At 37.1% G+C, this 144179-nt stretch overlaps 2 long non-coding RNA genes and 1 pseudogene across 3 annotated transcripts; 2 read left to right on the top strand and 1 right to left on the bottom strand.

The window, feature by feature from the left end:
• The first annotated feature begins 10005 nt into the window (after positions 1 to 10005).
• LOC131920157 (meiotic nuclear division protein 1 homolog) lies at positions 10006 to 10683 on the top strand (annotated as a pseudogene).
• Positions 10684 to 30920: 20237 nt separating this feature from the next.
• On the bottom strand, positions 30921 to 64116 carry LOC131920156 (uncharacterized). Its single transcript, XR_009381522.1, has 4 exons — positions 63943 to 64116; positions 57943 to 58080; positions 32150 to 32214; positions 30921 to 31300 (listed from the first exon to the last, which is right to left on the bottom strand). It is a non-coding gene; the product is annotated as an uncharacterized LOC131920156 (long non-coding RNA).
• On the top strand, positions 64065 to 125821 carry LOC131920155 (uncharacterized). 2 transcript variants are annotated; one of them, XR_009381520.1, is made up of 3 exons: positions 64065 to 64138; positions 65657 to 65829; positions 125553 to 125821. It is a non-coding gene; the product is annotated as an uncharacterized LOC131920155 (long non-coding RNA). The 2 variants fall into 2 exon arrangements; XR_009381521.1 differs by lacking the exon at positions 64065 to 64138 and adding an exon at positions 64170 to 64227.
• The last annotated feature ends 18358 nt before the right edge of the window (positions 125822 to 144179 follow it).

Genomic DNA, 144179 nt, shown 5'->3' with positions numbered 1-144179 from the left:
TTTATTGAGACATTTGAGTCACGTAATTCTCTTTGTCAGTAGTTCTATTTTATATTATTTTATTTTTATAAACATGATCATTATTTTTTTTAACTTAATATGGAGACAGCTAAGGGAATTCTATTCTGTTCATCTGCAACTATGTTTCTGTCAACTTGTTTCTCATTTTTATAGATTTTAAAATCTATTTATATATGATAGTACCCAGTGAATAAGGTTTCATGACAGTTACAACTTCATTGTGTAGTTTCACTGTGTCTTGTATACTGTTTCTTCTTATCAAAACTGAAATGTTATAAAGCCATTAAAATTTTTCCCTCACAGAATGCATCATAAGCATGCCATTTTTAATTTATTCTGGCATATTTTGTGACAACAGATATAAGATACCACATGCTTTCTGTGTCATTCCTCTCATACTTTACCCCTCAGGGAAAGCAGAGTGTATTCCTAGTGGCTAACTCTGTCATCTTCCATCTTTGCATACAAGAAAGAAGGAAAAGCTTGCTATTATGCAGCATGAAAAGGTAAAGTGATTTGAAAATAAAAATAACTATGAACATTCAAAATGGGTATGACACAACTGAACTTCCTTATATTTTAGAAACAAAACACAAGTAAGCTCATGCAACTTCAATTCCTGTTAGAAAGTTTTGCCTTGGGATGTTTCTGCAAGGTCCATTTGTGAACTGAAGTTGAGAACATTTCAGTTAAACTCTAAATAATATTATCTTTTTGACATACAGATGCATTTCTTAGCTGGTTCAGGAGAGCTTAGACTATCATTTACTAGTATTTGAAAACATTTTTTAACCCAACAAAGCAAGGCAACATGCCAGTGTTGTTGGTGGGAATCTGTTGCCCTATTATCCAGGGATCGATCTCTGTTAATGCATTTGAAGTTTTTGATTTTGACGTATGAATGATTCTCCTGAGAAAGGAGTCTCCATTAAGACAGCAGTGAGAATGTGGATTTGCCTACATACCACCTTTCCATAATTTATGGCAAATTTTTTTCTCTAAAAAGACATCTACATTAATCTCCTGAGGTCCAGAGAATACCATAGAAAAGGGAGTAGAAAGACTATGAGAGTTGTTGCGTGTGGAGAAGTGTTGTGATGTGCTGTCTTCTGGGTATGACATGGCCATTGCAAACATAATCACATAGCTGCTGTGACTCCTACACACAAAAAAGAAAGAAAAAGAAAAGGAGACAGATATTTGTAATTGGACTTTTCTTTCCCACCCACCTATTCCCAAATACCTGGCAGCCGCTTCCCAAATAATTGACTCGGAGGCTTAATATTGCTTATAAATCCTCAGCCGATAGCTCAGACTTGTTACTAGCTAATTCTTACACTTAAATTAACTCATAATTCTTATATATATTTAGCCACATGGCTTGGTACCTTTTGTCAGTACGACATCCTCATCTTGCTTTCTGCGTTTGCTGGCAGACTCCACCCTTCTCTTTTCCATTGTCCTTCATTTGGTCACCCCACCTATATTTCCTGTCTGGCTACTGGCCAATCAGCATTTGGTTAAACCAATTCAAGTGATGAATCTTTACAGTGTTCAAGAGGGTTATTCCACAACAGATATTAGCATAGGAGAGAGGCATCAGTTAGCAGGAATAAGAGACCAGCAAGAGAGGGAGAATAAGAAAGGGTAATAGGGATGAGTATGACTACAATACAAATATTAAATTATCATAAATTAAAAATATAATATTAGAAAATTAAAAAATGAGGTAAGTTTAGAGACGACTTTTGTAATAGGATAAAAAGGTCAGATCTTGAGAGTTGTCTAGATCCATATTTAGGCAAAATTCCTGAATTCATTTAGTTTCTAGGTCTGTGCCTAGTTATAATGGAAATTGTTTGAGAATTGTAAAAATCAGCTTTTAAAATTTAGTAACATGCTATAGTATTGACCAAAGCTTTCCTGGCCTAGAGGTACCCTGAGACTCTACTGATATCAGAGCAGAGTGTACATCCCTGTGTGTCATTCACAGAAGCCCTCAGCATGTGCTTGTCACCTTTTCACAGGTGTTATCTCTTATTGTTGTCTTTCAGTGTGTAGAGCATGCCTGCTCAGGACACTAAACATATTCTGTGAAATATTAAACAAGGACGTGCTGATCCTCACCACTAAGGATTTTCTACAGTTCAAAAAAAAAAAAAAACCAAGAAATCATACCATAATATATTATACGAATTTACCTTTTTTGTCCAATAATTTACTATGAATATTTTCAAGTAGAAAAATTGGGTAGTTTTACAGCAGCAGTCACCCATTCACTTTCAGGGCTCTAAAATCAATATCTTGCTGTATCATCTAATCATCCATCATACCACTTTATTTTAAAAATGAAATTCAAAGAAAGTTTTAGCTATCATCATGCATCAGTCCTAAAAAATCAACATAATTATATAATTAACCAAATGTTGATATTTGTATATAGCATTTTTGAGAAATAAACTTTATATGTGAAGAACTGGAAGTATCTCCAGTGTACATTTGCTGAGCTTTGACAAATATATAGCCATAAAGTTTCACTAAGGTAGAGAACATTACTACTGTATTAGAGCCTGGGTCTGTGTTTTTATTTTAGTCTGTATTGACTAAAATCATAGAAATGTCCCTGTCACAGTTCTGAGAATAGGTAGATTAAAACACACAAAACTATGCTAAATTAGTAAGAAATGGAATGTGTTTTTTATTTCCTTTTTGACAGTTTTTTGTACATATGGATAGCATACTGTGATTATGTTTATCCCCACTATCCTCTATATGTTTCTCTTCCTTTTCCTCTGAATCCCTTCTTTGTACCTAGCACCCCAGTGGCTACCCCATTAGAGATAATGACACCCTCTCCTCCAGAAAATATTGTTACCAGCTCCTTGGGAAGGGCTGAGGTTTTATGGCCACCTTCTCTATCCAGGATGGAAAGCTGGAGGTTCTAATCTTGTGTGGCTATCCATAGCTGCTGTGTGTTCACACACATGCAGTATCTGGATGACAGTGTTTCATGACATTTTTCCTCATCCTCCTGCCTCCAAATTCTTTCTGTCCTCTACAGAAATGGAATTTATTAAAAGATAAAAAAATCAGATATTTCACAGTATAAATAGCAATACCCATATACTTACTTTCTCAGTTCTAAAAATTAGTTTTGTTCTATATCAGCTAAATTACAGATAATCAAACCATTAATCATCATATCTTATTCTAAAAATGCAATTCAAAAAATCTTTTAAATTTCACTATTCTTTAGTCCTAAAATTCATATGTATACATGGCAATTTTTGACATTTATTTATAGTATTCAGAAAATATGTCATGGAAATGACAGTTTACAGTTTAGACAGCAGGAGATATTCAAACATATAATTATGACAAGTCCATGAGAATAAAAAAGCCTAAATTTTTGTCTTTTTTACCCTTGATTCAACAGTAAGCTTAATCTTTAAATCCCAGGAACAAGAGTGTTTGATTGATAGTGTGGGTTAAGAATGTGGCTTAAGTAGTAGGGGATGTTGATCAGTGTCCTTGGCTACAAGATAACATCACAGTTAGCTGAAGCAGAAAAGGAATTTCATTCCAGACATGGTTGTCCAATCCTATAATCTCAGATCTGAGGAGGCTAAGGCCAGAGGCTCTTTACAAGTTCAAGGCAAGTTTGGGCTACAGAGTGAATTCTAGGCCAAGCTGGGTAATACAAGGAGATGTTCTTTTAAGTACCCCCAACAATAGTAAAGAAATAAAACAAGGGATTTTCAAATACCTTATCAGAGAGGCTCTAGGATGTCCAGAGGTTTAGGTTTGGAAGCCCAAAGGACAAGGACTTATGTTTGAGCTATATCAATGCTTCTCCAGGCCAGCTATCAATGCTGGTAGGAGTTGTGGCAAATCACGGTGCCATTTAACCACGGACTCCAGATACCAGACAGCTGGCATTTAATGTTAGACTTGGACCTTACATACCAATTCCCTACCATACTTTCTCATCTAATTTGAATTTTCTGTAAGGTGAATCATGTGATGTTTAAATGGCATGCTGATGTGAGAGCAGAAAGGAGGCACAGGAGCAGAGCAATAGCATCTCTTCTAAGGAGGCAGGATTCCATTCAAGAACACTCTTACCCTAAGTTAAGGCACTCAAAAGATCATAGGTGCACAGGTCATGTGACATGCTCTCTGCACCAAGAAAAGCAGGCACTGCATCAAATAATACCAGGCAAAATGGCAAGGAGCTGCTAACATCAAATAGACACCGGAGCTGAAAAGCAGTGTTTCGTCTACTGGATGACACTGGGAGTTTATCTCACCTAACTTGCTTGCATGATTTGATGAGCATTAATCTGAGGTCAGGGACCCTTGAGGAGAGATGCAGTTAAGAGATCCTCTCCCCAGTAAAACACACAGCTTACAGGGAGCCTTATTGTTCTTTGGAAAAAGTAAAAGTGGTTAGTGGAACAGTAGCAAACACAGTTCTGTATATACTCTAAGCTAAAATAGCAGTAATCTAAATAGCTATCCCTGAGCACTGGGGATATCTAATTTTCTTAAACTTCATTGGAAATAATGGAATCACCAACAATAATAATTTAGTAATCATTATCATAATAAAATTTTGGCTCAATTTACCTCATTTTACTAGGTAAAATGACCAGTTACTTTTGTTTTGCATGTGTGTGTGTGTGTGTGTGTGTGTGTGTGTGTGTGTGTGTGTGTGTGTGAGAGAGAGAGAGAGAGAGAGACTGTGTGTGTGTGTGTGTGTGTATGTGTGTGTGTGTGTGTGTACATGCTGAGATCAGAACCTGATGTCCATGTCTCCCTCCATCACTCTCCATTTTCTTTGTTAGGGTTTCCTGCTGAGCATAGAGTTCTTGACTTAAAATGTCCAGTTAGAGTCCCTGGGAACCCCCACCCATCTCTGCCCCAGTTGCTGGCCAGCAGGGAAGACTTCTGCAGGCAGGCTCCCCCACCAAAACCCCCCCATTGGACCCTGCAATCTACAAGACCCATGCCCTACCCCAAATCTACCCATCCCCCTGCTACCCCAGTGGCTTCCTGAGACACAGAATCCACCAGCTCTAACTGGACCAAGAGCCATAATAGAAACAAGAGCAGCTTCCTGAGACAGAATCTGCCAGCTCCAACTAGACAAAAAGCTAAGATTGGACCCAGAGGGGCTCCCTGAGACACAGACACAGTCAGAACAGATTGGACCAAGAGCAGCTTGCTCAGACACAGGTACCTCTTGCACCTATTGGAGGAAGAGATAGGTAGATGCCAGTGCAAAAATACATACAACATAAAGAGCAATATGGCATCATCGGACCCTAGCAGTTCTACAATAGCAAGACTTGAACATCACAATGTAGAAGAAGCAGAAGAAAGTGACCTTAAAATATGATGATAATTTTATTTTCTTAAAAATGAAGATGATAGAGGCCTTTAAGGAGGAAATTGAAAATTCCCTTAAAGAAATTGAGGAAAAGAAAAAATTGGAAGAAATGAATAAGTCCTTTAAAGGAACTTTCTATAAATGAAACTAACTTTGAACTCTTGTTTCTTCAACCTCTGCCTCCATGGTATGAGAATCACAGGCCTGAGCCAGCTGATTTTTAAATTTTTTTTTTTCATGTGTAAAAGCTTTAACTTTTTTATGCACTTGAATTATTCTTCCATTTATTTTCTTTTTTGCTTCTGGACTTTGAGCTATTACCTTTTTGTTGTTTGTGTGGCAGTTTGAGTGAGAAATGTTGCCCATAGGCTCAGATATTTGAAGACTTGGTCCCAAGTTGGTGATGCTGTTTGGGGAGGTTTAGGCAGTGCAGCCTTGCTGGAGGGGAAACATCATCACTATGGGACGTCATCGCTATGGGACATCATCACTAGGGGATATCATCACTAGGGGACATCACTAGGTGACATTATCACCAGGGGACATCATCACTAAGGTACATCATCACTAGGGGACATTCCTAGGGGACATCCCTAGGGGACAGGCTTTGAGAATTAAATCTCATATCACTTCCAGTTCACTTTCTCTGGTTCGTGTTTGTGATTGAAGACATGATCTCTCAGCTTCCTTTTCCTGGTGCTATGCCCAATGCTTGCTGCCACCCCTCCTCACCATGGTACACTCTTATCCCTCTGGAACTAGAAACCAAAATAAACTCTTTCTTCAAAAAGAAAAAAAAAAAAGATGTCCAGTTAGCCACCTTGCCCTGGGAATCTCATCCCTTCATTCAAAGCACTTAGATTCACAGGTGGGCTGCCAGGCCGGTCCATCTTTCCTATGAGTGCTCAAGATCTGAACTCCAGTCCTCATGCTTATATGGCAAGGGCTTTATCTGCTTAACTATCTCCTCAGCCCCTGATCCTTTCACTTGACCCACATTTTCTGTTCATTTTGACATAACAATCTCTGCAATGCTTATGTAAGTAGTGTTCTCTATTTGTTAACATGGGAGATTTCATTTATTGAGTGTAGTTCAAAACCCAAGCAGACCTTTAAGCAAGATAGGCATGTATGAAGACCATCTGTTAAGTGAGTAAATCCCCTTTTTATTTCACTGCAGAGTGATGAGGGTGATTATTTTTCCTTTAATGTTTCTGCTCTTTCTGGGTGTGGGGCAAGGCATGGGTATCTGGGTAGAGATTTTGAATGGAAGTGGGCAAGTCACCTGGACTTCGTGATTGTATATATGTATGTTGCATAGTCTCTTTGTCCGGTTATTTTTACGTGTGTTCATATAAATATATACATTTTAAAATATGTAAATATATCTGCTCAGTCTGAATAACATTAGCTGTATGAATATGATCACAGTCTGACCACTTGGTATTGGCTAACTAATGGTGTTCTAAAACATAAGACTTTTTCAGGTGATGTTGCTGGAGGCAGATTTGGCTCCCCAAAGAGGTGAGAGGGACTCTCCAGATGGTCTGACAAGCGAGGTTTGTTCACAAAATTCTGCTGAAGCAGATAAGTCTGACTAGACATTGAGAATGGAGGGGCAGGGAAGGCAGGGTAAGATCTGCCCCTCTCCTTTTTCCAGACAGAGATCAGTACCTCCAACTTGGGGTCACTCCCCGGGCACCATTGGGTGGAAGTCCCTGCTCTCATTGTCTCAATGCTTAAAAGTCTGGATGTTTTACAGAATACTATAGAGATTGAAGTGGCATCTAGTTCTATGCTGGAATTAGCTTTACTGGTAGGGAGAGCTGATAACTTTTTAGGAGTTTTGTTGGTTGGTTGTTAAGTTGAGTTATTATTAAAACTGAACCATATTAACTTATGAAAAAGTAAGTCAGCAACAAAAGCAAAAAATATTAAACTCATCACTGCTTAAGTATTTATTATTATTTGTATTCTTATGTTATTTACTTTATTAGAATGATGTAAATACAATAATGGTGTGACCCTGCATATTTCTTATGAATTCCAAGTACGGTGACCTCACACAGGTAGGTTCATAGCAACTGTGTTAGGAGTATTTATAGTCAATAAACTAGCAAGTCTAGGCATCAAGGCTAGTATCATAATTATAGGCTCAGAGTTAGCAAACTGTGGCTAACAATGGCAAATTTAGTCTAACCCCTGAATCCTTGGTGAAAATTGTGGAAAAAAATTACAAAACATAGAATTTATTATCAATCATTTTAAGTGTGTAGTTTAGCAGTCTTACATCGTTTTACCATTATATGCCAACTCTACATCCTTCAGAACTATTTTCTACTTGCAAATTGCGTAATTTATATTGATTGATCAATAATTTACAGTCTTTCAACTCTATCCCTTCCCTTAAAATCATATTTATGTTTGCTGTCTATGTGATTTTTCCATATGTAAGTAAACCACACACATTATTCATATGGTGATTATAGTTCACTTAACATAGTATCTTCAAAATTCACCTTTGAAACTTTGATCAGAATTTCTGTTCTCTTTAAATATGAATAATATTCCATTGTGTGCATGCAAATGTGCCTGCATGTGTGGGTACACACACACACACACATACACACAACACACACACACACATACACACACACACACACAAAAGTGCAGGCATATACACAGTCAGGCATAGGGACATATACACTGGCACATACTTCAACATGCACATACACAAACACACACACACACACACATACACACTACCACCAGCATTATCACTTTTAGATTAATCTGTTTATCTGATGATAGACACAAATGAGTGCTTCCATGTTCCATGCTACTACTATGAATTTCCTTATGCACATCATTTTTCAATTTTAAAACTTTGCTTTGAAAATTTTTGGTTATATAGTCAAAATAAAATTGGATATCAGTATTGTAATGCTACACTCAATATTTTGAGAAAATGTCATATTATTTTACACAATGGACACACTATTTTACACTTCTGCCAACAGTGAGCAAAGGTTCCAGTCTCTACATGTCCTTATCCACTCTTGCTATTTCCTGTTTGTTTGGCAATAGCCATCTTGATGGGTGTGATGTCATTAGCTACAGCTTGAGTTGCATTTGCCTAGTGATTAGTGATGTTGAATCTCTTTACCTGCTTGCTGACTACCTTTTTTTTAAAAAAATTGATTACTATTTCTTCTTTGGGGAAATCTCTATTCTTTAGTTATTGAACTCTTTGTTGAGTTTTAGGAATTTTCTCTATGGTCAAGATATAATCTCTTACCAAGTATATAACATGAAAATAGCCTTTTTTTTTGCTTGAGAATCTTTTGATATATGAAAATAATAAATTTTAATGAGGTCTAATTTGTCCATTTTTTTCTGTTGCCTTTTGATACAATTTTCAAGAACTTATTGACAAATAATTGTCAATAATAGGCCAAAGTAATGGTCTTATTAATAGTTTTCTTTGAAGAAAATTGTTGTTGTTGTTGTTTTGAGACAGGGTTTCTCTGTGTAGTTTTGCACCTTTCCTGGAACTCGCTTTGTAGACCAGGCTGGCCTCAAACTCACAGAGATCCTCCTGCCTCTACCTCCCCCTACCCCCGAGTGCTGAGGTTAAAGGCGTGCGCCGCCGCCGCCACCACCACCCAGCAAGAAAATAGTTTTGAGACTACTATGTGCTGACTAGTTTTATATCAATTCGATACAAGCTAGAGTCATTAGGGAAGAGGGATTTCTCATTTGAGAAAATGCCCTCACTAGACTGACCTGTTAGCAAGACTTTGGTGCATTTTCTTGACTTGTGATTGATGTGGGAGGCCCCAGCTCACTGTAGGTGATGCTGTCCAGGGGTAAGTACATCTGGGTGCTCTAAGAAATCAGGCCTAACAAGCCATGGGGAAGCAAGCCATTTAACAGTATTCCTTCATGACCTCTGCTTTAATTCCTGACTCTAGGTTCCTGCCCTGACTTCCTTCAGTAACAGAACATGGTCTGAGAGTTTCAAGTCCAAATAAACTCTTTGTTCCCCAAGTTGTTTTTTGTCATGGTGTTTTATCATAGTGATGGGAACCCTAAGACACACTACAAAGGGAAGGAGATTGGGTAGTAAGTATATTACTTGTAACATTGTCTTTTTGATAAGTTATAGATCAAAACAAAGAAGTCAATTTTGTATGTTTGAGGTAGGGATAGTAGAAGAAACTCAAAGTAGAAGGAAGAAAATCTAAATAGTAAGAGTTGTGTATTCCAGCAACACAAAGTTCTACTGAGGTCATCTGATCACAGAAGTGCACTGGGAGCTTTTGAAAATTTGCACACATGGAGAGTTCTAGTGGGCTGAAGAGTGTCCTCCTGTGGCATCAAGCCCAGATATCTGGAGCCTGAGGATATAATGTGATGTGGCAAAACGTTTTTCTTTACATTATTGAATTATGGCTCGTGTTGTCAAGATGATGCTGCATAATTTTATTCATTCTTAAATGTAACCACAGGCATCCCTTAGATAAAAGCAGGCAGCCCACCCGACGCGGCTGTTGGAGCCAGAGTCAAACCAGGAGGCCGCTGCACGCACCATGTCAAAGAAAAAAGGACTGAGTGCAGAAGAGAAGGGAACCCGTATGATGGAACTGTTTTTTTTTTTGAGACAAAAGATGTATTCCAACTAAAAGACCTTGGAGAAGCTTGCTCCCAAAGAGAAAGGCATCACTGCCATGTCAGTGAAAGAAGTCCTGCATAGCCTGGTAGATGATGGCATGATTGACTGCAAGAGGATTGGAACTTCCAATTACTATTGGGCATTTTCCATGCAAAGCTCTCCATGCCGGGAAATGCAAGCTAGAGGCCCTCAACTCCCAGCTGTCTGAGGGAAGCCAGAAGCACGCAAACCTACAGAAGAGCATTGAGAGAGCTAGAATTGGCCGGCAAGAGACAGAAGAACGAGCCATGCTTATAAAAGAACTTTCTTCATTTCGGAACCAAAGGGATCAACTTAAGGCAGAAGTCGAAAAATGCAGAGAATGTGACCCACAAGTTGTGGAAGAGATACGTCAAGCAAATAAAGTAGCCAAAGAAGCCGCCAACCGATGGACTGATAACATATTTGCAATAAAATCCTGGGCCGAAAGAAAATTTGGGTTTGAAGAAAATAAAATTGATAAGAACTTTGGAATTCCAGAAGACTTTGACTACATAGACTAAAATGTTTGGGAGAAAGGATTTGTGAGCTTATGAATCGTCAAATTTTAAACATTCTTTAATGGTACCGAATTTTCATCTATCTGTTAACTGTTTATCGTTTTACAATTTTAAATAAAGTATAAAATAAGAAAAAAAAAAGCAGGCAGCAGGGAGAGATTCAACATGGACTGAAGAAAAACAATGGAGGTAGAGAACAAGCGAGGCAGTTAAGTGAAGCCCCTGGAGCCTGAAGATGGAAGTCAAAGGGAACAACATTTCTCTCTTAAGATCCTGGAATGAAGAGCTGATTTCAGCCAGATGAAACTTACTGTGGACTTTGTGTCTCCAGAGCTTGGAAAAAATTATTTAGTTTTTTTTTTTTTTTTTATTTCAGATACCATGGTTTGAGTAAGTTGTTATAGCAGCCTAGGGAATCTGATATAGAGCTCAGTATTTGCTGATATCTGAGGGGCACTTGGTAAGCAGTGTGGGATAAGCAGGGAAACCAATGAGAGAAATAGACAATCATCCTGTCTCCAGGCACTGATGGTCATTTGTGTGAACTTGAGAGACCTCTGAAATGATAGGGAAGAATGCTGACTGGCATTGATGGAACAGCGCATCATGTGAGGACTGCCATAAGAAGTGCGGGTATTCTGTAGCTGGAGTTATCTCCAGTCCCGCCCTGGCAGTAGCCACTCAGACCCAAATAAACACACAACCACTTACATTATTTAAACTGTTTGGCCTAATAGCTCAGGCTTTTTGCTATCTAGTTCTTATATCTTAAATTAACCCATTTCTATTAATGTATAAGTTGCCACATGGCTTGTGGCTTACAGGTACTTTACATCTTACTTCTTATGGTGGCAGTGGCTGGCAGCATCTCCTGACTCAGCCTTTCTGTTCCCAGAATTCTCCTCTCTCTTTGTCCCACCTATACTTCCTGCCTGGCTACTGGCCGATCAGCACTTTATTTATTAGCCAATCAGAGCAACACATTCACAGCATACAGATATCCACAGCACTTCCCCTTTCTTTTTTTTCAAAAAGGAAGGTTTTAACTTTAACATAGTAAAATTACATACAACAAAACAATTATCAAGCAAGAATTATAGTTATAATATCTAGTCTATTCGTATTTGGCAAAATTAAAGAAGATATCCTATTTATCCTATATTTGTGAGTCTAAGTTTTTATATCTAACTTATCTTTTATCATAACTAAGGAAATTATAACTATCTAGTCTTCAGCTACATCAAAGACCTCAGAAGGATATAATATTACCTAAGTAAACAGGAAATGCATTGTAAGCAACTTTCAAAAATCTAGAATGACAGAGACAGCTACCTGCCTGGACAGTCACCCAATATTCTTCTGGAATGTTGGGGCATTCATCTTCAGCCCATAGGTCTAGAGTATCTCAGTCACTTCTCTCTGTGTCCTGTAGAATGTCTGACTGTTTCTTTTGTGAAGTAGAAACTTGAAGGACCATCTCACCTTTCTATGTGTCCTGCACATCCAGTTGATCAAGCAGTCCAGGCAAGAACAGTTTCTTGCCCAAATGGCTATTTTTGCCAAGAAGAAGATAAACTCCATATAGAGTGTCTTCAATGCCCATTCTCCTCTCTGAAGTAAATCAGTGCTGCCAGTAGCACATGTCTCACTGTCTAGAAAGTCTAAATTTTTTAAAACATTTTAAATGGTATATTCTGTAGGCCTTTGAAATGTTTGAAGATTACCTACCTAATTGAATTATATCTATGTATAACTAGAAAACTTAACATGACGATAAGTTTGACTATTATAGAAGACTATTTATTAATCTGTATTTTTAATTATTCATTACAATCTAAATGAGTTACATAAACATAATACTTCAAACGAGAGTAGAAATATATATAGTATAACAAAATTAAGTTTAAACTTGTACCAATAAACTAAAATCCATAGCAATGTAAAACATTTTTAAACAAGTTATTGCTCTTTAAAAGTAGATTAAATAATCTACACTTTTATCCTATCATATCTATATCCTATATTTCTTTATCATATCCCCCTTTCTTCTTTTAGAAAGAGATTGACTATGACCAATAACAGTTTGTAACCAACAACCTAAACAAAGACAAACATCCATAATCCATTTTTGGGGAATGTGGAGAAACCTCAGGTGACTGTCCAGGCAGCTGGCTGTTTCTGTCAACTCACATTGTTTTGGAAGTCACTTGTTTGCCCTTCCTGTTTTATTAGGTAATATTATTTCCTTCTTGAGTCTCTGAGGGAGTTGAAGTTTAGATAGTTATGTTTATAGTTATAATTAGTTGAAAATTAGTAGTTATAGTTATAGTTTTCCTTGTTAAAAATTTCAGAAAAGAAACTCACTAAAGAGGTGAAAGTGTATAAATTTGAAAGACATTATAAGATAGTTCTGTTAGTAATATAAGTTAGGATAAAAAGTGAATCAGGTACATTTTGGACTTACCAAAATAGGATAGATAATGGAATATTTTCTCTGAGTTTTTCAAATAGACTAGACATTGTTTAGGTATTTATTGCTTGTATATATTGTACTTATTATATTATACTTATTGTATATAGTTTTTCTTATATTAGTTATAGCTTTTTTTCTTTTTATTAGAGTAAAAGGGGGAAATGTGGTGATATTTTATTTGTGATGAAATGGTATATTTTATTTGTATGTTAATAAATAAAGGTGCCTGGAATTCAGAGGTCAAATAGCCATTAAGCAGAAGTCTGGCAGTGGTAGCACACGCCCTTAATCTGATCACATGGCAGGCAGAGTCTCTGTGTGGTCAAGAACATAGTCAAGCATGGTTACACAAGCTTTTAATCCCAGTACCAACTATAGAAACCTGGAGGTCTGTATAGACAGGCAGTGACAAGGAAGTCATGTGGCTGGGCTTGGATCCAATGAGAAGGCAAAACAGAAAGGCAATAAAAACACAAGTCAGGCAGGAAAAAACTCTCTCTGGGGAAGTGACAGTGGAGAGGTGGTAAAATAAGGTAGTTGTGGCTCTCTGATCTCTTTGGCTATTACCTCTGTATTTGGCTCTGTGTTTCTTATTTACTAAGATTGTTTAGAATTTTGTCTACAATGCTCACATTCTACAACTCTTCAGTCATCTCTCAGTCTCTCCAGTGGGTTCTTCCACCTCTATCACAGTCTGGAAAAGTGAGTAACCACTTAACTCAAGTTACATCCCGTCCATGGGAAAGCACAAGGCACCATGGAATTTACCACTTAGTCATTCATAACATTCACTATTCTGAAGAGCTAAGCTGAAGTGAAGCACCAGTGAAGTCAGGTGCTCACAGTGCGCCCAGCCTGTTCTTTTAGCATGAATTAGAAAACGACAATAACAGCCCCAAACTGGCCCATGGCCCAGTTTCCTATGGCCTGTGGGTTTAGGAATGGTTTTTCTAGTTAAAGGATTATAAATAAAACAAAACACAACTAAGGATATGTGACAGATTGCATGTGGTCCCCACAGCTCAAAATATTTACTCTAGTCCTTTGTAGAAAATGTTTGCTGACTCCTGGTGTTAAGCCATCTGCAAGGAAAGCTCAGTTACTTATTTATTTTTTATTCTGAGAAAAATAACCAGAGGACTATTTTCTTGAGACTGTCATCATAGCTGGAGAGAGGAGAGACAGCGTGTCAGATGATACATTAATGTAAATGATCACATCAGTCTCACTATGCCTTCTCATGCCATCGGCTCAGAGTTGCCAATGTATTCTTTATCAAAGGAGGGCTACTTGCCTCTCTTAATACTTGGTGTGTGTACTTGTATGTGCTTATAGTGCACATTTGTCTACGTATGTTCACATGTGTGTGAGTGCATGCACATGTATTGTGTCCTTGTGGAGGCCCATATCAACATCAGTTGTGTTAGATTTTTGAGGCAGCTTTAGGAGACAAGAGGCATAAAGAGACCAGTCTGGTGTCAGCAGAAGGGACTGTTTATCTTAAACAGAGATGAGCAGACATTGCAGGAAAGGTGTGTCTTCCAAAATGGAAAGGGTACTTGGGGTTTATATCGAGAGTTTGGAGAATGTGCAGTTAACACAGCTTCAGAGAGCTATGTGGCAGTCCAGTGTTTGGAGATGCTTGCCCAGACAAGACCGTTTTATCTTTAGAAACTGCCTTGCCCCTGCTATCAGGTTGGGCAACTGAGTTTGGCAATAGCAGTGAGGGAGAAGGGGTTAGAGTCTGAAAGAATTTGTTTTAGGTTTGTTAAAACAAGGTGGCCACTCTGATGATGTCCATTTTATTGACTGAGGTAGGATCTCTAGCTGAACCTGGATCTCTCTCATTCTTGCTAGTCTATCTAGCCAGCTTGCTTCAGGGACACCCCCTGTTTGGGTGCTGGGATTTATAGGTGGTTACCATGTCTACCCGGCTTTTACGACAATGGTGGGATATGAACTCGGGTCTTCACTTGTGAGCAGCAAGCACTTTACCCACTGAGCCATTTCCCCAGCCCTGTTTCTCTTAATCTTATTTTTGCTTATATCACTTCAAATCCACGATGCTGAATTTATGTGGTATTTACACTATTTCTGTCAAAAATCTTGTGTTGATTCTCTCCAAAAGACAAATACAGTGGGAACTCAATCCACACTGAGGGGCATGCAAACAAAGGAGAATTGTTAATGTGAAAGCTGGTATAACTGTTCTAATATCTCAGTTGAGCAGTAGGACTCTTGTGGTTGTGGAGGTTTATACAAGTGCCACTGAGTACCTTGGTATAACTCTGGCATTCTTAAATATCATTAGATTGACTGGGTTCTATGTAGTCAGAGACAACATGTGTCGTTCTGTAGACTGGACTAAACAGAAAACCTTTGTTCTGAGCCTCAAGCTGAAAGAAGTTTCTGAAGAGGCTTCGAGTAATCTCTGAATACTAACTATAACCCACTTCCTTATAAATTCCTTCCCTTTTGTTCTTTGTTACATGTTAAGTACACAATTATATACGAAACAAACAAGATTGGCTATAAAAGAATCTCCCTTTTTCTCTCTCTCTCTCCCTCCCTCCTTCATTTCCCTCCCTTGTCCCCTGCTACTTCCTTTCTTCTCCCTTCTTTCATTCTTATGGAAGCAAGCGAGTTTCTTTATTTTGAATATCTCTATAGAAAACCACACATAGTCAGTGAACTTGCAAGACAATATTCTGAGACTTATAAACAGCCTCATTAGTGAAGTCTTGAATAATTCCTGCCAACCTCACCGTCCCAGCAAATGCTTATCACATTGTAAGAAACCCTGATCCAAAGATAGGGAATTGTTTCCAGGTCCCTGACTCACACAAGCAAATTTTTATTGTTTTAAGCCCTTAACTATGTGACGTGGTAACTAATATACAGAATCAAAACTGGAAGTCTTTGAGGTATTTCACCTACTCTATTATAAAAAGAATTCATATTTGTATACATTACCTCTAAAATTCAAAAATACCCTGAACATTTGTTGTTTTCTTTTTTATCAAAGGAGTAAATTTTCCCTTCATTCCGTAGAGTTATCTCAAGATATTCGAGTTTCATTTTTCCTTCATTCCATAGGGTTATTTCAAGATACTCAACTATAGTTTCAATGGGATGAGAAGTCCTTTTTACTTTTACAAAAATGATTTTTTTTTTCTGCTGAGCAATGTGCATTTTATCAAAACATCTACGAAACTATAACTTCCTATTCTTCAGGCTGTGGCTTTATGTTGTCATTAATGTTGAGAAATACAGAATTATGCACAATTGAGACATGGTTGAACTATGAATTGCTTGCAACCTAAACAATGGCATCTGGACAAAGAACTGATATAGTCATGTGGCAAGTTGATGGAACCCTGCTGCTTATACCAGGTGAATGCAAATGACTTCCATGTTTTTCATGTTTATTAAGACAGAAGAAAGAAATCTGTCAAGTAGACCAGTGTGTTGACTTCTTTGCTGTGGTAAAATGTCCTAACAAAGTAACAGAAATCCTAACAAAAGGGCTATTTTTTAATGTTTTGGTCCTCTCCCCCTTTTATTAAAAATACATTTTTTCCTTCTCACATAATATATTCTGATATCCTGACTACAGATTCTTTTCTCTACTTCTGCCAGTTCCTCCCCGCCTCCCTACCCACCTGGATTCACCCCCTTTCTCTATGTCATTAGAAAACAAACAGGCTCCTAAGCAATAGTAATAAAATAAAATACAGCATGATAAGACAAAAACTAACACATTGGTTCAGGACAAAGCAAACCAACAGAAGGAAAAGAGCGCAAGAAAAGGGACAAGTGACAGATGTTGATGCAGAGACCCACTCATTTGCACACTCAGGAATCACATAAAAACACTAAACTGGAAGCCATAGTATATACTCAGAGGACTTGGAGGGTAAAAAGAAAAAAATATAAATAAAATAAAAAAGATAAAATTTTATTAAAAAAAAAGCCATGACCTATTGTTAGGAGACAGTGAACCTCCAAAGATGTCACTGCGTTCATTTCTGTTGGCCACCTACTGCTGCTCACCTAGATTGTTTGCTCAGAGAGAATCCCTTGAAGAAAACTAAATTTTTCATTTTCAAGTTGATATCAATTGAAGATGGCTTCTGGGTGAAGAATGGGGCATGTGTCCACTTCTTTCAGCTCTATGATCCCATCTGGATCTGTGCATGCTGTGCATGCTGCCTCAGTCTCAGAGAGTTCACGTGTGTGTTGATCCTATTTATTTAGAGGCCTTGTTTTCTTGGTGTCCTCCATCTTCTCCGGCTCTTACACTCTTTCTGCTTCCTTTTCTGCAGGGTTCTCTCAGCCCTGAGGGGAGGGATTTGATTGAGACATCCTGTTTAGGGCTGAGTGTTCCAAGGTCACTTTACTCTTCATAATGTGTGGCTATTGGTCTCTGTATTTGTTCCCATCTGCAGCAGAAGAAAGCTTCTCTGATGATGGTTGAGCAGACATTGACTTATGAGTATAGGAGAAAGTTATTAAGATTCATTTTATTGGTATTTTTTTTAGTAGAACTTTAGTATTTGGTTTTACCCTAGATTATCCAGTTATCTTGGGTTATCTAGTCTCAGGTTCTTGGTTACCTATGCAGCTTCAGATATGGGTGACATATTGTGGAATGGACCTTCAGTCAAATATGGGTTGCATTTTGTGGAGTGGGCCTTGAGGTATGGCTTGGTTACTTCCACAAACTTTGTGCCACAATTGCCCTAGCATATCTTGCACACAGGAGATCATGGCAGATCTAAGTGTTTGTGGCTGGATTGGTGTTTAGTTTTCACTTTTGACAGCATGCAGAGTACTTTCTGTACCAAAGATGCTAGAACAGGGAGGTGAAGGCTTTATGTAGGAACCAGCTCAACTTCTCCATGTTCAATGAGTTGTGTAGGCATTGTCTTCAGCAATGGGGTCTTGCTGTCTGTTTATGAAGAGCATTTTATATGTTCGGCAACAGTCTGGATTGTTTGAGGGTTCCCATGTGACGGCTTTGTCCAACAACTTAATTAGCTGTAATCTGTTTCTAGTACTGGAAGCTTCATTTGGTTCAAGAGATGTCCAGTTGGGTCTTTGTCTCCTATGTTGTTTTGGTGGTTTCATGCTTTTATGTGTTTATTTAGGAAGTATCTACAGTGTAGTAGTCAAATGTTTTTTAATGACTTGCCCTGGCTTTAATTGGTATATGATACTAATTAACACCGAGATTGTGTTTCTGGCTTTCTCTACTGTACCTCATGCACAGTGGAAGGTGCCATGTGTCCCTCCTGAAGTTGTGTGCTTGGTGAAGAGGATGACTGTCCCTAAATAAAGGACTGGTCTTTAGCCAATGGTATACAAGCAGCTGCACTCCCCTCCTAGAACCTTCAAACAAACTCTCATGGTTTTGTTTCTCTGTGCTCACAGTTCAAGGTGTAGTTAAACATGGGAAGAGAAGGTATTGGGGGCTTGAAGCAGCTCTTCAAATCACATCCATAATCTGGAAACAGAGAGACATGAATGGATGTGCTCAGATCCCTTTCTCCTTTTTATTCAGTTCTGGACACAGCAGCCCATGGAATGGTGCCACTCTCAGTGGGTGAGTCTTTCCATCTCAAATTAACATAGTCAAGATAATCCTCACTAGTATGCCCTGGAGGTCCACCTCTCAGGGGGTTCTAGGCTCTCTCAAGTTGAAAACTCTAACCATCACAACCAAAGTGCTGTGTGGTTTATTCCATTATGTATGTATAAGCAGAAGAGTGGCTGCAATTGTGCTCTTCAGTGATTAAGATTCAGATAAACTATTTTCTATTTCCAAGACCCACGCTTCTTTTTGTTTTAAAATATAGATTTAGACAACTATTACTAATTGCCTCAATTGTTGTCAAAATACTTGACACAGGTGTCTAAAGGCCAGAGGAGTTTAATCTAGACTCCCAGTTCTAGAAGATCCAATCATCTTGGCAGAGAATGACAGCATAAGAAAAAGTGACTGGGGTGGTCATACTGTATCCGTAACCAAGAACCCTAGCTAGCTTTCTCCTTCTTATTCAGTCTAAGAAGCCATCCCTAGAGTGATACCACCCACATTTAGGTTGACACTTCCTATAAAAATTAACCTAACCTAGATAATCTCTCAAAGGCGTGTCCAAAGATTTGTTGCTATGGTCACTTGATCAAGCTGATTCCATCAGGTTGACAATCAAGATTAAGTAATAAGTTATTTATCTAGACATATATGTGCTATCACAAGCAGAATGTTTCAGCTAGCCGGTTGAATGAATGTATAGGTTTATCCAGAGAGGAAGATATGGAGAATTACAATATTCAGTATTTCCAGTTTTACAAATATTTCTTATGAGAAAAAATAGCTACAAATTCAGGTGTGTTATTGATTTATAAAGATCCTTAATCATAAAAGTGATACCCAAGAAACAACCTATAATTCAAGCATTGAGAATAAATTAACACAATTATGGGATACCCATGTGGTGGAAGACTATACCACCACTGAAATATCTTTTTCAGATAATACAATTTTTAAACCCAAACTGACATAGTATTTCAGTGAACAATTATCACATATAATTTTGTATTATCATTTGCAGATACATGAAATCCTTTGTATATATTTGATATGAAATACATTATTTTTGTTAAAATAACACTAAATTTAATATTAAATTAAAATTTGACTAAGTATATAAAACCAGCATCCACTATAATTTCTTGAGAGATGTTCTGTATCCCAGGATGTGCAGAACTGGTGATGTATTTGAAATAGTGAAAGAGACATATAAACTGGCTAGGAAGCCAGATGGCTGATAAAGGAAAAGAAAATACTGTGCATTCTCTTCAACAGCAATGTTCCTTTCCATCATTGTCTTTGGACATTTCTTGTTTTATTTTAGATCCTGCCACTTCAATACTTAAATAATCTTAATTTATTTGCATATAAAATTGGAAGCTTTTCTACACTGTTGGCTTAGATAATATCCAAAGATTCAGGCCTGCCGTGCTTCCTAGGAAATTCCCTGAGAAATATTGCCATATGCAAAATCTCCTTCTTTGTTCATAAACTAAAGGATTACATGTTTCTGGAATTTTCTAGTTCTGTTCATAGTAAGTTATAAAATACCAAGTGTCTTATTATCTAACAATATTGGTTTTAAAGCATCTGGACAGATTTACTAGTATCTATTAACACTTCAGAAAGGTCAGATAGGATCTTATATGAGAAGAAATTCATGAACTTGTATGTCATATATGTCCTGCTTTATGTTAGGAAATTAAAAATAACAGTGAAGTTGCAGGCAACAAATTTTTTTACACAATGCAGCTTAATGATTATGCTGGGTTTCTAGAAACCATAAGATGTCTAGTCGACAATGAAAACATTTTTAGTTCTCATCAGTATACTTATTTATCATTCATTAATTAATCATTTGATATTTATTTATTCAGAAGATTACTTGCATGCACTTACAGAGATTTATAGAAAACATCTTTAAAGAAGTGGGAGAGTGGATTTCTGGAAGATCAAGTGGAGACTCTTGGGTACCAGATTGTGTCAACTTCTGAGTTACTTTGTGATTTTATAACTTTTTAACTGTTTCTGGAGGCTGTTTTCTCACCCTCAAACCAGGGACACTAGTCTAAGTGATCTCTAGAATATATATATTTATGATATATAGAGAGCTTGCAAACCAGCTCAGAATCATCTTTTGTTTAGAGGCTAGGTGGTGGCTGCCACTCCATGTGCTTGCCGAAAACTTAAGTCTGGATCTGCCATAGCTACTGAGAAGAGAAAAGAGAGGCAGACAGTGCTGAGCACTGCTGTGATTTAGAACATATTTCTGAAGCAAAATGTGTTGGTAGGAAGGTCAAAGAACAGGAGGAGACTGAGAGGGAAGTGAGAAACCCAGACGCACATAGCTGAAAGTCTTGCTTCCTTCACCTAGAAAGGGAGCATAAGGTCTTCTTTGAAACAGTATTTCTCCAATCATCCACACCTTGTTGAATCCAGGACTCCATGCAACCCAGCACCCACCAGTCTGCAGCCTTCTGTGCTGCCCCACGCAGAGTCGCAACTTCCCACTCACAGCTGTTCTTCCATCGTGCCTCTCAGTCTTCAGCAACAGCCTATGTACCCATGGTATGGCCTCAGATCAAAGATTTTTGAATTATAGCCTTTCACACAATCATCTGTCAAGCTTGTTATGCATCCTGAGGTGTGGACCCGATCTCTCAGTCTCCAAAAATTCTGCTTTGGTGGTTCTGAAGCAGTGTCCTAAAGAATAAATATTTGACACACGGAGGGATACTGAGATAGCCAGCCCCTGGACTGTGCATTAAAAAAAATGCAACTTCTAATGAACTTCCGGCTCAGAGCTTGTCACAGTATCTGTGACGTCACCACTTTGGGTTCTTTCCTTCAGCAAAAGATGATCCTGTTATTTTTAAACTATTCCATTTTTATGGTGCAACACGCATCTCACAGCTTTCAAAAATCTGATGCATTATATGTGTGTCTATATATATTTGTACATATGTTTAAATAATGAACAACCCCCCTTGAACACTATATTAATAGGTTAGGTACATAGCATGTATCTATTTATATGAAAGTATCTGTCTGTGTTCACATATGCTATGCATGAGAAATTTAAGCAATGATATGCTTTTATTGAAATGTATTATGCAGATACATAGAGCCCTTTATCTATTTAGAGTATACATATACATATATATTTAATAGTTATTTACTTGATATGCATTATTTATCACTTTCAGATTGGTAGATTTATTATAAATGCAAGAAAGAAAAAAAAGAATTATGGAAAGAAAAATGAAGCAAATATGTGACAATAATCTGCCAGCGTCTTTAAAGATTTGTCTCATTGATCAAGTCTATCATTGTACTAAACTCAAACAAAGCCCCTCTGTCAGCAGTAGAAAATAGGTATAATAGCACAACATTGTTTTCACAGAGGATGACCATATTACTCTCAGAGGAGAGATAAACATGAAATTAATTTTGTTGAGGAGCTGATATATGGCTTTGCTTAAAGTGGTCTCTTTTGTCTGATTTTTAAAGATAAGCATGCCTATGTGTGAGATGGTGTTCCAGGTGTTAGGAGCCTAGTGATAAACAGGACAAAAAATTTTTTGCTTATATGGAAATCACAATATAGTCATGAAAATAAGATATAAAAGAGAGAGTAAATAAAAAAAAGTAATGCTGCCCTTTGTTGAAGATAGAATGGAGATCATGGACAATGTACTGAGGGAGAAGAGAAGGAAAATACTTCTAGGGTCTAGGAATTGTTGAGTTTGCCAAAGAATAAAGTGGTCAGAAGACAGATGATGGGGAATCTCACAGGTCAATGAAAACATTTTGTTGTTTATAATTTATACCTCAATTAGCAATAAGTTCTTTGAAAGGGCAAGTGGTCATAACAGTGACCCACATGCAAGGCTGCTGACTGCTGTGGTGGACTGAAGCACATCAACAGGTGAACAGATAAACACAATGGGTCGCATAGCTATCCAAAGGGATACCATTCAACAACAACGTGGACAAAGATGCATGAGTATTAAAGTAATTATATTGAATGGAAGAAGCTGTACATGGAAGTATGTAGATTGTGATTCCATTCATATAAATCCAAAAGAAAAAAAAATGTAATGCCTTTCATTCAAATATTTAGAGTTAGTGTAGTATACAGAATAGGACATTTGGTTTATTCATTCATTTCCTCACTCATTTGCATAGTCAATGTTGATAAACACTGGTAATCTTCCAGGTATTCTACTAGGCTCAGCCAAGTGAAAAAAATCAATGGAATTACACTAAGGCTGGTTTAAAAATGATAGGAACTGAAGGAAATTGTAATCTGTGGCCGAAGAGTTGAGAAAGAACAAGACAAATAAAATTAATGGAAAGATCACTTCAGAACAGAGACCACAAGCTCAGTAGCTGTGGGAGTGTACCCAACTTGTCCAAGGAATGAAGAAATGCCCCAAGAAGCTCTGTGAGACAAGGCTGGGCCAAGATCATAGTTGGGGAGGATTAAGTTTTTTTTTTTTAATTTTATTCATTTTATTTTGGTATTTAGGATTAACTAGCAAGGGACATGTTTTTTTTTTAATGATTTGTTTATTTTTATTTTATGTGCATTGGTGTTTTGTGTTCATGTATGTCAGTGTGAGGGTGTCGAATCCCCTGGAGGTAGAGTTACTGGCAGTTTGCAGGCTTCCATGTGAGTACTGGGACTTGAACCTGGGTCCTCTGGAAGAACAGTGCTCTTAACTGCTGAGCCATCTCTCCAGCACTGGGAGGGTTAAGTCTTACATTCACTCTAATCATAAGTCAGTTCTAAGAGGAAGAAGTTTCCTCATATGATCTATATTTTGATAAATCTCTGAATTCTTTGTAACACTTATGAGCAGAATCTGGGCATAAAAAGGATATAATTTCTGTTATCTACACATGAGATGATGGTAATGGCAAAAGTAATACTGCTAGAAATGGAAAGGTGCATATAATTATAACATATTAAAACCTATTATAAAGGACTAGTGGTTGTACTGAGATAGGGAAGAAAAGATGTTCAGTGAGAAAATTCAGGATGATGCAATTTAACATTTGTGGAAGTGAAGATAACTTTGTAATCAAATGCATTTAGAATCCCCTAAGAGACATATCTCTGCAGAAGGTAAGTTCCTATTGTTGAAGACCCCATACATTTCAGAAACAGGGCTCAGAGCCCCTGAACTGCAAAGCTTTTTTTTCTTTTCTCTTTTTCTTTTTTGTTTGTTTTTGTGTTTTTTGTTTGTTTGTTTTTTGAGATAGGGTTTCTCTGTGCAGTTTTAGTGTCTGTTCTGGATCTTGCTCTGTAGACCAGACTGGCCTCAAACTCACAGAGATCCACCTGGCTCTGCCTCCTGAGTGCTGGGATTAAAGGCCTGTGCCCCCGCCCAGCCGAACCTGAAAGCTTCCTTACTGATGACTAGCTTTCATTGTACCATAAAAATGCCCTGCAAGTTTCCAAAGGAGAGAAACAACCAACAGTATTGCCTACCTATGACCCTAATGAGCCACAACACATACCAGCATGGCACAATAATCCAAGGGTACAGTAGTAACACTCACAACTTGGTGACAACCAACAGCTCTCTAATTGGACTTAAGACCTGCTCAACAAAAGAGAAATCATGCCTGGTACTGGAAACCTAGCCAACTCCCCAGGGCTAGCGAAGTCATGGATCTTGGAGGAAAACCTACAACTGATAATTTATTAAAGCAACATAACCCATAACTGCATTCTAAATATGTGTCCTTATACCAACAGATGAGAGTACTCCTCATTCCTCATCAAGGAAACTTCTCTGTACAACAGATGAGACCATTACAGAAAATCACAACTAACCGAAATGCAGAATACCAAGCCTAATCTCAATGGATACATCTATAAAACATCTACACCTGAGGCTAAGGGACCAATGTATACACAGGGGCATAAAGACCGTAAGAATCAGAGGATCCGGGAGTTTGCTGTGAGACTGTCTTTTAGTAGTGTCAGAAGCTACACCCAGAGAGTCTCACCAATAATGTGACTGTCTAAATATGAGCTGAACAAGGACAGCAACAATAGACATATTAAAGTGGACGTGAAAAAGCACACAAAGCCTCAACTCTACACAAAGAACCATGAAAAAGTAAGAAATGCTGAGCGTAAGAGAAAGTCTTTACCAAGGAATTTGTAGGTTATTAAGTTAAAATCTCCAGTACCTGATGTGAGATAATTACTTAAGACTTGTTGGTCAGGGAAAACTGAGAAGGCCCCCAAATAACACATACTCTCACCATTCTTCTTGGTTGACCACCAGAATTAGATAAGACTATTGTTGAAGACAACACACAATTTGGTTACATTATGTAAAGCAAGAAGGAACTGAGCTGGAAGCTCCCCCACTGCTGGCTCACATTTGTAGAACTCAAAGTTCCTGGGCATGGCAAAAGAGGAGAAAAGGAATCGCTGTAAACCTTATGAACTGCAATACCACCTTCCAGGCAAATGCCCCCACTTGTGCAATAGTGGCACTGCATTTGTAGCGGCAACCAACCAATTGTCCACTCGGTAATAGAATTGGAGGTCTGATCTCCACACACACACAAATCTCTCCTTAGTGCAGTAAAACCACTCAAAAAGCCCATGGGTGGCTTAATTTTGTGTTGTTCTTTTTGTTGTTGTTGCTTTTTCTTCTTTTTAGCTAAATTGAAATAATGTCAAACCACCTTCTAAAATTATTTTTATACCAATAGACAATTAACACTCTCAGCCTTAATCAGAGAAATGTTTCTTTTCAATGAGTTAAAATGAATACAGAGACTTATGGCTGAACAAGGTGCTGAGAATAAAACAATACTGTGCTTATACCTAAATAAAACATTTATAATATCTACTCTGAGGCTCCTGAAACATTGTAGCAGAGGTGTGAAAAGAGTGGAAGACACAGAAGATAGAGAAAACGAATGGGAAATACCATCTTCTGAGCAATCCATAGGCTTTCAATCATGAACTTGTAACAACTACAGATGAACTGCGTGTATCAGCACAAGAAGGGACCCTTGAACAGCTAAGCAACAATGGAAGATGACAAGATGATGGACTGAGGTGATCCTAACCCTCACAGTGGAAATATTTCCTATGGATAGATTCAGAGAAAGAGGGAGTTATTGCCGTTAGTTGTGTGCCCACCGGTGACTCCACCAAGCTACATTGGACAGTCTCAATCCAGTATCCACATAGCCCTGGTTGAGCCTCATGGGTCACACAACAAAACAAAAAATCATGAATCTGAGAAGGGAATGAAGGAGTGTGGGAGTTGGTATGGGTGGAGAGAAGATTAGAGTGTGGGGAGAGAATAGCTAGAAAGCATTATATACATGTATGAAATGTCAAAGAACGAATAATAAAAAATAAGACAAACATGAGTTAGGGAGGGCATTGGGAGGCTCCACTCCTTGCTCTGGAGCTATTGGCATTTAACTGTTGGCGAAGGAATGGGGATCATTTTCTTCTGTTGTGCAGCCGCTGGTTAGTTGTCTATGCTCCCAGGAAATACCCCCCAACTCATGCTCATGTGGTTGACTGTAAGTAACTTCAGTGGAAGGAGACATGAATGAAGAAGGGAGCTCTCTGTGAAGAAGGAATTCAGTGGGACTGTGTGTGTGAGGGTAAGGCGGGGGGAGCACGGGGTTAACACAATCAAAGTATGTTACACAAGTGTGAAATTGTCAACAAATTTTAAAAGTACTAATGGAAATACCAAGAAAGAAATTAAATATGCAGATTTAGAGTTTGCTTCCCAGGATATAAATTTAGAATTGCAACCACAACACAATGATAAAGAGGATGCGGAAAGGGATAAAAATGAGGATTCAATCTCAAAGTTTGAAAATCCTAGTAGATCAACCACAACAGTGAACCAAACAAGTAGTGTAAGATGCTTTGTTCTGTAAATGGGGAGACAAACAACAAAGAAATAAACTGCCATCAGGACAAGGGATGATGAGAAAACCAATCTAGAGCAGCAGTAAGAGGTAAAGTGTGTTTAATGTGGAATAAGAGGAGAAATTTTCTTTGTATTTGGCAGAGTAAAGATGCTATTGATGTGTTTCTTTTTTCCTTTTAAACATAATTTTTAAAAAAGATTCTTTGGGAATTTCACATCATGCACCCCAATCTCAATCATTTCCCAGTTCTTCCATATCTGCCTTCCACCTTTGTAACTTCCTCCCCAAAATAAAATTTAAAAAAAGTGCCAGATTTGTACCACTCTGCTCCTCTGACTTTCCCAACTCTCTATTACATATTCATTTGTCCCTGTGGCATTTGAAGCTGTAGTGTGTCGTGCAGTATACTTTTTTGCCCAAACAGTTGTAAATGTTCATTGCAATGAATCCTTGGTCTAGTTCAAAGCCTCTGGCTTCTGCTACACCATCAATCCTAGACTCTCACCAACCCTCTTTTTGGATATCCTGCTGGTACCCTGTGTCATGGAGATCTTACTGCTTTGGTTCCACAGGACCTGCCCCTTCACGTGCTCCAGGAACTCATAGATGGGGTAGATGTTGGGGTGGGCCAACACAAGGCCCTGGATCTGGGCCTGGGTGTTAGCTAAGTTGGTCAGCTCTGGTCACTGCAGGGCCTCTTCTCCCCTCCCCAGTGAGGGGTGGGTCCAGATTCCCTGTGCCCACACCCCACACTGTTGCCTATGCTGTTGCATGATGGAGGGTGAGGGCCTGGGCCAACTCAGCAAGGAGCTATGACATCAACATGGCTTCTTCTGGTGGCAACCCATACCATTGACATCTGCATGGCCTTTGATGGTAACATGGGCCATGGACATCAACATAGACCCTGGGTACAGTAGGACCACAGACCCAGACATGACCCATGGCCCTTGGGGGTAGCCCAGGCTTGGACATCACCATGGCCTCAGGTGCCAGTGCCGGCCACTCAGCTTAATTAGCCCTCCCCTCACCCCCAAGCAGCATGCTCTCAGACATCAACATGGGCTCAGGTGGCAGCCCAGACACAGAAATGCAAATGGACCTTGGTGGCAACATGGGTCATGGAGGAAATCAACACAGACCCTGGCTGTGGTAGGGCCTCAGACCCAGACATAGCCCTCGGCGCAGCCCCAGCCTGGAAATCACCATGGCCTCAGGTGACAGTGCAAGCTCCTCATGTCCGCAGCCTGTTGCTCACCAAAGTCACTTTTCCAGTTCGACGTCTCAATGGTTATAAACCACTGATCATCCAGAGGGCCTGAAGTTGGTTCGTAGCACTGAAAGGGGCAGGGTGAGAGATGTGGGTGGCACACAACTGCTTTGACTTCAGCTTCTGGTGATTTGACACCCTCTTCAGGCCGCTTTGGGCACACACACACACACACACACACACACACACACACACACACACACACAGAATATACTCTCTCACACACATTAATAAAAATAAACCTTCAAAATAGCTTTGTTTCTAAAATTCCTTTGTACCTAAGTGTGTGCTGTGATTCCGTTGAACATTTGGGCATTATAATTCTTTGGAACAGAGTCTGGGGAAATTAAGATATGAATCACGTTTTCTTAGCACTTCATGTTTTAAATTGGTAGATTCTGAGAAATAAAAACCTTTAGTAGTAAATGATTTGCTGACTGGTCAATTTTACCTCAAACTTTTCTTGATGTATAGTTACAGGGTAGAGAACAATCACTTTGAAACTGAGTATGCTCTTTTAAAGATAAGGTCCTTGAGTACCATCGAACAGAGTCTATGCCATCTGTTTTTGTATCTGGAACAGAAACAGTGCTGTATGATAAATTCTTTTAAGAAGGAAAAGACAGAAATAAATAGGATATCAATAATTATGACATCTTATAAAGAATGTGGAAAACCCACTGGGGACTTTAAGTGAGCAGAAGTTTGCCCCAGAAGTTTGTAAGATTGTAGCCTGACTTGAAAAGCCTTGGCTGTCTGCCCCAGGTGGAAATTCTCATTTCTCCATCAACCTATTCGATAAACAAATATGCTTTATGTGCTGTTTTAGTTCATATAGTATCTGTACAGAACATGGCCTTGGGCCACTTGAAAATGCAACTCTAAAATTTTATAGTAGATAAATGTTCCCAGGACATTGTGCTCTCTCTTCTTCATCCACACAATGTTTGCAGTCAATGCAGCATCAGCAATATTTGATATCTCTTTGGAGAAATTGATTTAACATATTTTTAAATACTGGAATGAGCTATCTACAAAAATATATTCATGCTCCTGAAAGCTTCATGAATAGAGCCACGAGGAAGTTAAGGTAGGATTGCTGCTCTGGGAAGGGTGGTCACCTATCCAGCAAGTTTCCACCCAGACCTTTGCTTATAAATAGCATCATGGCTTCCATCTAAACATATGGATTTAATAAACTGTTAGTTTCTGTCTTCCAACAGAGTTTAAAACTTTTCTTCAGAGAAGTCTGTAAAATTCTTTACAAAATGCTTTTAGACATTTTTTATTTCTAGTACTATTGAAAATTGTATTTCATTTTAATATTCAGGTGCTTATTGCTACATAACGAATGATTCTATTACTATGATCGTTACTATGATTTTTTTTTTTAGAAACTGTAGCAAGATGTAACTAACGTGAATTGCATCCCTTTGTCACCTTTTGCTTGTTCCCATTCAGTGGCATTCAGGACTTGAATATTGTTGTGTGACCGCCACCACCATCTGTCTTTAGAACGCCTCCCATCTTGGAAACTTGGAATTATATGCCCAATAAGTAGTTTCTTTTCACTCGCTCTGGCCTGCCTCTGACAACCACCACCCTGTTTTTTTGTCTCCAACAGTCTGATTTCTCTGTGTGCCTCCTAGGAATGGGATCATTCATGTATTTTTTTATGACAGGTGGCTTATTTCACTTAGCATAATGTTTTCATGTTTCATAATATCAAAACTTTCCAGAATTCCCACTGTTCTGAAGGCTGGTTAATAAGCCACAGTGCATACACCGCATTTATATGCTCATCATCCAAAGACATTTGGCTGTTCCCACCATGTGGTTATTAAAACTAGTGCTGCTCCCCTTGATTGTCAACCTCTTTTCCTAATTACTACTAAAATGCTTCCCCCTTATTTATTCTCTTTTAGATGTATGAACATTGGTAGGTTGCCAAACCTGGTGGATAGCCCCATGCAGGTATGGGTGGCACTAAGTAGACTTAGTGGGTTAATAAAGTAAAAGAAAGAGGTCATGATATAAGCAGGTTGATGTGTAGAGGGAGATTAAGGGTAGTTTTGAATTGGGAAATGTAGAGTCAATGGGATCACATTCCATTGTATACAAGTATGATATTCTCAAATAATTTAAAAAAACACAGTAAAAATGGATTTCTTAGGACCTATGTGTGTTTCACTCTATGATTTTCACATTCAATGTTAATATTATCAATGTTAAAAACAAAAAGAAAATGTTTGATCACAAAAATGTTTTTGTTTCTTTAATTTTGAAATGCTTCTATTTTTACACATTGAATTTTTCTTAATTGCTTAAAGGACAAAATATAATCTTACATCTTGTGAAATTGAGAGTTGACCAGTGGCAGAAATAATTTTCAAGTGGAGAGAAATGTAATGGTCATAAAAAGACAGACATTAGTCCCACCCAGTGGTGATGTATTTGATGTTCAAATTCATATGCCACTGTATAAACAATCAAATGAAAACAATGAACAAAATAAAAAAAATAGAGTTCAAGGCTTCAAGAGGCTGCAGAGTTCTGTGGACAGAGAATCTGCCTGCACAGTTGTCATGTAAAGTGCAGAGACAAGTTCCCAGCATTTCACATTCCTCTATCTTCCTGGGGTTAAGGCCATAGCCTATAACCTTGCTGCTCTCAGTTACTCACTGAAAAATTTTTGCTTTGATTAGGTTGACTGATCAATGTTCAAGTCTCATTCTGCCTGCAAGAATGGGATTTTATAGCTTTTCATCCAATCGTTCTTGCCTTTATTTACAGCCTCCTCATTATTATGTTGGCTCTGACTTCTAGTTTTATGACCCACATTTGTTGTGTTCTTGTCATGTTCCTAGACTCTAAGAAATTTGATCAAATTTTCTCTAATGGGTATATTTTTATTTACAGATAATTTTGGACCATGTTAATTTTAATCTTCTACTTTCTCGTTTTAACTAATTCTATTGGGTCAGTTTAATGAACAGTAAAAGTAAAAATTAAATCATGAGGTGATTTAAACAGCTATTTTTAATTGAGATTCAGTAGAGACAGCTGTAGAAGCGGAGTGGCTTACAGGGCTATGCTAGCCTTCTCGATATTGCTGTAGAGTGATGAGATACCCATACTTGATGCTCACCTTTTGTGATCCTCTGTCATGGCCAATGTGTCCTGATGTATCTGAGAGAGGGGAGGGACTGAGGGAAAGAGAGAGGGAGAAAGGGAGAGAAAGTTTTGAGCTACCCTGTGAAATCTGCATCTACATTAGCTTTGGATGAACCATCTGAGAAGAGAGATGTGATTGCTGATTTGCTTTCTGTGGATGAGTATTTATTTCTTTGTAGAAGTCATAATTTAGTAAGCTGAAACTGTAGTGGTACATGGCAGGACCTGGGAAGACAAAAAATACACATTTAGTACCAAGTACTGAGTGTTTATATATTACAGTGATGGTGTTTTCACACATGGATGCTGATGATTGAGCTACCACATCTTGAGGATATTTTTTACTGAGAAGAGAAGAGGCAAATAAGTCGACAAGGGTATAAGGCTAAGCAATGAATGCTCCAGGTGCCCTGATATCTGACCACAACCTAGAGCACAGTCTTACATTGTTCAATACTACAGTGCTTCAGCATTGTATAGTATTAGTGAAGGTTCTTAGGAACTAGTGAATTCTGCCTGATTTTGAAAAGAGTGGCTTCAATCACAAAGCTCTGGAACCCACAGTCTATAAAGTGGATGATTAATGTAGCTAGGCATGGGTCAGCTACAGATTGTAACAAGAGGGAGATCAGCTTGGTCCTGACATTTTTAGAGAGTTCACAGACACAAACAATGAAAAAGACTGCTGTCTTAATTACCAGATCCTGCTTCCAAAGGCTCAAAACCACCAAGATAGGTGAAAAAACACCGCATCTCTGCCAGGGTGGGTAGTGGTGAATAATCACATGTCTCAATTACATATGTAAGATCTTGTGTTTGCTCATTTTCCCACCTCCAACTTTCTGACAAAAATTATTCTTGTTCTTGTACTCATTTTAGCTAAATTCTTTTTGTGAATTTTTTATAATGTTTTCTGTAGTGTAAGCATGAATCCAATGACTGGTAAGGAAGGAACTACAGATGTTATATAAAGTCCTGGTACCTATTAAAACTCATCTACTACTAGAAACTGAGGTATCAGAATGACTGTGTGTCCTCACAGCATTGCATGTTGTATTTCTGGGGCTTACTTACTCTTTGAGGGGGAGACATGTATTCTTGGCTGACTTATTTGAATCCAGAAAATTCTGCATATACATCTATAGAGAAAGAGAAACTGCAAATTATTTTTCCCTGTTAATTCCACAGAAATGAGAATGATCTCTTTCATAGTAAAAGGCAATCCAATAATCTATAGACCATCAAGCTATAGCATATTATTCAATCAAGTATCTTAACTTAGAAAGAAAGAAAATGCCACTGTCTTAATTTTTCTTAATTATATCAATATCAGTTCCTTAAATGACTTACAAAAGCTTTACAAGCTCAGCAGTTACTGCACTGAGTTAATCTTTGACAAGTTTATAGGTGAGAAAGACTTAGAAATGTACACTTGAGAGGCCAGCATTGAGTGGATGGGGCTGCCGTCTGGTTGTTTTTACTCACTCTTCATTCAACAAGAGAGCTTCCGCTGAATTTCACAGCTGACTCATTATCTCCATCTCACCAAGTGAGGATGAAAGCACTCATTTTATTACTTACAACCAGATAATTTATCAAACAAAATAAGTATCATTCTCAGCACAGGGTAAACATTGTAATTTTCCGCCACCTGCCTCATCACCTTGTGCTTTTGTATTTAATAGAATCATCTGTTTCATTATGTCACCTGCCCCCTCAGTATATGTATTTTAAAGCTGCTTATGTCATCGCTGCTTAAATATGATGCAATCGTGTTTGCATATCTTCTCATTTGAAGGTAAAAAGCAATATACACACACCTCAATGCTTCTGCTTGCATAGGAATTGTAGTTTGCCCACTCCTTTAGTTTTATGATTCTTTCAGATTTTTTTAAAGGCAAATCAAAATATTCTGAGGGGAATATTGAGATGTTAATTGTGTAAAAGATGAACCTGTGCATAAAGTTTTGCAAATAATTTCAGGATGTGGTGGTTCCTCTGAAGCTTGCCAATGAGCTAATTAGAGGTGTAGGAACCACAAGCTAAGAAATTCTCCACCGTGAAGAAGTACCCTCTCACTATCTTGCTCTTCCTAACCCCAGATCCATACTACCCTGCTTTGATATTGAGGTCATGCTCCATCTTCTTACAACTGAACTATTTCAGCATTTGACTTCGTGCTGGTTTTGTGACTCAGTTTCTCTTCACTTAACTTCACATCTGGTTTCCACAACTATCATGGGTGTCTATTCTGTTGTTGTTCATAAACTACACATTTTATAGGCAGGTTGTCTCATCTTAACTACCTTTTCATATAATTTTCTTGGTGAAATTTGCCCCTCCTAAATTGTTTATCTTTTCTCCAGTATGATTTCCATTTACTACTCAAATTTAACTATGTGAGATGAAACTGGGTGGAAAAAAAATTCACCCAGAAAATTCTAGTTAAATCTCTAAGAACTGTCTGTTCTATACAGCAACGCTGTAACCCTTTAATACACTTCTTCATGTTATGGTGACCTCCAACCATAAAACTATTTCATTGCTACTTCATAACTCTGATTTTGTTACTGTTATGAATTGTAATGAAAATATCTGATATGCAACCTCTCTGGAAGAGTCACTTGATTCCAAATGAGTAGCAACCCACAGGATGAGGATCCCTGCTTTGGAGCCAGGTGAACATACCTACAATAAAAATTACTGTAACCCTCAACATTGTTTTTAGAGGAATTTATGTTTCCCCTTGTACTTTTACTCCTTAAAAGCACACTAATCATATCCAGCTTGAATCTTGCAAGCAAGACAGGTCATTTGCCATTCAGCAGCCACTGATGGAATATTTGAATGGATAATGTGAGCTAGGAGAATTTCTAACCCTCCTTTTCCTCCAGAAGAGATTGTGCTTTTCAATATCGTGGTTCAATTACTGTTGGATTAGTCAGCCACACTTTCCTTCCCCTTCATCAATTCCTTTTGCCATTGTGATTTATGATTCTAATGTACAAACCTGAAAGCAAGCACAACTGGAACTTTTTATTTGAAATGTATTCTAAATATAATATGAAAAAGAAACCCATGTTTCACTAAAAGGAAGAAGAGCTCAAATAACTAAGACTAGCAATTTAAGCTTAGAAACTGATGTGTTTCTTTAATTCTCCCTATTACCAGAGTTTTGGAAGTAAAAAAAACAAAGTGGCTGGGTAGTAAGCTTTGAAAAAGACACAAAAGTCTGTATTTATTTGCTCTGACTTGAAGTGGTTATTTCTAAAATTTTGGAGTAAAGGGAAGAACACAGGTCTTTAAAATCCAAAGAACTATCTTGGAATCGGATTCACTCTGTTAAGCTATGGATTGATGTAAGCTATTTAACTTTTGTGTATCATTTAACTTTAGTGTGCCATGGTGAATGCACAGGTGGTTTGAAAGTCTTAAGTGAAAAATGTCAATTCCTTAGTACCGTGCTTGAGATCTCGAATGTATTGTTTCCAGTGTGTATGTGTGTTTTTGAACCTGCAGGCATATACGTGTATGTATATGTGCTTGTGTGTGTGTATGGTGTATGTGAATGTGTGTGTGTGTGTGTGTGTGTGTTGTGCATTTGTGTGTGTGTGCATGTGTGTGTGTGTATGTGTGTGTGGTGTGAGACAGAGAGAACGAGAGAGAGAGTGTGTGTGTGTTCATAGTTATAGTAATTTTTAGAGATGAGTATCAGAGCTCTTTTAAAAGATTTTAAAATGTTATGGTTCAAGGAGCTAGAAAGAAGGTTCAGTGATTAGGAGCACTTGCTGCTCTTGCAGGTTTCTCCCAATCATCTTTCACTCCAGTTCCATGCAATACAACACCCTCTTTAGGCTTCAGAGGGCACTAGGCATGCATGTGGTACACTTACATACATGCAGGCAAAACACTCATGCACATAAAAATAATAATCATCTAATAAAAAAGATGTGATGATTTGGATACTAAATGTGTCCCACAACCTCATATAGTGAGCATTATTGGGTTCTCAGTTGATGTTAGTATTTGGGGGAGGATCTGGGAAACTTTCTAAGAGGTAGTTGCAGGAAATAAGTCACTGGATACATATCTACAAAGGCTACAATTTGTCCCCAGTATCCTCTTTGCTCTCCGTTTTTTTTTTTTTTTTTTTTTTTTGTTGTTGTTGTTCTTCATGAAATGAATTTTCTCCTCCACATCTATGAAGTCCAATAATTTTGACCCAGATATATTTATTCAAAGATCTGTGGTGCCGGGCAGTGGTGGCACACGCCTTTAATCCCAGCACTCGGGAGGCAGAGCCAGGCGGATCTCTGTGAGTTCGAGGCCAGCCTGGGCTACCAAGTGAGTTCCAGGAGAGGCACAAAGCTACACAGAGAAACCCTGTCTCGAAAAAAAAAATCTGTGGCATTGTTTGAAACTAATATACCCAAATGTCCCATGGTACATGGGCATTGACATTAAGACTTCAACATCTGAAGACACCATGAGTATCACCACAGAAACCCTAATTTTACTATTGGTACTGATTCAGGATAACTTCCTTATTTACAGTGATATCAACATTTTCAGGTTTCTGCTCAGGCTGTAGTGGGCTTGGACGCAGATATAAGATCCAGATTTTTTTGTTGCACCCCAACATCTCATTATGTGTTCAGTTTGCTTTCCTGTTTTCACACTCTCAATCACCATGGGATGTGAATTCAGCTTCAGAGAAAGAAGAGATGAAGAAATCACCATGGCTTATTAGACTAATGCTTAGCAATCAGGAGACTGCCTTCTTCTCTTCATCCTCCCTGCAGGGTGTTATTTCCATTTCACCCAAGTCTGGCTGGGCAACTCCCTAGTTAAATAGTTTCATTAGTGCAGGATTTCAGACACAGAGTAATAAACAACTAGACATGACTTAAGAATGGTAGCTTCCTCTAAAGAGTCATGATTGTGCGTTGTTTCAAGGGCAGCTCAAAGTGAATACTGTATGCTGGAGATTTATTATTAGAGTTACTAACTGTACTAACTGGGCGCAAGACTATCTTTTCCATAACCCTGTCCTTGAAACAGGGTTTCTGCTTTAATTTGGAGATTTGTCTAAATTATTCAAAACTCTTTCTCTTCTTTTGTATGAAATGGCAAGCCAGGAACATAACTGTGACACCCTACAACTGTTTGCAGCTTCTGATGTAATTTACATATGTAAGACATGGTAAGTCTTACATATGTAAATTAAATTACTAGTACCTGCACCTTTCAGAGAAAAGACAATGTTTGTGTGTTCCTCTTCTTTTCAGTGCATCTTATTTCATTGCATTTAAAGTACTTAAAAAAGGGCTTTCCAATTAATTCAGAGATACAATGATCTAGTTTAGAGGAAAGACTATTGCAGTGTGGATCCAACTGAAGATTTGGATTTCTGTTTCAATCCTGCCTGAAAGAAGGCATGATGATTATCTGTTTCAAGAATGCAATAATAAAGTGACCACAAGGTTTGATTGATGGTCCGTTACAAGATAAAATAATACATATAAAATTGCTTTGTAGATTTTACAGTGTTGTGGAAATATAATGTCTTTTGGTTCATTCCTAGGGACTTCTTGATATGGTCACTAAAATCAGAGAACTGGTTTCAAAGGCATTTTTTAAAATTTTATTTGTCTTCCTAAAATACAATATATGTTAAGGTGCTTGCTAGGTTTGAAATGGCTCTTCCCTCTACAGAAAATGATGGAAATTATAAAATTGGAAATTTCATGTAAATGTGAGTTGATTTGTGCTTTGCTCACATCCCTGGTTCTGTACCTTTGGGGTAAGGGGCTATGAACTCACTGTGCAATGTTTTGGAGTCACGAAGTAACTAATCTCTTTCTTGGAATGTTCAGAAAATGTGGTAACTTCACTTTGTTTAGAATAAAGAGGAGGCAGAGAAATCTTCAACAACATAGAAACTTAAGTGTTGGTGGTCAAAGGAACAATGTCTATCCTTACTTTCCTACAACACTCCCATTTGATTAGATCTCAGCACTGGGAGAGACAATTCTTTCACAAGTGTTCCAAACTTTGGTATTTGGAGCAATTAATTCCAAAAAGAATGTTGTCAACAAACATTCCCCTTTCCATAGCTTCTTTCTTTCTTTCTCTTTCTTTCTTTCTTTCTTTCTTTCTTTCTTTCTTTCTTTCTTTCTTTCTTTCTTTCTTTTTTCTTTTTGACTGGATTATGAGAGGCAAAGTTTTAGAGGTATAGAGAAAACATTATTTGTGCATTGATTTTCAAATAAATTTAGTTTGAGCAAAAAGTGCAAAAATATTAGACAGTAAAAAGATTTGTAAATGAATAAGTGAAAATCATTCATAATTTTGCTCTTTAAAATTAATATAACTTGATATCTGCTTTATTTTTTTTTCATTTAGTTGTAACAATGTTCATGGCTTAAAAAGAGTAGGATAGTATTTTACATGCCATTTGGCAAGCTATTATCTTTCCATAGAAGACATTTGACATGTCTCCAGCAAACGCTGCTGTACACCATGGTTTTTCATGGTTTTGGTTTATTTTCTTTTATGGGCAGGCCATCATTTAATTTCCTGAACACTTTTATTGGGCATTTAAGTTGTTGCCAGTATTTCATTGTGATAACAACGCTGGGCTTTGAGCAATGCTATTTAATCTATAAAACACGGGCAGGAGAGCTTCCTGCATGTACTTTATTTGAGAAATTCACAAAAATAAAGTTTTAGGAAATCTCAATAACATATATTGGTACAAATTTTATATGTCATTTAGGTTTTCAAATGTTTGATCACATGGCCTGGACTTTCATGGTTTATAATTTGTGTCTCTGCATCTACTCACATGGCGATCTTCTCATAGTACTTCAGTCTTTTTTATTATATTTGTCTGAGATTACTGGGTTGTGTTTTCAACAAACATGCCAGACGATTTTCTTCTTTTAGGCCCAGTGCTCAATGCTAGACATAGTCTGTGCCACACTAGAGCTGGCATTCTTGCATGAGACATGTGTGGGTGTTTAGCAATGCATGAAAGCAAGGAAAATGCTTAGAGTATGAATTTAATGAGCGGCCTATTTTCTAATAAATAGTCCAAGGAAGGGCTTTCAAGAGAGATGACTTCAAATTTGGATGTATGCAAGAGGAATGCAAAAACATAAGAAACACATGGGCAGGGAAAGAAAATGAGCTGTAGTAATAATATTGGTGTGACAGGTAGCTAGACAGTAGTGGAATTAGGAGTTTGTATACAACGAGAGGGTCCATGATGACAACAAAGAGCTTAGGTTGGAGTCACGGGTGTCATTGAAATCCCTTTCAGTCTAGTGTAAGCTAGAACTTCTATGAGTTCATGGTGTGATAAGACAAAGCTATCTTTAAAATATCTTCTTTCTTGCTATGCCTCTTACAAACGTCATTTTTACCCAGTGTGATACCTAATTTTTAATTTTAACGTAAAAGAATAGTAATAAGTTCAGATGACTATCATACATATTTTCTAACAAAGAAACACATGGAAAATCAGCCTTTGACTTTTGAAAGGGAAATCCCACCAGTGTTCATCTAAAAATGGGGATTGCTTTCATTTCCCTTTTTGGTCTGTGAAGTTTTGCTTTACATACTTTGATCGTCTGCTATAAATCTCTCTCTCTCTCTCTTTTTTTTTTTTTTTACAACTATTGCTATTTCACTTAATTTTACTCTGCCTGACTTAGAAATTTTACTATATTGGATCTGGGGAATTGAATCAGCCAGTAAAATGCTTGTGGTCAGGTATGGAGACCTATATTCAGATTCCCAGGAACCCATGGAAAAGCCAGGCACCAAAGTCAGTTTGAAGCCCAGAAGAAAATAATATTAAATCCTGAAATTCCACATCTTTCATCTGGGGCTCATGATGGAATCATCTGAGCTCTAATGGTTTTGATTTGTCTCACTTCTCCAGCTCAATCACTTACAGCACCTTTATCTTGGGCTGGCTCCTCTCTATGCCTATAGCTTTCTTCAGAAAATGCTCCATGCTCCTGACATCTCCTATATCCTAGAACATCTATTGCCAGTTGAGTTTCACCTTCGCAACTTCATTCAATGGCCCTTTATGGTTTCTTGGAAAGAAAACCCTGCCTGGCATTAGGAGATTTCTGCAATCTTGGTGCAGGCCTCCATGACACCATAACTTGCATTTATTCATGCCTGGAAAGCCACATGAATGATACTCCCAGAAACTTCTGTCAGCTAGAGATGTAGTCTCACCTCACTGTTTGACAGCTGTATTTACCTCTCTTTGACAGGTGAGCTCAATTAAGCATTCCTTGAGGTGGTGGTTTGCAAGCATAGAACCCCTCCGCAATGTGCTTGGTTCAAGCTCTCTCCTTTCAAATGGATTTGCAGTTTCATAAGTTGGACTCACAATGGGTAGAATCTTAAACTGAGGGCACATTGTTTATTGGCTTAGGTCATAGTGGTGACTTTTTTCTTTAATGGGGTGAATCTCTTTAATAACTATAGCACCCTCCTCTGAATCGGTTAACTTTTTCATGTTCATTTCCTCCCCAAACTGTGCTATGTTTCATGCATTTCTGTTAGTCCTCACTCTAAGTACTGAATAAATACACAGGAGTCTGGATGTTAGGCTATCTTGAATTTTCTCTGACACTTTCTTTGAATTGAGTCTGATTTAAACATTCAAAAATTGGGTAAAACAACCAGATTTTTGCCAAAATATGAATTGCCTTTATCCCAGTTCCTAATAGCATTGTTGTTCCCCTCTGAAAACAATTTTACTGTTACAATTTTACTGTCCACATTCCTGTTTCCATTCCGGTTTTCTGAACTCCCAGCAGAATGGACCACTTTGACTTGCTTATATAGCCCAGGCCTCTTTCAGTTGACACCTTCAGATTCCTTTGCATTCCTTGTACAAATCCTGGTTCCAAAGGCCCATGGACACATTGTCAGAGCCGCAGCAGTGCTTCCCTACTCAGAATACATTTGCTGTGTTTGCTATTTTTTCACACCATTAGGCTAAAATTCCTGACAGAGGGAACATAAGAAAAGAAGTATTTACTGTAGTTCATTACCAAGAAGGTCCATGGGGTACTAGAGAGATGACTAAGTAATTAAGAGCATTGGTTGCTCTTTCAAAGGACCTGACTTTGATTCCCAGGACCCAAGTTGCAGCTCACAGGCATCTATATTCCAGTTCCAGAGGATCTGATACTCTCTTTTGGCATCTGTGGACACCAGACATGCATGGGGTGCACAGAGATACATGCAAGCAAAACACTCATACCTGCAAAACAAACAACAAATAAACAAAAACCAAATGCATGCTACTACTACTAATAATAATAAGAAGAAGACTAATAAAATAGTACAGGAATTGAAGCGTTCATGGTAGCATACCATCTGTGTCCAGGACTCCTCACAATTTGATGGATCTGGAAGCAGATGGCAGTTAATGCTGAGACTTAGCTGGCTTCCTTTTTCCTTTCTCATTCATCTGGCATCTCAGCCCATCGGATGACTCTGCACTCATCCGAAGTTAATTTCCTGATATCAATCAAATCTCTCTGGAGACATTCTCAAAGTCACACTCAGGGGGTGTATTTCTTAGATGATACTAAATCCAGTCAAGTTGACAATCACACCACATACAGCTGTTTCTAGTTATACTGTCGATGTATCTTGAAAGAATTAATAGTTAGACCATTTTCAAGTTTTATAAGCATATTCATTTTTGAATTATCCTTATATTAAAGTGGGTTTAGTTCATTTCAAAATCATGTCTATATTTTTTTAATTCTGTGATTTAATCATTTAAATTTTTCATTGTTGATTAAAATATATATTCAAGAATACCTTTCTTTTAGGCTATTGGGAAACCAGTTGTGGTTTATTTTGAGTCTTTGAATATGTATGACTATTTTTATCCCTTTGATTCCTAATACTATATCACCAAGCTGTATTTTGAAGCACATTAAGAATTTGAAAGAATTCTTAACTATTAATTTGTCATTTCAAGATAACATATTTTTGGAATATGTATAAATCTTTAAAATTTTCTCCAATGTAGCATTAAATATTTAATCTAAAATTTAAGTCTCCCTGTCTCTATCATCATACATAAATATGAAATATACTCATCAGGCGTGAATTTGTAATTGTAATTGCAGCTTTCAATTATTTCCTTTCTAGTTATCACTTGGTATAGTTATATAACTGTCTATTGTTTCATATGGTTTGAGTATTGCTTGGCATAGGTATATAATTGTGTATTGTTTCATATGGTTTGAGTATTGCTTGGTAAAGCTGTATAATTGTCTATTGTTTCATATGGTTTAAATATTGCAGGCCAACAGACTCTGAACATTTTGATAGGTGCATATTTATTAATGAAACTGAGAAAAGTACTTTGAAAATTACACATTTGTTTTAGAGTTATGAACACAGTACTAATTATTAGTTCACATGGTAAATAGCAAAAGCCTCAAATTGTTTCCAAACACTTTAGAGAAATAATTAAAATCAATGTGCTCTGATATCTTTTCTGACCTATAGTCTGCCTGTCCTTTCCCTTTTTGACAGTGTCCTCCCGAGCCTGTAAAAAACAACTGCATCTGACTTGTTTTACCACTGTACCTTTGTCATCAGTCATGGTGCCTGACATGGTGTAGATGTTGAGTGCATGTGTATGGAATGACTAAGTGGAATAAGAGTGACTCACGAGTAGGCTGAGTTTTTATTATATAAACATATGTCTACAGGAAATAGCTCCTTAGCTAGTCTTTCTACTTTTGTTGTAGATCAGTGAATGTGGAAAGCTCTTTCTTTCTTACTCTCAATGATTCTTCAGAACGTTACTACACAGAGTCCAGAGTTTCATGTCTTCTTAGTGTAGGCTGTCACAGGAACAGCCTGGGTGACAGGAAGGACAGGGGAACATGCTTCAATCCAACATTTCCAAACAAATTGACCCTACTGATATTTTTATTTGTTTACATGTACACACACACACACACACACACACACACACACACACGCACACGCACACGCACGCACGTGCGCACACGCACACACACACACACACACAAACACACGATAGACATGATTGAGGAAAATTCAACTAATGCTTAGAAGTCATATTTATGGTAAATCTGTTATTTAATTTACACACACACACACACACACACACACACACACACACACTGGTTATCATTGGTGTTCTTGTAGCAAGTAGGCTTCCAATTATGAATAAAATTAGTTTATATACTCATGACTTAGAAGGACATTTTAGTGAATGGAAATCTAAATTAACACATGTATCACACAGAACATCTTAGTAGGTGATTAATGATTATGTTTAGCTATCATAGTATTAATATTTGATAATTTGGCTGTTATCTCAAAATATTCTAAAGATTATAAGATCTAAGATGCCACATTCTAGAATGGAAAGTATAGATAGCAGTATGATTTTCTGGTAAAACAGCTGCTTTCTTTCTCTATCTCTAGCACAGCACAGCTGACAGACATTGTCATCGTGACATTAACATGTTTGCAGTGTCCACCAGATGGCAGATCCAGAGTCTGGGAGAACTTATTCCCTAGAATCTTGCAGATGTGTCCAATAGGCCTTATTTTACACAAGTGACAAACCAAGTATGCAGCAATGAAAAATTAACTTTATTATAAAAAACTTGCAAATACAAAGCATCACACATGGAAATTAACTGACTGTACGCCCATATATCTCAGTGAAATTTTATACATTTACAACAGCCATCATGAAGCTTGTGGTGCTTAACATTGGATTTTACACTTTCACTGTCAAATACATTTTTATGCATTTATCTACCACTCAAAATTAGCATGTTTTAAAAGCTGATTTATTACGTTCTGTCTTTATTAGAATTCATGTCACAGTGAGTTTTTTAGGGCTACAGTTAGACTCATGCCACACTCTATTGGTTGTTAAATCTACAACAATCAAAACCTGGCTAATCGTGCTCGATTTCTCTCAGTTGTCTCTAAATGGATGTCCCTACAGTTGTGCATGTCATAAACAGAGTTAGGATGTGTGGTGCACTTCTACAGAATACCGAGGCCAGCCCCTCTTTTTTGTCCTATTGTCACACCTAGAAATCAGTTGTTTCATGTGAAGTTAGGGGCGAAGAGAAGGGAATGTTGCAAATGGCAGAGGCATGGCAACCAGAAAGTTTCTCCCTAAAACTGAACCTAAGTGACTCGTGGGTGTGAGGACGGGCTTGTGGTAAGAGCCTTGGAGGAATCAGGGAAACTCCAGAAATATTTGACATTAGAACAGGGGGAGAAGTAATACCTTAGCACTGAGTACTCAGCAGTTTATCAGGAAAAAGGAAGCTCCTGGTTATTGAGGGAAGAGTGTGGTTCACCTCTCCATGAACACAGTTGACCGACCACCTTACAAACATCCGATCTAAACTAATAAGACACCTTGGTTCTGTACAGTGAGGAGACATTGCAGAAATTCTGTGTGTGATCAGATATTCAAAAGAGGAGCCATCTCAGGAGGTAATGGTGTCTGAGCATAATGCTGGGGGAGTTGACCCCTGTCTTTCTCTGTCTCTAAGACCTAGACCTTTGCTCTGTACTGGCTCACTTGTCATCTCAGAGACTGAGACCAAGGTAGTGACTGATGCAAAGCTGCAGAGAGTTTTATGTGGTAGGACAATGAAGAAGGCAGAAGGCTCTGCCATTTAAAGTCAACAGGTTGCAGGTTTTGCTACTAGGTCTTGTGAAAGGGAACAGACATAATTTCATGCAGGATCAAATTACAGGGACTCCACAATCACAAGTGGATAGGAATTGCTACCCCTTCTCCCAGCACAGATCTATGTGGCCTTATGTTTTGTTTTTCTCAGCAGGTACTGGTGAGAGCAAGTCCCAGCATTGTCCATCTCTTCCTGCTTGTTTCCAGCAAGATCACTATCTTTGTTTAGTGAGTGATGCTTTCCACAGGCATACGGCCAGTATTTTCCTGTCCTTTCAGTGTGCCTGTGTCACAATGCTGTAGGAAGAACCTTCTCAGTGAGTTCTACACTGTGCAATAGCCCAGTCCAATAAACAAGCTAGACACACAGGACTCCACAAAGCTTCACCTGCCAATCACTCCTGCAAAGGTTCCCTGGTAAACCTGTGGTGCAGAGAACCAGGGTGAAGGATGTCAGCTCCATTCCATTGCTCCAGTTTTCCCTATTGTTATTTTCCTTTTTCACCTCTCCTCTTTTTGTTATTTAATTTTTTTCTCACTTTTTAAATTAACTCCCACTTTCCTTTATCATTTAAAAATATTTTCTTATTTTTTGTGTTGTTATTACTATCATGGGGCTTATGTCATTTTATTGATTTTTAAGTTAAAATACCTATTTATTAATTTGTTTTATTGTAAACAGCACTGGGTTTGGTAAGATCATTTTCATATAAGACATACTGTGCTTTGAGCACAGTCCATGCCATATTCTCCAATCTTCTCATTATTATCCCCATACTCTTTCAGTTCCTTTCCTTCCCCTAGAAAGTTTTGCTTCTACTTATATACCATATAAACATTTATGATTTTAAAAAAGAGACTGGTTCATTTTTAGTTCATGTGCATGAGTGTTTTCCTGCATCCACATATGTGCACCAAATACTAGAAGAGAACACCAGATCCTCTGGAACTGGAGTTACAGGCAATTGTGAGTAGCCATGTGGGTGCTGGGAAGGAGCCCAGGTTCCCTCTAAGAGCAGCATGGACTTTAAACAGCTTTCCATCCCTGACATGCATTATTCTATGTATCTATATAAAACCTTTGATCCAGAAGTGTAAGAAAACATGATATTTATCTTTCTGGGGATACTTAATCACATAATCTTATAATATCCATCCGTGTCCACTTTATTACAAATAATAAAATGTTAATCTTTTTTGGCTGAATATAATTCCACTCTGTATATACATCTGTGTATCTATGCCACAGGTTTTTTTTTGTTGTTGTTGTTTTGTCCTTTGTCTGTTGATGAATACCTAGGATGGCTCAACAACTTCACCATTGGAAATAGAACTGCAGAAAGACTAAAAAGTGCACGCACCCTTGTGATGTATTCACTTAGGCTTCTTTTATTCAGGTATATCAGAACATAGAAATAGGTTTTATGGTAGATCTGTTTTAAGGTTTTTGTCTTTTCTTTTTTAAAAATAATCTTGGCACTAGTTCTTTGAGAATTTTGTACAATGTATTTTGATCATATGAATTCTCTTCCAATTTCTCCCATACTCACCCTTACATTTTTATCCACTCAACTTCTAGTTTTCTTATTCTTTTATTTATTTTGTAATGCATTGACTCCAATTTGTGCTTCTCAGCTACTTTTGGGAATGGGATTTGTCCTGGAGTGTGGTAGACTTACAGAGCCACATCCTTAAAAAAAACCCATCTTTTCATTTTCCCAGTAGCTATCAAGTGCCAATATCCAAGTGGTGGGTATTCATGCTCACTTCTGTTCTCTACGATGGGATTTTGTCTGACTTCAGCTCATGTAGGTCTTGTGTGTGCTGCCACAATCAAGTGAGTTCATATGTGCAAGTATCCTGTTATGTCAGAAAAACACTATTTCCTTGAAAGTATTCACCACCTCTAAATCTTACAGTCTTTCTTTCCCCTCTTCCATGAATTGAGATTGAGGGGAGGGATGGGGTGATATGTACATTGCACTTAGGTTTGAGTGTTGAGTACTCCATAGTTGTTTTTTTCTGCATGTTGACCAGTTGAGGTTCCTTGCAACAAGAAGCTTCTTTGAAAATGGTTGAGAGATGCACTGATCTATGGGTATAGGATTATATGCAATATATCTATGGGTATAGTCATTAGAAGTTGGTTTAATACCATGTCTATTTAGCAGAACAGTAGTATTTGCTTTTTCTCTCAGGATTATGACTTGTCTAACCACAGGTTCTTGATCCCATTAACAGTACCAGGTATGGGTTCTATCTAATGGAGTAGGCCCCAAGTCCAATTAGAAAAAATGAATGGTTATTGCTATTACATTCATGCCATTGTTGCATCTATAGGCATATCTTGTTCAGCCACACACTACTGTAGTGTACACAGTTCACAGCTATGTATGAGTGATAATTACTTTTCTACTCAAGTAGCATGCAGAGCATCTTCCAGGATTATGAAGGCTAGCTAGTGGGGATGAAGTTCTAGGTCAGCACCAGGTTGACACCTGTCTTAATTAGGGTTAGTATTGCTGTGAAGAGATACCATGACCACGGCAACTTTTATAAAGATTTAATTGTGGTAGCTCACTTACAGTTCAGAGGTTCAGTCCATCATAGAGGGGAGCCTGATGGCATGCAGGCAGGCATGGTGCTGAAGAAATAGTTGAGTGTCCTACATTTTTCAGGCAAGCCAACTGAGATTCACACTGTGTGGTATCCTAAGTATAGGAAGCTTCAAAACCCACCCACACAGTGACATACTTCCTCCAACGAGGCCACACTTGCAAATAGTGTCACTCAATTTGGGGGTCATTTTCTTTCAAACCACCAAAACATCTCAATCTTCTATGACTGACATATGTGATGTCTTCAGTAAGGGAGTCTTACCATCAAGTTCTGGAGGATAACTAAGAGCATTGCAAATATAGTGTAATGTTTAGGGTTCTATGGTCCCCCACTGGCTAATAATTCAAAACAGAGGTAACTGATTTCTAGTACTTGGGTTTTCAGTGCTAGCATTAGATTTTTCTGGAGGATAATTTAAGGTTTCTAAGCACAGACTCAATAGAGATATTATTAGCTACTTTTGTATTGCTGTGACAAAACACATGACAGAAACAACTTACAGAAGGAAGGCTTACTTAGACTCATAATTTCCAAGGGTTATAGCCCATTATACCAGAAACATACAGAGAACTAGCTCAGTCCATAGAGTAGTAGTATAGTGATGGCTGTTTAATGTCATTGCATACCAGAGAACAGAGAGAGTAGAGCTGAAATGAGAGCTAGGCAAAACCAGTACCAACCCACCTCTAATGACCCCTTCCACTAGCTGTCCACCCTATGCATAAATGTTATACAGTCAACCAAAATATAGCTACTGTGGTGGTTTGAATGAAAATGGCTCTCATCAGCTTTTAGGGAGTGGCACTATTAGGAGGTACGGCATTGTTGGAGTCAGTGTGGTCGTGTTGGAAGAAATGTGCTACTGGGGATGAATGTTGAGATTCCAAATGCTTAAATCAGGCCCAATGTCACTCTCTATTCCTGATGGCTGCTAATTCAAATGAAGAAATTCTGGCTCCTTCTTCAGCACCATATCTGTCTATGCAGTACCACGCTTCCTGACATGATGTTAATGGACTAAACCTCTGAACCTGTAAACCAGCCCCATTTAAATGTTTTCCTTTATAAGAGTTGCTGTGGTCATGGTGTCTTTTCACAGCAAATAGAATTCCTAACTGAGACATAAGTTAGTACCAGAAGAGGAGTATTGCTGTAATAGGCCTGACCATGTGGCTTCCTCTTGGCAGAATGTAGACTTTGGGACTTTGGATTAGGAAAGCACTTGAATCCTTTAATTGCAACTTGATAGGCCCTACTTTCAGCAGAGTGACTGGATACACATTAACTCAAAAACATCAGTAGCCCTCCTATATACAAATGACAAAGGGACTAAGAAAGAAATATAGGAAACAGCACCTTTCACAATAGCCTCAAATAATGTAAAGTATCTTGGGTAATTCTAACCATGCAAATGAAAGACTTGTATGACAAAAACTTCAAGCTTTTCAAGAGAGAAATTGAAGAATATGTCAGAATATAGAAAGATCTCCCATGCTTATGGACTGGTAGGATTAACTCAGTAAAAATGGCCATCCTACAAAAAAAGCAATCTATAGATTCAATGCAATCCCCAACAAAATTCCAACACAATTCTTTACAAACTTTGAAAGGACAATTCTCAACTCTACTTGGAAAAACAAACAACCCAGAATAACTAAAACAATTCTGAACAATAAAATAACTGTTGGAGTTATCACCATCCCTGATTTCAAGTTTTACTAAAGAGCTATAGTGAAACAAAACAAACCAGAATTGTGTGGTATTGGTAAAAAACAGACATATCAATCAATGAAATTGAACTGAAGACCCAGACATAAATCCAAACATCTATGGACCTGGGTTTTTGATAAAGAAGTCGTAAATACACACCAGAAAAAACACCATTTTCAAAAAGTGGTGCTGGTCAAACTGTGTATCTGCCTTTTGAAGAATTATATAAATTCATATTTATCACTCTGCACAAAACTCAAATCAAAGTGGATCAAAGACCTCAACATAAACCAGATACACTGAACCTGATAGAAGAGAAATTGAGGGAATAGCCTTGAACTCATTGATTGGCACAGGAGACTTTATGAACTGAACACTGGTAACACAGGCCCTAGGCTCAACAATTAATAAATGGAACCTCATGAAAACTTCTGTAAGGCAAAGGCACCATCATTCAAAGTAGCAGCCTACAGAATGGGAAAAGATTTTTACAAACTCCATATACAATAAAGGACTAGTATCCAAAATATACAAACAACTCATGAAACTAGATATACAAAAACCAAATAATCCAATTAAAAATGAGGTAGAGATCTAAATAGAAATTTCTCAATAGAGGGAACTCAAATGGCTGAGAAACACTTAAATAAATGTTCAACACTCTTAACCATGAGGGAAATGCAAATCAAAATGACTTTGAGGTTCCATCTTACAACTGTCAGCATGGCTAAGATCAATAATACAAGTGACAGCTCCTGCTGTCAATGAGGATGTGGAGTAAGGGGAACACTCCTCCATTGCTTTTGGGAGTGCAAACTTGTATAGCCACTGAGAAATCAATATAGCATTTTCTCATATATTTGAGGAATTGTTCTACTTCAAGATCCAGCTATACCACTCTTAGGCATATACTCAAAAGATGCTTCATTCTACCATAAGGACACTTGCTGAACTATGTTCATCACTGCTCTAGTCATAATCACCAGAAACTGGGAAAAAGCTAGAGTCCCCTAATAGAAGAATGAATAAAGAAAATGTGGTATATTTACAAAATGGAGTATTACTTGGATGTTAAAAAAGTAGCATCATGAAATTTTAGGCAAATGGGTAGAACTAGAGAAAAATCATCATGAGTAAGGTAACCCAGACCCAGAAAGATAAATATGGCATATTTTCACTTCTATGTGGATATTAGCCACTAAATAAATGATAAATTATAATCTGTAGACCCAGGAAGGTTGCAGATAGAGGAAGGAACTAGGGGGGATACATGGATCTCCTAGGATGGGGGAAATAGATTTTATTGATCTACTGAGGGTGGATCAGCATGTGAATCAGAGGATCAGGTGGGTAGGGGAGGGGAGATAGAGATGAAGGAGGGGAAAGACTGCTAAAATTGAGGAGCAAATGAGGGATAGTATGGAATCCTAGTAAAGTGGAAACTCCCTAAAATATATTAAGGAGGTCTCCAAAGAATGGGGGATGAAAAAGTACCAGTGGGCCATCTCTTGTCACCAAATGAGTCTTTCTGTACCAGGACAGGGTTGAATTTAATTGAGTTGTTGACTAAGTGGATCCCATATGAATCCCTAAACAATTCAGACTGTTGCTAAGGCAGCAAGTTACTCTCTGCAATGCCTCTGACTCCAGAGCCCCATTGCTATGGATAACACCCATACACCTTATTGAACATGGGAAAGTCAAGTTGGAACCTCCATGGAGCCTTCACCCTTGTGTTCTAGTATCTTTGGTGTAGAATGTACCTTTCAGAAAACCAAAGAGAAACACCAAACCAGGCACATAATCTTTGACCTACAATATGTTGCTTGCAAGATATTCTAGGGTAATGGTGGCACAGAGCTTATAGGAGTAGCCAACTAATATGTGATTTGACTTAAGGCCCACTCCACTAGAAGGAACCACACCCAAAAAACACTGTTTGTTGTGAGCCATAACCAGCAACCCGATAGCCCAGAGACCTAGAGTAAAACAAAATACTACTGGTGTAAAAAGAAAATTAGTGATAAAATGAATCCTAATGATATTCTGCCATAGTCAGAGATTGGTGCCTTATTCAGTCATCATCAGAAAGGATTCATCCTGCATGAGATTGGAACAAATACAGATACCCACAGCCAGACATTACTCAGAGAGAGTCTTTGGAAGACACAACTCTAAATTAGATGTCTCCATCAAATCCCTTTTCTCAGAACTCAGGGTACCCTGTGGAAGAGGAGGCTGAAAGAATGTAAGAGCCAGAGGGCATGGAGGACACCAAGAGAACAAGACTCTTTAAATCAACTGAGAAATGCTCATATGAACCCGCAGATGCCGAAGCAGAAAGTATAGCACTGACATGGATCATCACCAGGTCCTCTGCATATATATTATAGCCTTCAATTTAGTATTTTTATGGGACTTCTGAGTGTATGAGAAAGTGGCTCTGTGATTCTTGTGCCTGCTCTTTGTGTTCTTTCCCTTTTGTTGGTTTTCCTTGTCCAGCCTGGATGTGATGGTTTTCATTTTACCTTATTACGTTTTATTTTGTCATGTTCCGGTTGTCAATGAGAGATAGAAGGGGAATGGATCTAGAAAAAAAGAGAGGTGGGAAGGGAATTGGGGGAGTAGAGGGAGGGGAAACTGTCATCTAGATATATTGTATGAGAAAATAATCTATTTGTAATAAATGAAAAAAACTCAAAATAATATTTCATTTTTTTTACACTGAGAAACAAAGACTAGTGAGAATGTTTGAACATATGTGCACACGTGCACTGGAACACACATACAGAGGCACATGCACAGGCATATGCACATATGTTGAATTAATAAAAGGAAATGCTAGGGAATGGCTGTGGATTTTATTGGATCCACAAGTTCTAAAGAAAAGGTTGATATACTCTTATATGCAATTTTATCTTCACAAACCTCTGAAAATGCATACCTTATATGAGTATTACTTGCTTTTACTCCACTTTTCATAGTAGACTCGTGAAAGAAGAACTTATTCACAACCTTACATCCTCTACTACCACTCTGAAGCATAAAAGGAAAAAATCCAGCTATGAATATTTTGACAACCAGCAACAACTGTACATGACATTCACTTCATTCCTTATTTAGCATCTCTTTGCACAAAATTTGGTTCTTTGGAACTGTTTTCTGAATTTACTGCTGTTTATGACCTCTGAGTGTCTCAGCTGACTTGTTCGGGGCAAGTCTTCTAGATCTCCCTGCTTTCAGCCTCCCTGGGTAGGAAATCTTCCTTTCATGGAGATTTGATCTCTGACCTCTGGGTCTGAGTCATTTCATTCTGTCCTCCTTATAGTGGAAACCAGACATATGCAGATATATTTCCTGGATAAAGACTCCAAAGTACAAGCTTAACATCTGTAGGCTCTTCACAATAAATGGAAGAAGAACTGAATAAGTGATCATTGTACTTTAAAAAAAAAATAGCCATTTTCGCTGGATGGTGGTGGCACACACCTTTAACCCCAGCACTCTGGAGGCAGAGCCAGGCAAATCTCTGTGAATTCAAGGCCAGCCTGGTCTATAGATTGAGATCCAGGACAGGCACCAAAACTACATAGAGAAATCTTGTCTCAAAAAATCAAAAACAGGCTGGGCGGTGGTGGCGCACGCCTTTAATCCCAGCACTCGGGAGGCAGAGGCAGGTGGATCTCTGTGAGTTTGAGGCCAGCCTGGGCTACCAAGTGAGTTCCAGGAAAAGGCACAAAGCTACACAGAGAAACCCTGTCTCAAAAAACCAAAAAAAAAAAAAAAAAAAAATCAAAAACAAACAAACAAAAAACAGCCAATTTCAAATTATATTGGACTCTGTTGGATGTTGACTTCAAAGTCCCAATCTGACATCTTTGAAAATATTCTTCCTTGGTAGCACATTTCCATATTTGTATCAAAAATTTGATATTTAGCCTCAATGACAAATTATTCAGTATCAACTTTGGGGAAATCATGGGTGATCAAGATGGAAAGTGTTGTGTAGTATTTTTTTAAATACCAATAGCTATGTGGTAGAAATGCATTGATCTATTTCTTCTCCTAGTGCTAAAGTCTTTACTCTGAGGACCATTTCAAAAAAAGATCTAGAAACCCATTTTCTTTAGACTCCTTCCTGGAGCAGTCACATTCTTCCCAGGCTGCCTTGCTGCTCTGTAGGAGGATCTCTAGACATTCAACAGGGCTGTCCCTGCCTGAGTTCTCCTTGCTGATACTGAAATGTGCAAAGTTCATAGTTTGATACACTTTCAGGGAAAAAATTAAAATAGAGTAATAAGAACATTTTGTGGCTATTAGACAAAATGTATGACAGTATAGCTGCTTTTTCTATAACCTTGCTGTGGTTAACAAGGAAGACACAGAAGTAGATGTCAAAATGGAGAAATGAGACTCAACATGTGAGAAGGATGTGCACACAGGAGATGGGATTCAAATTCATTATGTTCTAGATTGGAAAACATTAATCATTCATCTTTAGAACCTTTGGATTTTCATTTTTCAGTTTTTTTTCTCTCTCAATAAACTCTTGTCACAAAAGCCAGTCCCAGACCGAAACATGCAGGAGACTCAGAGGGAGATTTGGTTCTTGGAAACAGTAGCATTATACGTGTGTGCTTTGTGTCTGTGTTCATCCTATTTGTGGTTCAGAATAAGAACAGGATGACTTTGTTCTTGATATTCAAGCCACTTAGGCCCTGGGAGCTCTGAAGATAAGACTTTGTATGACATTGGAAACATTTTTTGGCTTTATTATTTTTTGCTTCTATCCATAGGGGAAAAATTATTTTTCCTGACATATATTGCAAATTTAGTTGATAACAGCCTATTGGGGAAAAAAACACAACCAACCAACCAAACAAGCAAAAAAACAAACAAAACTGTAAAAACAAAAATGAGCCACATAGGGCTGGATCATTAAAACAAACAAACAAACAAGCAAGCAAACAAACAAACAAACTAATAAGTCAGCAGGAAGATCAACTCTTGAAGGTCCTCAATGTGGCTTTCTGAATTTAATGATGGTGCTTTTCTCTAGGCAGTTAGTTTTCGGGACATTCATTGTTTTTCTTTCTCTTGCATCAGGTTGGTAAATCAGCCTCCTCTGACTTTGATTAATAATCCTTCAAGAGATTATGTAAGGCTCAACCTTCCTAATTCTGCAACCCTTTAATACAGTTCCTCATGTTTTGGTGACCCATAATCATAAAATTATTTCATTGTAGCTGAAGTTTTCTCCAGTCCTGCCTGGCCCATGGTCAGGACAAATCTCTCTCACCCACCAGTCCCACAGCCACTCAGACATAGCCGAGTAAACACACAGAGGCGTATATTGCTTACAAACTGTATGGTCGTGGCAGGCTTCTTGTTATCTAGTTCTTCTATCTTAAATTAACCCATTTCTATAAATCTATACCTTGCCACATGGCTGGTGGCTTACTAGTATCTTACATGTTGGTACTCATGGCGACAGCTGGCAGCGTCTCTTTTATTTAGACTTCCTGTTCCCGGAATTCTCTTCTCTGTCCCGCCTATACTTACTACCTGGCTAATGGCCAATCAGCATTTTATTTATACAGTGCGATATCCACAGCATTTCATTGCTACTTCAAAGCTCTAATTTTGTTACTCTTATGAATCATAATGTAAATATCTGTGTTTTCCAATGGTCTTAGGTAACCACTGTAAAAGGGTCAATCGACTCCTAAAGAAGTTTTGATGCACAAGTGGAGAGTCACTGAACTAGTGGAAGTGGACAATGTAAAGAAAATCCTCATGCACATTGAGAAATCAAACTCTTGTCCAAGTCCCAGAGTTGCACAAGAGTGGCACTCTGGATGACTGGTGGTGAGGAGTACAACTCAGGGTTCAGGGACACTATTTTTTTTGTTGTTGTTTTTTTTTGTTTTTCGAGACAGGGTTTCTCTGTGTAGCTTTGCGCCTTTCCTGGAACTCACTTGGTAGCCCAGGCTGGCCTCGAACTCACAGAGATCCGCCTGGCTCTGCCTCCCGAGTGCTGGGATTAAAGGCGTGCGCCACCACCACCTGGCTCAGGGACACTATTTTGGATAGAACTTCTGGTATAAAGAATGTATAAGGTACCACAGATACCAGCTTCTTATTTATCACATGTTAGGGTGGGTCAAGTTCAAATGTAAATAACATTTTTTAAATAAAAACATTAGCCAGCCGGGCGGTGGTGGCGCACGCCTTTAATCCCAGCACTAGGGAGGCAAAGCCAGGTGGATCTTTGTGAGTTCAGGGCCAGCCTGGTCTACAGACTGAGATCCAGGAAAGGCACAAAGCTACACAGAGAAACCTTGTCTCGAAAAACCAAAAAAAAAAAAAAAAAAAAAAAAATTAGCCAGTTAAACTTTAGCTTGTGCCAATTACTAAACTCCTGTAATTCTGTATTTAACAACTATTTCTGAAGGGGGTCACATAATTGAATGCAGAACCCAAGGATAAATTAGAAATTTTAAAGTGAGAAAGGGCAATGAAATCTTTATTTCCAGGGCCTCTCTCACATGTCATGGCATGTTCTTGGACATTTATGTAAATGATCAAAGTAATCCTGCATAGATCCATCAAAGTCATGTGATTTGGTATAGTTAATATTTCATAAATATAGGAACCACAGAAGAATGTCATTCTAGAGCCAGATCATCACTTCTAAATCTAAGAAAAATCCAGGTTTTACTTCTTTTTGACTCCAAATTGCATTTTGCCCCTCTCTAAGCTGCAACTGATAAACTTTCCATCACATGAAAATCAATAGACTGTATTGCTGTCTAGAGACAAGTGATTAGTCTTAGGATCATCATCCTGTGTGCTTTAGAACAAGCCATGATAATGGCAATCAAACATACACCGGGGGATGAACTTGAGTCAATGGGGATTATTGAGAATGTATTACCTTCTGGATGGATGCAAGAGTCCATCACTTTTTAATGTCTGATAGACCCGAATGAAACGGCTTTTATCCCCTGAGACCTACTGTTAACTCTCCAGCTCCACCTCTAACTTTCAGTCTTGATTAGTAGAGCATGACTGCAAGACCTATCCCATTGGCCTTCTTTCTCACTCCCTGTGTACTACCTTGCTCTTCTCTGTTAAAGTATTTAATACTGGGCTAGATTAAATGGTTCAGTCCACATAGCACTTGCTATGGAAGCATGAGGGCCAGGATTTGGATGCCCAGTATTCAAATAAAAAGTCCAGGCTGCCCACCTCTAATCCCAAGGCTGCAGAGACAGAGACAGGATCCTTGAAGCAAGCTGGCTGGCTAGACTAGCTAAATCTGTGAGCTGTGGCTTCAGTGAATGACCCTGCCACAGTAAATGATGATGAGCATGATTGAGGAAGACACCCAAGGTCAACCTCTGCACACAGATGCATCCTCATATGTGTGTGCTCACGCATATGCCAAGATGCAACAAGCATGCATAATATAATACAGACACACACAAAAGAGAAATTCTTTATGCCTTTGTCCTTATTAGCTTCCTCCTACAATACAATTTCTAAATGTGTGTGCCAAGTAGTTATTCAAATACTCCTTTGTAGCTATAGCTTTAATATGCAGGCCTTCATCAACCTTTGGGGGTAAATTAGAGACTAATACTCACTGACATTGTCTTTCGAGTCATACATGTCCCCAAGAAATATTTCATATGGAAAAGTCCACTTTTCTGTTACTTGCTCACTGAAATATTTGTAGGAATCTCTCCTCTCTGTATTAGAAAGTCCTTGTCTCTGTAGTGCATAGTTCAAATGACCCAACCAGATGACTCTGATAGATAGTAATTAGCTAATGAACATTGATGTAGTGTGAAATTTCTAATAAATAACAGTACTCAAAGAATTTTTGCATTACATTTTGTGAAAGACATTAGTTAAAAGGAAAGTAAAAAAGAAAAATCATTATTCTATTGTGCTAAGTACTAAATATACAACAGCATATGAATTTGTTATCCAATACCAAATGATCAGTTCTGAAAACATACGTAAGAATATACACTGACCAGACTGTATTTAGCAATATATACATATGTACAAATACATACATGCATGTCACAAAAATTAATTAAAAAAGAGGCCAAGAATTTTAAATGAGCAAGGGGTATATGAGAAGATTTGGAGGGGGGAAATGGAAGAAAGAATTTGTATTCTAATCTCAAAAATAAAAGTTTAATATAAACCATCTGCCTTTCACAATCTACAGGTATTATCATGTACATTATGAACTACATACAAAAGTTTAGACAAAAAAAAATACGTATTTGAAAACAAATATGAGTAGAGTCCCAAAGCAAACCCTCCCCTTATGGGAGGTCTTACACATCTGAGTTGTGGCTGCACTGTATAGTAGAAATTTGTCTGTTGTTGGGCATCTTCATTATGTGGTTTTCAGAGAATGGCCACGATTAGCTACATGTGGCTAGGGAATCCTTAAACTGTAGCTAGTGAGAGTGGGACAGTAAATTTTAAACTTACTTTAACTTTAATTGATTTCAACTTAAATAGTCAAGGAGGCTGTAATGTAGCTCAGGGGCAAAGCACTTGTCTAGCCTATGCAGCACTCTGAGTTCAACTCCTAACATTGAAAATAATTAAATCAAATAAAAGGAGGTTGTGAAATAAACTTCTTCAAACTTAATCAAAAGTGATTTTAAACAACACATCTCTAGACAAAGTAAAGTTCCACTAAGGATATATAGCCTGCAGAAGCACATTGCCTTTGACCTTGACCTACAGCACTCATTTTACCTGGAAGCACTCTCCTAACTTAACTCACTGTAGCTAGAGTTTTCCTTCCTGGCCCACGGTCAGGGCAAATCTCTCTCACCTGCCAGTCCCACAGCCGCTCAGACCCGACCAAACAGAGACTTATATTGGTTACAAACTGTATGGCCGTGGCAGGATTCTTGCTAACTGTTCTTACTTCTTAAATTAATCCATTTCTATAAATCTATACTTTGCCACATGGCACGTGGCTTACCGGCATCTTCACATGCTGTTTGTCATCTTGGCGGCTGGCAGTGTCTCTCTGACTCAACCTTTCATTTCCCAACTTTATTCTCCTCCTTGTCCCGCCTATACTTCCTGCCTGGCCACTGGCCAATCCGTGATTTATTTATTGACCAATCAGCAACACACTTGACATACAGACCATCCCACAGCAACCCACTTATAAAGAGATTAATGATACACTTTCTCTATGTGAACTCTAGTAAGATTCGTCTTCTTAGTTAACCCTGTCTATCCCAGTTCATTGTACTTTTGCTAGTCTACTCTATCTATGTTGGTGCTTATTTGTACTGGCTCTACTGGTGTGGTCTCAGACGTTGATTCATTGGATCCAGGTGTTGGCTCTCTGATTGCCTCTCTCCAGACTCCCTGAGGATGTCCTCAGTCCAGCCCACCTCACTCCACACTGTTATTAGCATACTATCCTCAGATCCTCTCAATCTTCAGAAATTCATCCTGCAACAATTAAAGTTTTGTCATGAGATGTGAATTGCATTTTGAGCTTGTTACACTTTTTCCAAGCACTCTCTAGATAGTAATTTAAAAGGCAGCCTCATCTCCTAGTCTCATCATAGCTATTGTTTAAGACCAATGTGTTCTTTTAATCAGCAGGGTAAACCCTCTCCTGAAAGATGCTTCTCTGTCTAATATTAGATTAAAAAATCCTACTGGATTGTTCCTCACATCTCTGGAGTATAATGGTGCTTAATATGCAAAGATTATTTGAGAATACCTTGAAAAAAGTTGTAGTGCTGCTCTCAAGTTTCAGCAGGGCAGCTGCTTAGGCTATGTGGGAAGTTCTTTCAGTTTGCCACTGCTTCAAAGAAGGCCTTAGAGTGCACGTCACTTGCACTGGAGATCTGGGACCTTTCTGTAAGAGATGAATTACAGAAGCATTTAATAAGCTGTGTTTTGTTTTCTAAAGTCACATGACCACTGTACAAATAACTTGTTTTATTGCTGTTGCACATGAATCATACACATGCATACCCCCAGAAAGTCATCCAGAAACTGCAAACACAGCCAACTAGATCATGACCACTATATTCAGCTTTGGGCCTTGTATTGCTTTCTTTTTCATTACTGTGACCAAATATATAACAAAAAGCAACAAAAGGAAGGGAGAGTTTATTTGGCTGTCACTTCACCTGATACAGCCCACCTTGGCAGGGAAGCCATAGCAGCAAGAGGTTGAGTCATCTGTTCACGTCATTCTTAGGAAGTGAAAGAGATGAATGCTGAAGAATGAACCTAATCAGTCTTATCAATAAAAACCAGGATTCAGTATTGGGGTAATAACTGAAAGATCAGAGAAGCAAAGGAGCAGCCACCAGTGACTTTTTACCTCTCTGGGTCCTCTGACCGAATGGGTCAAGATTCTGTTCCCACTTACCTTATGTTACTGTCTCCATCTCCCGATTGTGCTGTGATTAAAGGTGTAAGCCCCTCAAGTGCTAGAATTAAAGATGTGAGCCTCGCAAGCACTGAGATCAAAGATATGAGCCTCCCAAGTGCTGGGATCAAAGGTGTGAGCTTCCCAAGTGGTAGGATTAAAGGTGTGATGCCATCACTGCCTGGCCTTTATGGCTACTAGCTCTGCCCTCTGATCTCCAGGCAAGCTTTATTTGTTAGAGGACAAACAAAATATCACACAACAGAATGCTGGTATTCACCTCACTTTTTTTCCTTCTTTTCAGTCTAGGATAGCAACTTAGGGAATGGTGCAGCCCACATTTAGAATGGCTCTTCCCACCTCAATTAACCTAATCTAGAAAGTTTGTTTCCATGGTGATTCTACATCCCATTAGTTGACAATCAAGATAACGATCACAGAACTCTATCTGAAAAGCGGTTGGAGACATCAATGCTGAAGTTCACAAATTATATTTCTCCAATAACATAAATTAGGTCATTTATAGGAAATAAAACCCCAGCAAAAATATTTAAAAATTAATATTCAACAATAAAGGGTTTACTGGGCAGAGTCATGTCCCCAGTTTTATCTTTGGATAGAACAATAAAAATACCATCATATTATAAAGTAGAATAAAATAATCATAGTTTAATGAGTAAGATGAATTAAACATAAATGGAAAAAATTTATTAGAAAGTAACACTAAGAATAGAATTGAAACTATTGATCCATTAAATTCTCTGGTGTGGTTCTGCATTCAGTCTGTTGTGGTGTTATCTTGATTGAAATATATGGAGCACCCAGTATATGTATTTACAAAATGAAATACTTAGCACATTTTCCAGCTGACTGTCACTGTTATTTTACTACACAAAATTTACAAGAAGTTTCAAAGTTAATTTCAACATAGAATCTGATATATAAGGTATTTAAATTTTATAGCATTACATTAAAATCTATTGGTCTAAAATGTAAAAAATAATTGATTCTTTAAATAAACAAATAACATAAGGACATGCTTAATTTAAATAATATTGAGAACAAGAAGCATTTGCAATTTATAAGAAGATGGCATGTAATGTCTGAAATTTTATTTTTATGATGAAATGAATAGCAATTCTAGAATATATAAATTGCTATTGTTGATTAAAATCTCAAACATAATGCAAGGAATCATGAAGTCGGCCTGGCCTAGCTGCCTTGAGAGCCATGTGTCAGAGGTTTTTCAGGTTACAGTCCATGGCTCCTGGGGCACAATGTGCCTTTCAGTTCCTGAGAGACCAAGGCACTCCCTTGGTCAGTGAAGTGCTGAGGCCGCTTTCTGTTTCTCTGTATTTTCCCTTAAGTCAAGGAAATATGAAAGCTTTACAGGACATTTGGTCTTAGACATTACTCTGTTTACCCTGCAAACATCTTTGTATCCTGGCAATAGTTACTATATACTGTTTCTGATAAGGGTATAAAAAAATCTGATTTCTCTCAATAAAATTGTCACAGTCTCAGTCTTGTTGTGGCCCCTTCAACCAGCCTGGTTTAATTCCTCGCTGCCGTAGCAGGTGATCTGGCCCAGTAAGAAAGTACAGGTGCTTGCAACATAAGCCTAACAGCCTATAAACTAAAGGAATTTGAAAAAAAAATTCTAATCAATGGTAATTTTGCCCAAGGTGTTTTAAGAGAGTTTCTATAAAATTGCTGTAGCAAATAATTGTCATGGTATTTAACAATTTCCAGATTTCACCAAGTTTTTATTTTTATTTATTTATTTATTTGTTTGTTTGTTTGTTTTGTCATGCCTATTATTAGCCTCTCACAGATTGCCTGTGTCTGAGAGCACCTACCCCACTCAGGCCCATTGGTATGGCAGGACTATCTTTTTGTTTTTGTTTTTTTTTTGTTTTTGTTTTTGTTTTGTTTTTTTTGTTTTTTCGAGACAGGGTTTCTCTGTGTAGCTTTGCGCCTTTCCTGGATCTCGCTCTGTAGACCAGGCTGGCCTCGAACTCACAAAGATCCGCCTGCCTCTGCCTCCCGAGTGCTGGGACTAAAGGTGTGCGCCACCACTGCCCGGCTAGCAGGACTATCTTTATCTGATAACACCTACTTCACCCAGGACTATCTGTAGGGCAGGACTGCATGTGTCTGAGGGCACCTGCTCTACTGAGGACCACCTGCATGGCATAATTGCATGTGCCCAAGATCATTTGCTGCACTCAGGAGCATCTGTAGGGCAGGACTCCCTGTTTGAAAGCACCTTGTCTACCCAGGACCATTCATAGGAAAGGACTGCCTGAGGCTGACAGCACTTGCTCCACCCAACCAGTACATAGTCCCAGAAAGAAGTTCCTTCCTGTTTGGGTCCAGCACAGATCATGTTTTCCAGGCAAGAAGAGAATAGAAATATTCCAGAAATGTTGTAGATATAAATTATTATTATAGTGTTGTCCAAATTCTGACTAAAATACATGTGAACAGAACACATTTTAAATGATGTTTGACAAAGGCATATTAAATGAACATGAGTCAATCTTCAAAATAATGTATATCAGATACAAATAATTTAGCTACATTAGAATCTGACAGGAATTGCAAAAACTTTTCAACAATTTTTAGTAGACATAATACGTGTCTAAAATGATAAATACTCATCAAACAAGAGTCAATGCATTTTCTAGAGCACATGGATGTGGCAGTGAGGCAGGGTTTCCAGGATCAGTGTCTGTCCTGTTACTACTGATGCATAACACCATCAAAGATTGCCCATGTGAGACCCAAACATTTTGCAGTTTCTGTGCACAAGGGACAGCAAATTTTTCTTATCCACATTCCATGATATCTCAGAATCCTGGGAAAATCTGAGTTTTAGTCTGTCCAGGCAGCAAAAAAGGAAAATGCTGTAAGTTGCTGGTTTATCAACAAGTGACTGTAATATTTTGTATAGAAGTCTAAGATCAGGCTATCAGCATAGTTGCATCTTAAGGAGTATCTTCTAACAGATTAGAAACTGTTGAATGCTCTTCACATTCTCACCTGGCAGGAGAGAGCTACCAGTGGCCTCTTTTTATTTTTATAAGGACACTAATTCTGACAGTGACAGCTCTACCCTTCTCATCTACTTGATTCTCCAAAGAGCCACCACATCCAAATGTTATCACCTTGGAAGTTAGGATTTCAGTGTATAAATTTGGGGAAGCTGTGTGCATATAGTTCATAATACATTAAATGCCTCAGAATCATCCATATGCTTGGGGAGCCTAAGATGGGAAGGCTGAAAGGCTGGCTTTGCTTCAGATTGTATACAACTATAGCAAGCATTCTGATAGTCCTGTGTTTCTGCAGTATGATGCTTGGATATAAGAATGGCAATTCTAAGAGAAAACCTTTCAAGACAGAAATTTCAGATGATGATGATGTGCCTCAGAACATAGAATACCAGCAAATCTATCAAATTCTACTGGCTATATGTCTATTATTGAGATTTTGACTAACTGTCCATAATAACAACTGATGTGAAATCTAAGACTAGACTCATTAAATAGGACAAAGTGGATGACTATATTTACTATAGTGTAACATTGACAATGGAGGTAAAATGTCATACCATTATGTATTAAAATATTTATTGAAATATGTAATGTAAAATTTTTTCTCTAATTTTTCAAGTCAAGAGTTCAAAAATGAGATTTATAGTTCTTTATGCTTTATTTTGATTTTGAATAACATTTACAATTTAGACATGTTGGGTTTGCTGTGATGTTTTGACACTTCATATAATACTGACAAAGTCAGTATAATTAGTATTCATTTCTAAATTTTTTATGTTTGGGTACCTCATGCTTCTCTTTACAAAATCTTCATAAAATGTATAATGATCATGTTAACTACAGTCATCTAATCACCCGTATGAGCTGAGAGACACCATAAATTATTCCTTCTGACAAACTGCCTCATTTACCTATTTTTCAGCTGTCATTTCCCATACCCTTCCTCTCTTCCTTTCTGAACCTCTGAAACTCACCATGTCACACTCAGGTCTGTGTTTCTTAGCTCCCATCTGTGAAGCAGAACACTTACTATCTCTGTCCACATTAGCTTCCTTCCTTTATAACAAGCTCCTCCTGTGAGTCTTACATTTTTTTGTGTAGATTCATGGTGGCAATTGTCTTTTTTTTTCTGTTGGTGGTGGGGCTCTTTGGGAGGTTATGGAACCTGTAGGAGGTTCAGTCTTGCTGGAGGAGAGACGTCAGTTAGAGTCGGCATTGAGGTGCTATAGCCTCTCTCCGTGTCCCGTTCTCTGTCTCTGATCCTATGAAGATGAAGGTGTGCTCAATTTAGCTTTTTCTGCTCCTGTCACCATGCATGACCTGCCCACCGTGATAGACCCCCTGGAACTGTAAGCTAAAATAAACCCTTTCTTCTTGATGTTGCTTTTGGTTGGGTATTTTATCATATCAACAGAAAAGTAACTAATACAATCTATACCTAATCCACCAACTTCATAGCAAATTTCTCAAGTTACTGATAAAAAAAATAATATCAACTTTGGTTTTCTTTACACTAGGTGGTTTTATATTGTTGCTCCAACAGAACTTTCGTGGGTGTTTTTCTTTTTTTCTTCCAAAGAAAGAATCACCACTGCTTAAGGCATCCATGCCTTATAGTTCTAGTTTATTATGGAGCACAAATGGGAAAGTGCTCACTATGACTTTAACAGAAAATTAGTAAATGTTTTGATTTCCTCATTATGTCTGTTAATCAGCTCATTAAGCTACAAAGTCATTGGATTAGCAAATATAACATCACTTACTCTAATCTATAGATTCATTTTATTTCAGTTTTTGCAATGCTGGAGATTGAACATTGGGCTTTGTACATGCTAGACAAATGTTCATGCTCTATCATTGAGCTACACTCTTACTTCTAATCTGATTTTTTTTCTTTTTTTTATTAAGGAATTTTTTATACATTTTACATACCAATCACAGATCCCCTGCTTCTTCCCTCCTCCCACCCCTCCAGCCTTCCCCCACAACCCACCCCCTTTTTCCTCTTCCAACAAGGTAAGGCCTCCCATGGGGAGTCAACAGAGCCTGGTACATTCAGTAAAGGCAGGTCCAAGCCCCTCCCCCATGTATCAAGGCTGTGCAAGGTGTCCCTCATAGGTAGTGGGCTCAAAAAAGCCAGCTCATGAACCAGGATGGATCCTGATCCTACTGCCAAGGGACCCCTTAAACAGATCAAGCTACACAACTGTCTTGCTTATGCAGAGGGCCTAATCCAGTCCCATGGTCCACAACTGTTGGTCTAAAGTTCATGAGTTCTCACTAGTTTGGTTTGGTTGTCTCTGTAGGTTTCCCCATTATGATCTTGATGCCCTTGCTCATAGAATCCCTCTTCACTCTCTTCAACTGGACTCCTGGAGCTCGGCCTGGTGCTTGGCTGTGGATCTTTGCATCTGCTTCCATCAGTTACTGGATAAACTATGATGACAGTTAGGGTATTAACCAATCTGATTACTGGGGTAAGCCAGTTCAGGTACCCTCTCCACTTTTGCTTGTAGTCTAAGCTGGGATCATCCTTGTGGATTCCTGGGAACTTCCCTAGCACCAGGTTTCTCCCTATCTCCATGATGTCTCCCTCTATCATGGTATTTCTTTCATGGCTATCCCACTCTGTCCCTGTTCCAGCTGGACCATCCTGTTCCCTTATGTTCTCATCCCCTATCCCCTACCCTCCATTGCTCCCTCCTCGTCATCCTCAGTTTACTCATGGAGATCTCATCTATTTCCCCTTGCCAAGGTGATCCATTCATCTCTCTTAGGGTCCTCCTTGTTAGCTAGCTTTTCTGGAGCTATGGATTGTAGTCTGATTATCCTTTGCTTTACATCTACTATCTACTTATGAGTGAGTACATACTATGCTTGTCCTTCTAAGTCTGGATTACCTCACTCAGGATGATATTTTCTACTTCCATTCATTTGCCTGCAAATTTTATGATGTCATTGTTTTTTTTTTTTTTTTTACTGCTGAGTAGTATTCCATTGTATATATGCACCACATTTTCTTTATCCACTCTTGGGTTTAGGGGTATCTAGGTTCTGGCTATGAAAATAGTGGTGATTATCTTTCACTTCACATAGGATTCCCTTACACATCTTGGGTAGAGCAGGTCTGAAAGTGATGTGTTTCTTCAGCTGTTTCTCATCTTGAAGAGTTCCCCCCCCCCTTTTTTATCTGGAGCACAACTTTGCTGGATATCCTTTTCTCTGTTGTAATTATTTTATTCCAGTACCTGTAGTGTGTTATTCTGATTCCCTCTGCCCTGCAAGATTTCTGTTGAGAAGCTTTTTCCTAGTCTACTGAGAGTAGCCTTAAGGAGGTTGGTGCTTTTCTCTCAGAGTGTTTACAATTTTCTTCTTTCCTTATACTTTTAGTTTTAGTTTAATATGCCATGGTGAGGACTTATTTTTGCTGTGTCTATTTACAGAAGTAGAGACCTCCTGGTCCTATCTGCCCACTTCTTTTCCCTAGATTATGGAAATTTATTCACCTGCAGTTTTTCTGAGCACTTTTTTTATGTCCTTCCTCCTTTCTTTCTTTCAAATATAATATTTGCATACTCCTTTATTGGAAGGTTCACAGAGATCTCAAAAACTTTCTTCTTCTCCTCTTTCCTTTTCTTCTTTTTTTCTGACTGGGTTTTCAGAAGACACAAGAGCATATTATATTATTCTAGTCTCTTATTAAGGCTTTCAATTGAATTTTCTATTTGACTTGGTTCTTCATTTCCAAGATTTTCCAAAATCTCTCTTTCCTGAATTCTCATTTACATCATAAATTTTCTTAACTTTCTGAATCACCTATGATCTACTGAATTTAATTCAGTACCATAAAGATATTCTTTATGAAGTACGTCATCAATACTCTTTCTTGATTGACTTCTGCTAGAGTTGTACACCTTGGAATGGATTGTGTATTATTCCTTTTCAAGATTCTGCTGAAGCTATAGCATGTCTTAGTTATCAAATATTTCCCATAGGGCTGGGTTTTGATAGCTTGGCTACATACACCCTGAACCATGATTGGAAGATGAAGAATATCTTCAGGAAATGATGCCTACAGAAATGGAAGTTAGGTTATTTGAGATATGATCTTGAAGAAGATATTGGGACTGCCCGTGACTTCTTCCTTATGACTGATATCTATGATCAGGTAAGGCATTTCCTCTGTCATATACTCCCTACTGTGACATATTTCTTCACTGTATTTCAAATGTAACAGAGCCAAGCAACCATGGACTCAAACCTAGGAAATCACAAATCAATATATCTTTTATCCTGATATCCTCAGGTATTTTGACACATTGATAAACTGATACACATACTGAGATTTGTGTTTTGGTGGCTCAACTGTCTCTGACAATTTGCAAGATGTATTCCATAATAAATGTTAGTCCTATGACTGGGGATATTGGTTTGGTGAGATATATAGGCTTTATTTCCAGTTGGGTAACTTAGAGCAATCTCAGTATAGCTACTCTGCCAATGGAGTGGTAGTACCAGTGACATATGGCACAGTGTTGACAGTCTCATGGGCCCAGTAGTGGCTTGGATGACTTAGCTGCTAGCAATGGTGGGAAGTGCAAGTCTCCTAGAATGCACACCTGTGTTGTTCAGAGGTGGAGGACACCTCAGTGCCTCGGGCTAATCAAGATAGTGTGTTTGAACAATTGTGGATGGCATTTGGGGCTGATTACACAGCTTGGAACAAGTATGGCACTCGTGTGGCCTGCTACCAACCTTAGGAGGGGGAGTGTCTTGGGATGATTAGAATGTCACCTTGCTAAATGGCTTGTTCTGATTACAAATTTGACTAGGGTTAATTATGCAGCTTGGGTCAATTAGAGCTTTAGCTCACACAACTACATTGCTTGGCAGTAATATGAGCATAAGTTTATCTTCCCCTTCCCCCAATATGTCACTCATCACAGAATCCTAGAGTTCAGGGTTGGAGACAAAGGAAATGCAATTGTTTTTCTTCAAAGTAAAGCTATAGTACAGACTCCAAGAAATACCCCAAATGGGACCCAAGCTTCTCCAACCTGACACTAGGATGCCTCACTGTCTGTGGTAACGTTGTGGGTATCAAGCAAAAGCACTTCCTGGAAGTGCCCCTTTATTCTCCATCCTGCTCTGAGTAAAATCCACAGCCAGATAAATAGAGAAGAGGTTGTGTCTCTGTGCATGAGGTTCTCATTTCTCCATTGTAGAGTTTTAGTATCATTCATTTCAAAATAAAGCCATTATTTGTTATTCTGTTTCTTTGTGGAGAAGGAGGCAAATGTTAGGTACCTATTTTTTGGTTATTCTATCATCCTCAATAAACACAATGTATATACAAATTAAAGACTACATGATATACTTAATTACACATTTATGCACTAATAAAAGTGCATGTTTGCTTCTACATTAATTGGTAATTTTAAAATTATTCTTGTTAGATCACAAATAAAATGTCAACAAAACTTCAAACTCTAAACCATGTGGGTTCTTCCTCTGTATTTCTTGTAATAAAACTAAAAGTGAATAAAATAATATTGGAAAGCAATAACAGAACAATTTTAAAAAATCTTCTAAATATAGTCTGTCAAAGAGGAAATCAAAACTGAAACTACAGACTTTTTATGAATTAAAAGACATGATATCACATGCTAAAAATACATGGAATAGGGCTAACTCTGACTCAACGGAATCTATATCTTACTCTGTTTACCTATCTAAGGTATCTCTCTAGTCAACATGTATTCATTACTTCATTTGTATGTATCCCAGCTACCATGGCAGGAAAAAGTCTAAATATCTATCAAAAGAGCGTTATTACAATGAGTGGAATATTATTTCATAAAACTTTTCTTTTTGTTGTTTTTCAAGACAGGGTTTCTCTGTGTAGCTTTGCGCCTTTTCTGGAACTTTCTTTGGAGAATAGGCTGGCCTTGAACTCACAGAGATCAGCCTGCCTCTGCCTCTGCCTCCTGAGTGCTGGGATTAAAGGCGTGCACCACCACTGCCCGGCTATTTCATAAAACGTTTAACTTCTGCATAATAAAATTATATATATTGATTATACAAGCATGGAAAAATGCTAATGATGTAATAGAATTAAAGAGAAGAGTTCAGAGAATATAGAAGCAAACTTTTCTTCATGTAGGAAACCTGGACAGATGCAGCAGAGATGGTTCCAGAGTCTATTCTATCTATCCTTCTTGTTTTATGCTTGTCAGAGCCCTGATTTTATGTAGGTGTGCACATGTGTGTGCCTGCATGTGTGTGTGTGTGTGTGTGTGTGTGTGTGTGTGTGTGTGTGTGTGTGTGATTCACCATCCAGCACACAGCATTGCGCTTCAGTACCTTCAGCACTATGACCTCATTTCTATTCCCAGTCATGTATTGGAGAGGTGACATGTGACTCCAATATACGGTATGAATGGACATTTCCTTGGGGGCCCTGGAAATGCTTTCTTGTTCTTAAGAGGCTGAAAGAGTACCCGTTTTTCAATTCAATGCTTCAGTATTTGCATGCGATGTTTAGAAACTGCTGTAGTTACCCTGCAACCCTGAGGGAAGCTACATCAACAAGACATGTGCTCCGAAATAGAAAACTACTGCTTTGAATTGCTGGATAAACCAGCCAAAGGATCATTTTCATCTTTTATCCTGCTTTATAAGATACTGCTGTGCTTTGCATGGAAACTGCTCCCTACAAACTTGTGTCTTTGAACATTTGGTCCACAGATGATGGCATTGTCTCAGAAGATAATGGGAACTTTATAACACGGAGACTAGCAAGTATAGGCTACTATGAGCAAGAATTTGATGGGTATAGTCACCTCCAGTTCTGGCATCAGTTTTTGTTCCCATGTGAGAAGTGGCAGCTGCATGTTCTTGTCACCATGTACCTGTGTATCAATGCCTTCCCCACCATAAAGCAGAAATCCTCTCAAAGGACAAGCCAACATAGAAGTCCTTTCTCCCTGATGCTACTTCTGCCACATATATTTTACAGTAGGAAAAAAAATAGATAACACATAAAGTTGTTACAAAATAATGGTGGTGTTACCTCACTGTGTGGCTTGTGGGGCCCACAGAGCCTTCAGGAGTAATGTGGCAGGGTTTAAGCTTGAGAATCCCTAAAATGCTGTAAGCAGAGTATGGTGGTTAATTCTAGTGGGAGCTCAGAAGGACACATTCCAGAAGAGTTGAACACATAAAGACTGAGCTCATGAGCTTTCAGATGAAGACAAAGATTATATAGTGGGAACTAGACTAAAGGCTGTTGTGTTATACTTTGGAAAGAAATGGGTTACATTCTGCTCATGTCCTGAATATTTACATGAAGCTCATTTCAAATTTAAAGCATGAATTAATTTGATAGGAGAAAACTCAAAACATCACAACATTTAGGCTGTGATATGACACTTGCTCACTGTAACCAGGTTTGTAGTGAGATTTCAGAGCAAAAATCATCATAGAAAAGTAAAGTGAGGAAAGAATATGAGTTCACTTAAAGCTGTAGATAAAGCAAAGGGACCAGACAGCTATAGTTATTAAAGAGAAGAGCAGTATCAAAGAGAAGACAAAGTTTGCTGTGGAACAATATGGAAGATGCTTTTAGAGCAAGACCCACCAAGCATAGCAAAGCTCTAGGGCAAATGCAAATTCATACCAAAAATGCAAAATTCATTTCAAATGCAAGTCCATTTTGAAATATTCCATTTAGAAAGAAGCTCATGAGAATATGAGGTCTCCATGGTATTTGCTTAAACAAGACCACCTATGGGGATGTTTTTTCCAGGTTCAGTTACCTAGAGACTTAGAGCCTATTGTAACCATAGTCTTAGGGGCTTACACTCTATCTCCAAATGGTAGCAAAGCTTAATGTTGTCTATACGGTTTTATTTTTTCAGGCACGTAAAATGCAAGTGTGATTGGGGTCATTGGGAGTCTGTACCAAGGTTCTAGAAAAAATGTGAGTTTGGGCAATGTGTAATGGAATAAGATTTCCTTCTAAGAGGATGTGAGTAGTCAATATATGAAGTTGTGAGGATAAACTCAAGTTACAAAGAAGACCTCAGGGTGTTTAAGATGCCAGATGCCAGAAGGTGGAATATCTACTGCAGACAGCTGTAGGCTCTTAAGCACAAAAGGGAGTTCATGTATGCTACAAGTTGCAAAACTGTAGGAAAGGGGCTGCTGAGACCAGTTGGAGCTCAGACCATACCATGATATACCCCGATTCTGCACAGTGATCTGCAGCATTCCTTGTTTGCTCTGGTGAGTTTATTTCACCCTGCAAGCTACAGCTGTTCTCCTCCAACTTTTCCTTTTTCAGTGGAAATGGTTATTTTGTGTTATTACATAATTTAAGTGTTTAACTTATTTGTTGCTTTTATAGATACTCAAGATCAGGTTGTGCCTTGATTCTCAAAAAATAATTCAAAGTCTATATTAACAGACTGTTAATACTGTGATGATATTTGAAATTGGATTGAATGCATTTTTCTTTCTATGATAGTCATGACCATATTATAAGGCACAGAACAGTACGGTTTCAGTGTAAAGTGTCTCCTAGAGCTACACAAATCTGAACACTAGGTCCATAACTGGCAGCATTATTTTGCAGACTATAAGACCTCAGATATGGATGACATGGATCCTGGATGTGGGTCACTACCAACATACTTTGAAGACCTTAGCCTTGTGGTCCCATTCTCTGATTCCTGATCCTCCAAGATGTGATCAGGTACTTTGCCTCAGGCTCCTACTATCACAGGCTGAGCTACTTGCACTTGTCTTCCATGTGGGAGGCACTGAAGTCCTTAGAGACTGAACCGAAATAAAACCTCCTTTCTGTAAGTTACTTCAGCCACAACTTTTGTCACAATGATGATAAGAGTCTGTAATACACAAGCTCTTCCTTCTTGTCATGCCAGGTGATCTGGTGTTGCCTCTTCCATGTGAGCTATCTTTACTTGAGATGAAGTAGCAAAGTATACTGTGGATTGAGTGTGTAGTGCAAGGGTTAGTGTGTTGAAGAGAAAATTTCCAAATTTTGGATTATTTGTCACACAGGATCTTTTATTTTAAGTTAAGGACAGATTGACTAATATATCTCCTTCTTTAAGTAGAAGCAGAAGAAATCTCATTAGGTCGAAATTTATGTATTTAAAATCTCAATTAACAGCCAGCAGAATTATTTCAGATGATGGCCAAGCATGGCTTCACAAGAGACATTTTATTTTGAAAATAATGACTTCAAATTTATCAAAAATTTTGAGAGAATTTGTCTCAAGACTTAAACTAAACAGGCTTAATATATTTTCACATTAAATCTGAAAGTATATGCCAAGAAAGGAGGAGAGGAAAGTGGAGGGGAGGAGAGCATGCAATTGAGATCTCAAAAGGACCTGTATGGAAAGCAATTATCTTCAAAGACATGAAGTAAGCATTGCACAATATGCAGAAAGAACTGAATCAAGGAGAATGTTATTTAGTGGCTTATCTATTTAAAATTTTTGAATTTTGCTTTTGATGTTAGTATCTTTGTGGCATTTTTTGTTGTAATATCTACCATGCAGTAAGTAGGAAAAAGGAAAGGGTTTCTGTGGCTACCAAATTCACATTAATACAAGCACAATTGGAGATGACTAAGGAAATGAGAAAGATTAAGAACTAGAATGATTTCATAATTTAAAAGTGATAGAGTGAAATGAAATGAAACTGAATTAGAAACTGTAAAGTAAGCATAGAAACAGTTATTTTTCCAGTTACAAACTGAGTTATACTTGACAAAAAAATTACATGTGTTAGAATTATATAGGTTATATATATACATATATATTACACACACACACACACACACACACACACACATATATATATATATATATATATATATATATATATATATATATATATATATATAGGCAAAGTGATTACACTATCAAACTAGTTAAATGTGCCCATTACTTCATAGTGTTGTCTTTTTTATAGATTAAATAGTAAAGATTCACTTTCACTGCAAACTTCAATTTACAACTCATGCCATAATTATTTAGGATAGAATCACCAAAACTAAACCTGCAATGTAAGGGGAATCATGCAAATAGTTGTCAATGATTGCATAAGCCCTAATGCAAAACTGAGTGAGCAGATAATAGGCCCATGGATGGAAATAGGAATATGTGCATCAGGTGACAGCAGCAGGAAGTGGGTATTGAAAAGAGACTGGATTTTATTTCTCCAGCACTGAAAAGATTGAGAGTATTAAGAAAAGAAATGATATGAATAAAATCCTATTTTCAAAAGGTTATCGTATTTGTGAAAAAGTAGATGTAGTCCATTACAAAAATTCCTTGTGCTTTATTTTAGGTTGCTCCTGAGTCTATTTACTTATTTGCATTAAAGCCAAGGTTAGAGTGGTGTCTAGGGCTCCTTCAGTTTAAGTGAGAGAGTTAAGCAATTCAGCCTAAGAACATTTAAAGAATATCTGGCTTTGGACTCATCCAAACAAAACAAAATAGCCAAGATTTACTAGCTTCAGGCTGAGTTTACTATAGGAATTAAAGAATGTAAAGTTAAAACCCTCATCTTTAATCCCAACTTTCTCTACGTAATATGAATGAAAATTCCTGGTAGCATGAGAGCTCAATCTTAACAACGTTTTAACCTCTGCAAAGGGAAAGCTTCTAGCATAAGGTGGAGATTCTGTCAAAGGCCAGCTTTGTCGCTTAACCGAATCCTGTGGTCTGCATCCTAAGGCACTGTGATTTTGAGGTCAGGGTCGTGTTTCTACCACTGGGTAGTTTGTAAAGAGATTAATTTCTTTCAAACTCCACAGGTGAGTAGCAAGAGGAGTAAATTTTCCTTAGAGAGTTAGAGGCATGTTTGCCAAGGAAAGAGTCACTATGAACATCAGGAGAAAAAGCCTGCTTAAGTTTATAATCAGGCCGGACGGTGGTGGTGCACGCCTTTAATCCCAGCACTCAGGAGGCAGAGCCAGGCGAATCTCTGTTGTTGGCTCCTCTTAGTAGAACCTTTCCTCAAATGGTCAAGAGAATGCTGACAGTAGAAAATTATCTGGTATAACTCATGTTATATTACGACTCAAATAAGAAATCACATTCCAAGGCAAGTTTCTAGGAATCCTGTTTGCATGTATGCATGTATAATTTAACTATATATATATATATATATATATATATATATATATAGAGAGAGAGAGAGAGAGAGAGAGAGAGATAGATAGATAGATGTATATGTATTTATCTATCTACCTATCATCTATATCTATCTATCTATCTATCTATCTATCTATCTATCTTCATCATCATCACCATCATCATCATCATCTATCACCTATCTATTCTTTCTGTCTGTTATAATATTAACAATCTTCTCCATAAGCTTCCACTACCATAATAACTGTGGTTATTTGACTGAGAAATGTCCATGGATACATATATGATGCTTGGTCTTTAGTTTGCCATGCTGTTTGGGGGAGGTTATGGGACCTTTAAGAGGTACGGTCTTAGTGGAGGAAGTATATTACTAGGGGTGATGTTTGAAGGTTTGTAGCTTTGCCTCACTTCCTTATCTCCTCCTGATTTCCATATGGAGATGAAAAATGTTATCAGCAAATTTCATGTTACTACTGCCATGCCATGCCCCTGCATCAAAGTGGTATCATCAGGCAAAATAAACCCTTTTTTCCTTAAGTTGATTTGGTTATGGTATTTTATCGAGCAACAGAAAAGCAACTAATATTGTAACTAAAATACCCAAATACCCTAACTAATATTTGCTAGAAAACACTAAGCAGCCTGAAAATGGTGATTGGACTTGGAGAGAACTGAACATTTCCTTCTTGAAAGTGTCCTCCATACCTACTCACACACCAGTTGTGTAAAAGACAAGACAGCAACCAAGAGGCATCCTTTTTGCCAACATTCCAAACAGGGGCTGCAAGAGAGCCTGTCACAGATAGTCAATGAAACTAGCATTTCATTTCCTTTTCACTATATTAATCTTTTTTCTCACGATAGCCCTGTTGCCCATCTTTGGTCATTATATAATTCCAGCTATTCCCCAGGAGTTATGGGAGGGAGTATCCGTGAATTTCCCATGGAGAGTGAAATTGACACTGACAGTTGTATAGAAATGTTATAATTTACAGTGAACATTTGACTTTCAATATTACTTCCCTAGTATAACAAAAAGTCATTAAATAGAGAACAAAGAACCATTAAGTAAGGAAAATACTTCAAAATTATTCATATAGAGGTCTCAGGAACAATCTAGGTAAGAATACATAGTTGCAGAAATACAAAGAAAATTAATACACGAATTTTAATTTCTGTTCTGCATTGCTTCATTGCATGTTTGAGCTTTTAAAAACTTGTTGAGGCTGCACTATTTGTAATTGATCTAGAATAAGGCAATGTCAAAGGGAGGAAAAATGGATTTTTAAAAAGGCTAATACTGACCATGTCAAAGGCATAATTTTTAAAGCTTTATAGAAAATTGTTAGGATTTTGGGTGTAATTGAATTAGATTATGGCTGAATTCAAAACTAATCATTTTTTTCTGGAAAAGGAGAATATTTATAGAATAACAAAATAAGCCTGTCCAGTACCTTTTCTCATGGCATTTAAAATGCATCCATAATCGTTTTACTGCTTTAGACATTTTGCTTTAGAAACTTACAGACATTTATTGAAAGGTAGACTTGTAAGAAGATGCATTTATTCTGCTTTTCAATTTACCTTTGAAAAATAACTTCTCAATATAAAGTAAAATTTGAAAGATTTACAATAAAGTGCATAGGACAGAGTCTGTATGAAGACAAGAAATAATCCTATGAAGACAATGAGATTGGTTTGCTGCCTAGAAAAAAAATTGTTCTCCCCTGAGGAATGGGTCTATTCCAATGTCTATTGTAGACAAGCAACCTTCTTCATAAGACTGACTTGTACATGTTACTGTTTAGCAGTGATGCCTCATCTTTAAATATATTATTATTCATTTATTCGTTCTTTGTAAGATGAATTACTAAACGGACTTATTAATAAAAAAAACCCAGAGCCAGATATTGGGGTTAAAACTGAGAGGTCAGAAAAATAAGACAAGCAAAGCCAATCTTACTCTACCAACCCTCAGCCTCCAGAGAGACCTACTTCCTATAAACCCACGCCTATATTCCTTTCTGTCCCTGCCTTCTTACTTCCTCTTTCTGCCCAGCTAGATTACTTCCTGTCTGTCTGTACAGACCTCCAGACCCCCATGGTTAGTGCTGGGATTAAAGGCATGTGCCACCATACCTGGCTATGTTCCCAGTGTAGGCTTGAACTCACAGAGATCCAGATGGATCTCTGCCTCCCGAATGCTAGGATTAAAGGAATGTGCTACCATTGCCTGACTTCTATGTTTACTATAGTGCCTGGCTTTTTCCTCTGATCTTCAGATAGACTTTATTGGGGTACACAGATAAAATATCACCACAATTCTTTTATTAATTTATGTGTTTGTGTATGTTTTTATGTATGTATGTGAAGGTATATGTGTGTCTAGACCAGAGGTAAATATTGTATGTTGTTTCAGAATATTTGTTTTACTATGTAACAATGTATTGCATTTGTTTAATTGTATAAAGATGTGTTGCTATCTTATCTTGCCTGCTTAAGGCACCTAATTAGCCTAATAAAAAGCTGAGTGGCCAATAGTGAAAGTGGAGGTATAGGCAGGACTTCTGGGCAGGGAGAGTAAGTAGGTGGAGGAATTTAGGCTCTAGATGGAAAGAAAAGAGACACCAGAGGCCAGACAGATAGACACAGAGGATGCAGTAAAGTAGTACATACAGAATAAAGAAAGGTAAAATGAACCAGGGCAAAATGTAGATGAATAAAAACGGGTTAAATTAAAAGAACTAGTGGTTCAAACATAAGATAAGGCCAAGCATTCATAATAAATGATGTCTCCATGTCTTTATTTGGGAGCTGGCTAGAGGCTCAAAGAAAATTCCAACTACAGGGTGTATTCATCAGTCACTTTCTATCTTAGTTTTTGAGACAAGGTCTCTCACTAAACCTGGACCTTACATTCTTTTTTTAGACCAGCTGCTAATAATCCTCAGAGATTCTCTTGTCTCCATCTGACAAGCACTGGGACTATAGGACTGCACAGATTTTTATGTAGGTGCTGGGTATTTGAATTTAACTCCTTTTATTTCTGTGACAAGTACATTACCCTTGAACCACCTCCCTAGCTCCAATCCTTTATCTTTGATAGTACTAAAAATTTATCGTATATTTCTAACTATGTCTTATTTATTGTTCTTATATTCTCTTTGCTGTTAAATCAAGCTGTGATCAATTATCTACATAATATAAAGAGCCTCTCTTGAATATGGTATGAAAATGCAATGGACTCCTTTATATGCTTGCTTTTTTGATGGTAGGCTTATTTAATGTAATATCTCAGTAATTTAATGACTATACTCCAGGCGTTGTCTAAATATGCATCTTTCTCAAACTACCTATCTATTCCTCTCTTTGCACATAACATAGTCCATGGAATAACTGTCCCTAGACTTGTCAAAGACAATATACCCTTGTGGCCCATGTGCCTTTCCTTTCACTGACTCTAGGATTTCTTATTTTTCTTCCTTTGCCTATATCTACTTTTCCTTTCTAGTGGGACATCTACACAAACTCTCCTTCACATGCCATATATTTCTTAGAAAACTCTCACTACTTATTCTACGTCACTGAGACCTTATTATTTTTTCAGCTTCACTGAAAACCAAAATGTAGTTTCAGAGTTGTAAACACTAACTGCATCTAATTCTTTATGATCTTTTCTCTGAATAATCATCATAATCAAAAGCAAATATTGAGCCAGATGGTGGCAAACACCTCAGGAGGCAGAGACAGGAAGATCTCTATGAAGCCAGTTCATTCTTCATATTGAATTCCAGTCCAGCCAAGGCTCTATAAGGGAACCTGTATCAACCACCTTCAATAATAGTAATAATAATAATAATAATAATAATAATAAATAGGAAAAAGTAGAATATTGAAACATGTCTGCTCAAGCATATTTTTCTATATAATTCCTTAAGCTTTCATATGTGTTTAGATTTTTTTCATAATTAAATTATAGGGGGAATACAAAGGAAGATTAAGGAAAGAAAATAACAAGACAAATGTGAAGTAAAAAAAATGAAGGCGCTGGGTGGTGGTGGCTCACACCTTTAATCCCAGCACTCGGGAGGCAGAGGCAGGTGGATCTCTGTGAGTTCAAGGCCAGCCTGGTCTACAGAGCAAGTTCCAGGACAGGCACCAAAACTACACAGAGAAACCCTGTCTCGAAAAACAAAAAACAAAACAAAAAAACAAAACAGACAAACAAACAAAAAAAAACCAAAGGCAATTCCACTAAAAAGAATAAGGCTGGCATTTTCAGACTGCAATTTCTCACATGATCACTGAAAAAAATGTTAAAAATAATCAATACCTTAGAAAAGCTCATGGATTCCAATAGTAAACAATGAATATTTTCAGTTTGATATGAAAATTGCTAGTCATTAGCAAAGATAATCTAAATTGCATGGTTTACTTTTTAAAGTGTAATAAAAGAAATGAGAGAACTACAAATCCTATCATTAAACCACTGAAGCAAAAACGCTGTAAGTAGCTTATCTGTCTATCACCAACATAAAGTTCACTTGTTAAATAAAAGTTAATCGAGATATTAAAAAGATGACTCTTGCTTAGTGCACTAATGTAACAACTTCCAAGAAATAAAACAGAGATCATTATTTCAAAAGCCTTCAAGTAATTCAAATGGTAAGAAGAGCAAGTGAGATATTTGGAGAGGGGTGAAATAGATGCGAGTTAAAATTTATGTATTGAAAGAGTAGATGCAAGTGAAAGTCAAATACGGATAATTGTTATAGCTTGTTTCACAAGGAAATTTAATATTAAGTGAGGTTTATAGGGACACAAAACATTGAAAATCAGTTGATTATTTAAACTACTGTGATAGGAATAGGGGCACAGACGCAAATCAGAATTGAAGAATTTTGCAATTTAATGAATATAAGAACACACACAGACACTCATATACACAGACACTGTCACACATATAGATACAAACAGATATTGACACACACAGAGACACAGAGATGCACAGACAGCTGATGCGCATATAGACACACACAGACACTGACACACAGAGAGACATTGAGACACACAGGGACACAGACACACACAGACACAGAGACACAGACAGACAGACAGACAGACAGGAAGACACATACACACACACACACACACACACACACATACAAATACATACACTGAAATTCTATCCATCCATAAAAAAGAATGAAAGTATTAACATTCAGAAAATGTATGGAACTGGAAATCATCATGTTAAGAAAATAATCCAAGTTCTTAAAGAAAAATACCCTATTTTATCACATATGTGGAATCTGGATTTAAATATGTCTATTATATAGGACATAAAAATAGAAGAAGGATCAGGAGGAGAGAGGCAGAGGTCAACAATAAAGGGAGGTATAACAAGAGTTCATAAAGGCAGAAGAAAGTCTATCATGTCTGCACTAATATGTGGAATTACATCTAAATAAACATGTATGCACACATGTCATAGATTGAGACATAAAAGCAGAAGTGAGGAAGTTGAAGGGAGGGAGAAAGAGAATCAGTGAAAGAATGAAGTAGAAAGGAAGTGTGACAGGGCTAGTATGAGCAAAATTAAATAATTTAGATAAGTGGGAAATTAAAACTTAAAAAAATAAGCCAGATGTGATAGTCCATGCCTTTAATCCCAGCATTGAGAGGCAGAGGCAAGGGGCTTTTTGTGGGCTTGAGGCCAGTCTGATCTACATAATGAGGTCTTGTCTTAAAACTGCAACAACAATAAATAAACAAATAAATAAAACAGTGTAATGAAAATTGTTTACATTGAACTAGAAGCTCTTTATGTATGAAGATGTTTAGAATAGAGAGACTGACCAGAATCACCCTGTTAAGTTTTCAGGTTTCCCTAGTTTCTTCATAAAGGAGGGAATCAAGTCTCAAACACATAGGTTGAAAAATCCTAAATACGATATTTCTAAAGATAAGTAATATATTTATTTAATAATTTAACTAAGAAACTCAAGAAGATAACTGTTTTTCAAAAATAAAAACACATTTTAGAAAATGCATAAATGTTTCTATATATACAATAGATTAATATAATGGAATATGATTAAGGATATTCCATAAATTCCACTACTTATTTGTATGAAAATATAGAAGGTAGAAAGCTTGAAGTTGAACATAAATTTTCTCTCTCTTTTTCTTTCTTTCCTTCTCTCTCTCTCTCTCTCTCTCTCTCTCTCTCTCTCTCTCTGTGTGTGTGTGTGTGTGTGTGTGTGTGTGTGTGTGTGTGTGTGTGTGTGTCTGTGTGTGTGTGGGGGGGGGGTTCAAGATAAGGTTTCTCTGTAACAGTCTTAGCTGTCCTGGAACTCACTTTGTAGACCAGACTAGCCTCAAACTCACAGAGACCCACCTGCCTCTGCCTCCTGAGTGCTGGGATTAAAGGTATGTGCCACCATGCCTGGCTGAACATAAATTTCTTATCCCAATAATGATCAGTAGGAAATTTTAGGAATCATCAAACTAGTGAGAATTTGCCACACTTCATTAAATTCAATGATGCTTACTATAGCTATTACTACGTATCTTGCACAAATATATAAACAAAATCTGCTGAGTCCATTCATTGTTGTTTTGTGCACACGATTTCAGGGCTGACCTCTTTTCATTGGACAATCAGTAAGGGGTCTCATCCCTGGAAAAGCTAATTCTCCCTCTTCTAGGTGTCATTAATTGCCCATAGTTCTTTGTCTATACCTGGGACCCCACAAAATTTTCTGTCTTCCACATTAGCATATCTATTATTTAGTTATGAAGATAACAGAATGGTGTGAACTTTAAAACTCTCAGAAAAACAAAACAGGGAGGGATAATTTAAACGAAAATGAGAATCTTTTTTAAAAGCATGAACATGATTGAGGAACTAGAATACATGGAGCAAGATTCCTACAAGAAAATGACAGAACAGTGCAGCATGAATTCTAATTGGTCTTAATAATAAAAACCTCGAGTCAGATATCAGTATGAAAGCTGAAAGATCAGAGAAGCAGAGCAGCCAGCCACTAGAAAGATTTCTTACCTCTAGGAATCCTCAGACTGAAAAGACAAGCTCCCTCTCCTCCCACATTATATTCCTCTCTCTGCCCAGCCAGATCACTTCCTGTCTCCATCTCCCTAGTGCTAGGATTAGAGGCATATGATCCCAGGTGCTGGAATTAAAGGCATGAGCCTCCACTGCCTGGCTCTGTTTCTCTTTTAGACTGGATCAATCTCATGTAGCCTAGGGTGGCCCTGAACTCCTGATCTTCCTGCTTCCTCCTCCCAACTACTGGGTTTAAAAGTGTATGCCGGGCGGTGGTGGCACACGCCTTTAATCCCAGCACTCGGGAGGCAGAGCCAGGCGGATCTCTGTGAGTTCGAGGCCAGCCTGGGCTACCAAGTGAGTTCCAGGAAAGGCGCAAAGCTACACAGAGAAACCCTGTCTCGAAAAACCAAAAAAAAAAAAAAAAAAGTGTATGCCACTACTGCCTGTCCTCTATGGTTAACTAGTGGCTGGCTTCACACTCTGGTCTCCAGGAAAGCTTTCTTTGTTAGAGCACAAACAAAATATCCCCACAGAAAGGGGCATTTTTAAAACTTTACTTAGTGGAAATATGTCAGTTTAGAGTGTCTTCCACTAAGAGACTGAAAACAAAGCAGAGGACTTTGGCCAGGATGGAAGCCAGCTATCAGATTATCTAGTAGTTCCTAGTCCACTTGGATTTAAACATTTGACTTTGAGCTCCTAGAAGTAGTTAGGGGTTAATATCCAAGTTTCCAAAAATGTGTGAAGATAAAATAAGAAATCTAGCAGAATTAGAGGGAAGCACTTGTTAAATTTTCAAACTGAAGGAAAGAAATGAAGACATGACATAGAAAATCATTGACAACTAGAGCCGAGTTTTCAGCAACATCCTAACCCAGATTAAACCAAAGATGGAGTTCAGAACCCACAAGGAAGTGGAGCTCGTCAATTTCTTAAAGTTGACAATTATGGTTCTGACAAACCTTCACGCAAAAGTAATCAATGACCACCTTGGAGACAAAAACTTCAGTGTAGTGACCAAGCAGTTGACAAGTCTTTGAAAAGTCAGAGTAAATTTTCTTTAAAGTTCCCAGAATCTGAGAACATACATACTGGAGTTCATAATTTAGAAGGAAGAGAGTAATAGTAGATATAACCAGACAGGGAATCTTCAATGGCAGCCTCCTAGAAGTGGACCAAGCTAGGACTTATAAATAGCATCATAGAAGCTTCTGTCAGTCCTTAATTTGATTAAGGCAGGCTTAGTGTCTTTGCCTATAAGAATGAAAATCCCTAAATAAAGATATTTACACAAAATATCTGGCATTTAATTAAAAAATAACAGGCACACCAGAATCAAAAAGGATTGGGGAAGGGAGTAGAAGTAAACACACAGCTCCATCCAATATGATCCAGTTATTGAAACTCTCATCATGAGCAAAAAGACACCATTAAAACACCAGGATATTATGGCCGTATTCAGGATATCAATAGAGAACTGAAATTGTACATTTGAAAACTTGAAAAAATGATGTTTGCTTTGTGTAATAGAAATTAAAATTTTAATGTACATGATTATCTTTTTGATAAATGCAACACAAAGAGGGTATTGTCCACAGAAAACAAATCATTAACTAAACTAATATTATTGAAAATGAACTTTTGAAGAAATTATTCAAAAGTTTTAAAAAGTCGTAAATCATCTCCTGAAAGAAATCTGCTGGAATAATAGATATGAACAGTGTTTATTATCATCTTCCCAAAGGAGAGTTCCACAAGTGAGACAATCACGCAACAGCAGAGTTAATGGACCTAATACATATCTCTTCAGACTGTTAAAGTATTTAGTCTAGCAAAGTTGGAATGCCCAGGGGGATTTTCAGTTCCTCAGTGAATTATAGTGTGGTCTCATCCTTCACACAGAGTAGAGAGCTGGGAGTGCATAAGTCTTGCAAGTCACTGACTCAGAACTGAAATAGGTAGCTTAAGGGGAGGCTCCCTAGGGCATGTCAAAGTAAGAATTCTATACTTGTGTACACCCACATGTGTTTCAAAACAAATAAAATAGTATGTGATAAGATTAATAACTACAGTACAAATAAAAGACAATTCAGTTTCAGTTCATGAAGATAACTGCCATCTAAATTAACAATAACAAAAAATCCACAAATAAACAAGACAGAATTTAAATTTGTTAACAGATATTTAAAATGTATATGTTTTGAGTTACACATTACTAGATATAGAAAACCAGAGAGAAAATTAAAACTGTCAAGGTTTATATAGTGAATGATATTGTCTCTAAAAACAAAAACAAATTAACATAAGTTTAGATAAGAATTAAAAATTCATGAACTATAGGAATTCCAGACAAAGTCAATTAATTTTAAGAGAATATGACAAAAATGATACAACATGATAAAAATGATATAAATTGCCAGAAGCTATAGGTATTAGAAATAATAAAATTAATTTGTGTAAGATTATAAGAATGTATTATATATAGTTTATATGTGACATATTCCACTTTAAATTTTAAGAGAAGCAACTGTTATAACTAAAAATTATTATTGTATTTTAACATACTTAAATGCTCTCTGAGTAGTAACTATGATTTTTTGAGAGAGAGAGAGAGAGAGAGAGAGAGAGAGAGAGAGAGAGAGAATGAAATGGATGTGTACAGAGAAGGAATCAGGAAGAGATAGGGGAGAGGAAAAAATATGACCAAATGTATGAAGAATTTTAAAAATAAATTAAAAAAACAAAATGGGACAAAATGATGTTATTTCAGTGTAAAGCATCTGGAATTTACCAGAAGAAAAAAATAGTATTAACTTGAAATAGATTGAAATGGATTAAATATTTATGTTATTTATAAATAATTACTGAAAAGGAATGCAAAGATATTAGCAGAGAAATCTTTATAGGAAAGTATACTTGATGCACTTAAATTATTTAACACAAGTGATGATAGTAAAATAGAAACTGAGACAAATGAGAGGCATGTGGAAGTAAATAGCAAAGTGGTAGATGTAGTCTAATCATGGGAAAATTTACACTAAATGTGAATGGATTAAAAAAAATCAGCCTGGCAGTGGCACACGCTTTTAGTCCCAGCACTCAGGAGGCAGAACCAGGCAGATCTCTTTGAGTTTGAGTCCAGCCTGGGCTACAGAGTGAGTTCCAGGAAAGGCGCAAAGCTCACAGAGAAACTATGTCTTGAAAAACAAACAAACAAAAAAATCTATCACAAGTAGGTATTATTTATCATGTAAAAATCAAAATTCAAACTGGTGGACAAATACATTTCTAGCAATTGGGAACCTGAGGCTGGAGGACCATGAGTTTGAAACTACTTGAACAACATAGAGAGACTCTGTCTCAATCTCTAAGTCCTTTATAGAACAAACAACAGTTGACTAGGTGTAGAAGCCTTGAATGCTATTAACCAACTTAACTTATATGTGTTTAAACACAGCACTCAGCAATAACAGAGGATAAGTTCTTTTCAAACATATCTGAAATATTCACCTAGACAGAAAACGTGCTTCGATATCAAATGAGTCTTCATCAATTTAAAGTTATTTAAAGAATGCAGATTTTGATTTTTTCAAATCATTAAGGATATTGGGAATTGATAATTGAAAAATATCTGAAAATTCCTAAACGTGTGATGCATTGGTTAATTTTCTATTGCTGTGATTAAAACATCGCAGTCAAAGCAATTCATTGAAGAAAGAGTTTATTTGGATTTATGGTTCCATAGGTTAAGAGTCCTTCATGGCAGAGAACAGACACAAGCAGAGAACAGACACAGCAGGTAACAGGCACAGAGGAAAAAGGAGCAGAGAGCTCACATGGGGAACTGCAAATAGGAAGCAGAGAGACTTAACTTTAAAATTTAAAGCCCACAGGGTCATATCGCCTAAATCTCCCAAACAGCCCTACCACCTGCTGACCACTTGTTCAAATGCCTGAGACTATGGGGGGATTTCTTACTCAACCACTACATGGGAAAATGAAATATGCCACAGTAGATACAAAAGTCACACTCAGAGTCACACAAAAAATTGGAAAACATTCAAATAGACACAAAGTCACTACCTATACAAAGTGCGAAATTCTTGGACAGTAATTTCTAGCTCTTGATGGCTAGATGATAAAGCAACACTCATCAATTGGAATGTTCATTCCAATCTTTTTTTTTTCATTTTTCTTTATTAAGAAATTTGCTACTCACTCCACATGCTATCCACACATCCCCCTCTTCCCTCCTCCCACCCCCAGCTCTCTTTCCCAAGCCACCCCACATCCCCACATCCCCCCAGTCAAGGTCTCATGGGGGAGTCAGCAGAGCTCATCACACTGAGCCTAGGCAGGTCTAAGCCCCTTCCCACTGCATCAAGGCTGTGCAAGGCATCACACCTCAGACACCTGATTCCCAGAAGCCTGCCCATAGACCAGGGAAGATCCTGATCCCCCTGCCTGGGTGCCCCCAAAACAGTTTGAGCCAAACAACTGTCTTCTGCATCCAGAGGGCCTAGTCCAGTCCCTTGGGGGCTCCACAGCTACCAGTCCACAGTTCATGGGCTTCCACCAGTGTGGCTGGTCATCTCTGCATGTCCTCACATCATGATCTCGACATCCCTCGCCTGCAGTATCTCTCCTCTCTCTCATCAATTGGATTCCTGGAGCTCAGCCTGGTGCCTGGCCGTGGATCTCTGTATCTGCCTCCATCAGTCACTGGACAAAGGCTCTATGATGACAGCTATGTGTAGCATGAATCTTAGAGAGTCTTATTAATAAAATCAAACCCGAGGCCAGTTATTGGGGTGAACTGAAAGATCAGAGAGACAGAACAAGCCACAGCTATCTCACCTTGCCAGTTCCTCAGCTGGTCCTGTTTCCTCAGACTGGAAGCCTCTGAGTCCTCATCCAGAATGAATCTCAGCTGAACTGTCTTGCTCCAAAGCCTGAAAGCTTAACCAGCCAAAATGCTTAACCAGCCAAATGCTTCCAGTTTCTGGTCCCCATGCCTTATAAACTTTTCTGCTTTCTACCACCACTCCCTGGGATTAAAGGCTGCTTTCTGGGATTAAAGGTGTGAGTCATCATGCCTGGCTGTTTCCAATGCGGCCTTGAACTCACAGAGATCCAGAGGGATTTCTGTCTCTGGAATGCTAGGATTAAAGGCGTGTGCTAACATTTTCTAGCCTAAGTATCTTGTGGCTTTTCTGTTCTCTGACCTCAGATAAGTTTATTAAGGTACACAATATTTTGGGGAACACAATACCACCACATTTCCTCTCTTTTTGTCTAAAATTAAAAAAGGCTTATAACTAATACAAGAAAAACTATCCAATAAGTATATACAATATATACAGCCAAAAATTACATTAATGATGTCTAGTACATTAACATTTGACAGATTCAGAGAAAGTAATTTCATTATCTATCCTATTTTGGTAAGTCCAAAATGTGTCTAATTCACTTTCTATCCTAATTAATCTTCAACTATAACTAACTAACTTTCAACTATAACTAACTAATCTTCAACTCCCTCAGAGACCCAAGAAGGAAATAATATTAGCTAACAAAAATAAAAACAGGAAGTGCATGCAAGCAACTTCCAAAAAATTTGTGAGTTGACAGAAACAGCCAGCTGCCTGGACAGTCACCTGAGGTTTCTCTGCAGTGCTGGGGCATCATCTTCAGTCTATAGGCTTAGCGTATCTGACAGACTCATTTGTGAAGTAGGATGTACACAAGGTCAACAGTTCAACCTCACATTGGGTGAGAGCAGTCCATGTACCAGAAACACCTGAACTCCGCTAGTGTCATGTCATGATTCAGGATTTTAAATTCTGGAAATTGTTCATGGTTTTTTTAATTCAGCTGTCCATTCTTCTTGGCTGTGTATATATGGCTTCATCTCATAATCCCGTTCTTCTCCACATCCCTCTATCAAATGCCAGTCTAGTATTGAGAGGCGTGAGCTTAGTTACTCTTCAAGAATAACTGTTTCAGCTGCTGTTCCATAGCACATCAGAAGCCATCGGCCCACTGCCTGTTCAGCTGCCTTCAAAGAAAAGGGCACTGTACCTTTTCTGAATTGCGAAGGCCACTTCAGGGATGGTGCCATATTGTCCTGGCCTCAGAAGATGCTTTTTGAAAAAGCCATAACCACACTTGTTTTGGCAAGAATCAGTAGTCCTTTGTTTCATGTCCTGTCTGTCCATTTTGTCCTGTTGATTCGAGTATACTTTGTTGTCCAGTGGCTAACTTTTGCCACAGTGAAAGTTAACTCCATATGCAGTTTCTTCAATGCCCATATTTTCTCTGAAGTAGATTGGTACTGCCAGGAACTGACATGTCTCGTAGTCATAACAAAAAAGAAAAATTTTCTAAGTTATTAAAACATTTTAAATGCCATATTCTGTAGATCTCTGAAGGGTTTGAAGATGACCTGTCTAAAATCTCTGCTTAAGTTTTAAAACATATCTAATATGACTACAAGTTCTATTGTAATGTCTAACTACTAACTTACATTTCTTTATATCCTAATAGTTGGTAATAATAACATTCAAGGATCAGAAAATTGCATTGTTAAATGAACGGTATAAGTACAATTAGAAATATACATATAGCATTTTCTAACAATATCAATTTCAATATATATAATTTGTATACAATATATAACAATCCAATCCAATGTAAAGTATTTAAAACTAGTAATTGTCTTTTTCTTCTTTTCTTTCTCTTTTTTTTAAACGAAAACCTTAAATCTAATCTCCTTTGCTTAGCCTTTTTCTTAACCCTTGACAACAACTTGTAACCAACCCCCTTAAACAATAAAAATTATCCCAGACCCAAAACCCATTAAAAAGACCAAAAAACCACTTATCCCACACCACCTCTTTGGGAATGTGGGCGTCGTATTCTTAAAATTGCTTTCTGCTGGGTATGGGCGAAGTTATCTTTATCCTGAAAGAAAAATTTTTAGGTTAATTGTCAAATTCTAGGAAAGGTAACTATATCCTTCATTATCCATTCTGTGTATAATGCCAAAGTTCAGGGTTTATCTCAAGTCTTTATTCAAGTAGTCTTTGAGACTGGATCATCTCGGCTAGTCATCTCAAAATTGCTCTGAGCACCTTGTGGTTCAAAGCTGATCTGTAGATGATGTTTGTCAGCTTAGTGATGTTATTATTGTCCACGTGGAATTGTTGTTGTTGTGGGGCCCCATCTTCTTCCTGGAGACTTCAGTTGATGTTAGGCCTGGCCGTGAATTCCTGCAGAAAACTGATAAGAGACTCGAACACAAAGACATATATATGCAGCTAATTGAAGTCTTTTTTCTAGAATTAGTTAGTACTCTATATGACCATTCATATCTTAACAAAGTTTAAAATGTATATATATATATTAATCTTGTAAATTTTGATATAAAATTTATACTTTAAGAAAAGTTTAAAGAATCAGAATAGAATCAAAGAGTTGAGATTAGTAATAGAATAGTTTCTTAATTAATTTGGCTTTTCTCCTGTCCCATAGAAGAAGATGGCTCTTTTATCTGGCATGATACAGGGAGTTTGCATTTTCCTTTTAACAACATGCTTGAGTTTAAAGAAGGAGAGATCCATTCTCCAACTCCGAAGTCAGCTTTAAATTTTAATTGAACTGGGACTATTAGAAGACCAATAGTGTTAAATCTTTAGAGAAAAGCAGAAACAAACATTTAGGAAGACATAAAATTTTTTAGATAATATATACCCATACGCCGTTTCACTCTGTTTCCTGGGATAGATGATTTGTCCTGTTTCTTCAGTTGTCTCATTTGTCCAGTGTTCTTCAGATTCCTTAACCTTCATTCTCCTAAAAGACAAGAACAAAACCCTTTCCCCAAGACTAATTTTGGGGATGTTCTTTTTTGGCAAGTTATTATCTGATTAAATGAAAAGACATGTGTTACTGGTATAAGTTAGTTTAAATTGGATGTTCATACTGGTTGAAGAACTATCACCTCCTCTAATTAAGAGGTTTCTCTTGTTCAAATCGAACCTTTATCAATTTTGATGGTACCCACAGCTTATCTTCTCCTGTAGAAACAAAACCAAATCCTCGTCCCCAACATAACACATACCCTGGTTTCCATTCTGAGGTCAGCACATCCTTAAAGTATATAGGCTGATTTAATTCTGTAGTTTTTTTCTATTATCCAATATCTCTCTGCAGCTGTTGTTCCTTTCTCATTGGCATTAAGAAAATTCAAACTTAATAGAGCATTATGCAGTCTATTTCTGGGGGTTTTTGTTACCCCTTTCTGTTTATTTAGCATATCCTTTAGAGTTCTGTTTGATCTTTCTATAACTGCTTGACCTGTAGGATTATGTGGTATGCCTGTAATATGCTTTATATTGTAATAAGCAAAAAAATGTTTCATTTTAACAGAGACATATGCTGGAGCATTGTCAGTTTTGACTTGTGCAGGTATACCCATGATGACCATAACTTCTAGCAAATGAGTGATTACAGAATCAGCTTTTTCAGAACTCAAAGCAGTTGCCCACTGAAATCCTGAATAAGTATCGATAGTGTGGTGTACATATTTCTGTTTTACAAATTCTGCAAAGTGAAACATGTCCATCTGCCAGATTTCATTCCTTTGAGTACCCTTTGGGTTACATCCTGCTGGTAATGGTGTTTGATTGTAGAAAGAACAAGTAGGACATTTCTTTACTATTTCTTTGGCTTATTGCCAGGTTATGGAAAAATCCTTTTTTAAGCCTTTACTATTGACATGATGTTTTTTATGAAATTCTGAGGCCTCCAGCACATTTCCTATCCATAATTTATCAATCTCATCATTGCCTTGTGCTAGAGGGCATGGCAGACCAGTATGGGATCGAATGTGAATTATATATAAAGGATGACTCCTTTTCCTGATTGTATCTTGTAATTGAATAAATAGTGAAGTTAATTCTGAACCATCAGGGATAAATTCTGCAGTCTCAATATGTAATACTACTCTTTCAGCATACTGAGAGTCAGTTACTATGTTGAGAGGTTCTGAAAAATCCATTAATACCAACAGAATAGCATACAATTCTGATTTTTGAACTGAATTATAAGGACTTTGAACCACTTTACTTAAATTTTCTGATTTGTAACCTGCCTTTCCTTGTTTGTTGGCATCTGTATAAAATGTACAAACTCCAGATATGGGTTTTTCCCATACAATTGGAGGCAAGATCCATCAGCTCTCTTTATAAGATCAATTCTATCGCTTTTGGGATATTTGCTGTTAATTTCTCCCAAAAAATTACTGCAAGCTCTTTGCCAAGGTTCACTTTCTGTCCATAATTTTTCAATGTCCTCCTTAGTTAAAGGTACAACAATTTCTGCTGGGTCTATTCCTGCTAATTGACGAAGTCTCAATTTTCCTTTCCAAATCAAGTCAGAGATTTTTTCCACATAAGTTTTTAATTTTTTATTTGGTAAAAATATCCATTCCAATATAATATCTTCCCTCTGCATTAATATTCCTGTAGGAGAATGCCTAGAAGGTAAAATAACCAAAATGCAATCCAGCTTTGGATCAATACGATCCACGTGCCCTTCATGTACTTTCATTTCTACCAAGGCCAATTCTTTCTCAGCTTCAGGTGATAATTCTCTTGGGCTATTTAAATCCTTGTCACCTTCTAAGGTTTTGAACAAATTATGCAGTTCATCATTTTTTACCCCAACAATAGTTCGTAGATGAGAAATATCTCCAAATAATCTTTGAAAGTCATTAAGAGTCTGTAGTCTATCTCTCCTAATTTGCACCTTTTGAGGTCTTATTTTTTGTAGCTCTATTTTATATCCTAAATAATTAATAGAATTTCCTCTTTGTATCTTTTCAGGAGCAATTTGTAATCCCCAGCAAGGCAAAATTTTTTTTACTTCTTCAAACATTCTTTCTAAAGTATCTACATTGAGTCAGCTAGTAAAATATCATCCATATAATGATAAATTATAGATTTAGGAAATTTTTTACATATCACTTCCAATGGCTGTTGTACAAAATATTGGCACAGAGTTGGGCTAGTCAACATTCCCTGTGGGAGGACCTTCCATTGAAATCTTTTAACTGGTTGAGAATTATTATAAGTAGGCACTGTGAAAGCAAATCTTTCTCTGTCTTTTTCTTGTAAGGGTATTGAAAAGAAACAGACTTTTAAATCAATAACTATGAGAGGCCATCCTTTTGGTAACAGAGTAGGCAAAGGAATTCCAGATTGTAGAGAGCCCATTGGCTGAATTACTTTGTTAATTGCTCTAAGGTCTGTTACCATTCTCCACTTACCAGATTTCTTTTTAATAACAAATACAGGAGAATTCCAAGGGTTGGTTGATTCTTCAATATGCTGAGCATTTAACTGTTCTTCTACCAGCTCTTCTAAAGCCTGGAGTTTCTCTATTGTTAAAGGCCATTGCTGGACCCATACAGGCTTGTCTGTTAACCATTTTAAAGGTAGAGCTGTTGGTGTCTTTGGAAGATCATCAGTTGTTGTGCCCTGTTCTTGTATAATATGGATGGCTGGTGACCACTCAGAATAATGCCTTCTAATATTTCTCTCAGAAACGTGCCAGTTTATGATTTGTTTCTGAGATTGGAGGGATGTTAATCTGAGTATTCCATTGTTGCAAAAAGTCTTGACCCCACAGGTTCATAGCTATGTTAGCCACATATGGTTTTAATTTTCCTCTCTGTCCTTCTGGACCTATACATTCAAGCCATCTTGCACTCTCTTTCACCTGAGATAATGTCGCAATTCCTAACAGTTGAACATTTACCTACTGAAGAGGCCAAGTTGGATGCCAAAATTCTGGTGCAATTATGGTAACGTCCGCACCTGTGTCTACCAGACCAGACAACAAAACACCATTTATTTTTATCGATAATTTTGGTCTTTGTTCATTAATAGAAGTTTGCCAAAAAATTTTCTTTATGTTTTCTCCTGAATTTTCTATTCTCTCTGTTTCATCATCCTGACCAGCATGACTTATTCTAATAGGCATTTGATTATTTAATTGCTCTGAGTAGGGGTTTCCACTATGACTGCAGGAAAGGTTTGAACTGGATTTGCTATTGGGGCCTGCATGAGGACCCTCTGGGAGTTTCCCGAAGACTGAGGGAAAGCAAAGGATTACCCTGTCTGTCCCTTGTTGATCTACGTTTGTTGGTCCAGTGTTTTCCCTTACCACACCTTCTGCATACTCCAGAAGGAAGGGGCATTCTGTTGCTAGGCCGGTCACCAGAGTAGAACCATCCAGGCACCCTCTGGACCACTGCCAGCAGACAAAGGTGGAGTCAACCTTGTGGATTCCTGAGCGCCTCCCCAGCACCCTGCCTCTTCCTATTCCCATGATGTTTTCATATATCATGGTATCTTCCTCCCTGCCCTCCCACTCTGTCCCTGTTCCAGCTTGACCCTCCCATTTCTCTATGTTCTCATGCTCCACTCCTTGCCCTCTGCCACCCCCCCACACCCAGTCTGCTCATGTAGATCTCATCTACTTCTTCACAGGGTCATCCATGTGTCCCTCCTAGGGTCTTTCCCTGTTAGTTAGCCTCTCTGGAGTTATGGGTTGCAGTCTGGCCATCCCTTCCCTCACATTTAGTAACCACTTGTGAGTGAGTACATGCTATGTTTGTCCTTGTGAGTCTGGGTTACCTCACACAAGATGATATTTTCTAGTTCTATCCACTTGCCTGCAAATTTCATGATATCATTGTTTTTTACTGCTGAGTAGTACTCCATTGTGTATATGTGCCACATTTTCTTTATCCATTCTTCAGTTGAGGGGCATCTAGGTTGTTTCCAGGTTCCTGCTATTACAAATACTGTTGATATGAACACAGTTGAGCATGTGTCCTTGTGGTAAGATTGAGCATTCCTTGGGTATATACCCAAGAGTGGTATAACTGGGTCTTGAGAAAGACTTATTCATAATTATCTGAGAAACTGCCATACTGATTTCCAGAGTGGCTGTACAAGTTTGTATTCCTACCAACAGTGGAGGAGTGTTCCCCTTTCTCCACATCCTCTCCAACATAAGCTGTCTTCAGTGTTTTTGATCTTAGCCATTCTGACAGGTGAAAGATGGTATCTCAGAGTTGTTTTGATTTACATTTCCCTGATAACCAAGGATGTTGAGCAATTCTTTAAATACTTTTCAGCCATTTGAGATTCTTCTGTTGAGAATTCTCTGTTAAGCGCTGTAGGCCATTTTTTTTTAATTGGATTGTTCAGTATTTTGAAGTCTAGCTTTTTGGTTCATTCCAATCTTAATGAAGTTGAAAACTTGTAGCAAACTAACCTAGACTGAAGGTCGAAATAGGAAGTAGCAAAGGGCAGAGTGGATGTCTCAGCTCCTCCAGCTCACTTCTGAAAAATCCCAAGTCATGGGTATTTTTAGCTTTACTAACCATTTGGTTTCTGTAAAGATTACAGCATTCTGGTTGTAATGTGAAGAGGACTGTAGAGAATGTTTAAGCAAAGAGGGAGTAGTTTTATTGCAGTACCACTTTAAAACAGACAGTAAGGAAAATTTGTCCTGTAGCTTGAAGAATATTGACTCCAATTTAGAGGACAGACAAATAGTGGAGGATGTCAGCAAATTCAAGATCTGGCTCTTTTCAAAGAGTGAAAATATTGATACATTTTTCACTAGACTGATTAAGGATGAAAAAGAGACTACCCTGAAGCTGAGGAGCTGGCTTAGTTAGTTAGGTGCTCGCCATGTAAGCATGATAAACTGTTTTCTTTTTTAACCACTTTCTGTTAGTTCAGAGGGAATGTTTTAATTGAATTGGGGAATATATTTTCCCGTTTCTCAGATGACAAGATTATATATCACAGTGAGGCTTTGTAGTTTGAAAGAATAGCTCTTCAGAGTCTAGGGAAATGACTCAATCAATAATGTGCTTGCCACACAATCATGAGGATGTGGGTTCTAATCCCTACAACCCATATGAAAAACCAGATGTACTGACACAGGCATGTAAACGCAGCACTGGGAAGGCAGAGAGGGAAATTCCTAAAAATTATTGGTTGGCCAGCCCTGCAGAATCTATTAGCTTCAGATGAGCGATCAATGTCTTAAAAGGTAAGGAGGAGCTTGGCCAGGCGGTGGTGGTGCACGCCTTTAATCCCAGCACTCGGGAGGCAGAGCCAGGCAGATCTCTGTGAGTTCAAGGCCAGCCTGGTCTCCAAAGCTAGTTCCAGGAAAGGTGCAAAGCTACACAGAGAAACCCTGTCTCGAAAAAACCAAAAAAAAAAAAAAAAAAAAGGTAAGGAGGAGCTCAATTGAGGAAAATATCTGTAGTCCACCTGTGACCTACACACACACACACACACACACACACACACACACACACACCACACATATTAGTGCTCACACACCCTTGAACCTATGCACACATCCACATAAACGTATATCCTGTGCTCACATATATCAAAAATAAAAAAATTATTATTCTTTAGTAGTTACTATCATTAAATTTATTTTGTGTATTACCACATTCTACATTTCTGCATGTTACTCATGATTCCTTTGTTGTTTCTGCATTAGATTTCTTCTTCCCCCTGGGAAATACCCACAGGTCTCACAAAGTTAACACATTTCCCAGTAGATATACTACTGCTTCTCTCTCCCTAAGGGTGCACATAAAAATAGTTAGGCATATTGCTTTTCAGATTACAGAGAGATTTAACATTTTATAGATTGGACTTTATGATTCCTCTCATAAATATCACAGAAACTTTTGCCTCATGTTGCTCAGCAGAAAAATTACATTTATTACCCTTGCTCTCTATGCCGAATTCCTGATTTCTGTTAATAAAACACCCTCCCTCCTACCAGTTCTATTTCATAATACTATGCATACAAAGAGTTAGAACACTACTTGATGACAGCCTTGTTTGTCAGAAAGTAACCTGCAATCAATGACTTCAGGTGACTAATTCACACAGCTAAAGTGACCTGCACACTTTGGTATATTCAGCTAACAGCCATATGGGCTTCCCTTTACATTTTGCTTTTTCATAAACATGTAAAAGCTTTCTGTGTGTCTGGAAGGAATTCGATTTATTTCATCTTGAAGAATGGATTCCTAATCACCCATTACCATCATCCCACCAGCTCTACTCCCTCGTCAATGAGATGCCATGTGACCTCTGCTTGCTGTTATAGGTAGACGTTTTCAGGGCTCTCTACTTTTTCCCCAGTTGCTTGATATTTACCAACATTTCCACCCACAATATAATCATTTAAATGCTACATGAGTCTTTGCACTTTACACTTGCCAAGAAAATTCAGATCAGCTTGTCAAATTTCACAGATAAAAAGTTGGGGACCTTTAGTGGGATTGCTTTATAACTGTATGTCATGTGTCTATTGACAAAAATATTAGTTGGTACAAATTAAGATGAAATTGCCATTATATATGTATATATATATATATATATATATATATATATATATATATATGACATGTCTAATGGTGAAATCATTAGATCATTTCAGATAGGTATTTGCAGCTCAGTGGATGTGTAAAACAGTGTTGATATTGCCAATATAATTTTATAACAAATAATTGAGCACAGTCACGCCTCAAAGAGCTTTTAAATAGTAAAGGTGCAATTATGAAACACATAACCAACTTCAGAGAATAATAAATCATCAAAAGATATTATAGTGACAAAAGTCTTATGAATTAAGTGAAAAGAAATCAATTATTCAATAAACAAGAGAGAAAACTTTGAAACACATTGTTGATAACAGAAAATCTACACTAATAATTATGAAAAAGTGAGCTACTTTATTAATAATCATTCATTTGGACATTATATTCATGACAATTCTTTTTAAACCACACTGAGGGAAATAATATTCATAATATCAGATGATGGCTAGAATGTACAGATAATGCCATTCTCCTGCTCTGCATTTGAGTATTAGTATGCATGTGGCAAACCAATGTGGCCTTATTGCATGGTGCAGAAAGTTCCTATTGGTGTCAGATACTGTATAGAAATATGTAGCATGAATCTTAAAAGGTCTTATTAATAAAAACAAACCAAGAGCCAGGTATTGGGGTGAACATTGAAAGAGAGAAACAGAACAGGCCACAGATAACCTCACCTCACCAATTTCTCAGATGATCTTGTTTCCTCAAACTGGAAGCCTCTGTGTCCTCATCTGAATGATTCTCAGCTAAACTGCTGCTAAAAGCTAAAAGCTTAACAAGACTCTAGTTCCTGGTCCTCACACCTTATATACTCTTTTGCTTCCTGCCATCACTATCTGGGATTAAAGGCGTTTATCATCATGCCTGGCAGTTTCCAGTGAGGCTTGGAACTCAGAGATCCAGACGGATCGCTGCCTCCTGAATGCTAGGATTAAAGGCATGTGTGCCACCATTTTCTGGCCTCTATTTCTGTCTATGACTGTTCTGTTCTCTGACCCCAGATAAGTTTATTAGGGTGCACAATATATTGGGGAACACAATATCACAGAAATATATGTTTGTTTTATTTAGCAGGCAGCATAAAAACAAGTATGTTCACCACACCATCTCTCATTAACACAAAACTAGAAAGGGCTCAAGTGTCCTAAATATTAATTTGTGTAAATAAGTTATTGCATGTGACATTCTATAAATAAATAAATGAAAAAGATCAAATCAAATGACAAATCTAACCAATCAGATTCAGGGTGGAGCCAAAATAAAAGATTATTTAAAAATTTGTTAAGTATTTCCATTTATATAATGTTCAGTTCAAGTATGAAGTGAGAGTAATTGTGTCAATTAGTGATATACAGCCAGTAAGATATGAGGAAAGTAAGTAGATCCTGATTATCTACTGATGACCAAGAATTACAGGGGATACACAGTTAGGTAAGTTCAAAGGTAACAGCAGAAATCAAAGAGCTGGGAGGGAGGATGCAGTCTTTTAACTGAGAAACCACCTGCGGAAGACACATAGAATGGGAATTAGAGGCTCATGCCTTCCTTTCAGTTTCTGCTAATTGTTTCTGAAACACATGCCAACTCAGATACACAGTGACTTGGAGATTCCACAGTGATCTGGTGGAATACACACTTCTATTAAAGGAGAGACACTGCAGTTGCCACCATGTGGGTTCTCCTCCATTAGACATCCTTCTTCATTCAGACAGAAGCAAGCAACACCATTCCTGGCCAAAATTCAGTTTTTCCCCAAATGTATTTCTTAGTATTACTGTCATGAATGAAGTACATTCTGGTGAGTGCATAGTGAGAATATTTGCACTGTTGATTAGTCGTGAGTTTTCACTTAACCTTCTCAAAAGAAAAGTGCCCTTTATTTACAAAACTTTCTTATTCATACTAAGACAAACAAAAAGTCATCTGGTGAGGTCACTAATGTGTTGAATAAAACTAATTTTAGACTTTTAAATGTAGAGAAAGGTAAGAGATATTTGTAGAGAATCAACATGTACAAATTGAACTTAGAAGCAAAAAAAAGGTTTTTAAAAAGGAATAGACTATAAAACTACTAAAGGTGATTAATAAAACAATAAAAAGAAAGGTTGGAAGAAAAGTTACATATTTAAGATATGTACTATATATACAATAAAAGCACAGATACACAAACTCAAACAAAACTGCTAGAATAGTGGAGGTAAAAGTCAAAGGTTACTGGTGAACAGCTCCTTTCTCTCTTCATAGCAACCTCTAAATTTAAATGTTGATTCTAGAATGAGCCTAGAAGATATAACTATTTTATATTTATAAGTTTATTACAAAATATACAATATTCTGTTATTGAATTGTCTTCCAAATCTGTATATTTATACCCATAAACCCAGGATCGTATCAGTCTTGGTCAGTGAAGCTTCATTTTGCAGTGGTCAGCAGGTAACAGAGGGCTGTCTAACAGCTGAAGTTGCTGAGAAGAATGGACTGAGAGTTTAGTCTTAAATGGGACATCAATATTAAGCTCCTCACACAAAGGGTCAGGTAACATTGTAGAAGGGAAAACAGAAAGAACGTAAAAGTTGGAAGATGTGGCGGGGGGGGGGGGAACTCTGGAATGCTGTCTTCTGAACATTACATAATTTTGCACTCAAAAACTCACAGAAGCTAGTTACATGAACAAGACCCTCACAAGATCAAGCCAGCTGTATTCCCAACATAGTTGAGATAGATGGGTCTCCAGAACCCATCTCTTCTGGGGAGCTATGGGCAGTTGCTGGAGGAGGGAGAATCAGTCCCATCTATCTATCTATCTATCTATCTATCTATCTATCTATCTATCTATCTATCTATCTGTCTGTCTATCTATCTATCTATCTATCTATCTATCTATCTATCTATCTATCTATCATCTATTCATTCATTTATTTATTGAGGCTGTTACTATCAAAAGATTACCCATGTGCTTGTGGATGGCACAACATCCATGCACATATAAGCATCACTGACTGGATTTAGTGGGTTATCAAAAAGAGAAAAGACATAAAGTTGAGAGGGGCAAATTGGGGAGGATATGAGGGGTGTTGGTATGGAGAAATGCCTGTTAATATGATCATATTTTACTGTATACCTGTATGAAACTCTGAAAATTAAGATTTTTTTAAATTAAAGTATTAGGCCAATAAAAGTTACTTCAATCTTGTATTTGAAAGTGTAGTTCTAATCATGTTTACCCTGAATTTTTTTTCTGTATAACTTACTGTTAACTAAACTCAGTACTTACTGTTTTCTCTTTCACTATTTCAAAAACACTACAGTGGGAAGATTTTGTCTGTTTTGTTCATTAGTTCTTGGCCCTTGGAATCATCATATTCAGCACACTTTAGGTAAACATCATTTAAAAGAATCAGTGGACAGAAATAGGCATTACTTAAGGTTACAGGTACTGTTTGTATTCTTTACATCCAGGTGTATATGTATGTGCACCCACACACTATCCTTCCCTATTTACATAGGTTGATGAAAGGATCAGTGTAGATATCAAAATCCATAGATGCTTAAATTCTTTAGATAAAAATAGCTGACTTTTCGGGAGGCAGAGCCAGGCGGATCTCTGTGAGTTCGAGGCCAGCCTGGGCTACCAAGTGAGTTCCAGGAAAGGCGCAAAGCTACACAGAGAAACCCTGTCTCGAAAAACCAAAAAAAAAAAAAAAAGCTGACTTTTGGCTTTTAGCCTGTACATATCCTCCTGTGTAGTTTGAATCTTTTCTTGATTATTTATACAATCAAATACAACATCAATGTTATATAATGTTACGCTGTATTGTTTAAGGGGTACTGACCATCAAAAGTTTTGCTTATTTAGTACAGAAACAACCAACAGAGGCCCAAGCACATACAGCATAGGCTACCTACACCTTGACACTTTTGTCAAAATGTTTTCAGTTCAAGGTTGGAGAAATCCGCAGATGCAGAGGCCAAGCTGTGGTGGGCTGACACTATATGTTCCTTATATAATATATATGCACATATATACATATATATGAATGTATATTTACTATATTTATCCCAGAAATTATATTTGTACTGAGTTTCTATATGTAATGTCTACAAATAACTATCAAATTTTTTTATTTTGTCGTGCAATTTAATCAGAAATACATGCAAGTTATAAACTGGTCAGCTGTGCTTTGAGCATTTTTCCTTAGGAAGATCATTTACAGAATTCTGTAGGAAAAATGACTTAAACATGAGTTGATTTGTGATTTTTGTTTTTTTTGTTTCCACTTTGTATTAGCAGTACATAAAACTTTAACAAATCCATTTTCCAAAGCTGGGGAAAAATCATCAGGGAGAATGTAGAGAGAAAATCTTCCTCATTTTATTAAATACCTAAGAGAGTGACCCTACTGTGGACTGTGGGGCTAAGTGTTAGGAAGGGATATTCCAGAGTACTGGAGAAGATAGAGCTATCAGAGACAGCCTTCATGAGGGTCAAAGTCGTTGTCCTGGACAGGAAGGGCCATCTGTGCCTTGCTTAATGAGGTAATTATGTAAACAGCTTTCCTAGACTTGAGTAAACACAGAGAAGTGGAACTCAATGTTTTCACACCATTCTGTACAATCAAAAGGCTTTTATATTCTTCCTGAACTTTATTTTCTCAGTGTAAAAAGGTTTGGGCTTAATTATTTTCCTTCAAATTAAAGTGAGCAGTGTGAATTTCAGAAAAAATCCTTGGTGAGAAGTGAAGTGCGTTAGTCATTGGTTCTTGATTAAATACAGACTATAAGGGAATGATATAAGCACTTGCCAGTTAGCAGTGTACTGAATAGTTATGCTCCCTGTGCAGCCTTCTACCCTATGGAATTCCTACAAACATGCTCCTTTGGAAGCACTTTAAAAAAGAATTTTTTCTTCAATTTTTTTTCATACAATATATTTTTATCATAGTCTTACCCCTCATACAACTACTACCAGATTTCTCTTATGAGCTCCGTCAGCACAGAACTCATTGCTTAGATAGCTGTCATCCTGCAGTCTCTGTCTGACTCCCCATCATTTTAATGAGGCAGGATTGATTCCTGACAGAGGCTCAAATGAACAGGAACACGCTGGCTGGATTGTACGGGGGACTGTGGGGGCATAAGAGTGGGCCTGCTGTGGATGCTCTAGCTATTATTCCCCCATCCTCACTTTTGGTTTCCCCACTTAATGGCACTTTTGATCCTGGAACTCTAAGTACATGCAAGGATTAATCTATTCCAACTCATTAAAAACCAGAATGCTCGAAATTGTGTTTCCAATCCATTATTTTTTATAATTGTGCTTATGTTTGCTAATTAAGTCACTATTGTGCACAGCAGGACACACTGGAACAAGTGCAGAACATCAGGCTTTGCACAGGACGTTCACATCAACAGGAACACTCACATTTAGAGGTAATGAGCAAAATCATGGTTATGGCCCAATTTTTTCAAAGAAAAAGAGCAATAGAATCACTGAGTGTGCTTGAATTTTTATCAAGTATTAGAAGCAGAGTACACAAGAGGCTCTGGCTGGGGGTCAAGAGAGATGTGACTCTGAGCAGCAGGGTAGGAGTTGGCCAGATCTTCTGGAAGCTAAGATAAAAATGGATCTGGACCTCCATGCAGACCTACAGAGATTACTCATCCACAACACAATGGGACAGAACATGGCTATGAGAGTATTTTATCTGTTGATAATAAAACAGGAAATCTCATTATTTCATAATCAAGGAAAGAGTTGGGAAAAGTAAAACATAAGTAATTGATTAAATATAGTTATAATATCATAATCAAAGTTGAAAGACTAAATATATGAACATAATATATGCAAGGAGATTTATTTTTAGAACTATATTGACTTTTCTATGCCAGAAACACAAATGTCTATTTTTAAAGCAACAATCAAATGCATTTGGAGATTTCTAAAAGTTGACTATTGTGAAAAGAACAAAAGCTTATAGAAGTCACATTATCTGATAGTGGTGCTATCATATTATTAAACTGTTATGATTTGTGATTTATATCTTCTTACAACCCTAGCAAAAATGTTTGGTAAAATTATGAAACAATATATTGGTTAAAACAGAGCTAAAATCAATACACATATCAAGGAGGCTGTAATAAACTGAATTTAAAATATTGAGATATTTATGGGAGCAGACACTATTAATGATTATTAAATGAGGCTCAAATATATGTTCAGACAAATTAATGCTATTAAATACCTCTTTAAGTAAATTAAAATAAATTAATATAAATGACCTAAAGTTTAAGTCTAAGAATAAGAAAATGCAATTGATTTTTTAAAGCCACTAAAGAAAGTGTGCATAAGAAATTAGTATAAGTAAGTGGAGCTGTGATTGAATTAGAACTAAAAATAAATTGGTGGACTAAATTAAATAATAACAGGTTAATTCAAGAAAGGCTCCTAAATAGCACTTTGCTGTTTGCTAACTTTAGTCTTCCTTGTTCTATTTCTCTTTCAAGACTAACAATTACCATTGTTTCCTCATCCAGACTCCCACCCTAACTTCCATTCAATGTATGAGGAAAATTCATAGTTTCAATGGTTGGGATATATAGCTAATAGTGATTTTATAGTGCAAAATTTCTTTTTCTCCAAAGAACATGATTGCTTTAAAAGAAATACTCAAGGTAGTTCAACCAGCTGCTTAGAGGGAAGACCCAGGTCTACAGCAGCCATTCTGTATTCTTCTTTCATATCTATCCCCTGATAATTTTTTGTTGTTGTTCTCATGGATTTATTTGTCTGCCATGGACATTTAATTTCAAATAGAATCATACAATCTTGCATCTTATCTCTTATATATGTTTTGTCATAATATAGTAAGGATCATCCTTACTATACCTATATCATTTCCTTATTCCTTTTTTAGGAATAAGTAATATTCTCCTGGTTAGTTACACTATACATAGTTTACCTATTTTTAATACAAAATTAATGAATATTTAGGTTGCTTCTATGTTGGGTTATTATAAAATACTACTCTTATGAGTACTTATTATACATGCTTGAATAAATTTCCTTTTTTAATTGACACCCAGGAGTTAGATGGCTAGATAACGTGATAACTATGTTCAGTATTTAGAAGAATTGACTAGTTGTTTAACAGTGTGGCCTCGCAGATTTTCATTTCTGCCACCAATAGATTGGGATCTAATATTTCCAGACCTTGTTATTCCATGTTACTCTTCATGCAGCCATACAAATAGACCTGAAAATGATATCCCATGGTGGTCTCTTAAAATTATTTTTAAGACTCACTATAAAAAATAACGAGAGTTATCATTGTGTCTTCACACATATGTGCCAATGTTCTTTGTTCTCTCTTCTTCCTCTCTTCAGAACCTTCCTTCATAAAATGCAAATTAAAACTACTTTGATATTGCCTCTCATTCCAGTCAAAGTAGTTATAATCAAGAAAGGGAATATGTTCAACATGTAATGTATGTATGTATATGCTAAAAAATGCATGCATTAATTTCAGGAGTACACATTCTATTCCACACAACATATTCACATCATCTTTATTAATGTAGCCTGTAGCAAGTTTTATTGTCAGGAAGTATATATCCTCAACCATGTTCTTTCTTCTAGATTGTTTGTGCTATTATTCCCCTGTATTTCCATATGGACTTCAACATCAGCTTGTCTTTCTAGGTAGAGCTGGCTGGGAATGTGATTATTACTGGGGAGGGGCTGTCTGACATTCCTACTATGTACTATCTTGTCAATATTCCTTCTTCCTAGCCATGGAAACAGTATTTCCACTCACTACTCTTTATTTATTTTCAGTGTTGTACTTCTTTTGTTAATCTTTTCCCAAAGTGTTTTATTCCTTTTAGTACTATTTTAAATTGAATTATTTCTTAATTTCAATTTTTAAATTAAATTTATTGCTATGAATCTGTGATAGTTTGAAAAATGACCCCTATAGGGTCATAAATTTGCTCTCTTAATCCCTAATTGATGACCTGTTTGTAAAGGATTAGCAGGTGTGGCCTTCTTGGAGGAGGTGTAACCTTGTTGGACGAAGCATGCAACTGGGAGTTGGCTTGGAGATTCAAAATTCATGCCAGGTCCAGTCTCTCTCTCTCTCTCTCTCTCTCTCTCTCTCTCTCTCTCTCTCTCTCTCTCTCTCTCTCTCTCTCTCTCTCTCTCTTCTGCCCATGATCAGGACGTAAAGCTCTCAGCTACTGCTCCAATGTCATGCCTGTCTGCTTTCCACAATGTTGATAATGGACTAACCCCCTGGCACTGTAAGCAAGCCCCCAATTAAATGCTTTCTTTTATAAAATTTTCCTTCGTTGTGGTATCTCTTCACAGCAGTAGAACAGTATAAGACAGGATCCTTGTACATTGATTCTCTATTTTGCCATATTGCCAAACTCCTTATTCTTTCTGTTTTTGTTAGGATTTTCTTTATCATGCCATCTTTGAATAGATTGTTTTCTTGCCTCTTCCCCAACATAGATGCAATTTATTTACCACCTCCCCCGTTGTTTAATTGCCTTGGCTAGAAGTTTCAATATAACGAATGAATATAATAGTAAAAGGGCCTCCTTGGTTTGTTTTTCGTCTTTGGATGGCAGCACTCACTTTTCACTGCTCGTTACCTTAACAGTGTTTATGTTTGAAACACAAATACTTAAAAGATTGAGAACAGTTTCTCTTCTTTATTTGTTAAGTGCTTTTATTGCGAGTTTTTTTTTTTTGTTTTTGCTATTGTTTACCCAGTGCTATATCTGCATCTACTTAAATAGTCATGGAGAGTACTCGCTCTTTATTCTACTAAAGCTATACTATTTGCATGTTGTGTTCCTGAGATAATTGTTGCATTCTTCTTGGTAACAATGACTAACACCTTTTTATATGTTTTGAAATTCCATTTGCTAGGGTTTTGTTTTATTGGGGGGTGTAATTTTTATGTATGTATTCATAATACACATTTTTCTGAAATTCTTTTTGCAGTATCATTTCTATATATTGATGTGTGTTCAATTTCACATGACTTTAAAAGATCTTGTTTGCTTTATAAACTCAATTCTAGGTTTTATTCACCTATGCACATTCATTCTGCGTGGATCTGGATGGATCCTGTACAGTGTGATAGGGAAGAAACAGGCTGTTTTTATATATCATTTTGCTTCAGGTTCCCTCCTTACACATCCCCTGTTCTGGATCCTCAGTCTAGTTTCTAGTTTCCCAAGGCCAACATAAATGGAGAGGGGTGGAGACAGTGGCCATTGGGAAGTACTGATTGTCCCCTGTGCCTACTTATGTTCCTCTAAAAGTACGAGTGAATTCTGGTGTCCTCCCATTGACTAACAAGGTATTGTTGTTGTTGTTTTACTTAGTTTTGTTTTTGTTTTTACATCCCTATCAAAGTTTCCCCTCCTCCCATCCACTGATCCTCCTCCATTTCTCTTCAGATAAGGGAGAGCCTCTCATGGATATCAGCCAGCCATGGTCTAGTAATAGGGGATGCAGAGCCTGAACCTGCCATCTCCTGTGACCCAGCAAGACTTCCAGTGGAGGGACTGGGACACCAATCCAGCCACAAACCCTTCAACCAACAATTTGTCCTGCCTACAAGATGTATGGGGGTAAAGATGGAACAGAAATTGTGGGAGTAAAATTTCTGGAGACACATATCCTAAGAGGGAGCTCAGCCCCTCAGGACCCAGAGGCAGGATACCCCCCTGAGACCTAGGATAGAAAAAGGCATTACTGGCAAATAAATAAATAAATAAAATAAAGGCAATGAAATGATTCTTAATGATATTCTGCTATACTCATAGATTGTTGCCTTGCCCACCTGTCATCAGAGAAACTTCATCAAGCAACTGATGGAAACAGATGTAGAGACCTACAGTCAAACACTAGGCAGATCGGGAAATCCTGCAGAAGAGAGGGAGAAGGGATTGTAGGACCCAGCAGTGCCAAGGGCACCACAAAAAACCCCACAGAACCAGCTAGCCTAGCTCAGAGGGGCTCACAGAAACTGAACCAACTAACAAGGTTTTTGTTACCTCCCTGTTAGTATGACAAATACCAGAGACAATCCAGTTACAAAGAGAAAAGGCTTATTTTGGCTAACAGAGGTAGAGGTTTCAGTATACATTTGCTGGACTGTGCTGCTTTTGGCCTGTGGCAAGGCAGCACACCCAGTGGGAGGAGGAGCTGGGACACAATCACCACTGCATGAGAAGGAAATGATAAAGCCTGTGAAGAAGGGACTCGGGGCCCTGGCCTCTGCAAGAATGTGTCCCGTCTTATCGGCCTCTAGCTCCCAACAGTGCTAAAGTTTCGGACAAATCTCACTACATGTGGTTTTGGGGAACACTGACAATAGAAACTGTTTGCACAATAGAATTATGTGTTATTTCTTTTATTTAAATTTAAAAAATTATTTTCTTTTTATAGAATTTCACATATAAATTCTGTAATTACTTCACATCACTTCTCCCATCCTCTAACTCCTCTCCTATCACTCTCACTACTTTTCAATTTCATAGCCTCGTATTCGTTCACTATTATTATCACACACACACACACACACACATACACACTTACACACACACACACTCACAGACACACACAGACACACTAGCTGTTAAATCCATTTAGTGTTTCTAACATATGTGTTTAGGGCTTGGCCAGCGGGAATTAATAACCAGTCAGGGGCCTAATTTCTGGAAGAGACAAATTCCCCTTCTCTCAGCAGCTACTAATTGTCTGTAGCTCTTCATTTAGGGGTGGGGACTTGTGAGATTTCAACATGTTGGCATGTTGATTGGTGTTATTGTTCAGGGATGAATTTATGGGATAAATTCCTCTTTGTCATAGTGAATAATCCCTTCTAATATGTTTTCAGAGCTGGTTAAAAATCATATCTTTGAGAATATATGGATGCAACTTCTCTAACATGTATCAAAGATATGATCTCATAGAAGATGTCTTAGTCCTCTAGCTTTCTAGTCTTTCTGCCCCACTTTTACAATATTCCTTGAGCTTCATTATTTCCTTTTATATTATTTTTCTATATTTTATTTTGACCACTATAAAAGTTCTAAATTCTCTATTATTGTTTTGGCTTGTGGTTGTGTAATATTAATAATGATGAAATATTCACATGATCATTACCCTTTGGACTTCCTCATCTTTGAGTTTCTCCTTTATTCTTTCAGTCATTTCCGCATAATTGATTTTTTTATGCTTTAAGTAATGTTGCAGAACATTTCTACTTTATTTTATGCTAGTATCAAACACTAAGGTATCTTCTCTATTAATCTATGTTTTGTCATGTGGCAATGGCTTTACCAGTCTGCTGGCATCTTGGTGCTCCTTGGGTGGTGGCTAGTATCTCACTCAGTCCACCCTTTTTCTCTCTATCCCTCTACTTGGATTTCCCACCTGGCTGTAAGCTATCTTGTCATAGGCCAAGACAATTTTATTTACTAACCAATAGGAACAGCATATATTCACAGTGTACAGAAAGATATCCCCTAGCAATTCTATATTTAACCATGTCTAGTATTTGCTGTTGAATTACATGCTTCAGAGTTAGTGTAGTTAAATTCATTGCTTGTTTACAGAAATTATTCCCTTCCCTCTGTTTAGGAAAGTATTCTTCTAGTTTTTCTTCTATCAGCTTTGTAGTCATAGCTCTCAATATTTAAGAGGCTTAACTGTATTTTGTACATTTCTAATCACATCTAAAAAGTCATTGAAACATCTAACTTTGCCCCAGTCTTTGTGCTACTTTTTGTTGGATATTCAATGCTGAACACATATTATCCTTTTCTGGGTTGTTTACTGTGTTCTATTAGTTTATTTTTTGCACCTTTGAGAGACAAAGCCATACTGGAGAGGAGTTGAGATTAAGGTCTATAATATACCGTCACACCTATTAGGGATAAACTCCCCTGCTTATTTCATTTCTCTTTTTCTAATGTTCTTAGCTGTCTGTGGCTCATCACTCTTTTAAACAGTTGCATGTTGCTTATATATAACTGAGTTTGAAATGATAAATTTATGGAATTCTTTGCAATCAATGCCAGGTTTATATTTATAAGTCAAATTACGAAATTGATATGTCAATGTGATTTAGTAGCTATTATAAAATGTGTATATTTGTATTGTGATTTTTACATTCTTCTAGGTTTTCTATTCTCATTGTCATACCTGGAAAATATTTTCCTCTTGGTAACGCAAATGAAAATTAAAAGATAATTTTGATACTAATAGCATACAAATAACGAAACCATGCATTTGACCAAAATATGCTTTCAAGTAAACTAAAGAACACTGGCTGAAATTTGGCAATGATCCCATCACAAAACTTGTTCTGCCCAGCTGTGACAATTATTCATGTACAGAAAACTGTAAGAATCTTTTGAAATTACCAGAGAACATCACATTTTACCTTGTTCTCCATGATGAAGTAACTTCTTTTTAGCAATATGCAATGCATTCTTTTGATAGATGATTGCCTTTTACAAATGTAAGACTTTGAATCTAAAAGTATTCAATGAAAGTAAGAAGTTTGAATGTTTACTAGATTTTAAAATAAGCATATATTAAAGAATCAATAATTTTTGAATGGTTGCTGATACAATGTGATTTGTCAATTTATACAAAGGTAAATAATACAAGTTTAAAAAGTTTTCTTTGAATTACAAATATAATATATAATCTTCATTGCCTATATCTTATATATTTTATCTTTTATACTGATAACAGCACTTATCCCTCATTTAAAATTCTGTTTCCTATCTACATAACTATGACCTATCATACATACATACATACATACATACATGAGGAACAATGTTTTGGCAACAGCAGAGTATCAGAGAATCTAGGAAAGCTGTAAAAGGAAACTCCAGGGAAAACACATCTCCTATGTTATGATTTCTGAGCTAATGACATTCATAAAATGTTTATGGTGTATAACTGAAGAAATAAACATCAAGTTGAGCTTTGTCTTTGGTTAAAATATTGTCTTAAGAATTTTAAAGTAAACTGGTCATAGTGGCACTCAAGAGGCAGAGGCAGGTGTATCTCTATGAGTCTGAGGCTAGCCTGGTCTACCATGCAAGTTCTAGGACTACCAGGGTTATTACTCAGAGAAAGCCTGTCTCAAATAAATAAATAAATCAACAAACAAAAAATGTAATAAACATTTTTTAAAAAAAGAACTTCAAAATAGAATAAAAATTGTAGAACATCTAAAATTTGTCATACTCTGTTTCTAAGTTTTTTCTTTTTCTCTCCCCCTTTATTGAAAATAGATTCCTTTCTCATACAATATATCCTGACTGCAGTTTTCCTTACCTCTACTCCCTCCAGTTCCTCACCACCTCCTCTCTAATTCAGATCCACTCCCTTTTTGTTGCTCATTAGAAAAAAATAGCCTTCTAAGAGATAACATCAAAACATAACAAAATAAACTATAATAAAAAACAAAAATCATCACATTCAAGTTGGACAAGCCAAACCAACAGAACAAAAGAGCCCTGAGAGATGGCACAAGAATCAGAGACTCATTCATTCACACACTAAGGAGTCCCATAAAAATACTAAACTGAAAGCTATATGTAGAAGACCTGCTGCAGATCCATGCAGGCCCTGTGTTTGCTGCTTCAGTCTCTGAGTTAGTATGAGCTTTGCTCAGTTGTTTTTGAGGGCCTTGTTCTCCTGGTGTCCTTCCATTCCCTCTGGCTCTTATACCTTCAGCCTCCTGTTCTGCATGGTTCCCTGAGCTCTGAGGGAGAGGCTTGGTGAAGACATCCCATTTTAAAGCTGAGTGTTTCAAGGTCTCTCTCTCTCTCTCTCTCTCTCTCTCTCTCTCTCTCTCTCTCTCTCTCTCTCTCTCTCTCTCTCTCTCTCCATAATGTCTGGCTCTGGACCTCTGCATTTGTTCCTATCTGCTTCAGGAGGGAGCTTTTCTGATGATGGCTGAATAAGGCACTGATTTATGAGTATAGCAGAATAGGAGTCATTTTATCACCGCACACACACACACACACACACACACACACACACACACACATACCCACACACACACACATTTTATATATATATATATATATAATTACAATTAGTATTTAGTTTTTCCTTAGGTCTCTGGGCTATCTAGTTTTTGGTTCTTGGTTAGCTAAGCAGTGTCAAACATAGGTTATACCTCTTGGAGTGGGCCTTAGGTAAAATCAGTCATTGGTTTGTTACTTCCACAAGCTTTCTGCTACCATTGCCCTAGCATATTTTTGAGGCAGGACAACATTTTTCTGGGGCTGAACTGGTATGTATATTTGTATACCCTTTTGGTAGCCTGCAGAGCACATTCCCATACCAAAGACAGTAGAACATAGGAGTGAAGGTTCTGTGTAGGCACCAGCTACCTCTGCTGTGGATATCGCTCTGTATAAATAAAATGCTGTTTGGCCAGTAGCCAGGCAGGAAGTATAGGCGGTACAAGCAGAGAAGAGAATTCTGGGAAGTGGAAGGCTGAGGCAGAGAGATGCTGCCAGCTGCCTCCATGAGAAGATGTTAAAATACCGGTAAGCCATGAGCCATGTGGCAGCTTATAGATTCATAGATATGGGTTCATTTAAGATATAAGAACAGTTAACAAGAAGTCTGCCATGGCCATACAGTTTATAAGCAATATAATTCTCTGTGTGTTTACTTGGTTGGGTCTAAGAGGCTTCAAGACTTTCGGGTGAGAGAGATTTGTCCTGACTGTGGGCCAGACAGGACTGGAGAAAACTCCAGTTACATACCTCCATATTGAATGAGTGGTGTGGATGTTGTCTTCAGCAGTAGGGCCTTGCTGTCAGTTTGTGGAGAGTATCTATTGTCATGGAAACCACCTAGATTATTTGGGATTTCCATGGTATCTCTTTGGCCAACAACTTAATTGGATATAACCCAGTCCTGGTACTTGAATTTTCACTTGGTGACAAGAGATGGAAAGCTGGAACACAATCTCCCCCATTAAATTCCATTCATTACGATCTCCTTCATATATTTTAAGAAGTTTCCACTGCACTAGGTTTCCATACCAGCCTTCATATGTTCCTTAATTCCAGCTGTCTCTCCCCACATTCTCTCCCCACCTACCTGATCCTCCCTTTCCAGTACCCCTTGCCCACAGTCCTGCCAGAAAATCTGTTCTTCTTCCCCCTTCCAGGGAGATTTATGTGTCCCCTAATAGTCCATTCCTCTATACCTAGCATCTCTTTGTCTACAGACTGTAGCTTGGTTATAATTTACTTATTGACTAATATCCACATGTAAGAAAATATACACCATATTTATTTTTGTGGGTCTGGGTTACCACATTCAGAATGATTTTTTTTCCTAGTTTCATACATTTGCCAAAAATTTCATGCTGTTATTCTATTCTATTTGTTTGTTTGTTTATTTATTTATTTATTTATTTATTTATTATTTAGGTTTTTCAAGACAGGATTTCACTGTGTAGCCCAGGCTGTCCTGGAACTCACTCTGTAGACCAGGATAGCCTTGAACTCACAGAGATCCACCTGCCTCTGCTTCCCTAGTGCTGGGATTAAAGGTGTGCACCACCATCACCTGGCATGATGTCATTTTATTAACCATTGGATAATACTCCATTATGTAAACATACTACATTTTTTTTTTATCTATCTTCTGTTGAGGGACATCTATATTGTTTCCAAATGTGACTATTGTGAATAGAACATCAATGAACATGGTTGGGTAAGTGTCTTTGTGGGTGGGTGAAGCATCCTTTGGTTCTATGCCTAAAGGTGATATAATTGCATCTTGAGGCAGTTTGATTCCCACCTTTCCAAGGAACAAATACACCGATTTCCATAGTAGTTGTTTAAGATTGTACTCCCACCAGCAATTGAGGAGTGTTCCCCTTATTTCACATCCTCACCCACATGGGCTGTCACTTTTCTTACTCATCTTAGCTATTCATACAGATGTGTGATAGACTCTCAGAGTAGTTTTGATTTGCATTTTGCTGGTGGCCAAGGATGGTGAACATTTCTTTAAGTGTTTCTCAGCCATTTAAGATTCCTCTATTGAAAATTCTCTGCTTAGATCTGTACTCCATATTTATTTTTTTTGTAAGATTTAATTATTTTATGTATGAGTGTTCTATTTTCATGTACTTTATACCAGAAAAGGACATCAGATTCTACTACAGATGGATGAGAGCCACCATGTGGTTGCTGGAAATTGAACTCAGGATATCTGGAAAAGCAGCCATGTTTAATATTGGATTATTTGGGGTTTTTTTGGTGTCTAGTTTCTTGAGTTGTTTCTTTATTTTGGATATTAGCCCTTTGTCAGATACAGAGTTGGTAAAAATTATTTCCCAATCTGTAGGCTGCCATTTTGTCCTATTGACAGTGTCCTTTGCCTTTTAGAAGTTTTATAGTTTCATGAGGTATCATTTATTAATTGTTGATCTTAGTGTATACACTACTGGTGTTCTGTTCAGGATGTTGTCTCCTGTGCATTCAAGGCTATTCTCAACTTTCTCTTCTATCAGTTTCAGTGTTTTGGTTTTTTGTTTGTTTGTTTTGTTTTGTCTTTTTTTTTTTTTTGAGACAAGGTTTCTCTGTGTAACAGTCCTGACTGTCCTGAATCTCACTTTGTAGACCACACTGGCCTTGAACTCACTGAGATCCACCTGATTGTGCCTCCCCAGTGCTGAGATTAAAGGCTTACACCACCACCACCTGGCTGTGTATCTGGTTTTATGTTGAGGTCTTTGATCCATTGAAAGTTGAGTTTTGCACAAAGTGTTAAATATGGATCTATTTGCATTCTTCTCCATGTAGTCATTCAGGCTGAACAGCACTATTTGTTGAAGATGCTGTCTTCTTTTTTTCCAGCAACTTCTTTATAAAAAATCAGGTGTCCAGAGGTGGCTGGATTTATGTCTGGGTATTCAGTTCAATTCCTTTGTCCAACAAATCTGTTTTTTATGACAATACCATTTTTTTATTATCATTACTCTTTTTAAATAATTATTATTACTTGAAATCAGGAATAGTAATACCTTCAGCAGTTCTTTTATCATTCAGGGTTGCTTTAGCTTATCTGGTTTTGTTTTGGTGTGTGTGTGTGTGTGTGTGTGTGTGTGTGTGTGTGTGTGTGTGTTTCCATATTGAAGCTGAAAACTGTTCTTTATAGTGGGTAGCTGTTCCAGCTTTGACCTGGAAATACTACCCCATTGAGGCTTCCAGTAACTGTCATGCCTACGAGGTGGGGCCCAGACAGGAGCCCTTAAAACCTAAGATCCGGATGTTCCGGCTTTCTTGGTTCCTGGATCCTGGATGCTGGATGTAGACTGAGCAGAGTTCTCCAAAGAACACCGCTGGACTGCACTTCACCTCTCCCGGATCCTGTAACCTATCCCTTCACTTGTAAGTTACCCCACAAAATAAAACTCCCTTTTAACTACATGGAGCGGCCTTAATATTTCCACCTATAGTTTTTCACGATCTCTAAAGGATTGTGTTGGAATTTTGATGGGAATTGAATTGAATCTGTAGGTTGGTTTATGTAGGATGGCCATTTTTACTATGTTAATCCTACTGATTCATAAGCATAGGAGACCTTTCCATCTACTGATAGCTTCTTCAATTTCTTCCTTCAAAGGCTTGATTTTTTTTTTTTAATCATGGAAGTCTTTCACTTGCTTGGTTGTAGTTACTCCAAGATATTTTATAGTATTCAAGGCTGTTTTTAAATGTATTGTTTCCATGCTTTCTTTCTCGGTATGTTTGTAATTTGCATACAGGAAAGCTACTGATTTTTGTGAGCTAATTTTGTATCCAGCTACTTTGCTGAAAGTGTTTATAAGCTGCAGGAGCTCCAGGTTGATTTTTTTTTTGTCATTTACTATACTATTATATCATCTGCAAATAAAGATATTTTGATTTCTTTCATTCTAATTTGTTTCCCCTTGATCTCCTCTGGGTGTCTTATTGCTTTAGCTAGGACTTCAAATGCCATATTGAATTGGTGTGGCAAGACTGAACAACCATGACTTGTTTCTGATTTTAGTGGAATTACTTTGAGTTTCTCTCCTTTTGAGTTGATGTTGGCTATGGACTTGTAAACTGCCTTCATTAAACTGAGTATGTCCCTTGTGTTCCTAATCTCTCCAGGACCTTTATTATGAAGGGGGTGTTAGATATCTTCAAAGGCTTTTTATGCATCTCATTAGATGATAACATGTTTATTTGTTTTTTCTTTCAGTTTGTTTATATAGTGAATTCCTTTTACTGGTTTTTGTTTATTGAGCCATCCCTGCATCTCTGGAATGAAGTCTACTTCATCTTGGTAGATGATCTTTTTGTTGTGTTCTTGAGTTCACTTTGCAAGTATTTTATTGAGTGTTTTTGCATTTATGTTCATGAGGAAATTGGTCTGTAATTTTCTTTCTTTGTTGAGTCTTTATGTGGTTTGGGTATCAGGTTAACTGTGGCCTAATAAAATAAACTGGGTAATGTTCCTTCTGTTTCTATTGTGTGGAATAATTTGAGGAGGATTGTCATTAATTCTTCTTTGAAAGTCTGGCAAAAATTCTGCACTGAAACCATCTGGCCCTGGATATTTTTTTGGTTGGAAGATTTTAATGAGTGCTTCTATCTCACTAGGGGTTATAGTTCTATTTAAATTGCTTATCTGTTCTTGATTTAATTTAGTAAGTTGTACCTGTTAAGACAGATATCCATTTATTATTATTTTTTTAGTTTTCCAATTTGGTGGAGTACATGTTTTTAAAGTGTGCCCTTATGATTCTCTGGATTTCCTCCATGTCTGTTTTGTCTCCCTTTTCATTCCTGATTTTGTTAATTTGGATGCTCTCTTTCAGCCTTTCAGTTAATTTGGGTAAGGTTTTGTCATTTTTTCTGATTTTCTCAAAGAACTAACTCTTTGTTTCATTGATTATTTTACCTTTTTTTTTTCTATTCTATTGATTTCAGACTTGAGTTTGATTATTTCCTGCCATCTACTCCTTTTGAATGTGATTTCTTCTTTTTGTTCTCAAGCTTTCAGGTGAGCCTTTATGTTACTGATATGAGATCTCTCCAAATTTTTCACGTAGGCATATAATGCTATGGCCTTCCTCTTATATCTGATTTTATTGTGTCACATACATTCAGGTATGCTTTGTGTTCATTTTCTGTGAATCCTAGAAAGGCTTTAATTTCTGTCTTAACTCATTTTTCATTTAGTAGAGAGTTGGCCAGTTTTCAGGAGTTTGTAAGCTTTCTGCTTTTGTTACTCTCCAGCTTTAACCCCTGGTGGTCCGATAAGATGCAGGATGTTCTTCAGTTTTATTGTATCTGTTGAAACTTGCTTTATGTCTGAATATGTAGTCAGTTTTGGAGGAATTTGCATGAGGTACAGAGAAGAAGGTCGATTATTTTGTGTTTACGTGAAATTTTCTGTAAGTATCTGTAAGGTTCATTTGATTTATAACATCTGTTAGCTCTATATTTTCTCTGTTTAGTTTTTGTCTGGATGATCCATCTATTGGTTAGAGAGTGTGGTATTAAAGTCTCCCACTATCAGTGTGTGAGGGTCTATCTGTGATTTAAGCTGCAGTAGTGTTTCTTTTAGAAACATAGGTACCCTTGTATTTGGGACATAGAGGTTAAAATTTAAATGTCCTCTGGATGGATATTCCTTAATGAGCCACCTTTCTTCTCTATTCTGGCTAGTTTGGGTTTGAAGTCTAATTTGTTTGATGTTAAAATGACTACATCAGCTTGCTACTTAGGTTCATTTCTCTAGTATATCTTTTTCCAGTCCTTTACCCAGAGATAATAACTGACCTTGATGCTGAGGTGTATTTTTTGGATACAGCAGAAAAATGGATCCTATTTTCACATCCATTCGGTTAATCTCTATCTTTTTAATGGGAAATTGAAATCATTGATGTTGAGGTATTTCAATGACCAATAGTTATTGTTTCCTGTTATTTTGTTGTGGTTTATTGTTTGGTGATGGTTTGGTGTTGTTGTTTTTGTTGTTGTTGTTGGTGGTGGTGGTGTATACTTTTCTTCTTTTGATTTTGCTGGTCTGAGATTATTTACTGTTGTTTTTGTTGGTGGTGGTGGTGGTGGTGCATACTTTTCTTCTTTTGATTTTGCTGGTCTGAGGTTATTTTTTCCCTGTGTTTCCAAGGTTGTATGTAGTTAATTTCCTTAGGTTGTCGCAGATTTCCTGGATGCTTTATATCAGAAAATTTTTAAATTCAACATTTTCCTTGACCAATGTATCCATTTCTTTTATTGTATCTTCAATGTCCGAGATTGTCTCTTCCTTCTCTTGTATTCTGTTGGTGAAACTTGCCTCTGTAGTTCCTATTTGAATTCCTAAATTATGCATTTCCAGAATTCCCTCAGTTTGTGTTTTCTTTATTGATTCTATTTCCATTTTCTAGTCTTGAACAGTTTTATTCACTTCCTTCACTAATTTTTTTTTACATTTCCCTAGATTTCTTTAAAGTATTTATTCTTCTGTAAGGACCTCTATCATCTTTATGTTTCTTGGGCTTCAGCTCTGTTCGAATATTCAGGGCCTGCTGTGGTAAGTTTGATGGGCTTTTGTGGAGACATGTTTTCCTGGATATTATTGATTGTTTTTTGTTTGTTTGTTTGTTTTTATTGATGGTGTCTAGGCATCTGGGCTTGGACGACAATAGTTCTAGGTTCTGTCTTTGTTGGGTGGGTGTTTTGTTCCTTGGTTTCTGTTTTCTGTCTGGTTTTTAGTAGACTGTAGTAACTGTATGTTGCATGATAAGAAATTGTTGTGGCCCTAATAGCTGTGGCCACTTTGGGTTACAGGTACATTGTGTTTCTGAGTATTGGAAGCTGACACTTTGGCATGGGGATAGGTTAGGAGTTTGAGGGGATTTACAGGAGAGAGGAGAGCAGAGTATTCCACCAGTACCTGCTTATATAGTCTTCTTGGAATATGGGTAGAAAGAGTGAATAGAGGTTACCCAAGAAGGTCTGTTACAGAGCTAGGGTGAGACTGGGGAATTGAATCTTGAGGAAAGAAAGGAGAGGTCAGTATCTGCAGTCAGCCTCCCTGCTTCCCTGGCAGGAGTCTTCTTAAGTATTTTTCATACAGAAAGCATTCACTGTGGTGAGCTAATTAATTCCTCTTGAAAATGGTATTTATTTTTGTAAAAGTAAGGCAAAATGCTATCACAGTCAGTGAACTGCTTATGAAGTTATAATATATGGTTTACACACTCTTGAATCCATTTCCACTATCTTTTACTTGATGAAATGTTTCTTTCATCAGCAACATTTAATCTATGCCTTACTTGCATCTATTTCTCAAGAACGTGTGTGTACTTGTGTCCTTGTTCAGGAGATACCTTTCAAGATATCAAGATCTGAAAATCCAAAGTTTTAAGGAAGAATGAGCAGAAATGACTTTTATATCCAGCTGTGTCATTTCCATCTTTGAATAGAAATGAACTGGATTCAGAGAGATTTTTCTGGACTGGGAAGCTGAAACATTACACAAACTATGTAGGATATAATGAAGGACTTTAAAAAAAACATAGAAATAGCTGTATTTCCTTCAACTTGTCTTTTAATATTTGTTTAGTATTTTCTGTGTTCAAGCTGTTACACAAAAGTGCCATAAATGTAGTAACTAACTTGATTATGACAACAACCATATTAAGGTTACTTTTACTATTCTCTTTTAAATATGAGCAGATAACAGTTAAATAACTTTTCTCAGTTCTCATAGCTAGTTAATAGTGGACACAGGATTTAAGATCAGGTAGTTTGACTCTAGAAACATGGCTCACATGCACGACGCAGATTTTCTTAGGATTTGTTATCACTGGAACCACAAAGGAAATGCATTCTTATGGGTAATGATGCTGCCAAAAAAGTGTACAGGCCTGAATAACTAAGCTTAGAATAAACAGATATTATTAGATGTGGGAAAGAACGTGGACATGAGGTGAAAACGGCTCAACAAATAATTTCTTTGTTGAAAATTAGAAAATCCTTCCAGGTTCAAGTGTTACAAACATTTGCAAATCGACTTTCATTGATATGCACATTCTGATTCATCCCCTTTCACCCTTGCTGCTATTCTTAAAGCATTTCCAAATGTCACATAACTTCATTAAAGAATATTTTCATATATTTGCCTGGGAGATAGCTCATTGGCTAAAATGCTTGCTATACAAACATGAAGACAGGAGGTCGTTTTCCCAGAACCCACATAAAAGCCAGACACATGTGGTGGCCCTGTGTGATCCCAGATCTCTGGAGGCAGAGGCAGGGGATCTTGGGGGAATGCTGGGTAGGCCGGACTAGCTAGAATCAGTGATCTCCAGGTTCATCAAATGCTCTGTTTCAATAAAGTAGAGAGTCTTCTAAAAGGCATTTGATGTCAAACTTAGCCTCATACACATGCCCACACACAACTAAGCAGTCATATGCATATGCATATCATATACACATATATACGCAAACATTTTTTTCTGTATAAAAGCTAAAATTGTCCACTATTAAGCTAAAAGCTAAATAGTCCCTTAGAAACATAATTGTAATACCATCATTACACCTAAAATAAATAAGTCCTTAGATTCAGAAAATATACCATAATAGTTCAAATTTATCTCATTTAATCTGAAAATATTGATCTGTTCACAGCAGGATATGAACCCAACTACAGAATCCATTTGTTTCCCTTTGATTTAAGGTCTCAGCTAGACTCTACGAAGTTAGGATTACTCAAGTGCTGTGGAGATAGCATGTTTTCTACCCAGTCAAGATACTCTAGTATACGCTATATGCTGGGAAGGGGGTTGCTTTCACAGATTTGAAGAGCCCATGGGCAACATAGAGGAGTTCCAACTAGTAGATAATTTGCTAGTCAATCACAGTGAGGAATCTATTTTTTAAAATTCTCAAATCTTAATCAATGAAAAACCAAGTTTTAGGCCATCAAAGAGGAAGATGTCTGTCAGTAATGGGGTCAGATTGCAAAAGTTGCCAGAAGCCCAGGACGAAATGACGTGAAACCAGAGGTTATTAAGAAACCATGCTGAGGCCAAGGTAGTGGAGAAAGTATGAAGGCAGCCTTGGAATATGGACTACACAAGCCAGTACTTGAAATTGTTTAACAAATGCACAATGGATGCGAATCTCCTAAGGGCTCAGAGAAAGAGCTGGAGATGAGAGTCAATGAAAGGGAAAAATCTCAGGTCTCCTTAGGTAAGGTAGCATCCTTTCTCATATGCTTCTGGTGTCTAAATACACACAGGCTCAGAAGGTAGAGGTGGATAAATCTGTTTCAGAGATTTGCTGAAGTCAGATAGTGTAGGGTCTGAGGTGTTTGTGGAGGAGCTTTGGGTTCTTTTTACTGAATTAGATTAAAGCAATGCTCGGCCTCACTTTCAGGTGTCTAAAATCTCCATGTGTGAATTTATCTCTCAGGTCTGTCAACTGTGCTTCCAGATGTAAATCCATCCAGTTCCCCTGGAGACTGCGCCGCTGCATTTGCTCTCTATTGACAACCAGCTGCAAATATCACAGTCTGCATTCATGACCTTTTGTGCTCTATCTTCTTCCAGACTCTTGTCCCAGATCCTTCTATTTCTCTGAACTGTGCAATATCTGGCTACACCACTGAGCTAGGGTGAGGACATTTTTTACTTGTGTAGTCACTTCTCAAATACTCCTCTTTCATCTAACAATCCAAGTCTTGATTGTCCCTCAGTCTCAGTTCTCAAGTGTCGTGGTGTGTGTGTGTGTGTGTGTGTGTGTGTGTGTGTGTGTATGTGTATTAAGGTTTTCAATGAAAGGACAATTTGTCATTGTTCAAAGGCTCACTTAACACTTAACATCAATATTAAACATGTGCTATGTGGCAACCTTGTCCTGTGTACCAGAAGAACATCAACAGTGCAATTACAAACAAACAAAAAACAAAAAGCGAAAAAAGTCTGCCATCCAAAAGATTTAAACAGATACCTCCTCAAAGAAGATAAACAAGTGATCAGCAATGTAGAGTCCCACAAAGGTTTCCTAGTAAGAATTTACTCAGGGTTCGAGAATCTGAGCTTCCTTTATCCAACGGGGCTGCATGAGGGGATGATTTGACCACCGGCATGGTTACCAGGTGTTTGGAAGTGTCTACACTTGACTGTGCGGTATGCTTTTGATCTAGCAAGGGGGAGGTCTTTTGCCCCACCCCTTGGCATTGTTATGAAAAGCTCTTTTGAAGAGGTAGAGGTTCTGGTGGTCCTCCTGAAGCTATCATGTGTTTCTTTCTTTCTTCTTTTCCCTATCTTCCTATCTAAAAGTTTGTTACCCCTCTCTATCTCACAGAAACCCTTTTAAAAGGTGGGAGCTGGCCTTCTACACAAGCAGCACATAAAACAATTCTCAATTTTATTATTCAGAGAAGTACAAATCAAAACTGTGAGTTTGATGTACTTCATGATGATTAGGTTAGCTATTTAAAAAGCCCCAATTAAATAAGCATTTGCAAGTATGTAGAGAGATTAGAATCACTTTCCAATTAAATAAGAGTGTGAAAAACAATGGAAAGCCTTTGGTATTTTTGTAAAAGTTGGAAATAGGATTACTATATGGTCTACCTATTCTTCTCCTAAGTATATTTACAAACAAATTGAAAATAATTTGTTTGACCCAAGGGGCTTTTTGTTTGTTTGTTTGTTTGTTTGTTTGTTTTGAGACAGGATTTCTTTATGTAGTCCTGGCTGTCCTGGAACTAGTTCTATAGACCAGGCTGGTCTCAAGTTCACAGAGATTGGACTGCCTCTTCCTCTTGAATGCTGTAATTAAAGGTGTGCACCACCACTGCCCAGCTTCTAAGGGGGCTCTTACAAACCTGTGGCCATAGTATTTGTTTATAAAGGCAACAATGGAAACAAACCAAGTGTCCACTTAGTAACAACTGAATAAATCAAAAGCAGACTACCCATACAATGCATTATTCTCCATCCGTAGAGAAATGAATGACAATATGATATAGGCTACAACATGGATAATTCTTGAAAATATTATGCAGTATGAAAGAAGGAAGACATAAAATGACATTCTGTGTGTACAAGCTGCTGTGGAATGCCGTTCTGTATGCTGTGAATGTGTGTTGCTCTGATTGGTTGATAAATATAGCTGTGTGGCCAATGGTGAGGCAGAATAAGGTTAGTTGGTACATTCTAACTGGAGAGATAGGAGAGAAAAAAAGAGTAGAGAGATGCTGCTAGCCGCTGCCAGGAGAAGCAAGATATAAGGTACCAATAAGCCATAAGGCACGTGGCAATGTATAGCTTTATAAAAATTGGTTAATATAAGGTGTAAGAACTAGCTAGAGAGAAGCCTGAGCTATTAGGCCATATAGTTTTAAAATAATATAAGCCTCTGTGTGTTTATTTGGGTCTGAGAGGCTGCAGACTGGGATGGACACAAGAAAACTTCCAACAAGCTATGGATAAAAGGCAAGTCCATCAAGACAGAAAGTAGGGTGGTGATTTTGCAAATGATGTATTAAAAAAGTGCAAAAAAAAGTGGTGATATGTTCTCAGTGCCATGGCATGGCTTACAAAATGTCAGGAATAGAGATTTGGTTATGTGTATTTTACTGCAATAAAAATAAACAAAATCCAAAATATGAATAAATATGAGGTATATCCAGTTGTAGACACATATATCATTGCATACGTTAAATTATACGTAATTGCATATAGAGCACAGCTGAGATTAGTAGTTTCTATTGCTGCTGTATATATGTTGTCTTCTATATGTTGAGCACGTTGCTGAGGTGCAACAAAAGTGTCCATCCATCATTTCAATTTCATGTTGTAAGAATAATAATGTAGAAAGGAGAGTGTGTTTGTCTTCCTAAGAGGCACATTTAAAAAGACTTGAAATTATATTTTATTCATATATGTTGCCCTGGAATCAGTGAAGTATTATTATGATTTATAAAAGTTGCAATTGACTCTAAGCCCAGAAAAGACTTAAGTTGTTAAGTAAACCAATAAGCAGCAACTTGATAGGACATTGTGTCCCAATAAATTATGAACACTCTGAAGACTGCAAGGAAGCTTAAATGTGGAGAGTGATTTTTTTTTTGAGGTGGTTGTGGAGACTTTTTGAATTTTACTATTAATGAGCTGTATTATTTCTGTAATTAACACTTATTCAAATATTAAGAAATAGAAAATGATTGGTTTAAAATTTATTTGTAATAAAGAAACAAGCCTATTAAGTCCTTGAATGAATATAATGAACCAGATATTCTAATTGCAAGCTGAACATGAACTTATTTGGCCTGAGTCAACAATGTATTAATGAGCAATAATAACTGCCTGGATAAATAGAACAGAAATAATTGAAGACAAAATTAATAATTAAATAATTTAAACAGAAAGTAATGCGGGCTATCTTTTTTTAAAAGAGATACCTCATTGAAAACTAAAGAAATGACATTTTGATAAAATGTATCTTTTAAATTAACTAATTCTATGAGAACTGCCTCACTGACAAATCTTGTCTTTAAAAAATTCATTTTTTAGATCAAGAAAACTTTGAAGAGTAGAATAACCCATTTTCTTTAATTTTGTATTTGAACTCACAAGGACAACTTCTAAAATAGCAGTTTGCATATCCTTCCAATATGCTTTTTTGCCCCACTTTTTTTTCAATACTGTCTTTGTCTACATATAACATATTTTTTCAGAAGAGTGATACAATGTATTTTTCCTTAACTATTATGTATTGATATAACATTTATAATTTCTCCTCATCCATTTTTCTTGAATTCCAATGTTATTTTATTTGGTAAAGATTCATTTTTAATTATGTGTATGTGTTTATGTTTGACTGTTGGTGAGTGCATGTGCCCATAAAGTAGAGGGCTGAAGTCACAGTGATTGTAAATTACCGGATGCCTGTGCTGGGAACTGAACTCAGGTTCTCTGCAAAATCAGTATACATTTCTAACCACTGAGCCATCTCTCTAGACCTGAAATCTAATGTTATTTTAATTATAATGTTTTAGATTAGGAGACAGTAATGCTCCTCCTAATGCAGAAGACAGCAAAGTAATAAAATAGATTCTGCTTGGTTATTTGTTTTTTTTAATCAAATCAAATTGGAAGATGTGAGCATTGAGCTGGCACAGCAGCCAGAACTAGAAAGGCCCCATCCACAAGATGCACCCTAGGATAAACAACTTTCCCATAGGACACTGTAAATCTCTCAAGACATCTCCAATCTTGGAATGGGCAGAAGGATGAGGAGTTAGGCAAAAGACCAATATACGAGGTGAGGAGACAAATCCATTTTCAGGAATGTCATGGACAATTAGACCAAATTATACTCGAGGGCTGCCAAAATGATGAAGAACTAGGGGGATAAGATCTGAAAGAAAAGACAATTTCAGAGGGATGGTACTTAGCACAACTTTATATCTTTAGTCACTTGAATTTAAGGTTCAAAGGGTTAGAAGCTAAATGGCTGAAAGCAAAGGAACCACAAAAATACAGAAATTTTCTCATGGTAGGAGGGAGACATGCTGTGGAATAATGCTTTTGTACACTGGTTTAATAAACCACTAATTGGCTAGTAGCCAGGCAGGAAGTATCGGCGGGACAAGCAGAGAAGAGAATTCTGGGACTTGGGTCTGAACAGCTGTGGACCTGGTAGAACACAGAAAAACTTTCAACTACAGTGACAGATCTTTGAATTCAGACTCAGCAAAAAGGAACAGAAAGAATTTCCCATCAATAGCTGCTTGCAACCATTAACAGACTAAGTCTGAATGTATTAAAATGACTCATTGCTCTACTGCCATCTAGAGGACTGGAGTAAATATTTCTTCAGAATAGCATCCATATACATTATACAAAATTTACATTCTACTAGAAACACAACAGAGGAATGAGTGTTATGAAGTAAAGTAACCAACAGTTTTATTGCTGCTTCTAAGGCCTGTACCACAGAAATGAATTCATACCTAGTATTGTAAACCTAGTCAAAAGCCATGGCCGGGGAGGTCACAGGCTCTGGGTTGAAGGTGCTTACTACTGGAGTTTGCTAAATGGTCATGTTGTTAAACCACATTTTTATTTCATAAATTTTTTTCTTTCTTGTTTTCTTTTAAGTTTATTTTATTTATTCATTTTTAATATTTTCCTCTACTTAACTTTTTGAATTTAGGTTTTATTGCTTTTTATTTCCTTACTTCAGAGAGTTAATTTTAGGATTTTATTGTTTCAAGAATATTAGCATTTAGTAATAGAAAGTTTTTCTCTTAAGTGTTTACTTAGATATCTGTCTGAGATTTTCTGATATTATATTTTCTTTTTCATTCATCTCTTTGCATTTTCTAATTTTCTTTCCATTTTAAACTCCAATGGTTATTAAGAACTGTGTCATTAACTTTTTTTTTTTTTTTTTTTTTTTTTTTTTTTTTTTTTTTTTTGAGAGAGGGTTTCTTTGTGTAGGTTTGGAGCCTGTTCTGGAACTCACTTTGTAGACCAGGCTAGCCTTGAACTCACAGAAATCGGCCTGCTTCTGCCTCCTGAGCGCTGGGATTAAAGACATACACCACCACTGCCAGATGCTATTAATTTGTTATATATTTGAATTACCTGGTTTTGTCCTTGATGATTATTTTAATTTAAATTGTTAAAGAATATAGTTTTAATGACTTTAATATTTTGTATATATACATGCATATATTTAATTTAGTGTGTTAGATGTGTGTGTGAGTGCAGATATGCACATACCATATCCCACATGTGAATGTCAAAGGACAACTCTGTAGACTCAATTCTCTCCCTCCAGAGTGGAATCTAGGGATTGAACTCAGATCTTCAGACTTGTACAGCAAGCTCTTTTAGCTGTTGAGCCATCTCAATGGTCTCAACATCTTCATTAAGTTTGAAGCTTATTTTATGGTCTGACAGTAGTCTGTCCTGGGAGAACAGTCCCTGCTCACTTGACAAAAGCAGATGGACTTGGCACTGACGGTTGCCTTGTGTGTGTCCACAGAGATACCTCCTTCATGCTGCTGTCCAGGCCTTTACTTGTTCATCTGGGTAGTTTTTCTTATTAGTCTCTTAAAGGATCTGTCTTTTAAAGTCATATTGAAAATTGACAGTAAATAAAAAGGGATTTTCAAAACTCCACAAAACATTTGTATAAAAAATTAGATGTTAAAGACTTTTGGAAATCCAACATAAACATGAAATTATTGGAGAGGATACGTAAACAGAAAGCAATGTTTAGTGAAAATTTTAGTACACTTGCTTTATTACTGCAGAATGTCAAGGTTATAAAAGTATACCATTCCATCTGTGGCTGACAATTAAGGAAATGTTACATCAACTACAAATTTTGCTTTCTGACCTTCTAGGAATCATATCAATATGGAATTTGTCTTCATCTTATATATATGTATATATGTCTATAATTGTACATTATTTATAGAACTCTGAAAATTAAATCAATAGTTTCAAATTTGATTTTAGAAAATTTAGCTAGGAACTCCACTTACTGAGTACTATTTTGAGTAGAACTGTCTGGCCAACTGGGCTTTAGTTCAATATAATAACAGAGTTGGCTGCCCTAATGACTTTCTGAGACAATTCTCATAATCAAAACTTTCTAATTAAGCAGAAAGTAATTAGTAAATTTAATTCAATGTGTACTAGTATAAATTTTGAAGCAACAAAGGCAAAATAGTACCCCAGAAGAAGGAGATGTCATTAGTGCACATACTTCTTTAGGGCTACTAAGTGAACAGCTGACATTTAGAAAATGCTGAAAGTTGATTTAACTTTGGCAGGAACATTTTCTCAAGTTGAAAGGTTTTGACCAGAGAAATGTCATCATGGAGAATTTTTTCTCTACAAAGGTTTTCCTTTAGTTTGGGTGACAGATAAATCATTCAACTATCCCCTGCCTCAAGATATCAAAACATCCACATCCACACACCATTTAAAATTATGCAATCTTTAACCACAGTATTACTAACACAAATTCCACTCTTTCTCCTTGCAAAGATGACTAGGGAATTCCATGCATTGCTCATGTTATCATTTAATGATTTTCTCTATTTGTTTCCAAAAGAAGGTCTATTAACAACAAAACCAGAATATAGTAACAGTACTCATTTATCTATTCAGTCAATCAAACATCACTTACACACACACACACACACACACACACACACACACACACACTACAGAGTGATGAGACATAGAATGTGTTTTCATGGATGACATCCAGAAGAATCTGTCTTATCAGGCCAGTATATGTACTTTCCCTGACTGGAAATACAGATCCCAGAAGGATTTAATTAAACATAGTGCATTTGAAAATTTATTGAGCTTGATAATAAACAGATTGATGGAAGAAAGACCAGAAAAACAAATATTGGTTTAGAAGTGATGCATTATATAAAAAAATTTTTGAAAAATGATCGTTTTCCTTACTAGAAGGTTAGGGACAGGTGAGGTAGATGTGCGGGTGGATGGATGCTGGATTTCCACATGGAAGGCTTGGCACAAAGCAACTGTTACTTGACATATTTTTCACTTCCTTGCCTGGTAATGTTTTTTCCTATCCCACACTTCCCTTGACCATGAAAGCTAACATTCAGAACACCTACAGTAATATTCTTATATGTGACTAGGTAGAGGTAGTGAAGTTTGGAATGAATGAGTGTGTAATCAAATAATTTCTGCAATTATACTTATTCTATGAATTATTTTATCGATAAAACACAGTAAGCTTTTATGTTTCTTTGTAAATGGAATACCTAAGTCAGAATTTAGGCATTTCTTAATCATTTTCCTTAATAAAATTTGGTGGTGAAATTTCACTTCATTTTCTAAAAGATAAGAGAATGTAGAGATAATGATAGTGTGTGTGTGTGTGTGTGTGTGTGTGTGTGTGTGTGTGTGTGTGTGTTGGTCAGGGTAAATTGTGGAAAGAGGAAAGTATTTTAAAATATTTGCAATTATTTTCTTTTCTTGAGACAGGTTTTCACAACGGAGCCCAGCCTGGCTGTTCACTTTCAATCTATTGGACTCTCTCTTCAACTGCTGGAGATACCGCTGTGTACCACATTGCCCCCAAAACCTGTATGTGTTTTCTAGCAATATGGCAAATAAGCTAAATATCTGATTAAAAGACTTAAAAGCTGAAGGAAAGAAAAGAAGAGATTTTAAGCTTAAAATTTTGGCCACAAATTAAAGCACTTCATGGGTTAGAGCTAATTTAAAATAAAATTTCTGGGAGTTGAAATGAGCATTCTTGGTATTTCCTGAAAACATTGAACTTAAGGATGACCTTAGTACACTGGTGACTTAATCAAAGTCTAGACAAACACTTCAGATGGAAAGCCTATTAAAAGATCATTACTAAATGATAGCAAACAAATAAATGGTTAAAACAGATAGAACATGAGGTTGTGAGACGGCTCTGCAATAAGAGTGCATTATTTGATTCCTTATTTTAGTGCATGTTCTCACGGAGACGCGAATTCTTTAGAGCAGACTTTTTCCCCTCTTTTAATCACCTCTAGTGATACTATTTAAGATGTTGCCAAATAAGAGAAGGTTGTTCAGAATGTCTTTCTTTCACAGTGTTCAAATAATTTTTTAAGTATAAGAAAGAAATCAGAAGTTTCAGATAATTTAATTAACAAGTTTTAGCATCATGATGGAATGAAATTCAGCTTTAAATAGTTCTTTCAGTAATAAATAAACAAAAATATTAGAAACATTTCTATATTATATTATACTTACAAATATTCTGTATTTTATTGGAAAGTATTTTCTCTGAATTCCCACATTTAAAAACTGGAGTGCAATGTTTCCTGTAGCAAAAGAGTAACACGTGTTAATCTGAATATACTGAACAACAAATTTAACTCCAAAGTGAAGGGAAGTAGGGATTTTGTTTTGTTTTTCAGATAAACTAAAGATGAAACTATTCATTGAAAAATCACCACTGAAATAATCATTGATGAAATTCTTCAGGTGTGAGAAAAATAACATCAGAAGGAAATTCTGATTTCACAAAGAACACTAGATGTGATATTTAAGTGGGTACACATTTACTGTATTTGTCATCTTTTGTAAATGTTGCCAATGCCAAAGTGAAACCTGTGACAGAAATGGCATGAAAAAAAGAAGAGAGAAATGATGAGACATGTTTTAAAATTCTTTTACTATAGAATACCAATACAGAAAAGACTCATTAGATAAAGTGATTATACACACACACACACACACACACACACACACACACACACACACACATATGTAAAGCTAAGAAGTCTAACACACATATATGTGCATATATACATATATATATAATTCATCTTAACATATATCACAAATAAATATATAGCATTAAGATAGCCAAAATAATTAGATTCTAGCAACTTCAAATTCATGCAACAGAAATAGTAGAAATGAAATAGAGAAGAGGAAATGCAACACCCTTCTAGAGGATACCTCAGTTAGAAGAAAATATAGTGCATTTAGACACAAGCAATGAAGTACACCCAGTAACCATTTAGAAAAGTTCACTGGATGAGGGCAGAGTGACCTTCCTTTTAGCCATCAAAAGAACATTTATCAAGATTGACAAGATGCATAACCATTTAAAAGATGATACAATGTTAGTTTTCCATTAAAAAGGAATTGAAATAACAATCATTTGGAGAATTGGTGAATTATTTAAACTTTTAAAAAATATACTTTATAAAAATATATGTGTATATATATATGTGTGTTTTAGTGTATGCCATGTATATACAGGTGCCTGTAGAAGCCAGAAAAGGAAGCCAGACCCCTTGGAGCTGGAGAGACAAGCTGTTGTGAGTAGCTGACATGATTACTGGGAACCAAACTGGGGTCCTCCAGAACAGGAGCAAGTGTTCTTAACTGCCAAGTCATCTCTGCAAACAAACCAAATAATTTAGAAGTAAAGGAAACTCCTTAGTAACCTACTGGTCAATGAAACGAATCAAATGACTTCTTAAAACATGGTTGAACGTAATTAAAACATGGCATTTCAAAAGTTGAGGAAATTGGCCAAAGCAGTACCTAGAAACTATTCCTGGATTGATTTCTATTATAAAGAAGTTCTTCAAGTAAATGGTTATTGAGAGCTGATGGTAGTAAAAGTCCATGGAGTACACAGCAGTGACAACTAGAGTTCAGAAGGTCAACCTATCAGGGTTCTGTTAGAGGACACCATCACGCAAGGCCTTATGGAATTACTGCCTTTTGAATGAACTGGCTATTTCTTCTTGTAAACTTCTTGTGCAATAACAGCTATGATTCTCCCCATTTACCATGCATCTCCACGTTACATGTACATGTAATCTCACAATTGCATCTCAGTCTTGGGTACAACTTTCCCTATACATTTGAGATATTTGGATAACTGTCCCCAGCTGTGTTTATTTTTCATTAACATAAATCTGGCCAGAGCCATTCTCCAGACAAAGGTATTTCAGCTGAGATACCTTTTTATTCAAGGACAAATGCAGATAAACATTAGCTCATCTCACCCACAGATAAGAGAAAATAACCACTAACAATTAAATCCTCAACTCCTTACCTTCACCCCGGGTTATTTACACAAGACCCTAACTTAAGAGATTTACTGCTCACATTCCTGGGATGATGTTTTAGCCACTTGCTAGTTGCTGAGTTAAGGTAGTTACTTCTAAGGCTAGGCAGGTGATAGGTGCCAAGCTTCTTTCTTGTGCAAATTAAGTTTTAATTCCGTCTCAGGTAGGTACTATCCCTAGATTCCCTAATTGATCTTAGCCTTTAGTTGACCCTACCAGAGAACTCCCCTTTAGTCACTCCCCTTTTGGGTTGTAATTGGAAGCTGACATTTATTGCTTTATGTGTGGATCCTTATCACCTCTCTCTGTGACCCTGAAAACTTCCAGCCTCGCATTGCTTTGCCAAAGAATTACTGCTTGTGTATATGTAACTGTTTTCCCACAGCACTAGGGGGAATTGATTTAAAAGAACTAAGATGAGGACAGAGATGGAAAGAACTAGACAGAGATGAAAGAACAGCAGATGGGACTGAGAAGAGCTAAGTATGAGAACAGAAAAGAAACTGTGTAGAATAAAGTGAATGGACTAAAGAGCTCAGTGTGCTTAGATTCATTTTATATACCTCAGATTAGAATCCACGGGCACTTGTAGTTCCTGTTCTGGACCCTGGTAGAAATCTCCTCAAGGCAGGCACCTGGGGAGAATTCAGTAAATGGTTAACATTTTCACCTTAACAATCAAACTCAAATTCAAATTCAAAGCTAAGTGAGCGGAAGTAATTGTGAAAAGGCTAGAAATTATTGAAAATTTCAAAATGAATGCGACAACAAAATAATCATGAGCACCGAGAGTTTGTTCTTTGTGTCGATTTGCATGTTGATAAATTGCTTTCCACAGTATTCTGGAAATGAACATACAAAACAAAACTGGCTCTTAGACCTATAGTCTACTGTTTTAAATAAGCTACAGATCTCAAAATTAATTTCTATGTTGACTGATATGTTGTGCAAAATCCAAGATTTTTTGGGGTGTGTGTGTGAGGTTTTAGAACCTATTTTTACAATCTTGTCAGATACACTGTCAGAAACAAAAATGGTAATGTAGGAGGTTGCCAAGATGTTGAAGGACAGGTAGATAAATGTGAAAATGGTATGAATGTGGTGTCAAAACAGATTCTTTATATTCCAAATTACTTATGACAACAGTGGTCCTGTAGAAAACAGAAGAATAATGATACTTCATATAAATAGTCTTGGCACAACTAAAATAATTTGATATAATTAATAATCTAAAACTTTAAATATGACTTTCGCCTTAGACCGTACACAAAGAGTTTCTTCAATGGAGTATAAATCTTAGCCTCAAATACAATTAAAATCAGTATTCTATGAGAAAATGAGTGGCTTTTATGGTCAGAACTATTATTATCAACAGAACAAATTATGACCATGAGAAACATAAAGACTGACTGACACATTGGGCTAGATTATAATTTAAAAACTTCCAAAGATATTAGAAGGAGGGAAAAAGGTGACATAATGAGAAAAAGATATTTATTAAATATAAACAAAAAACACAAATAACTCATACAAACTGATTGAAAATGATAAATTGGATAGAGTTTGCATACAAAGGTACTTATGGCCAGCAAATCAGGTAAATCTAAGAGGTTTCAGGGAAAGGCAAATTAAAGTTCCATTATGATATAATTAGCCACACACAAGCTTAGTTACAATAACAGAGGCAGACAGTATTAAGTGCTAGCAGGTGGAGTGCATGGGATTTCCATTGTTTAATTTGATGCACATATGTCATAGGACACAGAGATGAATAAGCAAACAGTCCATAGTCTACTCTACCATTTGTCAGCATAATTACAACATTGGAGCTTATTTTAAATAGAAACATGCACAATCATGTTTATATCAGCATGTCCAATATTTTATATTAAGAAATATGAAAAAATGTTAGGAAAAAAGAAGATGGTTAAATGACACTATATTCAAAAAAGAAACAATGACAAGTAAATTATTGGTTCACAGATACATTTCAAGAACACACTAGAGAAAAACTCAGTTCAGAGGCAAAGTAAATGATATCATTGTTTAACAGTATATATCCATGCAGCAAAATCAAGAAGAGCAGTTTTGCCACTGGGAATGGAGATGAATCAGGCCTGAAAGGGAATAAAAATGTCTATAATTTAAATGAAATGAAATGATCTTTTCAAACACATAGTGGTTCATAGATTTAGTTTACATTTTTATTCTTTAAAACCAATATGTAATGTATACTCTTTGTAGCAGCTCAATACTTAATAGTGTTTTGGAAACTAATATTTCTGGGTCATCTAGTCATTTGTCATCTTGCCGAATGCTGCTTGCTGCTTGCCCTCTATTCTCATCTCTAACAAATTATTTCGAAAATCGCTTCACATAAGGGTTACACTTAACATAAATATACCATACATAGTAATGAAGACAGTTTGACAAATTTACTAAATGTGGTCTCAGTTAGCTTTTATATGAATCATTGTGTGTTTTCAGTCTAATAAACCTTTTGTAGTATAGCCTTCATATATTGAGAAATGTTCTTCATATTTTCTATTAATCATGATGTCACAATTATGGATGATAATTTTAAGAGTCTAAAGGAAACAAACAATAAATTATGCAGCAGGCTTTCTTATTTTCTCCTTTGGATATTTTTAGCATATGCAAAGCTATGATTGAAATTGGAGAAATACATGTTTTTGCTTCAGAATAAAGACTGTTGTTTTATCAAAGATGAAGAAACCTCAACATCAAGTGTTCACAGAGAAACTTTTGAACCTCCCTGAGAAATTTGATCTTGTCTGTATACCTTCACTGTGACTTTAGTTTCACGTGTCCTCATGTCTTTAGTATGGGACCAATTAAATTTGTGATGCTTTTTTCCTTCAAAATATCTATGTATGAATTTAACATTTAAACAAGTAGAATAAGGAGGTTGCTAAAGTAGAGAGGATGGGAGGAAAAAATCTGATTTGGTTTATTCCAGTATCACATAGAGTGAATTACATCCTTTCTAAAATATTCCCAGAATTTACAGCATATCTACTTGACACTGATATCTTATTTCTGATACTGCTGTACTTTCATCCAAGTCTTGTAGAGAACTTCAGTCTCCTCTCAACATATATCACTTAAATTTCCTTCATAGTGAGCATAGGCTAAGATGTTTCGCTCACTCTTGTTATCGTTCTCAGACTGCTTTACAGATATATAATAAGAATATTGTTCAAGTTGACATCACATCCTGAAATTACTTAAAAATGACAATTTAACATAATTGTTTTAGTAGTGGTCCCCATTTTTTATTGTTTTAATCTCCCCCCTTATTCTTAATCTCCAGCATGAAAACTTAAAAAGGTGTTTTTAAACATTAGGTAACAAATCTTTGCCTTCCAATGAAGTCACCAAGTTATATAAATATTATGTGAAATCTATATTGTTCTGGTGTTTTATCATCAAAATATAGTTGACATTTGTTAGGAATATTTTATGATCTTCTTTTAAATATAATAGTCCCTGAGAATAGAGACTGGCATAGTTCTGTAATTTCATATTTACAAAGTATTTCTTCAACTAACATAAATAGAAATCACATGTAAATTATAAAATAAGAAATATTAACAAACAATAGATATAGATACACATTTGTTTACATGTACATATTATTTTGTATACAACAGCCTCAATAAACAGAAATTAAAATATATCAAGAGTCTATGAAGGGATATTGCATAAAAACATTTTAGAAAACAGCATGCAAGCTAGGGATTGCCCTGTCTGCAGATTATAAGCAATGTGAATAAAAGCATCTGACAATTACACAAAACACACGTTTTTCAGTGAACCAGATTCATGGTTTGCAGCCAGGGTTCAGAGCTGAGTGTATCACCTAAGGAATTCAATTGGAACAACAGGTTTGAGGAAGCTAGAGGTGAAATAACACATCATGAGGTGAACAGAAGAACAAAGAACGGCTGGAGTTGATTGTGCTCTGTGGTAATATCATACAAATGTCTTCCGCTTTACTTTGCAGTGTATTCGAGGCAGGAGTAGGCAATAAATATGTAGACCAACCTAAGTCATAGAGCTCAAAGGAAATGTCCACCACAAAGATAGGAGAAAAGTCTGTAAATTTGCTTCCCAGAAAAAAGCTAAGAAAAAAATTGACTGGAAACCAAGGTTCTAAGTACAAAGAAATAAAGAGAATCAAAACTTTTAAATTTCTTGTAAGAATTTAAAAGCAGGAGCTGGGGAGCCAACTCAGTAGGTAGTTTCCTGCTGTGCAAACATAGGACTTGCATCTAGAGTCTCAGTATTTATGTAAAAAGTCAGGCATAGTGCCCAAGCCTGTAACCAGAGCAAGGGGTGAAAGTAGGTTGAAACAGACAGATTCCTGAAACTCATTGGCCAGCTAGCCTAGCTGAAGCAATGAGCTCCAAGCTTAATGAGAGACCCTGCCTCAAAAAATAAGATGTATTGCAATTGAAAAAGATCCTTGACACGGGCCTGCATTTACACATACTCACATATATATTTACCCTACATACTCTCTCTCTCTCTCTCTCTCTCTCTCTCTCTCTCTCTCTCTCTCTCTCTCACACACACACACACACACACACACACACACACACACACACACATACACACACACACACACACACACACACACACGTAAAAAAAGAAAGGGTGAATTTATTTATGTCATATGTGTTTTTATTCAACACTGCATGATTAAAATTGTAAAGTCCCTATTTATAATGTCCTCAGTCATTTGGAAAACATGTTCTCTGACTTCATCTTCAAGTTTTGAAGATTTCCATAAATTAAATAATCTTCCAAAGCATTCTGTAGTCAAAACTCACAAATCACACATGAAAATGAGATGCCAGTTGTACCTACAGACAATAGGCAACTACATAAGACATCAGATGCTGCATATTTCAGGCAAATACAATAGGTAAAAAGTAAGATATAAATAAGAATATCATATGCAGGAAATAGATTCATGTTATTCAGGACCAGTAATGGCAGATGTGAATCAAGGTAGTGGCAAGCAGATAGAACTAAATCCCTACTTAGATCAAGAATGTATTTACAATCTGTTTTCAAATTCATTACTTAGCTACATAATCTGTTCTTTATTTATGGTAAGTCATGAAAGTGGTAGAAAAAGGTACCATGTGCCAAATGGTTAAGTGGGTCCTGGCCATGGAAACACCAATTCAAAAACAACAAATAGACAGCCCATTGTGAGAAATCTGGAAATTAACTGAGAGGTTTCTTCATCTCATATAAATATAAAATCAGACTTGTAGAAAAGCTCAAGATGCTGTTTCACCAGAAGCCCTATTTCCAGCTAGCATCAAAGAATTGGGAGGAAACTCTAAATTCTGAGTATCTCTCTGGGAAGAAAGGACAGTAGCATGCACCCAGTGTTCTCATTGTTGTGGGCCATGAATGAGATGATGCACTTTTCTTCCTCTCTTAGCTCAGGGTTATGATAATAGATGGGCAAGTGTTTCTGAGAACAAAAATTATGTTAAGAAATAAACTAGCACATGCTGTACCTAGACCTATACTTCATCTCAGCACTATACAAGCAGGTTAGAATCACATGTAAATTATAAAATGAGAAACACTGACAAGTAATAGATATAATATATATTTATTAATATACATATATATATATATACATTTCTCTATATATATACATATAGAGAGAAAAGTTCCAGCTCCCAAATTCTGCTGAAGGAAGTAAATAATTCTTATTTTTGCCGAGGCACTCCCCAAACACTGTCTTCTCCACTGCCTGTGTCAGAACACTGATGGAGCTAGCATATTCTAGACTCCCAAAAGTCAATAAAAACAAGGATGGTGGTCTTTAATATGATAAAGGTTCGAAACCCTACCCCCCAGAATCTATGATCAGGATAACTGGTTAGGATTTAATATATGAAGAATTTCCAAAAACTCTGAGAAGTGGCTGTTTTATTTCCTCATGATTTTTTCTTTTTTTTTTTTAAATTCAATTTACATATCAACCACAGATCCCCCTCTCATCCCTCCCACCCCTACCCTCCTTCCTCCCATCCCTCCTCCAACAGGGTAAGTTCTTCCATGTAGGGACAGCTAAGCCAGGTACATTCAGTTGAGGAAGGACCAAGACCCTCTCCGCCTTATCATGGGTGAGCAAGGTGTCCAACCATAGGTAACGGGATCCAGAAAAATCAGCTTATGCACCAGGGATAGATCCTGATCACACTGCCAGGGGCCCCTAAAGCAGACCAAGTTACACAACTATCTCCTCTATACAGAGAGTCTAGTCTGGTCCCACGCAGGTTCCACAGCTGTGGGTCTGAAGTTCATGAGTTCCTTTAAACAAACTATACATACAGTTGTAGCTATAACTTTCCTGCTAGGATTGCCTTCATTATGAACCATATATTTTGGCAGATTATATTTTCATTTTTGTTCAGCTTTCGGAAGTTTTCTATTTCTTTTTTGATTTCTTCAGTGATCTGTAAATCATTCAGTCATGTGTTGCTTACTCTCCATGAGTGTTTGTACTTTTGTTTTGCTTCCTTTACTGTTGATATCTAGTTTTTTTTTTCAGATGGTAAGACAGAATGCAATGTATTATTTCAGTTTTTGTATAATATTGGGACACTAGCTTTGTGTCCCAATATGTGACTAATTTTGTAGAAAGTTCCATGGACTACTGAGAAAAATGTTCATTTTTAGTATTTGGGAAGAATGTTCTGTAGATGTCTGTAGCTAGAGTTTTCCTGCCTGGCCCACAGTCAGGACAAATCTCTCTCACCTGCCAGTCCCACAGCCGCTCAAACCTGACCAAGTAAACACAGAGACTTATATTGTTTACAAACTGTATGGCCGTGGCAGGCTTCTTGCTAACTGTTCTTACAGCTTAAATTAATCCATTTCTATAAATCTATGCCTTGCCATGTGGCTCGTGGCTTACCGGCATCTTCACATGCTGTTTGTCATCGGGGCGACTGGCAGTATCTCTCTGACTCAGCCTTCCACTTCCCAGCTTTATTCTCCTCCTTGTCCCGCCTATACTTCCTGCCTAGCCAATGGCCAATCAGTGTTTTATTTATTGACCAATCAGCAACACATTTGACATACAGACCATCCCACAGCAGATGTCTGTTTAGTTCAATTGAAATATGATGCCATTCAACTACAGTGTATCACTACTTATTTTTTTTCCAGATGATTTGTCTATTGATGAGTATGGGGTATTCAAATCACCCACTATCACTTGTTGGAATTTATATGTAGTTTTTCATCTAGCAATGCTTGTTTTATCAAACTGGGTACACTAAAATTGGTGCATATATGTTTATAATTGTGGTGTTCTCTGGATGGATCATTACCTTGATGAGTATGAAGTGACCATTTTATTTATCTCTTCTGACTTTTGGGGTCGAAGTCTATTTTGTCACATCTTAGAATAGCTGTGTCTGCTTATTTATTAGTTCCATTTACTTGTAATAACTTTATCCTATCCCTTTACCCTAAAATGGTATTTGCCTTTGTTGATGAGGTATGTTTCTTTGAGGCAAGAGTGAGAAGCACCATATTTTCAAATTTAATCTGTTATTATATGTCATTTAAAAGGGTAACTAGACAACATTAATATTCAGAGTTATTATTGGGAGATGTTTATTAATTACTACAATTTTGTTGATTTTGTGATGTTTTCTTAGACTTCTTTGGATTAATTGTCCTGATATTATTTATTTATACTATATATCATGTTTTGTGTGTTTACCCTTCTTTCCAGTATCAACTGTAGAGTTGGCTTAATGGCCTTAAATTTGTCTATTTTTTTCCATAGAAAAATTTTGTTTCTCCTCCAAATTGATAGTTTACCTGAGTATAATAGTTTGAGTTGGCAATTGTGATATATTTTTTCAAGCCCTTTTGTCTTTGACGTTTTCTATATAATAAGCAGACATTATTTTGATGGGCCTGTCTCTATAAGTTACTTGAATCTTCTTTCTGGTAGCTTTTAATATCCCCTTTTTTCTGTTTTTAGAATTTTATCTATAATAGGTCATAGGGAATTTTCTTTATGGTCCCATTTAGTTGTATTTTGTAGGTCTCTCATACTACAAATGCTATCTATTTCTCTAGATTTGTAAACCTTTCTTCTATGATTTTATTGAAATATTTTTATGTCTTTGGTGCAGTATTGGTTTTCTTCTATTACAGCATTTTGAACATTTGTTCTTTCAATGGTGTCCCATATCTCTCCCATATTCTATTTTAAAAAATTCATCACTAACCTTCATTGAATGCTCCAATTTATCTACAATGTTTTCCAGCCTTGATACTATATTTTACATGACCCATTCTACTGGTGAGGATTTCCACTGAGTTCTTCATCTGGCTAATTGAAGTTTTCATTTCCAGCATTGTTTAGGTTTTTTTTTTTTTTTTTTTTTTTTTTTTTTTTTTTTAATGGAATACTAGGGTCTCAGGGATTTTGCTATGTCCAGCATGGAATATCTGAGGAAAAAAAATCTATGTATACTAACTATGTTCTTATGTCTGTTAACTTTATTCCTCTAAGACAAAATTTTAGCAATTCAGGTACATCTCCGTCAGGCATTCAGGACAAGATGAAATATCTAGATACACCAAGCTCTTTGTCTGTCTACTTTATTTCTCTGGGATGAAATCCCGTCTATATAGCTTCAATTCCATTCAGTTCCCTCTCACAGTCCTGCTAGCGACTTAAGTTCTTGTGCTTCCCACCTCATCTTCATCTTCTGTTTCTTCTCCCTCCACCCTACTTGCTCTATACTCCTGGCTCAAGAGTTCTGCCTTACCATCTAGATTACCTCTGTGTTCTCTTCTCCCTAGTCATGCCATACTGTCTGCTCTACAGAAAAATGCCTGTACTTTCTTTCTGTCTATGTGGTTCTCTATCTCCTCAGGAATGTTGCTCTACCTTCCACCTTGATATGTAAAAACCTCTTTTATTCTCAGTCAATTGCTCTGGAGAGCCACTAGGCCTCAAGGCAAGAGGATGGTCTGAGCTTCATTAGCTCAGGAAGAACAGCTATATGTCTCTGCCAGCTTGTCTCTGCTACCATAACCTTATCCAAGTATTGGCTCCAGCAGGGAAGTAGTTACCTAGAAATTCAGCAGGTCTGAGGAGATGAACTGTTTGCCAATAGGTCTGGGCACACAAGAATTTTATAGCAGAAGACAGCTGAAATATTAAAGGCTGGATAACAACAAATATTCATAATAAATGGCTTGGGTTTTGACAGACCATCAGGGACCTTGTCAAGCCACTCAATGCAGTGAGGCTGGAGGAGGTGCCCTCCCCTCTGCAAGCTCAGTTTTCAAAGGCAAAAACAATAAGGTTACATCATTTAGGGGTGCTAGTATGGGTACAATTCTGATTGGCTCAAGTTTTAGGGGCTTTCCAGAATTTCTGTGTTATCTTACTTTGCAGTTTTAACTGGTTGTTTGTCAAACTTTATAGATTACCTCCGGCACTGGGGCATTCTGCGGTTAATCAGTTGCTACCAGATGGCTCTTCAAACATCCTGACTTTGTCCTGGGACCTATGTCAGCAGCTCTGAGAATCTTGAAACTCAGGCCTGTTTCAAGCTAAGGTGAGAGGCTTGCTTGAAATGGGGGTGCTTTGGTTCTTCAAAAGTATAGCTTTAATACACAGCTGAATCTCTATAATATATTCTTGTGGCTTGCCAGTTTTTGTTGTTCTTGTTATTTTTACTTCAGTAATTCTATCCCATTACTGGATTTTATTTTTGTATCTTGGATGGACCTGATAAATGCATTTAGCTCTTTGTTTTAATTCTCTTGGAGTGCCTTCATGATTTGAACAGTTAGAGTTTCTTTCCTGGGCCGTGGCTTCCACCACAGCAAGTTGTGAAGCTTCCTAGGTGCCTGTGGGACTTACAACATCCTCCATATTTGGTTGGCAGAGTCCACAGTCATAAACTGTGGAACTCTCTGTGCCTATGGGCCTTACCCTGGGTCAGTTTGGGCTTCCTGCCTGGGCTTGCTACTTGCAACAGGAGCTGTGAAAGTCCCTGCATTTGTGGGCCTTAACCAAGGTCAGATTTGGTCCCCATCCTGGGCCCACAGCTTCTGGTGTTGACCATTGAGCATTGAGGACCACAGATTACTCTTAAGTACACTGTGTTACAGGTACATTTACAACAGAAATGAAGCTACTTGAGAGTCAATGTACTTTTTTTATGTTGCCTAAATGAAATCAGTAGATAGGTGATGTATAATTATATTTTAAATATAGCACATAGTTTAGAGGATGTTCTAAAATATAGTATTTTGGTTGAATCTGTGGAAGAGTTTCCATAGTCTAAGAAAAATGTATTGGTTTTCAAGAAGCATAGAAATTATCCGTCTCAAAGCTTCAGTAGAAGCACTTGTAGAAAATGCAGAAGGACATTTCAGGCTTGGTAAAATTTACAACTGTAAATGAGCTTAACATTAAAGTAAAATCTATAATTCAGAAAGAGAAGAAATAAAGGCCCTACATATTCTGAAAGGGATATATTAACAGATCATAAATATAGAAAATCTGGGTTATTCAGCTAGAAAAGTTAGACTACACAACTTGCTGCTGGCTGAGCAAGCATGCAACTGAGCAGGTGCATGAAACAATCTTAATTTTATAACTACTTGGGATTACCCTATTATTTAACAACATTACAGTGGGGTACTATGCTATCCTTACTGCTGCTTGCTCTTATTTACTGAAGCTTACTTTCCTTTGACTATCATATAGCCTTGAAATGTACACTTTAACCTTAACCATAATATAGTTAATTGCTATGGTCTGAATGTGTTCTCCATCAGCCCACTTGGGACCTTAATCGCCATGTCAACCATGATGGAAATGGGGACTTCATGGGAGCTATTTGAGTCTCATTGGTTTTGCCCTCATGGAAGAATTTATGCCCATTACCAAAGATCTTGAAACTTTACATTTCTTTTTTCTCTCTAACCCTCTGATGCATTCTGATGCTGCATGAAAGAGCACGTGCCCATCAATCAAATTATCCATCTCTAAAACTGTGAGAAATAAACTTCCCTTCTTCATAAATTATACATATCACAGTATTGTGTTATAGCAGGACAAAGAAGACTAAGATGGTAATCTTTAAACTATTTCACACTTGCCAACTCTTTTAATATTCATAACAATTGAATCCAAAAGGTGATATCCATAATTATTCACACATTACAGAACAGAATATTAAGGTAGAGATTTCTTAGCTCTGTCTATTTACACATAGATAAGAGGGCAGTTTAGCTAACATCACAGCACTAAACCCAAGGCTCAGAATATTTTGATGACTTGTCCACATCTAACTTTCAAGTCACCAAATTTCTGGGCAACTTAGGTGTTCCCATGTAAATGAAAAGTCCACTCTACAGGATGCAAACCTTGAGAGGTTAGGCTTCAAGAGCTCTTTCTCATAAGCTCGGATTTCAGAACTGTGAGGTTTGAGCTCTCTAAGCCCTGTTTCCAACTGTAAGGCAAAGTCACCAAGACTTCTGCTACACAGCTGCTATTACTCAGCATAAATTAACCAGAAAACTTTCTATGATTCCAATCCAAACTATCTTCACTAATACATCCCACCTTGATATCCTTGTTTTTCAATGATACCTTGTCGGGGAATCAGGAAAATAGATAACAAAACCTGTGTCACCTTTGGATTCTTTGTTGGAAGTGATAAACCAAGTTGATCACAAATACCTTTCAGAAAAATAAATGATTTAAAAGTTTTTTCTTGAGTTGGATATTCCCAAGTTCATTTATTTTTTTAAATTTTTTGAAAAGTATGAACTTCTGTTTGAAATGCAAGCTGTGGATGCTAGCCTTTAGATAGTACTGTTCACACAAACACCAGGCTTTCCAGGAGGACAAGGAACATGCCATTCATATGCATGCTTGCCACCAGCCTCCATCAGAACCTTAAACTCAGGGGTTCTGAGGCATAGCGAGCAGGCCCCTGATTAGCTGTGGCATCAACAGTCTCTACCAGGATACACACTAGCAGTCCCAGCCCCCACTGACAGGGCCAGTCAGGAAATGGTTTCTGTAGAAAAATGGGTGATTATGAATGGACTGGTCACAGCATCTTCATTAAGTAAATATGGCACATTGATCAGAGGGGCTGTCAAGTAGCTTTGAAAGATTATTTTTTTCCTCGTTTTTCTCAGAAAAAGATGGATTGGTTTACCTCACAGCAAAGCATCCAGCCATGCTTGTAGATCACTCCTCGCTCATTAAAGCAAGCAGCCTCACATACTGTTGCCTATAGATCACCCATGTGGAGTTGCCCAATAACTCATCCTAGAGCCCTCTCTGGTGCTTTATGAAAAAGATGTGCCTATCACAAAGAGACACACATTTAACCAGTAACTCTTAGAGACTGAATTGAGTAACATGTGCTCAGATAAAAAGTACCAAGGAGTTTCAAAAATGTTTGATGACAGTTCCACGGGTAGAGAATATCCTAACTGAGAAATGTAGCTAAGTTGCAACATGATAACATGGCCAATAGCACCTCAGGTAGCAGTTTTTGGCTTCAATTCAGTTATATAAATTATCAGGATCTAGATGTGCAAGTACTACAGGGTGCTAGAGCACCTAGGCCTCATTAGGGAAAAACATGGTTAAATAAGCTCACTTCTACATTGTCTTTCTTTTTGTGTTCCTATAAATCTCACACTTGCATATTGATGTCTCCAGGACTGCACATTAATTCTCCGACAGTAAGTTCTCAATCAATTTTGCTAGGTTCTCTAAAATGTTGTAAACTTTTCTTTGATTCTCACTTTTCTTTTAAGAAACTGATTATTGGCTCCTCCTGACTCTAATGCTGTTTCTCTCAGGAATGAAACTCATCAAAGCTGAGGAAATATTGAAGAGAGGAAAAGAGAATGAGAGAGTGAGAGAATGAGCGAGAGAAGAATGAAAGGAACAGGAAAGAGAGATAAGAAGAGAGAAAGGGAGGTAGAGGTGGGGGAGAGAGGGAAGAAGAGACAGAGAGAAAGAGAGGAAGAAAGGGAAAGAGAAGAGGATAGATGGAAAGATAAAAACTGAAAGAGACAGACAGAAAAAAAAGCAAAGAAGTAACTCAGGCATGCTTTCCTGAATCTGTGTTGAGTGCCTGTTGACATTCTCAAAGGGCACTGAAGCAGAAATTGGGAAACCTGGGAAAAAAGACTGTCACCTAGCTTTTATTTTTTTTTTTAAGTAACTGTGATTTCTTACTGAAACTATAACAATATTATACAGACTGTATGCTCATTGAACATGATACTTTATGAATTACAAGTATGTAATATTTTAGAATATTTGTTTAAATACTAAAATATAAAGAAGAATTAAATAACTTTTGATCATGTAGAAAAATTTACATCATGACTTTGCTGTATTTCCCTTATTTTTTTGAAGGCAGAACTGTTGTGCTGTCTTAAAAGCACGTAAATTAATTGTTTGTAGCATCTATCTTGAAAAGACTGTTTCCAACATGGGGAATATTTTTTAATATATTCAATATCTAATATTCAATAGACTTGAGTTAATGCACATGCATTTTTATTTACAGTTATGGTATGCAAATACTGCTGTGTTCATGTAAAAATTAGCACTAACAGTTATGATTTTTATTTCGTTTTTATTTCTACTTGTAATTTGTAATTATTTAATAATTCTATTTATTTATTTTGTCTTTCTATATACCAAAAATCTATTGGAAGGTGTTTGCATAAACCATCATGTCTGTCTTACTCATCTTATCTTACTCTGCCATAGAACTTTTTGTCATTATCAACGTGGATCAATTGCATTTTTCTGAGATCAGAGTCTCACTGTGTTAGCCTATGATGGCCTTGAATTCACTATGTAGCCTACGCTAGCATCAGGCTTATGACCCTTTGCTTAAGCTTTTCCTTGACTTCTAAATAAATTGTTATATTTTTGATGTTAGAAATAACAATTTGACTTATGCTGAAATTCATTTTTGTTTTCATATTTATCAAATTAAGTATTAAAATATCTTCTTTCCAACTAGTTTTCGATATGATATTTCACGTACTATGTTATCAGTTTCTTTCTCTGTGTGGTACATATGCCCTTTGGGTCTGTTGTGGTTTTGTCTACTTTGCAACCCATCCTCTATTTGTTAAGCCCCTCCTGTCTATAGATGCTCTAAGATTCTTAAAGTGTTCATCATACAAGTCTTTCACTTGGCTTGGTTAGTGTTACTGCAAACCATTTCATATTTTCTTGGGCTACTGTGAAAGTTGTTGTTTCCCTGATTACTTTCATTTCCATTCAATTCTAGGAATTCTTTAATTTCTTAATTTCTGCCTTGACCAGTTTTTCATTTAGTAGTGAGTTGTTTGTTTCCATGAGTTTGTAAGCTTTCTATTGTTTTCTGTTGTTTACATACAGCCTTAATCTGTGGTGATCAGATAGGAGGCAAGGTGATATTCCAGTTTTCTTGTATTTTTTTTTTTGAGACTTGATTTGTGTCTGAGTATGTGGTCAATTTTGGAGAAAGTTCCAAGAGGTGCAAAAAAGAAGGTATATTTTTTGTGCTTGATGAAATGTTCTGTAAAGATCTGTTAAGTCCATTTGGTTTATAACATCATTTTTCTCCAACATTTCTCTGTTTAATTTTTGTCTGGATGACCTGTCCGTTGGTTAGAGTGGGGTACTGAAGTCTCCCTTTATCTGTGTGTATGAGGATCAGTATGTGATTTAAGCTGTAATAGTGTTTCTTTTACAAATATGGGTGCTCTTCTGTTGGGGGCATAAACTGTAAGAATTGAAATGTCCTCTTGTTGGATATTTCCTTTGAGAAGTATGTAGTCTCCTTCCTTTCTCTTCTCATTAGTTTTGATTTAAGTCTATTTTGTTAGATATTAAAAAGGCAGCACCAGCTTTCTGCTTAGGTTCAATAGCTTGGAATATCTTTTTCCAATCTTTTACCCTGAAGTAATATCTATCTTTGATGTTGAGGTATGTTTCTTGGATGCTAAAGAAGAATGAATCCTATTTTTGAATCCATTTTGCTAATTTGTATCTTTTTATTGGGGAATTGAGATCCTTGATGTTGAAAGATATTAATGAGCAGTGTTTGATGGTTCTTGTTATTTTTGTTGTTGCTGTTGTGGTGGTGGTGGTGTATGTGTGTGTGTGTGTGTGTGTGTGTGTGTGTGTGTGTGTATGTGTGTATGTGTGTTTCCTCTCTTAGGTTATTTTTTCTTGTTCTTTTTGGGGGGTGGTCAACCTCTTTAGGTTGGAGTTTCTTTCTAGCACCTCCTGTGGGGGCTGAGGGAGTTCACAGGAGGGTGATCTATCAGGATCTATTAGTCCTCCAGGAATGAGGACATTGAGTGAGGAGAGGCCATAGTAGAAGCTCTGGTATAAAGCTGTGGATGAGACTGTGGGATTGGATTTGGAGGAATTGAGGGAGAGTTGAAGATCTGCAGTTGGTCTCTGGCTTCCCTGGCTGGAGTGGCCTTTGCACTCCCAGGGAGTGCCTGCTTGAGCTGGGGGGATGGGATAAGCAATAAGTTGGGGGGAAGGAAGTTAGGAGGGAAGGTCTGTGGGATCCACTGGAGAAGGGACCAGATAAGAAATGTGGCCTCAGCAGGTGGTCTGCTACAGAGCTAGTGATGTGTCTTGGGGAATGAATTTGGAGGAGAGAAGAGGTAGATAAAAATAACCAGTTAGCCTACCTGCTTCCCTGGCTGGAGTGACCTGGGAGGTCCCAGGGAGTTTGCTTCTTCATTCTCAATATACAGTGAACTTAGGATGTCTGTCTTTTCCTTGTTAACACACTCTAAAAACTATAATTGCCACCTGCAGTGTAATAGTAGTCATTGCAGTTAAAATCAACCGTATATCCATGGTTTAATAAGTATTACTGTCACAGTATTCCTGTAGTGTGATAGTAGATTATTCTAC

This window comes from Peromyscus eremicus, chromosome 9 (assembly GCF_949786415.1).
Source record: "Peromyscus eremicus chromosome 9, PerEre_H2_v1, whole genome shotgun sequence".
NCBI classification, from domain to species: Eukaryota; Metazoa; Chordata; class Mammalia; order Rodentia; family Cricetidae; genus Peromyscus; species Peromyscus eremicus.
This window is presented reverse-complemented; position numbering and strand designations above follow the sequence as displayed.